The sequence below is a fragment of the Fundulus heteroclitus genome, chromosome 12, assembly GCF_011125445.2.
Source record: "Fundulus heteroclitus isolate FHET01 chromosome 12, MU-UCD_Fhet_4.1, whole genome shotgun sequence".
Lineage (NCBI taxonomy): Eukaryota > Metazoa > Chordata > Actinopteri > Cyprinodontiformes > Fundulidae > Fundulus > Fundulus heteroclitus.
This window is the reverse complement of record NC_046372.1, coordinates 4,291,738-4,435,916: the sequence shown is the minus strand read 5'-3', so window position 1 is coordinate 4,435,916 and position 144,179 is coordinate 4,291,738. Positions and strand designations below refer to the sequence as shown.

Here is a 144,179-nt window from a genome sequence, read left to right as displayed (position 1 = left end):
GGATGCACAGCCTCAGAGAAATATGGCTGTCTTCCAACATTTACAGCAGCAATAAGGTTTCATTTTTAATGGGTTGTTTTAATGTGGGTAACATCTGTGCTTTCACTTTTGATTTACACATTTAATAAACGCCTCTCTGTGAAATTTTCCCAATGTTTCTTTGTTTTTTTCTCCGTGGTTGCCACGTCACCGTGATGAAAAAAAAAACAATCAGCTGACCTATTTTTAACACACATTAAAATTCATAAGATTCTTTGCATTGAACATTTGTAGTTAAATCTGAGCTGAACATGTGTGGCGGTACCAGGTACGCAAACGTTCAGGTACAGCTGTGATCTATAATGGGGAATTGCGTGCTAGTGTGCATTGCGCATGGTTTTATAAAAAAAATAAAAATTCTGTGCGCTGTTTTCTTTTTCTTTTCCTACATCCGCTTTTAGTATGTATTCTACGTAAAGTTTCATAAATGAGACCCCTGAAATTTTATAACTACTTTTGTGTTTTCATTGGCTATTTGGGAAAAAATAAATATAATCCATAATGCTGCAACTCTTTTATTGATATCAACACAACCCGATTTTATTCGAATCAACTGATTTATTTCAAATATATACTTATCTCTCTGTATGAGTCCAAGCAGGGCATCGGCATCCAGGCAGCCATGAGCGAGAATAATAATGATGGAAACCCAGAGGTTAGCAAAGAGGAAGGCTACTGGGAAATAAAAGGCCTCCAGTTTATCCCTGGATACATCTCAGGCTGACTTGTTAACTTTTGGTGCCATGATATAGGCTGAACTGGGGCTGATAAAGGTTGATATTTTCCTAGAGCAAATGAAGGAAAACAGTAGAAAATACAACTAGGACTGACCAACATCAAATCCACATCTGTATTTGTAAATAAATGTACTGGATAATTAAAAAAAAAACATTTAAAATCATTGTTAACAACCTGTGAAGATTCAATGTATTCACTGTATTTTATGATTAATGAGAAAACTAAATTAATATTCAAATAAAGAACCCCATTGTTTTGTTTTTTTCTGTCTATTTTGTCGTTTTTCAAAGTCACATGCAGGATCGTCCCTTAACATGGTCCTATGATATATATTGCATTTTATTTATGTGATCACAAAAACCAGTAGCAAAAAAAGATTTTTACAGTAAGACAATTGTGCTACATCACCTGCAAAGAGCCCACTAACAATGTCTGTTCAATTGTATTTTAAGGACTGGAAAGTTTCTACACATAAGTAGCAACTTTTTTAACTTTTAAAACATTAAGAAATTTACATCTTTTGTTATTTAGTACAAAACATTTTTGTAAAGTCAAATCCTGAACTTCAAACCAGATGGTGGTGGTGTTTTTTTGTTCTGTTTTGTTTTTCCACCACACTGAATTGGTCAGGCTTGTTCCCCAGATGCTGCTGCGGCTAAGCTGATGGTGATTTGGTTTTTAAAAACAAAGATTGTATTTCTGAAAAGACACGTCCATAACCCAGGTACAGACTGAACATTTTAAATGTATGAGTCGCACTGACAAAAATTAATCCATCCATCCGTAGAACCATCTGTCCATCCGCAGTTCAGTTGAAACATTAAACAAAATAGTTTTGCTGTACAAGCTATTTGGAATGAACATTTGAAAGTTATATCAATGGAACAACTTATCTGTTCGAAGATAGGCAGAAGATTTGGTGAAAGAGAGTCCTGGAGAAATTCAGAGATTTAAAATTACACCATAAGACCTGCAGAGAATGATGAACCCTGTTACATCTTTGCTCTCCATAACAGAGAAACCTTTATCTAACTGCATTCATTTACAGCATTTAAAATCCCGTTTTGAATTTCTGTATTTTTTAAATGAAAACATTAATTTATGCTTTCTTTGATTAAATTATATGCTTTCCAGATATGTTATTATCAAATATTTTTTTGACAATATTTGTATTTCCTGTACTTTATTGATGTATTATCTAAACATGCCTCGTTTAATTAGCAGCATTTTTACATTTAAAGCCAAATGTGAAATTTTCTGTCTTGAACATCTTAAATTCTGATTTTAACACAGTTTTCTCCACTGGAACAAGGAGAAAAGATGGGTTCTGTGCTCCAAACAGCTTATCTGTGCTTTTTATCCATACATGAAGCAGAGTTTAAAACTAAAGGTGTCAGAGCCCCCTCAGTTGTAGCCCCTGAGCCTTTTTCCTATTTCATTTACATTATGTGGACCGAATGGACTCTGAGTAAACAATGAGAAGTAATGTCCAGCAGAAGTGCGAACAGAAAGAGGTTGAGTAACCCTAACACTGTAGATCAAATTGGTCTTCGACCATGCCATGCTGTCATTTTACTGTGAAGCACTGAAGGGTGGTAAACTGGCTATTACAGTAGCAGCGTCAAATGCCGCCATCTTGCTTTCTGATAGTTCTGCGGTACTGCCAGGAAATGGCACAACAATGCTTATATCTGCTGATCGCACCCAGTGCAAAGTTCTTTCCAGGCTCAAAAAAGAAGCAAACACTACCAGGATGAACACTTGATGTATATTGCTTTGTTTGAAAATGAATCTAGGTTTTTTTTTTGTGTATTCTTTTTATGGTCATAAAACGTGACAGGGCCCCTTTACTTGTAAGAAATTGCAGCATATAATTAGATGCAGTATAGGACAGTACCTCGTTGTTTTGTTTGATTTTGTCTACCATCTTCCCAGAAGTCCATGTGACAGCAGCAGTGGTAACAGTCTGTCATTATTAAAGCACCAGCTTTAACTAATGACCTGGCAAAGCACAGGATGTCTCTGTAGATATGTATGCATACATGTGCATGTGCGTGTATCAGTGGCATCCCATTCTTCATCTTCCTATTACTCTTGGATACTTGCATTTTTCCTTGCAAAGTAGAATACTATTTTCAGCCTAAATTTCCATATTTCAGATCTTTGCATCAGGATAACGCACAGTCTGACTATACGCATATGTGCTTACACGTGTGTGTGTGTGTGTGTGTGTGTGTGTGTGTGTGTGTGTGTGTGTGTGTGTGTGTGTGTGTGTGTGTGTGTGTGTGTGTGTGTGTGAGAGAGAGAGAGAGAGAGAGAGAGACAGAGTGTGTTTCTGTACATATGTGTACAACACCTGTGACATTTTCACTTTCATTAAAACAGTCATCACGGCAGTGCTCTCTGTGATTCATGTGGGATTCTCATCTTCTTAGGTTAAAAATAAATGCAGTCGTTGGTGGTGGGTAATTGGCTTGGGCTTTTTGAAGCTGAAGCTTTAGAAACTAACCATAAAAGAGTGTTTTCTGAACTTCCACTGTGAAAAGATACAACAAATATACAGCTAGTTTTGATGTTCAAAACAGAACAATCACAACCTGGCTACTGCTGCAACTACCTATATGGACTCTCTTTTTCTGTCCATACTTAGCTTTGGCAGTGTAGTATAGTTGGAAGCAGCTGATAGTTCCCCTTTACTAAACTCTGTGGGTTAAAAGGTTTTGATCAACTAATGTTTAAGTACATTTATTAACCTAAACATGAATCGTTTTACATCACTTGGATACACCTCACACGCTTGACTGAGTTACTTTTTTTACAAATGTTGGCTGAAACAAATGTCGTCACTCTTTCACAACAGCATTGTGTTTTCATAAATTGTCAGTAAATTAGTACCAGTTCTAAACAATACAATACAATACTCACGACATCAATCCAAAAAAAAATTAAATGTTTCAGATATTTATTGCTGGTTAGAAAAAACGGATGAGAAGAGTTGGTACAGCACTCGGGATCCATTTGAACAGTTAGTCATATGTCCCCCCTGCTCTGCGAGGCTGTAACTGAGAATACTAATTCTTCCAGATTTGCAAATGCCATCTGTGTCTATTTTTGGTGAACACAAGATTTTAGCTGCTCAACAGCCTGTAGTTGTTATTTTCTTGTTCTACTGCTTATTAGGGAAGTATTTTCCATTGGATTTATCTATTCGTCCATTGCAGCTTGTTTAATAATTACCACTTGATTACAGGGAAATTATGGAAACTGTTTATTCACAAAGACAAAATTAGATTTTATTTATTTTTTTGTTTGTTTTACTAGCCAAATTAAATCAGTGGAGAAAAGGCTGTGGTTAATCTAAAAAGTGCATGTAAATGTGTGTGAACATTTTAATGCCTTTAAAGCAAACACAACATTTGGTTCCTTGGTTTTTCTCCCAGTATCGTCACACAGTGTGTTAGCATGTCATAACCACAGCTGCTGTGCCATCATAGAGCTTGATAACCATCTGTCTGGTTTTAGTGGTGGAGGTATGGCTAGTGTCATAAGGGATAATGAGGTTTTTAGACAGGTCTTCAATATAGATGGAATGACAGAGGGAAACCATATGGGTCCCATTTACTTCCTACTCACTCTTTATAGGCAGCCGTTAGTCTAACAGTTTGCTGACAGCTACAGATTTCTGCTCTGTTTTCTTGCCTTGTATATCACTTTTTTCTTTCAGTTATTTTCTATCCTTCCACATCCTTACATATTGCTTATTTGTCACGCTGTGTTTCTGAAGATAACACGTTTTTTTTCCATATCTTTCTTTAAACTGAACTGGAATTCTAACAGAAATACAGCTCAATTCTCCTCCATAAATGTCTCTATTGATCTGCTCTAACAACCTCTCCTCTTTTACTGAATCCCATTTCACACATGCATTTCCACACATAGTACCGTGCTAATTTATATTTAAGGAACACCAAATTTGCTTTTACTGGTTTATGTGCAAGGCCTTGTAAATGTATTCATACCCCTTGAACATTTTGCCATGTTACAGCAATAAACTTCAGTGTAATTTATTGGGATTTCATGTGATAGACCAACACCCAGTAGTGTATAATTGAGACAAAATAAAAATGTGAAGATGTGTCGTTTGTATTTATATTCACCTCTTTACTCAAATACCCAAAATAAAAGCCAGTGCAATCAATGCCTTTAGAATTCTCCTTTCCAGTAAATATAGGCCACCTGTGTGTAACTTCACCTCAGTCTAAATCCAGCTGTTTGATCAAGGTTTGTTAGAGAACATTAGTGAACAAACAGCATCATGAGGACCAGGGAACACAGCAGATAAGACAGGGAAGTCAGGTAATAAACCAATATCCTAAACCTTGAACATTTCACAGGGCAATGTTCAGTCCTTAATATAAAAATGGAAAACTACCTTAAAGAGATCATGGAAAACTGGTGATGAAGCTTCTCAGGGAAATAGGCTGGTCCTGGGTCAGGTTCAGATCCTGGTTCTGCAGATCCAACCAAGTGCTTCTAGTGAGCTACTTTAAAAAAAAAAAAACACTTTTTTTTTTATTTGTCATCTCCTTGTTTATGCTTAGCATCTTTCTGAAGTATCAATTCAAACCTACTCAAAACAGAAAAATAAAACACAGTGATGGTAGCATCATGTTGTGGGAATGCTTTTCTTAGAGAGGGACAAGGAAGGTTGATGGTAAGATGGATGGAGCTAATTAAATGGCAAATCCTGGAAGAAACCATGTCTGAGGATGCAAAAGACTTGAGACAGCATGGAGGTTCACTTTTCTGCAGGACAATAACCACAAACATTCAGCCGGAGCTACAGCGGAATGGTTTAGAGCAGGGATTCCCAAAGTGTGGTAAGCTGCCACGAGGGGGTGCACGAGGTAAAAAGTGTAATGGCAGTCTGACTTTTTTTTTCCCACACCATAAAGACGTGTAAACAAACATTTACTTTGTAAAAATTTAAATCAAAAACTGTAAATTTAATAAATAAAAATGTATTCACATGAAAATTTGTTTATTTAGAAGAAATCGTCTTCTACACTTCATTTTAATATGAGATATAGAAGTGATCTTCTTCTACACATTATACTGTATATGCACACCTAGCTTGTGCCCTCCACTTGAATCATTCTCGCAAATATGCCCACTTGGCTGAAACCAGGGAAACTGTCATGCAAGTGAGACATCTATAGTCAAAGTTAGTGATGAAGGAGGAGAGGAACCAAGAGAGAGTGAGTTATTGGAAGCAACAGAGGAGAGAATTGCAACGGATCCGGGAGAAGAAAACGAGCGAGAATCAGAAAATGTCTCTCTATTGCTCTCCTCACTTCACGTCGTTTACATCAGTAGAGGGAAAATTTAATTAGGGCCGAAAGTTTTATTTTCAAGATTAAATTGAGTGACTCGGTCTCTGTATCGATCGTGCAGCACCTACAAACAACGCTGCCCATGATGCTATGACTCTGAACCGGCTACAAACACTGATGCGCATGGCATGAACACACCGCTGCAGCCACCGCTGCTGCTGCTGCTGATGGGAAAGTTGGTGGTAGACGCGGTTTCTTGACTATGCTCATGCACAGAGCTGTAATACTTTCCATTGTTATTCAGACATGAGCGGTTCATTTCACAGCTGCAGTTTTAGGGCATATTTAGACTGGAACAGGGAGACCACCAACCGGCAGTGGGGGCTGAGGTGTGTTGCTATGGGAGTGTTTATCTGCAATCAGGAAATAACTTTTTATTTCTTTGATTAATAATAGCTTTATCGGGGCTGGCACTCTGTTAATGTTACTCCATGCCACTCTACTAAAGTCTCTGTGTCTCTCTCTGTCTTGCTCTCGCTCTCTCTGGCTCACTCGCTCATCATCGGACACAAACCAAATTAAACTTCTTCGTGTTTCTATTCTGCGCCGTAAATTGTGAGTCAGAGTTAGAAGCCGGTATATGAAATAAACAGAGTGAGAACACACACAGGAAGATCATCAGAGCTTAGTCCGTGAATCCACCTAGATGGTCTCTGCTTCAGAAGACATTTCAGTTTGTCTGTGGAGGTTTGACCGATCTGTGTGTCTCTTTCTTTCTGTCGCTCCAGACTGAGCCATCAATGCACCTGAGAATCCTCAGGATCCTGTTGTGGATGTTGTGGGTAACTTTATTGCAATTTTCAATCTTTTTTTTTTTTTAACTTGCCACCCTTAATATGGCTAAAAAAAAGAAAAGCAAGCTTTTTTTTTTTTTTTTTTTGAAGATTGGGGGTGCGTCAACCTGGTTCGGACACAGAAGGGGGTGTGCGGCTAAAAAAAGTGGGTGCGGGAAACTCTATCCAGAAGACTGCACCCCCAGACTGTCTCATTTTCTCAAGCCTTCTGAGCCATCTCCTCAGATGACCTCACTTCCAATATCATCCAACTCTTCAACCCTCGTCCTTCAATAAATCATTAAACCCACACCTATGTGGTGTGGTCCTTGCTAGTGAAAAGGTGGTTCTGCATTGGCTCATGGAGGCTGAATAAGGATGTGCACAATAGTTTTTACTGTTGTGTGCATCAAGATTTTTACTTATTAACAAATGTGAAACCATATACTGTATTTTCTTTTCTCCCTTCTCAACTACGCACCACTTTCTGTAGGTCTACCAGTTACAATCCCACTGTAGTGAAGATTAAGGTTGTAATATGTGAAAGGAATACTTTGAAAAGACACTGTAGTAACCAGTGGAGAACATATGGTTTAAAATCCATATCTAACTGATTTAGATTTCATCTAGTAGGAGATGTCATAGCTAAATAAAGACCCAGCCATCATGCCCCTGGCCGCCTGCCTGGTTGACTTTCTGCTTGGCTCCTAAAATGATCACCTGGTACTAAACAGCTGTCTTTAACTAAACACACTCATAACACACAGCTGCTGCGCAGAGCGGGTGCATGTGCACATCTGCATAGGGCTAAACACACACACACAAATGGATTATACACACAGCTGCTGGCCACAGCTGGTGCGTACTTTGGACAGAGAAGGCAGGCGTACAGAAGCGCAGACTGGACGCAGCTGGTTAACACATGCGCCCACTTCATTAACATGAGGTGTGGGACACAAAGAGAGAAACCGAGAGATGAATTAATCTCTGACAAATAATAAAGAAGGAACTCTTTCTTTCACTTGTAACATTAAGAGGTTGATGCAAATGAGATTTGACAGACAGGGCATGAAACAGAAACCATACGAAAGAGCACATTAGCTACCTTATGTGTGCATCAGGTTGTTGTTGTTTTTTTTAAGTAAAAAATAAAATTAAATCAGCGTGTTTGAGACTGCTCAAATACAGGATGTAGCGAAATTAGTTAGGTTCTCGAGCCAGTGCTGCGGGCTCAAATCTTCCTCGCTATATTATAAAACAGTGTGATGAATGTTAAAAGTTGCACAACAGCAAATAAACTCTTTCTACATCATGAAAAATATATTGGAATATACCAGGAATAAAACTTATATAATATGTTCTTCCTATGCCAATCCTTGTCCTAATCCATGCCCTACTCACTAAGATCTGTAACTTGGTGGGTGTTTTATTATTATTGTATTATTATTATTATTACAGTGTGAAGCTGTTGTCGTACGGTCTCTCATTTTGCCATATGTGCTGCTGTGTTGAAAAACATGGATTATCTGAACTGAAACCTCAAGATATTAAAGGAGCAATAAGTGCTTTTTCACCACTAGGTGGAGCTTGAGCACTGTCTGTAGACCAAAACAAGATGTGTATCAAGCCACGCTTGTCTTTACCTCCCTCCAGCACTAAGCACCCATTTCCCCTTCTCACCCATTGGCTCCTAAGTGCATATTTCCAAAGGATAAATACACAGCAGAACAGCATCACCTTTTGGAGGAACATGTCTAGTGAAGAAGTAAGTAACTCATAACTTTATAATGCTGTTAGCAAAAGAACGTTTTGATTCGATGGGTGTGCTCTCCTCCATTTTATTTATAGGGTGGGTATGATCATCTGAGTGGCAGCTGTTCACGTGCATGTGCGGCCGGCCCGACTATGTAAACAATAGACTGGAGAACAACACAGAGAGAAAATGTGTGACGTTTAACCATAGTCCATCTAAAAAGATACCTTTAGTTCTTCACAAAACTATTTTTTAGTTCTTTCTATCTAAAATAATTAAATTTCGCTTATTGCTCCTTTAACCACATTTTATGGAACGTCAAGCTCTTTCACGTCTGTGAGGTTTGGTTGTCAATTTTGGGGTGATTCCTTTCTGAATATTGTTTGTGTACTGCAAGCATGTCCAAAGTAATTAGTTTTTAATTTGGGCAAAATTGTTACAGAAAAGTTAAAATCTTACAGCTAAAAATGTTAAGTACAACACAAAGTATTCATCTTTTAATGAACACATTTGCCATTCTCTTTAATTTCATAGTAACATCTATCCAATGATATTTAATTACTCAAAATCAGACTTTGGTGAACTAAAATCTTCTTTGAATTCAATTATTAAAATTGACTAATTACAGCAAGTGTTTTCAAAGAACAACTGATCTACAGTGATTTACACATTCATTTCCTACAAGATGACTAATTTATTTAATTTTGATTATCATATTTTGTAGAACAGGTAACAAATAATCATTACAATGTTTTGGGTTTAAAAATGTTTTTAATGATTTTTTTGGCCTTTGTCTAGACAATTTTGGCCAATGTACCATGAACATCATTGATGTAGCGGAATCAATGTTGAGTATTTCACAATGTTCTTCTGCAGGAGGGGGTATATTACTTTTGCCATGATATAATTATTGAATTATATTCAATTTCTTCATATGTAAGAATTAAATAACCATCTGGGAATTAAATGTCAATGCTCTATGATTGCCCACCATGTGGTTAGATTGTTATTAGCAAAATGAATCTGAAAGCAGGGACAGCTATCAGCTTCAAGCATCTTGCAGGCTTTAGTGATGCGAGATAAGAGTCTGGATGATGTAACATGAGTTTAAGTAATGTTTAGGTATGTTATTATTGGGATAACGCTGCAATAGTTCAGTTGCAGTTGCATTGAATCTGTAAATGTGATGTACATTTGCAGCATAAATGGTGTACAAGAGCGGTGATGCTAATGGGGCAGAAGTTTTCAACATGTCTAATTAAATCTGTAGCCGCCTGCTTTATCTGGTAATCAAATTCTGTATGCGACAGTTCCATCTCATTGTGTCTTCCTTTGCTACTGAAACGAAACCCAGATAAGCAGTGCTGAAAAGACACAATTGTTGTGTAGGTGGTGTCTAAAAATGTAGATGATTATGTTCTATTTTTCATTGAATGTTGGTGAAACCTTTTTTTTTTTTTTTTGCTAGATTTCATCTTCCAGATTGCTTCTGTCTGTGCTGTGCTCATTGTATTTCATTACATGTGTTTTTTGCATACAGTATGAATCAGCTCTTCAAAGCACTTTTGTAAATGCACAAAATCATGTTGTGCTTTTCTGCTTTCCTCTTTAAAGATGTCTCTACAAAGTAGCGTTTGAGGAGGGATTGTTTTCGAGGTGAAACTAGACCTTTTTGTTTCCTAACACGAAGCCACAACTAGAGGTAACAATAAATAGACATTTACAGCATGAATAAAAGGACAGAGAATAAAAAATTATTTGCTCAGCGTATGTGATCTCTTCCCCTCCAGCACAACTTAGAGAGCGTCTACACGTTATAAAATGTGAAAGTGTAACACAAACAAGTTCCCCATCTGTGCCCTATCAAACAGTTTAAGACTAAAGTGTTTTCCTCACTCCTTTTTCTAACTTTTCCCCCTTTTGCTGATGCATGCAGCATAATTTTCTGCATTTTTTCCTAACCCTCTGATGTTTGGCATCTCCACTGTCTCCGTGTTTTCTTATTTTCCACTCCACAATGCATCCTCCCCTTTAAACACTACCTCTCGAAAGAGTCGAAACAAAAACAATGCTCTGCTGGTATTACATACCCTATATTTTTAAGTAATGAATGATTCAATACCTGCTAAACCAAAGAAAAATTAAGCTTGTTTCACCTCTAATGTAAGTCATTTGGAATGGCATTTTAACCTTTAATTCAGCTGTGTGAAGTTTACAGTCACCATCCTGAGTGTAACAGTCTTCTTAATTTTTACCTTTTGAATGTATTATGTCTAGGGGGCAAAAGGTCAAAATTATGCATAAAGGCTAAACTACACTGCATACACTCAGCCCTCATTACTTGGCTAGCAGGTTTCATCTTGACCCTAAAGTTGTCGGGTTAGATGGCTTCATGCAGACTTGGCAGAACTGGTAGTTGTATGAACGGGATATTTTCTAAGCACAGACCTGGCTATTAAGCATGGCCCATGAAATTTCGATGATGTTGAGATTGGAGCTTAGGGAAGGCCATTCCAGGAGCTTAACGTTAGCAAGCTTCATCTATTCCTAAACCAATTTGGTGTGTTTGTGACCATTTGTGTGGTTGGAACACCTGATTAAGTCCAATTTTCAATCATTTAGCGGTTGATTTAAGGTGAAATTGAAGACTTTTGGTGATAGCTCTCCAACTTCCTTATTTCAGTCACTTTTTGCAACGCAGCATGATTGGCAGCAAAACGTACTTTCAGCGTGATGCAGCCACCTCCATACTTAACAGCAGGCTTCACAGCTTCAAAGCTTTATATTGACTCCTCCTAACATACCTCAAATTATGGGGGAAAAAAGCTCAATCCTTGCCTTAATTTACCTTAAAACTTTAGGTTTATCTGTGTGAATATGTGCAAATCTCGTTCAGGTTTGAAGGTGTCAGTGTTTAAGGAAGGGCTTGTTTCTTGTCCTGGTCAGCCCCATCTTAGTCCGTTGTCCAAAAGACTTACACAACTTCCAAACCACCAACCACAATAAACTAGACTAGAGGTCAAAATCTTGAATCAGCACGTCTTATTAAAACCTTTCGTTCATGTATTTTTTTTTTCTTAGATGATTTACTGTATACCAAATTTTAATTCTTTGTAGAGTTAGGAAAATCCACCATACATTCAGATTTTCCCCTCCCAATTTTGGTGTTTAAAAATCATTGAAGCTGTGTGCTAATCATGACTCTCTCTAGAAAAAACAATCAATAAAACCAGTTATTAAACCAGCATCATTGATATGGCATGAATGTGCATGATGGATTCAGCTGTGGATAATTTCTTTTAGCTTTCATAAAAATATAAAGTGTATGCTTGCAAATCTTGGCTTTACCAAGCATTCTGATAATGAGATGCAATCTTCAACACCCCCGCCCTACCACCACTACAACACTCGACTTGTTTTTCACCTTATCATCTTTTCTATGGCTACCATCGGCTCCGTTGAAAAACGGTAAATGTTACTCTCATGAATGAAATTAATACTGCTCAATCAATGAGCAAAGATTGCCAGATTCAATAAAACACCACAATGAAGTGTTCTCTAACCTGAATCCTCCAACAGCCAGATAACATCATCTGGCAGAGTCACGCAGAACTGTTGAAATGGAAACTTGTTTAATAAACTTTTCATGCTTATCATGAATGACAACCGTCTTGTAGGTTGTGGTCTACAAATAATCATCAAAAACTTTTTGGTTCATCTCAGAAATAGATTTTTTTTTTTCCTTTGAGTAAATTAAAAGACGAGAAGCTAAGATACATTTGCTGTTTAGGGCACAAAGAAAGTGGCAGACATTTTCCAAATCAACTGTTGCCCTCATTTGCCTTGGGAGGAGACTGTGAAAAATGTCAAAAATATCTAGGAGCAGATATTTTTTTGTCCACCAAGAAAATCTGCTCTTACCCCAGTATTGATCCACGCTAACTGCAGACATCTAAACCATAACAAGTCTACAACAGAGCTCTCAACGTTTAGTCTTACATCTATTGATCCCTGTCAGTCATCACCTATCACAAAGTCCTTTTCAAAGTTTCTGCTGCTTATTTTAAGCAGTTATATGATCAGAGCATCACAGCTCGCTTGGATTCTGCAAACCGGATCATTAAAAGATCCACAGATAATTAAAATGATGGCAATTCACCAACTATTCAGCAAGGCAATAAAACACAGAAAAAGAATAGAAGCCAAGACAGACGTACTGAAGAGACGAGAGAATAGGCTCTTTAAAACACTCTAAACAATATCTATGTGTCAAGAGGGAGAAAAGAAACGCAGCAGATCAACTTAAAGTGGAGGATCATGCAGCTTTTACTTCAGACAGACAGAATAGATATATCTGGTTCCACTGTCTCATTAAGGACTGAACTCAGTGGGTTTCGTGTATGAAGGCGCAAAGTGGTAGTTCACAGTATTTACTGATGAAGTCTCAGTCATGGCGTGATGAGTTGTTTATCTTATCCCCATAAGCATCACAAGAATTAGCTGGTTAAAGTGTTAAAGAAAACTTGTAAATGTGCCCATAGCAAATTTACCTTTTTCCATTTCATCACATTACAACCACAAACTTCAATGTGTTTTCTGGGGAATTATGTGATAGACCAACACATAACTGTGAGGTGGCAGGAAAATTATTGTGATAATGAGTGTTCAACAATGAAGAAAAAAGAAAAATCTGAAAAGTTTGGGCTGCAATTGTATTTGTCTCTATCAGCTTTGCACATTTAGAGACTGAAACTTAAATTTTGCAAACTCAAGCTCGGTGAGATAGAATGAAGAGCATCTGTGAAACCCCATTTTTAAGACCTGCCACGGATTCTGGAATAGAATAAGGTCTGGACTTTATATGATTCTTAACAAATGAACATGGTTTGATCCAAATCATTATAGCTCTGGTTGTATGTTACGGTATATCGTCTCGTCACAGCCTTAAAGCCCTAGTGAGTAACCCATCTAGCAGTGCGCTAAATGAATTATTAACAAACCTCGCCGTTAAGAGCGTAGTAACTACTACAGAAGCCGCGGAGTGTTATGCATGTGACAATGTCAACAAGTACGTCCTCCTTGTATTTGGTACCAAGCTACTGCTAATAGCTAATGTCATCATGTGAAATAGTTTTTGGCGCTGTTGCCAAGTCTGCTTACTATAAGCAACTTTGGCCATGTTATTGTCTAAGGTCGTTTGTAAATTCCATGAATAGTGGGTTGTAGTTTTTGGGGCTCATTTCTGAACATGAAGTTGCTTATTTGAGTTCTAAATATAAACACGAGTTATAAAGAGACCCGCTCGCGCTGCTGTACTGAGGACACCGTGAACTGGCTGAAATATCACTCCGCCCCTCCACGTACCCACATACTCGCTCAGAGGGAGAGGAAGATGAACAAACATAACCATCTGTCCCGGGAGCACAGAGTCGTTGCTGGACTACACTGCCCTGTTTCTAACGTGACACCAAAATAAACTTTTATTGGATTAACTTGCCTGTCCAGCAGAAAGCCTGACACCTCCACATCCATTTTGAATCCCCACTCCCTCATGAATTGTCTCCACTCCACCTGGTAATTATAACTACACCAGTGTAAACTCTCATGAACGCTCAAGTTGCTACTTCGTTTTTCTCCTCTTTGTTACTTTCACTTCCCTCTCGCAAAAACTATGAATGGTCCTCCATTTCAACTGAAAAGGGCAAATTTTATGATCTACGGTCTCTTTTCTTGTTTTCTACTCCTCCTTCACCGGCAACATGTCTTCATATAGAAGACAGATTTGGAAAACGCGTAAGGCTAACAAGTTTCTCCCCTATCGGCTACTGTAACCAAAAAAGCCGATACAACATGGTGTCTTCCATTGGCTGCACTGCCACCTACAGTATGTGTTCATAAACTACTCATTCTAAGCTATGAGAATAAATAAAAAGCAAAATCAGTTACACATTTAAGTCTTCTACAGCCACAAAGATGTTTTCATCCAGCGTTGCCCTGGATTTAGCCTGATCCTGCTTCACATCAACTATGCCTTGCTAAAGAAAAGCAAGACATAGTTGTATGTATAGTATCTCCACAGAATGATGCTGTCATCACTTTGTTTTACCATGATGATGGTGTGTTCAGGGCGATGTGCAGTGTTAGTTCTTTGCCACTCAGAGCATTTTGCATGTAGCCCAGAGAGTACTATAATTATTTAATCTGAGCATGACACTTTCTTTCACACGTTTGCTGTGTCCCATGAAGGACTCGTGCACCATGAATCATTAACTTTGTGTTGGTCTGTCATATTAAAATTCCAATAAAGCACAGTAAAGACGAATAAAGGATATAAATTCAGAGTACTTTTTCAATGCACTGTATTAAACATGTTGCTGGTATAAACAAACTTTAAACTTTTGCATGTTTAAATGAGCATTATTCATTATCTCATTATTTTCAGTGACATCAACTTTCTGCACACCAATAGTTTATTCCTCTTCTTTCTGTAGGTGTATCCTGTCCTCATTATCGGTTGTGCTGGTCTATTTCTCTGTAGTTCTTTCTCCTCCTACTTCAGACCTTTACCAGTGCCACTTAGTTTTATTTTCTTTGTCTCTTTGTTTTCATGCATGGCTTGCAGACTCAACTTTAAACTAGGTTTGTTCTGCAAAAATAGTACACAGAAGATCCCTGTTTTGTTTGTGTTAAGCACATTTTGATAATCATACTATACCAGCCAAGATATAACCACCATTCAGTGCACTTTAAAGCTATAAAATCTGTTCTTATTGTACTGTTATTCACACCAAACATTTGTGTTTAAAATACTTAAAGCTAAAATTAAACCACAACCATGAATACCCAGTCAGTGGATAAGGAGTCTTTGAACTTGAAGCTCTTCAACATCCATATTTGTTTGGGTTTTTTTTTTCTTTGTTTATTTGTTTGTTTGTTTTTTTTGCCTGCCAAATACAGTTTTGCTGAGTCTTCATATTGGAAAATCTTATGCATACAAGCAGATGAAAAAATAAGCAGGTGGCTAAATCAGCAGACACAAAAGAACCTAACTCCAGCTACACATTGGCAAACTGACTGACTCAAGATCAATATTATTTCTTGTTTTCTTTACAGCTACAGGCAAATAGAAGGCTTGGGAGAGGTATACAGCGACAGAAGAAGAAAAGCATTAAAAGGGTTTGGTGAATATGATAACACCGCTAAGCCGCCTTCCAGTTTCTCTTCAAGTCTGACTTTTCTACCCATCACATTACACGTCTGAATTGTTCTCCGGAGCATGGTAGGAGTGATATTGTCTGAAGGTTGGAGTTGGAGGTGTCACTAAGCACGTCTTCTCATTCGGGTACTTAATTGTGCATGAATGCTGAATAGATGGTTGAGCATTCGTGAATGCAAACAAATGAACCGAAGACATATGCCAGATGCAAATTCTGTATAAAGTCGCTGCATGTGTTTTTAATCAATGCAGTTGCAGCTACTTTCTTTCAGTGTTTGAGCTGTAGACAGTGTGGGCTTGTGTGAAACTGAGCCTGAATCCTCACAGGCACTCACATCATCATCATTACCCTGACAGCTGACAGCAAAATCCATATCAAATCTATAAGTCCATTTTCCTGTTTTTGTTCCTCTCCTTCGTCACCTCGCTCCCTTCTCTCCAATAAATAGAGGCTGCGCCATGACATGCTATTAGCCGTCCATAGATATATCATAAAAATGCAATGCAACACGGAGAGGAAAAGTCAATAAGTGACAAACCCGTGGGCTGCTGCCAATTTTGCTACAGCACTTACTTGGACAGTATTTTGCCCTTGGCATTACCTCCTGTGCAACTGTTGGACTCTATGACTCACCTTTTTTTTTTTCTTTTGCCATCTTTTCTCCCATCTCACTTTGGTCTCTCTTCTTGTCATTCTCTCCTGTCAGTTTTATTTTTGCATCAACTCGTCTTGCTCTTTATGTGTCTCAGACTCCTGTCAATCCCGGGGTTCACATCATTCAATCTCAGTATGATTCGAACTCTTAGTTTTGCCTGCTCTGTCGCTTAAGGCTAACTTTAGCAACTTCTCTAATGATCTAAACTGGAGCTAATAGGATGAATAATTATTAATATACACCAATGTGCAGCTCCTGAGACAGTTGTGGCAAAGCAGTTCAAAAGTGGTCAAAACCTGACCTCCAAGCACAGTGACTGATTTAAATAGACCTCTTTTTTTAAAAAAAAATACCTGAAATTTTGAGTACCTCTCAAAGCATTTATCTTTTCAACCACATTTTCTGCTTTCATTTTAGTTTCATAGTAATTAGGAGCACAAAAATCCAGGGACTTTCACTCAAACATAGATCTAGTCATTGCCATTTGAAAACAGGAATAGCCTTTTTCCAGTGTCCTGTTCTTGTTGCTAAGAACAGACCAAAAAGCTAATTCTAGTCAATCAAGTCAAACAATCAAGCCAAAGAAAATGTTTTTACAAAAAATATGTTTCTTTCGTTATTTTGGTTTCTACTGTATCTGTTATGATTTAATCTGCCTTTTTGTTCATTTCAATAATCATCTTTATAACATGCATTCCAATGAAATTTGTCCTCTTCATCTAACCCATCCCACAGGGAAGAGTGGGGTGCCTAAAGGTCTTGCTCAGGGACTCATAGTGGCAGTCTGTGGGAATCAAACCCAGAACCTTACGAGTTAGGGACTTTCTCTTCTTTTGCTTCTTTTTCAACAGGTTTTCCTCGCCTGTGATACTTCTCATTGATGGGAACTGTCTATGTTGTAAGACTGGAAGCATGATTTCTTTGTCATCAGTTTTATGTTCTGTACATGACCGTAAACACATAGACAAACTGTACAAGTAACCATGCACTCACACGTTCAGACCTGATGGAAAATGTGGGCTTACCAGTTAACCTAACTTCAATATTTCTGGACTATGGGATGAAACCAAAAACGCAAAGAAAACCCACACGTGCATGGTTTGGAACCTGAGTGTAGGGCTGGGTGATATAGCTTAAAAATAAAATCTCAGATTTTACTATATCAAATCCGATTAATTGATTTTTTTCCCCCGTCATTTTCATTTCACAAAAATAAATGAAAGAAATTGTTTTTAAAAACTTGCTTTTAAGTTAAGCTTTCCATCTGGGAGTTGACCTGAATTCAAAGAGCAACTAACTACAAGCTGTGAAACATGTTTTTTTTTTAAAGAAAAAGATAGTGCTAGTGGTATTACACAATAAACTAAGAGGACAACTTCTCTTCACTTTTGTAACTTAAAACTAGCGTTAAAAAAATAAGTAATTAATAAATAAACAAAAGTGTCTCGTCTTATGGTGAAAAAAAAGTGTGTTATTTGCCAATATATTTTTCAAAAAAGTAAAAAACAAAGCAACTGGACTTGTTTTCCGTAGTTGAAGACGTTTCGCCTCCTCTTCCGGAAGCTTTCTCAATTCAAAAAGTCTGGAGTAATGTGGAGTAACAAGCTTTATACAATTGCCAAACAAAGGCCTTGTAATGGCTTAGATAACATGCAAATTCAATCGAAACAGGTCCACCCCTTAGTAATGGGCAGTCGTTAAAGACATTAAGCCAGCAGATTGGACCGAAACAGGTTACAGAGAAGTGGACCGAAACAGGTCCACTTCTCTGTAACGAGGAGTCGTTAGGGTTGTTATTGGCTTGGCTTAAACGAACAATGTTTTTCCTAGACATATATTCAGCATTGCATGCCATTCTCTTCATGGAAGCCCAATAAGTGCATTGGCAAAATAAAATCCAGATTTTCCAAAAATTTTATCTTAAAAATTTGTAAATTTGAATTAATCGATTAAATCGATTTATCGCCCAGCCCTATACCTGAGAGCTACTTGCTGCAAGGTAACACTGCAAATCACTATACCGCTGTGCAGCCCTTATAAAAATAAAAACTAATTAATGATGAGTAAAATCTGACCAGCTGACCTCTCATTGCAGGTTAGGGAATAAAGCTGGAGCATGTCAGGCATTGAATGCTGATGATCCAATGTAAAGCTTATGCAGAATATAATGTAAAAATAAAAAGCAACACCCGTAAAATCAAAAGCAGAAAAAAGATAGCATAGTAATGTTGTACCAAATTACAAACATCCAGAGAACATAAAACTAAGTTCTAAGAGGGTTGGGTGAAAAACCTTTTTATGCAGTTTTATCAGGGGCTCCAATAAATGTGAAGGTATTGTATTTCTGTTGGGTCACACACTATTAGAGCTGCCTCAGTTAATAAATGTTATTAACCATAAGATATTTTGTTGGCCCAGCCCACAAAAATTAATTTCCTTAAACATAAATGTTGGACAAAGAAATTATGTTTATTGGGTGTTTATATGAGTGCCAATGGGGTTTAAGACCTTTTAATTTTTAAATGTTAACCCCACCGTTAACCATATTTTCTATCAGAGTTTGCTCTAAAGTAACAGTGAATCGAGTCAGTTTATGGCTTTAACAACCAGCAACAAGAGTTTCCAAGTTAATTAGAAAAATGTATCCAACAGCAAACTGCTTCCCTCCTCTGTTGGTGTTTATTTTGCCTCTGCTAGCGTAGAAAAAAAACTAACCAAATAAAGGCCTCTTCCAATCAATGTGGGGAGCACATGTAATAAAAGCCAAGTTTAATATTCTCTCCCTCATACTATCAAGACAGTTACACAGAAGCAGTGCTATTTATTGTCAGTGTACCAGATATTAGTGCAGATAAATTGAAATTTGTTTGACTGGCAGAGACATTATTACTTGGTTTCATCACTTTCATAAGTCTCACACGGAGTCAACAGACCTGCTCGAGCAACAGTCTTATGATGTAAAATATTTAACTTCTGTATTAAAATAAAACTAAAAATGGATTTTTATTTACTGATGTACTGATCATACATTGGGTTATGAAAGATTTCATAAAGCATTATTAATACACTTTTATTAAAACTTACAGTTTTCTTTGGTAGTTGCTGTCAGAAAATATAGGAAGGGTTGAAGATTATTTTAGTTATGCAGATATCCGTAAAAGAAACCCTGCCTGAGAAGAAAAGAAACAGTTTGAAAAGATCAATGTTATTGAAATTTGAGCTCATCAAATGGCTCAACCTGACAGAGTTTTGACAAATTCAGTTTTTATATTCAAACTTCTCCTGTGCTGGAGTCTCGGGTCCAGTGGTAAACTCTTTGCCGCCTCATTCGGGTTCTCTTTTTCTCTGATGGAACATTTAGATCCACCGATTCAATTTTGTTTGTCCCCCTTGAGACTAGATGATGACATTTGGCTGTTTACAGCAAAAGATTTATGGGGTTTTCTTGGGCGTTTTAATGACTCAAGAAAGTGAACTGCCTCTGCCATCCATACTAGGCAATTAGGGTCATAATGCTTCTTGCTGCCTGCTGCTCTGTATCCAGGTGACTGCTGAGCTCTCAGGATTTAAGGTTTTGTTTTTCCTTCTGTAAAATACCAAACTCTGAGGTCAAGATAAAAATTATGGAAGTTTATTAAACAGTTACATTCGCCTTTTACTGGTCCTTTGGACTACAAAACGATTTTAGTTTCAGGACTTTAAAAATTAACTTTCTCGTAAAAAAGTAACCAGCGTGAAGGCACTGAGATTTGAGCTCTTCTGTTTCTTCCAGTTAAAGTCTTGGTGCAGAGTTTTGGACAAATTGAGGGCGGTCGAGAACCTTTTGTGAAAACGTACTTGCAACAGTCTAGTTGAGAGGAAATTAAAACGATAAATAACCAGTTTATGTTGTTTTTAAACGTTCTCTGTAAATTAATGGATTAAATGAACCGCGGGAGATTTAGTGTCGTGAGCACTTGCATCAATTTAGTTTTGGAATTGATGAAGAAAAGCGGTGTTTGACCAGGGAATTGCTTCCTGTTTTATTCTTTACTTGGTTTTCAATTTGACATGAAATGATGATCTGTAGGTGAAGTCTTTAACATAAAAATCCTAACCATCAGTGGTCCTTCAGTCAGAGAAACAGAAACCTGGTCTCGGCGCCCAGCAAACCAGCTACTCCTGACAGTAATACGTCACAAAAATTGCCATTCAGTTGGTAAAGTCAATACATTTGTAGAGAAACCCGAATAAAGTGCAACATATTGTCATTTTAAGAGACATGGCAGCTCCTCGCGAACACATTGATATGTGACAAATGGGAATCTGCCGCCGAAGGTAATATGTTCAGATTCCATTTCGCTCTTATTCTCTCTCAGCTTTCCCCGAGGGCATACCGCCACCTTAGAACAAGATGCCAGAACAGGTCTGGTCAGCAGGAACCATTTGTAAGTAAAAATTAATAAGAATGAAAGTGCAACAAGGACCAAAAGAATTAAAGCCAAAGAAACAGAAAAAAGGACTCAGGGATCAAGAGGAATCAAACGCTAGTTGATAAGAGTGGGAGGTAAAACAGTATATGCACTATTCTTAATCATGCCTTCTTTCATATCTGCCATTTTCCAACAAGACAACGTTTCTTTCTTTACTCCTAACAAATAATCTTCTCCTGTCAGGCTCAGACCTTCAGTTAAAGGACACATCTAACAACTATTTGAACCTGTTTGTGTGCGTTTGATTTAACCGTCACCAGGGACACTGAAAAAGCTACCAGAAAACGTACCTAAATATTCCACCCAGTACCTCGTGTTTTTGTTACATTTTGGACACTGGTGGATTTTGGCAATGGACAGATTTGAAGTTCCCTCGTTAAATAATCAGAAACTGCAACTTCAAGGCAAAAATATCAGTGAAAACCGACTGATTTGGAAAATGGAAGCAGTTGAGATAGAAGCACAAAAAGAGAGGAATAAAAAGAGCTAATAAATATACTTCAGAACTCAGATAACAGGTCCTTTTGGGTGTATAAAGCGAAATTCAAACCCTGCTGCTGATGCGCCATCTTTTATTTCCTGACTTCAAAAGCAGGGAAATATGAATACGTTCCTCAACAAAATGCTGACCTTTAGCCGCTACATGAAGCTTTCAAGTCAAAGTACAGAAGAAAAACTTTCCCGCATAAAAAAAGGCCAATAAACATGCATTTCCCCTCCCTTTTCTTCTCTCCTCGCTTGTCCAACCCTTGCTCCTCGCTCATGATTAGACTCTTTTAATATCCGTCCCAGTGGGGGAGGCGTTACCAGGGCTCCAGCTCCACATGTATCTAACTGTAACTGCTAAGTCGTCCCTGGGTGATTTTTCATTAACTGGTCATAAAAGGGGGCTCGGTGTGGAATCACAGAATATGCTCTTAGATTTCCTTAACAGAGTGCTCAAAGGTAGCACCCGCAAAACACGAACATCAAAATTTGATAGAATAAATGCAAACAAAGCAGTTGAAAAATATGTGAAAAGTGTGAAATACCCTGGTCAAGTTAGTGATGTGTGGATGCGTTTGTTCTTTATTACATTATTTTATTCCTTTAATCCACAGCTACTCTCTCTGTTTCACGGAGCTGATCTACAGTCAAGCATCACGCAGTCCTGTGAGCTGCTTCCTTTCACGTTCGCCTCTCTGGTTCACCACCTGGCCAGTCGTGTTTGCCGGAGCACCTTCTGCTCTTCTCTTTGAGTAATTGAGAGCAGCTTTGCTACATCTTCCGCTGAGATAAATGTCCTGGTTACAGGCACGAGGATGGAGAGGTTCGAAGATGAGAGGGCACAGTTTAGACAAATTAGATGAACTGTAAATTGAGTATAGCTATTAAATGAGTCCAAGTCACACTAACACTACATAAGCAATGATGGGGATCTCCAGCACTATAAAATATGTTCAGCAAATACAGTCATGGTCCACTTTATTAGGTACAGCTGGTCAGATTGGATCCTCTTTTGCCTCCAGAGCCTTAAATCTCCATGGCATCGATTCAACAAGGTGTCAGAAACGCTCCTCAGAGATTTCGATCTATATTGACATTGACTCTGGTTTGCAGCTGCCCATCAATTATTCAAATCTCACTATCACCACATCAAAAAAAGATGCTCTGTTTGACTGAGCTCTGGTGACTGTGAAGATAGTACAGTTAACTCACTGTTGTGTCCAAGAAGCAAGAAGAAACCCATAAGACACCCATAGTGGCAAAACGGGACTAGATGTATCCATGCGTTCCCGTTCTGACCCTACCACCTCAATATTTTGGGCAATATTTTTTAAGTGAATTTAAAGAAAAAGCTGTTACACATGAATACTGCACAAGGCACAGAGCATGTCAATAAAATTCCCAAACGAGGAGCTTTTTGGCAAACCGTTTTGCTTAAAAGTAGTAGTCTGTTATTTGTAATATCACTGCATACTTTCTAAAAAATATTTCAAATGAACAACAGCTGTGTAAGAAATGCAGTTGAAATCAATGTAATTGGAATGAACATAAGATGCAGATTTCTCAGGCAGACCCCAACCCCCCAAAACCCTCCTCTCCTCCTCTGAATGGAACCCATATATTCCTGCCACTTTAATGTCAGGTATTTAATTGCCTTTGCTTTATGGTAAATGGTGCAAAACACCCCCTGAGTAACAAGCAAAAAAGGAACCACTGTGCTGCTTTTTTTTGCTTTTAGAAACCTTCATCCATCCAAGAATTAAAATGTAGTTTCGGAAAAAGCGGGTCTCTTAAGGTTAGAATAATTAGTAGTAGTATTAGTAGTAATAGTAGTAGTACAATAAATCCACAACTGTGCAAAATTTACAAAAGTATTTAAGATAAAAGACCAGAAGGCCCACCTAAGATTGAGAAAAAAATGTCTAAAAACCAATATGCTACTATCAACTCAGCAATCTTAAGTAAAACGATGCTGCAAAAGTGAACTTTCCCTGATGAGGGCACCCTTTAAACTTTGCAGAGTTAAATCATATTCAGAAACATTTTTTTCTTGAGACGTTCTTATTATTTTTAACCTTTCGGGGTAATCTGAATAAACACCAGGTGCAAGTTTTGGGTCTTGAATTTAGGAAAACTGCAGCAAACACTTAGGTTGGATGTGTTCTTTTTTTGTGTGTGTAATATCATCTTGGTGAAAAGATGTTGCCATCAAGAACACACATAATGATTTTCACTGACCACTGAACATTCGGCAGGGTCTTCATATATGGTGCCAGCTTGGCTTGTATGAAACCTTCCTGCACATCATCAGTCACATGATATACTTTGCAGAGGAAAAGCTTTAAAAAAAACACTAACATTGTGCTGTAAAATGTAATGGGAAATCATTGTGAAATTATTATTAAACGTCTTCTGATTCTGTTGCATACAAATAAAGATCTATTTAACCTATATGTGCTAATGAAGAGGAGCCATTTAAAAAAAAATATCTGAAACACTGCCACTGAAGAGCCAAAGATTTTTAGCCATACAATGCGAGCAGTGGCTTATATTATTACAGTCGGTCAGCTTAAGCAGTTAAAGTGTCAGCTAAAACAGGCACTTTCTGTCACAGCCCTGTCAAGCCTGCTCCCAGTTTTTGTGGCCGCTGCACAGTGCTCTGTGTTAGGCCTGTGCTTGACTTGCTTGTAAGAAGTTTTATATACTCTGCCGAAAACAATACAGAGTACTTTATTCCTCTTCACCCACACTGTGACAAATAAAAATAGTCAGTGACATATTTTCAGTGTCAGCTGGAATGATTTGTGTGTTACAATTTCCATGATGGCTTCACTCTAAGCAGCAATAAAACTGGAATGGTTTTATGAGCTAACAAAAAGTTTAATTTGGACAGCAATGCACATATATTCCTACAATTTCTAAATATAAATGGCAGTTTTGCAACAGTAACAGTAAATTGTTTGGTAATGAAATTACTGAAAATTATATTTAAGGAAAAAGTAAGAGTATGGTGTCAGTTTATTTAATTAGTTTAGTCGGAATTTTGGAAAAAAGAGGACATTTTGACAAACTAATAATAGAGGAAGGAGCCTATCAGATGCATAAAGATCTTCTACATTTATTAAAATAAATTTGAAATGAAAAAAATAAGGAAGTTTGGAAGAACACAGGAAAAGTACAGAAAAACGGGACAAAGAGAATAATTATAATGGATCTGATCTGTTTTCTTTGCATTAAGAAGCTCAGAGGTGGGAAAGCAACACTAAAAGACTGGAAAAAAAAACATTGGTCTTGATATTGTCATTAATAACAGTGGTAGTAGTACCAGTGGGTGTAGAAGTAGTAGTATTAGCAAGGAGTAATGTCTGTTTTACTTATAGAAACACAATGAAATACATTATCTTTTTTATTTTCTTGTCTTTCTTGTCAGTGATTGTAAGTGGAAAGAAATAGTTCCTTTTCATGGCTTTGTTCCAGATTTTTTTCTTGTTGGAAAACCAATATCAAAATTATAACAACTGCCTTATATTTAATCAACGTGTAATTTCATAATTATGTTTGCAGTGCTTCCAGCTTTGATACCGTCTATTGTGTTTTTTTTAATCAATAACAAATATATCAAACACCTTAAGTTACAATTTGACAACTCTCATTTATTAAAAGAAGACATGTCAGACAAAGCTAGTAGGACAGAAACACAATACACACCTCATTAGGACAGTAGATGAGCAGAGATGATGCTATTCATCTGCTATTTTAATGAGCTCCACACGTTTGGATCATTAGAAGTTTAGAATTGTGAAGCTGTTAGGAGAAAATGGCATCTCCGTTCCTTTGAAAATAAAGCCTTCTTATATTTAAATTGGAGTCATAACGATCACACGTATTGCCAAAAGAATTGGGAATTTAAAGCTACTGATGAACTGAATAAAACCCTGCATTGCAAATAAAACATACAAATAAATACTTATTTACTTTAGCAGTTCCATTTCTTTCTATCTATCTATCTATCTATCTATCTATCTATCAATCAAACTTTATTTCTTGAGGTCACAAAAAGGTGTGCCTCATGGTTAGGGTTAATTGTTCACAATCCACATGATTAGTTTGTGCGCAAATGCCCATTTTTTTATCCAGATGATTCTGTAATCTACAGCTGTTCAAGCTTAATCACAAAGGCATCTTAATTTCAGTAGTTCACATTTGGTGCAGAGCAAACCCATCTGGTGTAATTGACGCTCAATTAAAATGCTGAAAATCCAAGATAATGTTGTTGTTGTTTTTAATTAGGTGAACCTTGACAGTTCTCCACTTTATGTCAACATTTCAATTCCAGTTGACACATAGAAAGGGTGTTTGTAGGAATAAAAACAAAAAACATCAATTTAACCAACAAAAAACTTTTTTGCATTAAATGGACATTAATGTTAACAAAAAATGAACGACTGCCCTGGTTCACTTTTTTGAGTGTGCCCAAGGTAAAACTCTCAAGCTGGTGATCAGTTACAAGAACCTGCGATTAATTATTGATGCAGATCTTTATTTTAAAGTTCACATTAAACAGTTGAGCTCCAAATTAAGTATTAAGCTTGGTTTCTATAACAGAAGTCATGTTTCTCGCTCAGCCACTTTTCTGCCTGTACTGGATTATGGTCATGTTGTGTATATGTGTCTCTCCTCTTCGTGTTTGAACTGAAACAGCAAAGAAAAACTGAAAGTTTTTCTATCCCCTCTGCTGGAAATGTCCTCCAATTCTGAAGTAAAACTGTCAGAACTTGTTTCACTGAAAGCCTTCGGCTCTGTCTAAAGAAACCGGCAAAGAAAATCCTTCCAATAGGGCCTGTTTTAAAATTTTGAATTATTAAAATCATCACTGCATTAAATGTTATATTCCCATGTAACAATAACTGCATTTATTTCTGAAATTTCTTGCATTGCATGTAGTATTTAAATGCTTATTTTGTTATTGCTGTCCGTCTTTTACACTATGACATTTGCTGCTGCCTTTCTTGGCCAGGTCACCCTTCTGAAAGAGGCCATGATCATCTTTCAAAGGGGTCTTTTATCTGTTTAAATAAAGGTTTAATTAAAAGAATTACGATTTATATAGCAAACAAACTGCAAGGCTAAATTCTTTACAGACTGATCTGACCTAGTCCTGCCTACATATTTTGGACCTTGTCAAATCCTCCTTCTAACACATCAACTGTGAGATCAAGGTCTTCCCTTGCATGCTGTATGTTCCACCAATTAACAGGTACAGTGACGAAGAATTTATTAGTGTTATTCACGTCACCCGTGAGTAGACACTGATGTTGCGCCTGATAGTCGACGATGTCAAGGCCCAACTTATGCACCCGTCTCCTGATGTGGTTTGGTCCTTTCCTGGTGCAGGAAGGAAAGTTAATAGAGCTGCCTTGATAATCAGTGACTTTGACTATAATAATACATTCACATCAATATTTTAAGTCGACACATAATTATTATTTTTTTATTTCATCCAATTTTCCTAAAAATCCTCAAAAAAGTTACAAATTTCTTCCTCAAAATTGCTGTGCGTCCCCACTCTGCTGTCTGCAGCAAGCATGTGTGTAGGGGTGTCTCTGCATGTGTGTGACTCCAGTCATCTGCTAGCTCTGTATACCATATTTAAGCAAATATAGCAGACAGATTGTCTGATTAATCCCCAATGAGCCAGGTCATAAAACCTTTTTGGTGTTTTCATTGGATGAAGTGGTCTAAGTTAGGTGACAATACATGAAGGTTTGGACATTCAGACAGTTTTGTTACAAACCGCAGCAGTATAAGCCCCATGAGCAGCCAAAGAGATGGACCAAGGGCTGCTGATGAGCCAGAAAAAGAAATAAGTGTAAGGTTTTTTTTACTGCTTTATGCTCTTTGAGGAAGATGAAAAGGAAAGTACAGATTCAGTTAATAGTAAGGAAATAGAAGTGAGGTTGCAGTGCACTTTGCAATTCAATGATTAATAGGACCATCTAAACATTGAACAAATGAACAATAAGATGAGCAGAGAACATAAATCTCTGAGCCCAGCGTTCATCTTGAACACTGAGCAAAGCTACATTATTCTTTATTATTAGTATTAACAGCCATACTTCCGTCTCAGCCTTGTCTCTCTTCAGGTAGCACTGGATGAACATCTGAGATGTAGATTCTTCAGTTCAGATTGTGTGCACATCTATACCGTAGACCAGGTATACTGACAGTAATTACTAAATCCTTTCAATGGCACAGTATGTAGGTAGACTGGTGAAGGACAAAAATACTTTGAAAGAAAACAATTCAAATAGCAAAAAAAAAAAAAAAAGATAAAACCCAAAAAAAGGAACAGGACAGATGGGCAAAGGCGTAACAGGGGTCAGGTCAGGGGACAAACTACGCAGACAGGACTGTTCGGGAGGTTGATCTGCCAGATGGCACTGATTAGTTTAATATAAGCTTTGCCTAAATATAACAATGTTTTTTACAGAATGCTTTTACACAAGAAATCAGGAAATTGTGAAACCCTCCAGATGGTTGCATAGCGTCACAACAGGTCAGCAGGTGAACTTTAATCTTCAGGTCCAGGTTTCCAGACTGCTGAAAGAATTTGGCCACTTTGTGTGGGAAATATAAAAGGCTTAAAAGAAAAGAACAATAAAGCAAAACTGGAAAGCATGGGTGTCAAGATCTGTTGGATTTTGACTTTACTTTTGTCTCTTCTGCATTCTGAGTCTTATGCTTTGAAATCCTTCCTGTTTCTTTAGCTCTTTGTTTTTCTTTAGTGCTTAGTTGGGCTTAGTTATAATTCAATGTATCTCTGCGTTTCTCTGGGTTTTGTCATTATCCTTGGATTTTTAGGTTTGGATTCCTATTGGGGTTGAATTTTCATCATTTCATCATTTCAGCCAATGTTTTCCTGAGCATGAACATCACGTCAAACAGTGCCAAGTTTGTTTTTACTTGTGAGATTGAGGCACATGCAGGTTAGAGAAAGACATGCCGCTACAACATCATTGTATAAGTAAAGACACAATTTTTCCACTCTGGGATCCGATTAAAAAAATTATCTACTAACCCCGCCAAACCCCAGTCACCCAGGTTTGAGTTACATGCAAAATCCAGGGTCCCACATAACCAAGACCCACGGGTGGTGTAAGAGTGTAGTATGTAATGGTTAGTAATGTCTGACTAAAAGTGAGGGATAAATGGGCATGAAGTACAGCAAAGGGAGCAACCTGGAACCTTTGCCCTCTCCACTGCCCTGCACGGACCACACATCTAGCCTGGCAACAGTCATATGGAGATTTTTGTTGCTTGGTGCCTTTGAAAATGAAGACAGTGTCTGTGAAAAGTGTCTGTGAGTACACCATGTATGATTCTTTAGACAAATGCAGCAAAAAAAGTGTTGACTGGAGAGTTTGCTCGATGGCATGACCTGTTTCACGGATCACAAATTGAAAAAGCAGAGTGCGTTGCTTGGAGTTTTTTTCGTCACATCCGTAGTTATCCGATTTGTTCTAACCTGATGACGCTGACCCTGTTAGTCCCGCCTTTGAAATCAGGCTCTATCAGCTCCTTACCAGACTAATAAGCAGTGTATACAGTGTAAGTCAGGTAGCTTGGCTAGCCAAGCTACCTCACATCCCCCCAAAAATCCCAAAAGTGTTTGGGTGTGTGTTGTGGACTGAAGCCAGAAAGAAGAGGGGTGTGGGCATATGTGCAAGGGGCTTCCCCTAGAAAGATAGAGAAGGACCCCTATTCATTTAAAAAAAAAATAAACCCCAACTCATAAACAAAAACTACGAAACAGTTATTTGAACACATTGCAACAGTCCTGTCTTTTAAATTTCTGCTGACTAATCTTACCAGCACAGCTAATCTGTATGACAAATCAGAGAAGTTTCCTCCTCACTGGATCAGGTAGTAATACTGTTTTTTGATTCCTTGCATCACATCCTAAATGCACAAGGGAGCGTATTGCAGATCCTTCCTCCCAGCAACTGTTGGACTTTTCAACCATCGCTGCTCCAAACAAACTCAATATATGTTCACATCTCTGCTGTTATTGTGTGGTTTCTTTTCATTCATTCTCCCTAAAATGATAGCAACCGTAACAGGGAAAGCCTTCACAAACGCAGTCCCTCAGGAAAAACCCGGTTCCCCAGACAACATTCAACTCCAAAGCTTGTCTTAAATATAATTTATGAGTTGGGATCATGCCAATAATTGATTTTCACTTTCCATTTAAGCATGATGCAGTCTGTGGAAAATTAGTTGTGGGAGAATGAAAATTCAGTTATTAATGCACAGTTGAATTATTGAGCTTCTACGTAAAAAAATAAAATAAAAAATAAAAAAGACATGAATGGGAAAGAAAAACAAGAGCAGACTTAAACCTGGTACAGGAGAGTGAAAGAAGGGAGAACTGACAGAGAGGGGAAGCATTTGGGTTTGAAACTGAGTATTTGAAAAGAAGGGAGAAGACGGGCCGTTCCAAGGCCAAACTAAACTGTAGTCATGTGAAGGCAGTTGTAAAGATGGGGTCTGTGGCCATCTGTCAAATCTGCTCTGCCCCACTGGTTTTGCTAACATCTTATTAATGGGCACATTGTCTTTCTTCCGCTAACACACTGTGCTTTGATGGCACTTCACATAGATATTGAAAGGAAGGCTTTTTTTTTCTCTCGTTCTGCCTCCTGTTGTTCAGTTTTCAAACAGTTATAATAAGTTATGCTTGATGAATACTTAAAAAGATCAGAGTCAAATTTATATTTGTCTAAATGCAGTTGGACATCAGACAACATGTCCTAATGACTGTTAGTGTGGAATAATAAGGCCACCACTGCACCAGTAATGCAATCACTCTTTTGTGCCCTTCTGGCATCAGAAAATGTTTGGTTTTACATCAAAATGAAATTAGTTAAACTATTTTATGTCAAGATCAACTGTTGCCTTGCAGCTAAATGTGTCCTGATCTTTCTGCATGGAGTTTTCATGTGCTCCCTAGAGATTTATATGTTCTCTCTTGCATGGTTGTCTGTCCTGTGTACCTTTGAGTTATCTTGTGATAGACTAGCAATTTGTTCATTTTGCAAATTGTCTCTCGCCCATTGTCCGTAACATTAACAGATGGATGGACAGATTGATGTCACAATCACCCCTCCACAAAATGCCTAAATATGACATGGAGGAGGAGTTACCTGTATCATCCTTCGGTCGTTGTAGTCTGGCTTTGGTCCCTGGGAAGTTGTCCTCAGTGGAGAGGTCAGACTTGAATTTGAAACCCTTTAGTGCAGGACAACAGAAAATGTATTAATTTTTTTTCCTTGAAGAAGGATCATCCTGTAGACAGACCTTAAGGCAGTGGTTTCAAACTCCAGGCTGGTGTCTTTCTACTTTTAGTTGCATCTCTGCTTCAACACACCAGACTCAAACATTAGCTCAGGGCTGGACTCTCTCCTACTCTGAAGTAGTTATAGTTTTCCCTGATGAGTAAGAGGGTTTCCTTTCTGGCACATCCAGCAACGAGAGGGAAGGCTCTGTCTTTGTGCTTATGCAGCCAAAAGGAGTGTAAATTACCAGGGATTCCTGGGCTAAGTTCACACTGCAGGTCTTGATGTTGGACTTTTTTGCTGAAATCAGATTTTGTGTGTGTGTGTGTGTGTGTGTGTGTGTGTGTGTGTGTGTGTGTGTGTGTGTGTGTGTGTGTGTGTGTGTGTGTGTGTGTGTGTGTGTGTGTGTGTGTGTGACAAATAAATGTGACCGCCATCAGACAAAGCGACCAGGATGCGCAGATAACAGAAGAAGACATCACACATCAGCAGACTGTTTACAGAACTAATGGCGTATGTAACTGTTACCACAGGTGTTTCATAAAGCTTTGTTTAAAAAAAAAAAAAAAAGACAGGTACCAGTCTCTCTGAAGTTGTTGAGTAATGGGAACCAACTTATAACAAGAGGAAGAAAGGAGAAGACAGCAGAGCTGTTAAAATGGTATTTTGTGGAGCTGTGGGTGCTACTGCTGTAGACAAGCCTGTGTGGATCTGTAGTGAGAGCCAGGACAGTAAAATGCAACATGTCCGTTCAGCCTGCGGACGCTTTGAAAAATATCCAAATTAGTACCACATATGGAAGTGGCACAAATTGGATTTTATTTGGGTGAAAAGATGGGAATTGGATGTTCACACTGCTATGAAAAAGACAAATACGGGGATCAGATTTGGGTCTCATTTGCTTGCTGTAGCCTTAGAGTCTCTACACGTTGTCCTGGACAAGGTTGTTTTGATTTAGAGAAAGAAAATTCCACGATCTAAATCTGAGTGTTTTGCTGTTGGACTTCAATGCTAAGCATAAGTATTTTGTAACTAAAACATGCATGAGAGTAGGAGTAGGAGATTAGAATGTGGCCCAAACGCCAACTTGGAACAAGACATCCTTGAGACAAGTGAGCTCAAGTCTGTAGACTGTACAGCATTGTAAAGTCAGTGGTAAAGCTGAACTGCAACAATATGGTGGAAAGTCTTTAAATTATGTCTAGGGGGAGGGCAGGGAACATGGAATCAAAATGGGCAATGTTAATGGCTTCCATCGCAGATGTGGTTTTCAGGAGCTTTGATCTGAAGATGGTTATCACCTGTTGTCCTAGCAACCGGGTACTCTGGCCTCCTCCCACAGTCCAAAACCATGACATGATTGTTAGGTTAATTTGTCTCTCTAAATTGTTAACCAAATTGGTCTCTCTAAATTGCCCAGTGAATGTGTGCATAGATGGTTGTTTGTGCGTTTCTGTGTTCCCCTGTGATGGCCTGGTGACCTGTCCAGGGCGAGATGTTCCGTATTGTGAATTGGTGCTATATAAATACTCTTATTTATATAGCACCAATATTAATTGAATTCTTCCATGCTGCTTGTCCAGTGACTGCTAGCCACAGGCATATGTGAGCCTGCAAGGGTACGTGGGTATGAACAATGGATGGATGGATAATGTTTGTGTTCTCTGAAGGGCGTGGAAAGACTTCAATGCTCTGACTGAATGGCAGAAAGAAGCTAAATATTACAATTAGAATGGAGTATAATATCTGCACACAGACTGACAGACTGTACGAGCAGAGGAAAATGAAATAAAGAAAGTCTTCTGAAGGTCAAGAGGAAAAAGAAACAATAAATAGAAGTGGTGGAGCGGAACAAAGAAAAATTAAGGAACATCCATTTTCCACAAAGAGCCAGAGTGATGCTTTGACAGGGAAAATAGGATTTTAAAAGAGCAGGAGATTTTAAGAGATAACTATTCCTCATAGTTTTCCCTTCCTCTGCTTTTCACTCCCTTTTTCCCTCATTTCCTCTCCATCTCTGTGCAAGATAAAAATGTCAGATGGAGCTGGACTCACAGGGAGACGGAGATCTAAGAAAACTGTAGCACTTAATTGAGCAATGCAGACGACTTGTGCACACCGTCATACACACACGCACGTACTTCTTGGTGGGATTCGCTCGAGACATCAGAAGGTCGAAAAATTTACTCAGCATGTGGCGGGGGAAATTAGGTCAAAGCCAACTCTGAGACACACAAACATTTTTAAGGACACATTCAGTTTTTCATCGCTTCTCTTTCATCAAGATACTGAATTAGACTTTACAGAATATAATAGGCAACTTGGGCACGGGCATGTGTGTTAATGATGCAGACAGGAAAACCTAAGTGTACCCATGAAGCTGAGAATCAAAGTCAGAACTGAACCATCATTTTAGGAGTTTATAGGACCAAATCTCTGGGTTAATGACTCGGAGGAGAAGAAGAGCAATTTTTCTGAAATGTAAAAAAAATCATACATTTCCACGTCCTTCATCTTCCCTCCTCTGGATCTCCTAATAAACTCTTCTAAACCTCACTCTGAAGAAATCCCCACACATAAATTGAATAAGCGAGGAACGCTTTAGTATCATTGATCTATAATCCTAAATCTTGCCTATTAAACATACTTTTTTTTTAGATTGTAAATGTAAGATCTCTATATGTATTTCACAGTTTTAAGACTAGGATGTGTCAGGATTTGTCTTCTGAACCCGGGTTGAGCACACACACACACAGAGAGCACGTTTAGACAGTTTATTGAAGGTAACGAGTGCTGGAAGGGGAAACCAAAGTCTGTTATTGGACTGGAGGAGGTGGTACTGGAGTCAGTGCGGCTAGTCAGGTTAGCGGACCACTGGAGACACCATGGCACGGAGCAGAGCTTCTCCAGAGCATCTTGTCAGGTTAGGAGTTCACACGAGACACCTGGACAAAAAGCAAAGCTTCTCCAGGAACAAGCAAGAAAGAAAATACAAAGACTTACTGAGGGACTGGCATGGAGAGGGTGTAGAATGATGACGGACCGGCAAAGGAGTGACAGCAGAGTGAGGCTTAAGTAGGGAAGCTGGCAGGTGAAGTGAGTCTGGCTAATTAGTGGCTGGCAGGTGTGACTAACTGCAGTAGAAGGCTGAGTGGGAGTGGTAGGAGGAAACTGAACTAACCAAAACAAACACCAGAACCTAACTAAATCCAGACAGGAGTAAATAAAAACCCAAATCAAAACTGAACCCTGACATTACCCCCCCCCTCAAGGCCGGTCTCCGGACGGCCTAAAAAAAAAAAAAACAAAACCAAATAGTGACCGAGTCAGGGTGGGTGGAGGGAAGGCAGGATGGAGGGCTAGGGTCAAAACCAAGCTAATCCAACTAGGGTGGGTGGAGGGAAGGTGGATGGCGGGCTAAACCCAAACAAAAACTACCACTTAGGGCAAACCAAAAGGGGTTCCTAACAACCCCTGGTAAACAAAACAGAGCGTCTAAAAGATGCTGTTAGGCAAACCAAAGGTGTCTAACCGAGGCTGACAGGTGCACATCACCACAGGACAAAACAGGCGACCAATGTCACAGGGCAAAACAGGTGAGACAGGCGAACAGCGCCATAGGAAGGAACAGGCGCATAAATGCCAAAGGAAAGGGAACAGGCATACGAAAGCGGCCAGAGGGAAGGAACGGGCGTACTTAATGCCAAAGGGAAGGAACAGGCGCATGACAGCGCCAAAGGGCAAGAACAGGCGTACGACAACGCCAAAGGGCAAGAACAGGCGTACGACAACGCCAAAGGGCAAGAACAGGCGTACGACAACGCCAAAGGGCAAGAACAGGCGTACGACAACGCCAAAGGGCAAGAACAGGCGTACGACAACGCCAAAGGGCAAGAACAGGCGTACTGAAAACACCAGGGCTCAACAACACACGCTGGAGCACAACTGGCGTACAGAAACGCCAGGGGAACCCGCCGGGGCGTGAGGGAAACGCCGGGGCTTGAGGAAAATGGGAACATCTACAAAACCAAAACAGAGTAAACAAAAATATCAGGAACCTGAGGGCGATCAAATACATCAAGAAACAAAAGAAAATCTAAACGCCAGGAACCAGAGGGCATCCTAACACGCCAGGGACACAAGAACTCCAAGCACCAGGAGACAGGGGGCGCTCCAACACGCCGGGGACAAAAGAGTTCTAAATACCAAGGAACGGAGAGCGTCCTAACACGCTGGGGAACCAAGAAATCTAAACACCAGGAGACTGAGGGCATCCTAACACGCTGGGGAACCGAGAAATCTAAAACACCAGAGAAACAGGAACTAAGGGCGTCCAAACACGCCAGGAAACAAGAGCGAAGGGCGTCCTAACACGCCAGGAAACCTAGAAAACTAAAACGCCAGGAGACAAAGGGCGTCCTAACACGCCAGGGATACACGAAATCTAAATACTTGGGAACGGAGAGTGCACTGGGCAGCAACAGGCTGACGCACCAGAGGGCTCAGCCGGCGACATATGAGCGCCGGAGGGCTCTGGCGGCGGCTTGCGTGCGCTGGGCAGCGACTGGCCGGGCGCGCCAGAGGGCTCAGCCGGCGACATTGGAACGCCGGAGGGCTCTGGCGGCGCCTAATCACAGAGGAAAACAAGAACTAAGAGGACTAGGTGAAAAAAAACAGAGACACCAGGGGAAGTCAAAGCAAAATAAAAACTACTGAAGGCTAGAGGGGACTAGACAAACCTAAACAGGGCTAAAAAACATGGGTAAACTACAGGGACAAGGAATAACAGGGGAACTAGGAGGCAAACAAAAACTAAGGAAACTCAAACCAACCAAAGCAAAGAGCATGAAACAGCTCAGAACCAGGGATCTGAAGCCTAAATGAACGCAAGGACCAAGGAGCGCTGAGATTAAAAAGTGCCGGGCCAAGGAATCAAACCAAGAACTGGAAAACAAAAAGGCAAAACTAGAAAACCCAAACAGAAACTAAAAAATAAATAAGTAGAGCAAAACTAGAAACTAGGGCTGGGGTAACCCAAGGAAAGACTAAAGCTAAAACTAGAAAATCAAAACAAGGAAACTAGGACAGGTACAGGTAAACTAATGTAAAACTAGATAACTTAAAGCTAGAATATGTACACAAAAGCAATAACTGGAAGACTAAGGTAAAAAAAAAAACTAGAATTCTAAAGCAAAACCCAGAAGACTAAAGGCAAACCTAGAACACTAGAACAGAGTTGGAAAAAACAAAGCAAAATAGAAACTCAAGTACTCTAAGGAAAACAATAAAAACCCTAAATAACTCTAAAACTGAGGAATTCTACATTACTCAAAACTAAGGCAGAGCTCGAACAAAAAAAAAAAAAACAAACAAGCACAGGCCTTAAGGGCGCAGGCAAAAACGGCTACTATGCAAAAAAAAGAAAAGTCTTCGTGGAGGTCGTCCTGGATGAGGCAGGCGGCGGAGCAGCATCGCCCGACTAAACCCTCGAGGAGGACGGCCCCGACGAGGCAAAGTCGAGCGGCTCGGAGCCCGCAGTCTGCGGTTCCGGCCAAACAGGAAGGTCAGAGGTGGGCACCGTGGTGGACGGCCCCGACGAGGCAAAGTCGAGTAGCTAGGAGTCCGCAGTCTGCGGCGCCGGCCAAACAGAAAAGTCTGAGGCGGTGCCAGGCTACAGGTCTCGGCAGAAACCAAGGCTAGAGGCGGATCCTCCTGGACCCCCTCACGAGGCTTGGACGGAGGCGGATCCTCCTGGACCCCCTCGTGAGGCTTGGACGGAGGCAGGTCCTCCTGGACCCCCTCGTGAGGCTTGGACGGAGGCAGGTCCTCCTGGACCTCCTCGTGAGGCTTGGACGGAGGCAGGTCCTCCTGGACCTCCTCGTGGGACTTGGACGGAGGCAGGTCCTCCTGGACCTCCTCGTGGGACTTGGACGGAGGCAGGTCCTCCTGGACCTCCTCGTGGGACTTGGACGGAGGCAGGTCCTCCTGGACCTCCTCGTGGGACTTGGACGGAGGCAGGTCCTCCTGGACCTCCTCGTGGGACTTGGACGGAGGCAGGTCCTCCTGGACCTCCTCGTGGGACTTGGACGGAGGCAGGTCCTCCTGGACCTCCTCGTGGGACTTGGACGGAGGCAGGTCCTCCTGGACCTCCTCGTGGGACTTGGACGGAGGCAGGTCCTCCTGGACCTCCTCGTGGGACTTGGACGGAGGCAGGTCCTCCTGGACCGCCTCGTGAGACACGGGCTGAGGCAGAGCAGCACATACGGAGGCCTCGGGCTGAGGCAGAGCAGCACATACGGAGGCCTCGGGCTGAGGCAGAGCAGCACATACGGAGGCCTCGGGCTGAGGCAGAGCAGCACATACGGAGGCCTCGGGCTGAGGCAGAGCAGCACATACGGAGGCCTCGGGCTGAGGCAGAGCAGCACCCACGGAGACCTCGGGCTGATCAGGGACGTGCACACCCACGCTGGCTAGGGCCGTGGCTTGTGCAGCAGTCATCTCTGAGATCGCTGGCGAGGCTGAACTCCCTGATGAGGCCAGTGGCGGAGGAGCTGCAGTCGGCCAGCAGGGGAGGAGATCGTACCGGTCACCATAAAAGAAATCCCACAGCTGTGTCTCCTCGATGTGTGGAGCCCTGACCGGCGGGACTGCCGACCACCGTTCCTTTGCTTGGGCCCGCACCCGAGGGACCAGCTGCGTATCCAGGAGATGGTGACCGAGATGTCTGGGAACCGGGAAGCCTCCTACCTGTCCCACCGAAGCCGCAGCGACAACGCCAGTCTGACACACCAGGAAGGAGGAGGTGATGTTGGCCTCAGTCGTCGGAGCTGGCACAGTGGGATCCGGCTGGGCTTCAGGCAGAACGGCGGCTGCACTGTTGCTCTGGCGAACCCGGCGTCTACGCCGGGAGGAGCGGGGCAGCGAGGGAGGGGCTGAGGTCGGAGCTGTGGCGGGAGCAGCGGAAAGGCTGGTGGCAAGGGGAGAGCCGATTGGCGGAGGTGTTCCTGACCAGAAGTCCCAATCCATCTCCCGGGAAAGGTACGCCAGTTCCGGAAACGCAGAACACTGTCGTGCCAAGGTCAGAATATGTTCCCCCAAACTAGCTCGAACCATGGCCGCTGCCTCCGCTTGCAGGTGCGGCGAGTCCAAACCAGCGACCACAGCCTGGCTGCGCTTCAGTTCCTGAAAGCAGAGCTTCACAGAATCAACCAGGGAGGGAGGTACCAGACCGGCTCCAACATGCGGACTCTGTGTGTGTTTCGGGTTCATTTTGGCCGGTCCGTACTGTCAGGATTTGTCTTCTGAACCCGGGTTGAGCACACACACACAGAGAGCACGTTTAGACAGTTTATTGAAGGTAACGAGTGCTGGAAGGGGAAACCAAAGTCTGTTATTGGACTGGAGGAGGTGGTACTGGAGTCAGTGCGGCTAGTCAGGTTAGCGGACCACTGGAGACACCATGGCACGGAGCAGAGCTTCTCCAGAGCATCTTGTCAGGTTAGGAGTTCACACGAGACACCTGGACAAAAAGCAAAGCTTCTCCAGGAACAAGCAAGAAAGAAAATACAAAGACTTACTGAGGGACTGGCATGGAGAGGGTGTAGAATGATGACGGACCGGCAAAGGAGTGACAGCAGAGTGAGGCTTAAGTAGGGAAGCTGGCAGGTGAAGTGAGTCTGGCTAATTAGTGGCTGGCAGGTGTGACTAACTGCAGTAGAAGGCTGAGTGGGAGTGGTAGGAGGAAACTGAACTAACCAAAACAAACACCAGAACCTAACTAAATCCAGACAGGAGTAAATAAAAACCCAAATCAAAACTGAACCCTGACAGGATGTAAATGTTTAGCCTTAACAGGAGGGATTATAATGAAAAAAGACCACATGGCCTAAGAAGACATCTTTATTGCTCCTCAAGGAACCGGCTTAGCAATGACAAACACTGAAATCCTCTTCCATCTGTAATGACCCCTGGACTATACAGATACACAGATGCACACATATGATCTGTTTGTGTGAAGCTTTAAATAGACAAAACAGAAGAACAGATGTTCAGAGAATGGTGTACTTTATTTAATGATCAGAGATGCATCCGCACGCTACCTTAGGTGTGCAGTTAAACTGCAAAAGCACAGAAGCTGGAAGATTAAATCTGGCTTAGTGTTTATTTTACAAACCTGTGTCTGTGTGAGTCAAGTCTGAACTGCTGACCTAAAACGGTAGGGTTGATATCTACAGACCCATAAGTTTAATAATCGGGTCATTCCGATTTAGGCAGCAATCTTCTTCAATGAACTGAAGCACACAGATGTTGGCATGCAAGTAAAAAATTTATATTTTTTTATGTAGATTTCCTGATTCAGATTCCTGATCGGGAAACTTACTGAATGTGTTTTTGTTTTTGTTTTTTAGAAAACTTGTTGTGAATTCACATGCAGTTTAAAGTGTTTTTGCCAAAGCTTAAATATTTCCCCATCCCTCAGTGGCTGATCCAAATCCAAATGATGCTCCATATTTTGGTGACAGATTACGATGCTCAGAACATACTCTGCCATGATCGACTGTTCTCTGTTTTGTGCCTTCCTCCGTTTCCCGCCTTGGCTCTTGTGTGTTGCTCATCTTTTAGTTTAGTTATTTTTTTTTCTAATGCATGTGTTTATTAGTTTTTTCTTGCAAATTACAGCAATTGAAACAGCAAGACATCATTGCATGCAACTGAGCAAACTTTCTCTCCCTTTTCTCCCATCCCCTCTTTCCCTCGCCTAATAAACAAGAAAAACATGTTGACACTATAGATATAAGATGTGTAACTCCAAAGTGTCAACACTGGCACGGCTTCCTTCAAACGGGCTCTTTAATAAACACCTTAAACGCCGTGAAAAATACAGAAATAAAGACAAAGCTTTAGAAATATACAGACAGTCAGGTGACACATACTTTAACAAAGTTGCCTCGTGACTGCCTGCCACTTCGGAGGTCTTTAACGGATTAATTCTTCGTTGTCCACTCTAAATTAAAATATTAAGTAATTAAAACACAATAACCAATAAATTCACAAAATGATACAAACATAACTACAAATACCTTAACAGCTACAGGAAACACGAGACTGTTACTTGTAGCTCTTTTCCAGACTTCGGCTCCTTCTCTGTTTATGTAAATCCTTTCTCATATTTGCAAATCTCGCAGCCTTTCTTATATACGCAAATCTTGCGATAACTTTCAACAAATAGTTTGAAAAGAAATAAAATACAATAATTTTACACAAATCTCAAAATGTGAACCAAACAACTTAAAATACATTATTTTAACTGTTAGAAATAAACATACATGTTTTCCAAGAAATAAATTATTTCACTGACACTTCCAAGATGGAAATAAAGCAACAAATAAATAACTAAATAGAAATAAGTAGAAATGATAACAGTAAGACCCTGAATATGATATACAATATGGCCAGTTTCTGGTTGGTTTCAGTTGTTAATTAACACCATTCCTTCATCATGCCTCTGCCTCGCTCTTAGCGCTCTTTGGGCCACCATTTCTCTACAGCTATGTAAAAGACTCATTGCCATTAATTTCACATGCTTGAAGGCAGTCATTTAAAGCCAAGGGTGCCACAACCAGTTATTAGGTTCAGTCGACAATTATATTTTCACACAGGGCGAGATTAGTTTGGATTGCTTTTCTCCCCTCAATAAATTAAGTCATCATTTGAAAACTGTCATTTGAATTTCCTCGACGTATCTCAAACGATATAGAAATTTACTCAGTGATTTGATACATTTATGTGTGATAAAAAAGCAAAAACAGAACACGTGGGTGGGGGCAAATACTTTTTCATAGCAGGTAAAATCTTTTGACGCATTTTTCAAAAATTACAGTTTGACATCTTTAACTAAGGTGAAAATCTCAGCATCATTGATAAAATAATTGATGCTATTTAAGGTTTGCTTTTGGTAGATCCTATGGATATTTACAAACTCTGGATAAATATGCAAACAAAAGTGAAAATACAGAAGGAAGGCAATTTAACAGAAATCCTCAACTAAAAAGAACTGACATTTGAATGAACCCTGGTGGACACAGACATTTGTGTAGCACCCCATCTATTCATTGCGATTCGCCTGAAAGAGCAGCGGAAGCTACAGGTGAAGCTGTTCGGTCCGTCCCTCAGTCACTCAGAAGAAAGAAACTAATCTTTGGACACTTGGAGCTGAACTTGACAAGTTTGTCAAATAAACCTACGTTGTTGTACTTGCCTGTGCCAGGAACTCCCTGATGGGGAACAGAGAGCACACAATAAACCAAAGGTGAAAGGAGTGTTGGTACATGCTTTAATAATGTCACTTTAGGGGTTTTGTGGCGCCTTCAATTCGAGGAAATGGGAAAGGTCTGAGGAGGTGAAGAAGTCAGGATAGAAGTGAGGAGAAGGAGACTGGCAGCCGTTTTGGTATTTCTCCTTTTTGTGTTTTGCACGGAAGGCAGACAGGGTTGAGGAAGAGGGATTTTGGTATTATGAAGATGAACTCAATCAAAGATGAAGCAGAGAAAATGAGGCAACTGATGCATAACTTAGAAATCTAAAATAGAAGAAAATCCCCTTTCTCTATCTGGGCTTTTTTTTTTTTTTTTTTTGGTTGTTGAATCCATTCATTCATTCGGCAAAAAACACTTTTTCCTGTGCAGTAATTACCATAGCAGTGAATAGACTTTACTCTCACGGGTGCGCTGTCAGCAGTAAGACAGTAAACACTTTGTCACTCTCACTCCGATGCACATGTCCATTTACACTGACTCAGAGCCCCGACGCGTTCTTATCTGTGGTAAAAGCTCAGCAGGGTTGTTGGGTCTGAGTGGTTGGATCTGAACAGTGACTACAGCAATGTTTTTACAGGAAGCTTGTTTTGTGTTCCCTGAATCAGCGTGGGTCTCTGGCTTTCACTCAGAAGAAAACACAGATTCTTTCCATAACACTTAAAACCAAGTGTAAGTCCACTTATTGTGTTCTCTGCCCTCGCTGGAATTCTCAGGAGTCCAAACAAATGTTTTCAACTTCTCCTGAAATTTTTAAAGGACCCTGTGGGGGCACTTCTCCGGTTAAATGCAAGCTGCTAAGTTTCTTTCTGTGCTAAACAACCTCATTCATTGTTTGCCCTGATCCAGTCTGTCAGGGGGTGAATAATTAGTGATATTTTTGTTTTCAGTGAATCGTGAGAAACACCTCTGAAAGTTCTCACATTTTAAAAATAAGCCAAATCACGCGCTTCTGAATAACAGGTGAGCTCTGTGAAAAAAAATCTTTTTTTCTCCATCCAACAGACTTTTTGGTTTCTACACTTTCACGCAAACTGCTTCCTGACACGTTACATGCCGAATCTAGCTTGTGTTTCCACAGATTTTGATTTGATTGTCTTAATTTATTAGCAAGATATATGTTATATAGTATTATATAAATACACGCAGAGTGATGTATTACACAGGTTTATTTCAGTCAGCTTTGATCATTGTGGCTTGCAGCTAATAAAACAGGAGCATTTCTCAGAAAATATATAATATGATATAGGACTGATAGGATGATTTTTTTTTAAAAAACACAAAGGTTATGATGGATTACAAAATGCTTTAGGACAATTAAATGCTTCCCTTTGCTGACTTTACATTCAGTGACTCTAAATAAGCTGGCCATATCAAGGCATATTAGTCGAAAGTTAAGTGGAAGGTGAAAGGATGGTAGAAAAAGTTGTCCAGGCGATCAGGATTACCTCACTGACAGAATTGTGAAGCCTCCAAGAGTTTGTGGGAAATGAACAAGGTGTGGGCTGAGGCTGGTGATGGTCCTTTAAGAGCCACCTGCACACAGATGTTTCCAAGACATGGTTTAAAATAGCAACAGTTCAGGTGTTAAATCACGTCTGAACCTGAGGCATCACAAGCTCCTTTTAGATGAAAGTAAAATTTGCATTCGCAGAGTCTGGAGGAAGAGTTGAGAGCCACAGAACCTGAGCTTCTTGAGGTTACGTGTGAAGTTTCCACAGTCCAGGTCTATGGTCCGCTGTGTTTAAAAAAGTCCAAAGTCAGAGCAGCTTCCTACCAGGAGACGGTAGAGCACTCAACGCATCTTTCTGCTGACAAGCCTTTTGGACATGCTGATTTCAATTTCAACCAGGACCAGGCACCTGCCCACTGTCCAAATGTACCAAAAGCTAGTTCAGTAACCATGGTGGTACTGTGCTTGATTGGCCGGTAAACTGGCCTGACCTGAACCCCTCAGAAACTCTTTGGAGTTTTGTCAGACGGGGGATGTGAGACACCAGACCCAACAATGCCGTTAACTATTAAAACAACCTAAAGCAACTTTTAGAGGCTGTCACTTTCCTTTTTTGATTTGTCTTATTTGACAATGTAGTTTTCTGAGAAAGTGGACTTTGTTGGTTTCATTAGCTGGAAGCCATAATCATCAAAATGAACTTAAATAAATGGTTTAAATGAAACCATCTGTGTGTAATGAACCTATATAATACATGAGTTTAATTTTTTACAAATTGAAAAGCTGAAAATAAACAAACTTTTCAACGTTACTCTAATTTATTAAGTCATACCCGGATTGAACTGAAACATTTTCCAATGATGAAAATCACAATAAGCCTAAAATCTGCATCAGTTTTCCATATTAGATCATGTTTCATGTTAGACAGCTTTCCCCTGTATTTTCCTTCGTCGGCTCTCTTCTCTCAGGAGCTGGGCTTCTTCCACGTTGCTAAAAATAACAATCTTCATAAGAACATAAACAAGGAATTCACAACTTTATAAGGATGAACTGAATTTGAACCCTCCTTAAGGCAAAAAAAAAAAAAAAAAAGGGAAGAAATCCTACACTGCTACACCTCCATCTGTTTTGGTTTAGTTTGCAGGGTTGTACAGGCTGGTTGTTCATTATAGGCAAAACCAAGCCATATCTTAATGTTATTTTAATGCGAATAACCTGCGCACAGACTCTTAAACTGTGCAGTCACACCGTCTGCTGATCTGTAGGGAGTAAAGGTGTTTGTCCTGAGCGTACCCGCTGTGGGAAACGACCCATCTGGTCAGTGTGTGCACATGTAGGAGAGGGTGTGAGCTGAGCTGCCAGGTACTAATGAAGATGGATGGAGGTACAGCCATCGCGCTGAAGGTGGGTGGGTGGGGGGGGGGGGGGTACGTATTACATATTAGGAAGGGAGAGGGAAAAAAAACACTGAGAGGGAGAATTTCTTGATTCAAAGTCACAGGATGAATTCATCTTGTCAAAAAGTAGTTTGGTAATTTCCCTGGACACATATTTTTTTTTACAGAGCCGTAGGTCACGGGTATTAAAATGCCATGTTTAATGAATGCTATACAGCAAAGGAAACTCAGCACCTAAACAAAAAGAGGAGAAAAGAACAGATTCACCTCTCCTCGTCAACTCCAACTCCACCCTACATTTCTGAGACTCTGCCTCATCCGTTCCAACCCTCAACCCCTCTTTGAATTAAGGCATCACAAGGCATTAGTCTGCCAGCACAGGCAAGTTCATATGCAGGTGAGTAATTCTCCTCAACTAATGCTGTTCTGCTGGTCCAACAACAGCTTATGTTTTACTGCCCTCTGTAGGCAACCAGATAAACTGATTAATCCTGATTACAGAGAAACGGAGGGCTGAGCGATTTGGTCTCAGATTGAATGTGCTCACCGTAAATGTGTTCTGATATGGACCCGCTCTATATCTGTACTGTAGTGAGTGTGTACATGCTGTTTTATTCTTAAAGGTGATTTTCTGTTTTTATTACTAATAATTACCTTTTAAAAAAAATGATCCAGCTTTATAGAACCACCCTTAGCAGCATGTCTCTATAGCTTTGCACATCTACAGGCTAAACTTTGTGTTCTTTATTCTTTGTAAAATGGTTTAAATTTAGCCAGATTGGTTTGAGATCATCTGTGAACATCAGTTTCTGAGTTTTGCTACATCTGATCAATTGGATTTAGCACTGGATTTTGACATGACCATTCTATTTTATTTGATCTACTCCATTCCTTTTCAGCTCTAGATGTATGTTTGGGGGTTGTTGTCCTGCAGGAAGGTTATTCTGCAGCCCAGTCTTAAGACTTCTGCAACTTCTAAAAGGTTTTATCCAGGATTTTTCTATATTTAGCTCCATCCATCCTCCAATTAACTTCAACCAGCTTCCCAGTCTTCTTTAAAAAAAAAAAGCCTCCCCACATCGTGATGCTGCCACCACCAGCTTTCACAGTGGTGAATAGTGTGCTCTAGATGTCCCCCCCCCCCCACACACACACACACACACACACACATATGTTTTTGTTTAGTTCCATTTAATTTAAATACAGTTCTTTATTTAGCAGCAACTCACAACACGTCTTCTCAAGGCACTTAAAAAAAAGTAAATTTAATCAAATCATACAGAGAGGCTCCAAGTTAATTCCAATTGATCCTAGTTGTCAAGCAATACAGTCAAGTTCAATTTATTATTCAAATTTGTTGAAAAGGTTTTCTATCTAAGGAAACCCAGCAGATTACATCGAGTCATTGACTTGCAGCATTCACTCCTCCTAGATGAGTGTGCTGTGGCAATAGACAGTGGCTTTCATTGTGTTGCTGAGTTTGCAGCAATCCCTCATACCAAGCTTGCATGTAGTGACAGAGGAAAGAGAGAAACACAGCTAAGCTGAGAAATGGAAAAACACTGGATAGATGGGTGTATATTTTGGGGGGAATGTAAATAGTATAGCAAGGTGATATAATCAAAAGTTGGCTGGGGATTAAAAGTTTTTACCTCTACCTAGGTAGTCCCTTTCAACTGGTCTATATATATATATATATATATACAAGCTTAAAACTGGGTGGTTTATAATTGGTTTAAAACCAGTCAGTAAACCTTGATTATATAAGATACAGACAGAAATAAAACTGATTATCTTCTGTAGTGCCGACAAAATAAACTGGACATGTTTATTCTTACCATGATAGCTTCAGGGAGCTGAAGGTGAAGCACGCTTTAGTGTAACAGTAATAAACTGTTTTCTCATAACATAATCAATTTTCCTTTTGAATATTAAAATATTCATCCATCCATCCATCCCGGAACACCTCACCAGAGAGGCGTCCAGGAGGCATCCTGACCAGATGCCCGAGCCACCTCAACTGGCTCCTCTCGACGTGGAGGAGCAGCGGCTCTACTCTGAGTCCTCCCCGGATGACTGAGCTCCTCACCCTATCTCTAAGGGAGAGCCCAGACACACTACGGAGAAAACTCATTTTGGCCATTTGTATCCGGGATCTCGTTTTTTCATAGATGAGGGTAGGAACGTAGATCGACCAGTAAATCGAGAGCTTCACCTTTTGGCTCAGCTCTCTCTTCACCACAACGGATCGGTACAGCGCCCGCTTCACAGTAAACGCCGCACCAATCCGCCTGTTGATCTCCCGCTCCATCTTCCCCTCATTTGTGAACAAGACCCCAATATACCTAAACTCCTCCACTAGGGGCAGCACATCCTCCCCAACCCGGAGAAGGCACTCTACCCTTTTCCGGTTCAAGACCATGGTCTCGGATTTGGAGGCACTGATTCTCATCCCAGCCGCTTCACACTCGGCTGCAAACCGCTCCAGTGAGAGCTGTAGATCACGCCCTGATGAAGCCAATAGAACCACATTATCCGGGAATATCACAGACGCAATCCTAAGGCCATCAAAACGGATCCCCGCAACACCTTGGCTGCGCCTAGAAATTCTGTCCATAAAAGTTATGGACAGAATCGATGACAAAGAGCAACCTTGACGGAGTCCAACTCTCACTGGAAACGAGTCCGACTTACTGCTGGCAATGTGAAGGAATAACCTTCAGGTTCCAATCTACTAACCGGGTGTCTTTACCACCAGCGTCAATAACAATCTTACTGTATTTACGCTAATCCTTAACCAGCAGTTTCAGGTAGGATTTGATGTCGCCTGTTCAGGCCCCATGCAGGCATTTGACTATGGTCCTTGGTGTTTCTAATTCCACGTTTCTGACTTAGGAGCTGCCAATTACCACAGTCGGCTTCTCACGGGTGTGTCACTAAGTTGGGAAAAACTGTTACAAACGCAGACAGGTTTGTGGTGACCTTGGGGCTGGAATCTAGAGCTATGCTTTTGTCTATTGTCTGGCTATTGTCACCCAGTCAGCCTGGTTACTTGGCCATACGGGTACTGCTGGGGGACCGCTGTGTGCAGCTAATCTCTGCGACTCCGCTAGCTATGGGACGGCTATCTGCTGGTTTTGAACAGCACAGAGCGGAGTCTCCAATTTGAGACGGAGAAGCTGATGGAAGGATAGGGGAGGAAGCCATTGTAAGGCCAAAGCTAGACTAGCGACCTTTTACCATGCTGAGAAAAGCAAACCGTGTGAAACACGAGGAGTTCCCAAGCATGAAGTGCAGCAACAGAAAATGTGTTTTAAATGTGGTTATGTGTTAGAAACAGAGAGATGTCACAGCAAAGAGATTAAAGATAAAATCGAGACAGTCTGGAACACCAAGCCACAATCCACACGAAGCAACGGAAAACTGGAAGTCACACGACTTTCTGCAATCTCAGCAGCTCAACAGCGCCTCCAAGTGACCGAAGGTATTTATTACACACCTATGTTTTAGCTACAGGACCAGGAACGCTACAGCTACACATTAGCTGCACACAACCTTTTTTTTTTTTTTTTTTTTTTTTTTACAAATAAATCACGCACCATGGTATAGTAAAATGTTCAGAAAAACAATTGTTAAAATGGTATGTAATGATAATCTTCAGGAAGTAACTTAATAACTATTTGCTGTTCAGCAAGTTATTTCTGCTCATCCTCCCCTTCTTAATCTCTTGCTCGTGCACCAGATTGCTGCATCGGGGGAGGAAAAGCTCCGGTCTGCCTTTCAGTGCTTTTAAAAGATTCATGTTCTCGCAGTGTGTTTCTAGGATTCCGTTGCAGAACGAGCATTAAAGACAAAAATAAATAAAAACGAGAGCAAATTAAAGCAAAGCCAAAGAAATTAATTTTAACTGAAAACAAATGGAGCTTGAGAACGTAGCAGTGGGGGGAAATAAAATTTCAAGAAGGAGAAGTTAAGCGAGATCAGCAGAGGAGAATAGATTAAAGTGTTAAACAATGAGAGGAAGAATTAAATCTCCCCGTCATAAAGCTATACACGGCAATGGCAGGAAGAAAGACTAAATTTGCTGTAATATTAAAATGTGTCAAAACTTGACATGTAAGTGAATCAGTACCTTGCGTGTGTCTGCCCAGAACTATTGTACAGATCAAAGTTAAGCACTCGTGGTCAAAAGATGTCATACAAAAATAATAAAAAATAAAAAATAAAGAAGCAAAGTTACAAATGTATCTATAATTTTTTGCTGTTCATCTATTGTATTTTGTTTTGCAATCAGTGGCATGTGTTACATGAAGGGCAACAGTAAATTCCCTTTTTCTGCATAAGTACAATAAACGTCATCGACTCATTAAAATGACGGAAAAGAACTCTTCAGCTCAAATAAAAAACAAAAAAGTTGCCTTTTGCTGAACAATGGTTACAAATCCCGAAGCATACGGAAATCCCCAAGATGCGACATTAATAATAACAATAATAACGTTTATTTTGTCATTGCTACATACATTCCAATGAAACGTGTCCTCTGAATTTAACTGAGGCATTTTAGGGAGCAGTGAGCCGCAACTGTGCGGGGCCAGAGGAGCATCCTGGGGATAAGGGTCCTGTTCAGGGACCGAAAGTGGCCGTCTGTGGGTGTTTGGACCAAGAAATCTCTTTAGACTTGTAATACTTGCAGAACATGATGCTAGGAAGCTCAGGCAAAAACATTTATTTCAGGCCATCTTAGTATTCATGACACATGGAAACTGTAAAACATTTAAAATGTGATCCTGCATGAAGATGAGTTAACTGTGCATTAAAAGATTTTTGAACTTCTGTAAGTCCAATAACCCTTTGCCTATTTATTTAATAACAGTGACCAAAGCAGGTGACTCTGTGCGTGAGGACACATCTCATTTTTATTTTTTATCGTATCATCAGCCACAAACAAGCCCCAGCCTTCATGGCCGTCAGCAGAAGAACTATGTGAAAAGTGTCGAACATAATATGCCTGCTGTAGCAGCAGAGCAATATTTCAGGACGGTGGGAGAGGTTTTCCATTCTGAGCACATCTTAATGAGAGCTCCAGAGCAATAAACCCCTGAGATTAGATGCCCCGGAGCAGCTCACCTAACTATCTGTTGGCACTTATGGTTGGCTTCAAATGTGAATATGGGAGAGCGAGCTCTCAAAGACAGGCGAGGTGTATCTGCATGGATTCCGAAACCTGTTTGAAGAAAAAACACGCAAAATGCTACACATAGACACACAACTCAATAAAAAGACCCCTAAGAAATGTGGCTTTATTACAGTAGCATAATCTAATTTTGGAAGTTTTAGAATTATCCAACCTGTACTTTGAGTACATTTATGGAGCGCTGAACAAGTCCCATTTTGAAAAAGTAAAAGCTTTTGACTGAAATTACAGTAAATCGATATATTGTAGTCAAGGTGCTTCCCGAACTCTGAATCCCTCCGGTCTTTCTGTTCTTCTCGCAGACCTTCATTTGAGAGTAACGTCTGGTAAAACTCAAAAGTAGGCCACGGGTCCTGCCTTTAAACCCCAGAACAAATCAATTAATGTCTGATTAAAAGTTATGCCCTTAGTTATCATAATGAGTTAAATCTTTATTCAGTTAGGGATTAACTTCAATAATAATTCAGATTTAACAAAAGAGTTCATTCTGTTGGTTCTTAGGAAAATCGTTTTTTTAAGAATACAAAATCTCATCTATCATTTATTCTTTCTTAAAACATCTAAAAAGATATCTCCCTGATAAGAAAAGATAAGAGACTGATCAATTTATGAGTGGGATAAATTATTCATACATTAATATTTAAAATCAGCCCCACTGAAACATGTAAGTAGCATCTGAAGATTGTTAGCAAAACTTAGTGGCGAACAAAAAATTGTTCTTTTCTGCACTTCAGTGAGCTTTGAAGATTTTCTTTGACCTTCCTTCTCAACCTGCTCGCTGTCCATGGTGGCAAGGCAAATATGGAACCTCGTCCAACCTAGTGTCCAGTGTATTAAAAAAATAGCCAGTGTGTCACATAATGTTTAAGTCATGGATTATCAAACTTCAAAAGCAAAGTACAGATGTAAAAAAAAATGCTTTTAGATACATTTAATATGTAAAAGAATGTAACACATTTAATTTAAAAAGGGATGTATGATATTTACCTCCATTGAATAAATCTACTCAAATAACAGATTGGATTTGTCTTCTTTTTTTCCTTTTTGTCTGAGATTATGCTTCTGCAGTAAATGGTCACTTTTTACACCTCACAAGAGATGCCAACAGATTTACCCTTGTCTGTAGTTGTTGTGCAGCATTAACAATGAAACTTTTGTCTGCATTCAACTTGTAATCAAACAACGTGCAGGACTGTATGTTTCACACAGATTAACTCTATAACATTCCCGCCTCTCTTTCAACTAAATAAAAATCACTTTTAAATGAGGGATAATATCAGCAATTAATGGGGTAAAGAGCCACATTTGCTATGAATTCTATTCCTTTAATTCAAACATTAGATTCATATTTTGAGGTAACCCTGTACAGGACAGGGTCCTGTCCCCGTCCTCAGATTGCCTCTGTCTTGTTTTTGTAGAAACAGAAAAAGTTCAGCTTTGACCGGAGACAGAGAGAGATCACTTAAAAGAGAGACAGGGAAGTAGATTACTGAAGAAAGACAGAATTAGAGAAAAGAAACTACTTATTTGCACTTATCTGTAGTTTTCCAGCTCACCTCATGAAGCTGGGGTTGAATGAAATGTGGAGTTCGGCCAAATGTCACAGCATATCAGATCTAAGAGAGATCCTTCACCCTGTTACATCTCTCTGGGTTTTACAGCCTGCCTTCTCTCCCTCTGGCTCTTCAGATAGGCACAGTCCATTTCAAGTTTAAGAGCAGATACCCTGAGAACCGTCACCAATCACACAGTATGTAGTGGAATGGCACAAATAGAGTGCCGGGACTTTAACTGATCTTCAACCCTTTTCAGCCTTAACCTCCACTTCAGGTAAGTGCAAAATGGTACAGAAATAATCATTTAAATCAAGAGAGAGAAAAATATTTTCCCCTAAACGTATCCATGCCTTCAACAACCGCAGGGCACAGTTAAGGTTTTATTCCATGTGATTGTCTAATCATTAGGGTTGTAACAATACGTCGATCCACATCAATATATAGATTAAATGATTAACGATCCAATTACATCGATGCAAAATGAAAACGTCGATCCGTATCGTCCATTTTAAGAAACGCCTTTATTTTGAAATTCGGGCATGAGACTATGGTGAACAGGGGATCTATTATTATCATTTTAAAATTTAAAGAATTATACTGTGAGGCCAAACATTTCTTTCATTTTCTCAAAGGTAACATTCTTGGAGATAACCATCCTTCCAATATCTGATCTGGATTGTTCTGCAAAAAAACAGATCCTTTAAATCAGTTTGGAATTAATGAAAACCTTTATTCGACTGCTGAAAAAACAAAAGCAGCATCTTCGTGTGTTTGTTTGTTTTTTGGCATCAGGACCTTAATTTGAGTTGTTTTTTTTTGTTGTTTTTTTTAAATGGCAATATATAAGCCAAACATGGAAAAACACAGATTTGAACACAAAAAATGGAGAGCTGTAGTTTTTATCAAAAACATATACCATAGTGAAAATCTCTGTGCATTTCCATCCATGGTGCAGAAGGAGAGGCTCGCCCGGGGCGACATTCATGCAAGAACAGCCACTGCTTCAAGCCATGACCTTCAGTGTGCAGTGAAGCGGTTCAAAGCCAAGCAAAGCGAAGTGTGAAGCGATTGGGACGGGTGTCAGCTCCCCTAAGTCTGATGTCATGGTTCTCAGCTGTTAGAATGGTGGAATGCTCTCTTAGGTTCAGGGATCAGTCTCTGTCTCAAGAGGAAGAGCTTCGGTGTGTTAAGGTGATGGTAGGATGGAGCTGGGGATGGATAGATTAACTGGGGCCGGCTTTGCAGCTGCTGCTCCTGTCTGTCGTGTATAACAGAGAGCTGGTTTGAAATACGAAGCTCTTGAATTACCAGTGGTTACACGCTCCAAACCTCGCCTTCTAGTAACGAGATGTGGATCATGATTGAAAGAACAAGATCCTGGCTGCAGTTAAAATTTGAATTTACCATATGGGGGTGGCTGGACTGAGCCTGAGAGACGAGGATGTGAAGCGTCATCATCTGGAGGTAGAGGCTGTTCCTCTGCATTAAAAGGTGCTGCTTTGTCCAAGATTGTCCCACTGGAAAACTCACAAGGGAGAATATCTTTGCCTTCTGGCACCTTGGGATCTTCCATAAGCAGCTAGAGAGCATTTCTTGGGAATGATGTATGCGTTTTCTAGTTTGAATAAGAAGATAGATGGCTGGATGGCTGGAAGTCCTCTTGTAAAAGTGCTTGTTTTTGCACCAGTGCCCTTTTTGCAGTATAATTTGCAGATCTTAAGGCCACCTTTTCACATTTCTATCAGTAAGTCTTAGCTGATGAAGAAATTCACCAACGAGGTTCCCATCTTTCCATCTGTTATCTTCCACTGACTCACTGCCGGCAACAGGTCCTGGTGGGATACCCACGTATCCCTCTCCACAAAGACTGGAGACTTCAGGGGCCCCAAAGCATACCCAGGCCTGAAGATCACTGCGTCAGCCTTGGGGTCTCCTCAGAGTGGGATGTGAAAGGAAACCCACTAAACGAGGTGCCAAAAAGGCATCCTGGTCAGAAGCCTGAATCCCCTCAAAGTGTACCGTTCAAAACCGAGGCACAGCAGCTCTGCTACAAGCTCCAAATAGACGATTGAGATTTGACCCTATCTGAGCTCACCATGCCTACGTAGGAAGCTCATTTCCACCGTTTTTATCCAGAATCCACATCTTTTTGTCATGATTCACATCTCATAACCAAAAGTGAGGGTCTGAAGACAGACAGAGATGTAAGCAAGTGTTTTGCTTTTTGCTTCAGCTCTTTTTTTTTTTTTTACCATTGATTGTAGCAACACCCTCATTACTGCGACCCCAAATGGCCTTTTTCACCTCCACTTGGGAAAAGGACAATCTCCCAGCCGGTTGCACCTTTTCCAATCCTTCATATAAGAATCGTAAATTAATTTTGTTATCAATAAAGATCCCTGAGAGCCACATGTTTGAGGTCAGCGCATAAAACGGATCAGGATGTTTCTGCATTCCTCAAATAAAATCTCAATTGAAATCACAGTTATGTTCTTTGCACTCCGTTCTTAAGTCTTATCATTCAACACTTGTTCCCGGTTACTTTGAAGACGAGTCCTCAGACAGCCATTTAATCCGCCTCTCCACACTTTTGAACTCAGCCGGAACATGGGATGGGGAGAGAGTGTTTGAGTTTCAAGAAAAAGAGAGCGTCAGACGCATAAACACGGGGAAGGGAGACAGATGGAAACAAAGGTTGAGCTTTCAAAGGGAGTTAAGACGTTTAAAAAAAAGGCCATGCATGGATGCACGGCTAATAGCACTAAATCACAGCACGCCGCTACACCCTCGCCGCGGCGTTGATTCAACCTCGGCCAACACTCAAGGACGCTTTTGAGTTTCCATGCTCATTAACAGATGAAAAAGTACTTAATTGAGAGCCAGACAAGCAGGCATGTGCATTATTTTAAGAGAAAATTGTAACATAGCTTGAAGAATAAGCACTAATGGCTCTCTTTGTCGTCATGTAAAATAGATAAGCACGAGGTGAGCTGTGGCTTGTTTTTGTTTTTTTTGTTTTTTTTTAAATGTGGAGCTGCAATCATTAACTATGAAAATGGGTTACAGGCCAACTGAAGGAGGCGAGCTGGAGGTTGGGTTGTACATTAGGTCTGGACACTAATGGACCCCGCCTCGTGGCAGAGTTAGTACCTTCAGACACACACTATAGCGCAGATTAATGAAAGTACACGTGTGCATAAACAAGGGTTTCACTGTCTCGTAGAAGCCAGCATGGACTCTGCGTGCGTGTGTGCATCTGTTCTCACTATCTGTGGATTGTTTCAGTCAAGGCCCTGAGATACTGTCTCTGGGAAGAGGTCCAATCACTTGTGGAGCACACCCAGGGCAGCCTTCTCATAGCCTAAGGCCTGGCCCGGGGAAGTAATGGATGGGATATACTGGGGCGACTGATGAACTAGCTGGAGATTTTTAGCCTGCAGCCAGAGAAAAAAAGGAGTAAGGCAAGAGAAACTAAGTTAAAAAGTCAGTGCTGCTAATGGTAAAAAAAAAAAGTCCAATGGTTTACAGAAGAGCATGCGATGCCTTGGGCCAGAATAGTGGGAGACAAAGAGATGCGCAGAGAAGAGTATAGAAGGGATGAGGAGAGCAGAAGATGGGAAGAACGACACAAAAGGTAGAAAAAGTGATTATATCTACTCATGGAACATCAACAAAGATCTCAGTTAAAACCATTGCTGACTTACTCAGCATGGCTGACCTTAAGGCAGGGGTGTCAAACATACGGCCCGCGGACCGGATCCGGCCCGCCGAACAATTTAGTCCGGCCCTGTGGCTATATGCATTATCATTATAATTTTTTTTTTTTTTTTTTTTTTTTTTTCAGTGTCCTGTCTGGCAATGTGGCAATAATAATTGTTGTCTTAATGCCAAAAAGAGCTCATCAGATTTGACTTTCACAAGTGGAGCAGTATAGTGCTCCGCATGATTTATGAATGTGAATAGTTTTATTATGATTCATGTGGGGAATATCTCAAATGATATGGACACTACAATGGGAAAGTAGGAGAGGAAAGGAAGAACAAGAAGAAAAAAAACAAAAGGTGAAAGAAAGAGGAGATAAAAGGAAGAGAATGATAAAACAATTATTGAAAAAAACATGTACTTCGTTTAATTGAAAATATGCAGTTCCTATATTGTCCACGAGGGGCACTGTGTTTTAATTAGCAGATTAAGCTTCAGGTGTGGAAAAATTTAAATAATTTCTTAATTTTTATCTGTTTGATGTATTTTGTCATGTAGGACAGTGTTTTTCAGTTCCAAAAATGTGAATAAATGTTTTTCAACATTGTATAATCACTGTGATCAGTTCTTATGCATAATGCACAAGTAAATGTTTAACTGAGTAAAAGTATTGTTGAAATTGCACATACTTTTCTTAAAAACGCTGAGGTTATTCATAATATATTGTGTAAAAGTGAAATTAATTTAATATAAAAATCAACAACAAGTCCACATTTATTAGTTCTATTTAATCTTGCAATGAGTTAACTCGTGTGGCCCTCTTGAGAGCAGATAAAGCTGTATGCGGCCCCTCAACCAAAATGAGTTTGACACCCCTGCCTTAAGGTCTCGGAGGAGCTGTGTGTCATTTCCAAAATGAACACGGCAATAGAAACAGAGTAACCCTTTTTACGTTTTTGTCAGATCACAAAATGTACAAAAATGGAAGCTCATCATAGCCAGCAGCTAAATTTGTTGCACAAGTACTTTGACATGCAATACCGCTGAAAGGCACTAGGGCGTGATTTGAGCAGAGTTGCCTTAGAGGAGACGGGACTTAATGAAAAAAAACAGTTCCCGGGTCTTTTGCTGCACACAAAGAAAGATAAATAAAGCTCTGTGACAACTGTGGGGATGCAAATGTATTTGGATGCGTTCGATAAGCAAGTGGAAATGAATACAGGCCAGCAGTCTGCGCACTCACCTCATGGAGCTGGCTCCCACAACTTTTACCAGATCTGTAACCTCAAGAGAAGGTCCCTGTCTGTTTAACATTTAGAGGACGTTCCCTGAAGGTTCCAGCCTGGTTAGTGTTTTCTGGGTCACTCGTCTGTCCCTCAGTCAGCTGCCCATTAACCAGCCCAGCATTTCTGACTGCTTTCAGTGCCTCGCAAAAGTATTCGTACTCCCTCGACATTTTCATATTTCGTCATGTCGCAAATCTTTTTGTGACAGACTAACACAAAGAAGTATATGACTGAAGAGTGGAGGAAACTTAACACTGTGCATCACCCTGGACACAGCATCCCCACAGTGAAACATGGCGGTGGTAGCGTCATGCTATGTGGATGCTTTTTCTAAGCATAGACAGGGAAGACTGCAAAAACTGAACTAGAAATAAGTAAAATGTTCTTAAAATCTGTGTATTTGTCCATGATTTGAGCAGGTAAATAAGATGATTTGCCAATGGAATAAGAATTTTGCACTTAAAATAGGAACAATTCATCTTCATCATCTTATTTCAAGTGCAGTATGTCTAATTATCTTATTTTAAAAATACTCATTCCATTAGCAGATAATCTTATTTACCTGCTCAAATCAAGGATAAATATACTAATTTTAAGAACATTTTACTTATTTTTAGATCCGTTTTTGCAGTGAAGTTAGTTGATGGGAGGGTGGATGATGCTAAATTGCTGTTAGAGACTTGCAGCTGCTATCACAGCAAAAGGTGGACCTACGGAGTATAGAGTCGGTGGTCGCTGAATACAAATGCACGTCTCACTTTTCAGATTTGTAGTTGGACAAAACATTGCGTACTTCCACTTCACAATTAAGAGTTTCTTTGTGTTAGTCTGTATGTGATTAGGAACCTTTCAAGTCCCTAAAGACAGTTTATTATGTGCAAACAAAAGTGTTTCTTAAAAGTCCTTTCCAATTTGATGGAGAGAAAACATGGAAAAACAGGAAATGGATGGATGGATGGATGGATGGATGGATGGATGGATGAAGTGACAAATTCTGGGAGAAAAACCCAATCAAGAGCTATGAATAACGTCGCATGGCAATAGGACTTCCTGTCTTGTATAAATTAGACTTTCACCTGTAATTTAAAATGCTTCTACAGAAAAAAAAAGACTTTTGAGGTTGTGTAAAAACAATAAACACAATCTATGATCTCGATATGTTGTGACGTTGAAAAACACCATTAGAAGTACCAGCTGTTGACCAGCAGAGAGCAGTAGCAAACTGTAGATGATTTCAACCCACCTCATTTCCAAGCGAAGGTGATGGTTGCTTTAAGGATTATAGGAAATATCAGATCTCCAGAAACAACTTGTTTTTTCAAATCTCATATTCACTTTTAGGAATGACTCTCATAAAATGTTTACAATATATAGTTGCATTTATTGCGTAACACTAATAGTAAATCAAAAAGTCGTTTTTGAAAAATTAATGATAACATTATACAAGTGTATAAAATATATAAATTACAACACATGTTCAGTGTTGTATAACTTGTCGTTTTCTGTAATAAATTAAACATTTTATCTCGACAAACAAAAGAAAAAGCGTTACACTTGCGCTCCTTGCTGTCGTTCTCTCCTCAGACTTAGAGGAGAACGCCGTTATCCGAGGCGCCCCTGAACGCCACAGCGTTATCACCCAGCGTCTCCCTGCCTGGCAAGGTGTCCGCCTTCGGCAGCTAGCTGTTGTTTTTACCTCGACTTTTTCACACGGCCCCGTACTTGACTCCCCTTGAACGCTTGCTGCCATGAAGGGAAGCCGGATTTTTGTGGTTCTCTTGGTGCTCTCCGCCTGTCTGCTGTGCACAGCGGAAGCGGGCAGGGGCAGGAGCGGCGGCAGCAGCAGCAGCAACCAGAACAGCTTCAGGCGGGCAGCTAACGGTATCTACCAGACGCTGAGCAGCGTGTTCGGAGAGGACAACATCCGAGCGCTGTACAAGGTGAGCCGGGCCCGCCGGAGGGGGACGCGCCGGCTGGCTCTGGTTGAAATGACGAGCTGGCCGGGACATGGTGAACAGGAAATAAGAAAAAGCGGGGCTGGGCCCGGTCAACTTATGGATGCCATTTTGAGTTATTACCGTTTAATCTTAATAATTTTTAGTCTGTGCAACAGCCCGGTGTAGGCGCTTTGTTTTGGATGTAGAAAATAAACAGGTTTGTCTATGCGTTTCTGTTTCAAGGTTTTCTGCACAGTAAGCTGCCGTTTCATTCATTTGATCCAAAGGCCTGCAGCAGCTGTCGGTCTTTGAATGCGTCCTCTGTCATTTTCTAGATAAGCGTCTCCGCGGAGGACGTTCAGAGCTGCCTGGTGTGCTCTCATTGGCCCTGCTGCATTTCCTGCTTTTTAAAAAGCTGCACGTTTCCTGCGCCTAGCCGCCAGAACTACGCACAGTTTCCCATAGGTCAGCGTGGTGATAATCGTGATAATTTTCAACCCAAATTACTGCGATCAATATGGAGTTATTTGTTTTTCAGCCAGTGGAAGATTCTCAACCCTGTGATTAACATAGAGGGAGGGTCCTCGTTGTCATGGTTAGAGCACAAAAATGTAAACAAAACCAGAAAGTTCTGTTGCGACTGATCTGGTTGCTTTTATTTGAAAGCAGGAAAGTAGACAGTTTTCCTGCTATGGACTCTGGTTGTAACGCCATCAGTTCCACAAATCAGGGATAAGATAGAAGTCATGTGATTGTTGCAGCGTCCTCACTTCCTCCACAATACCACGTGGTGTGTGTAGGAAGGTATGTCTTTCCATTGTCAGAAAACCTATTTTGAGATAAGACAGATTTTTGTTGTTGTTTTTTTAAGTAAGATTTTATTTTGTGCGCTTACTATGGTTGATTAAAAACTGCTACCTGTGTATTTGGTTAAACTGAAGTTAATTTGGTATAACATGGTTTAAAGAACAACGCTAATACAGTTTTCAATGGTGAACGAATGGGGTTGGCCATGATGTGCATTCCTGGAAGTGTTATAAACCCGTTCACTTGCATACAACTGAAAACATTTTCTTGATTTTAAATTATTTACGGAATGCATAGAAAACCGGGAAAGGAAAACATGGTAAACAAATAGAATGACATTTATTTGTAAGAACCCAGCAGAGTGGAAAGTTTGCTAAACATTTATCTAAGGCAATGTGCATGACATTTTTTTTTGTTTGTTTTTGTTGGCGAAAGCTAAAAAAAAAAAAAAAATGTGTCGCGTTTCTCTCGCTCGTCTACGCCCCAACAGCACGCATTTTCTCTGGATACTGGTTCCAGAACGAAACGTTTTGAAAACATCCAGGTCTCTGTTCTCATGTAAACAGGGGGAAAAAACAGAACCTGCCTGTATGGGAAAGCCCTGGCACATACGCGGGATGACTGGCGCCTTTTCAATAGAAGTGGGGAATCCAGAATTCAGAAAGTAAAAAGCCGGTCCAGAGATTAGTTCCAACCATTTGTATTTCTAGCTCCACCTCACAGATGAGGACAAAAATCACCTGGTTAGGTGAACAGGATGAAGGAAAACCAGGCAGGGACTCTGTTTGAATACTCTTAATAATAGCTCCTACCTCCTGTTCCTAGCTCTTGTTCCTTGACCATTCATGGGATCAACAGTAAGAACTCTGTCGTTGGTAGGAAATGAGCTTCAGACTGCTGTACCAAATTCAGACAGTCACACAAAGGATTGTGGGATACCTTAAGGGTTCTTAGCGCTGGTAAGGGACCTCGGCAAAACTAGCTGCGACAGGGAGCATACAGGCTACTTTTCCTCACTGACTGCACGATTCGGACAGCACTTATCATGGAGACCGCTGACGCACATCCGCTTTGGCTAAAGAGGCCTTGCTCTATAAGGGTATTTGGATGGAGCCAGGGGTTTTTACTTTCTGAAGTCCAGATTTTTCTAACCTGACACAAGCCAGACGCATGTCGCTCCGCCTAGCTCCACTCACATACATCTGGGACCTCTCCATAGGAATTGCCTTTTTTGAAGGCTGGGCCTTATCAAAAATTCTTGCATATGATTGGATAAGCCACTTGTCTGTCATCTTTATCGACGAGCTATTTCAACCACTCACACCGAAGCTAACCCGTGACGCTGATGATAGCGACGCAGAAAAAACAACAACATTTTTTTCAATGTGTTTGCGGCTCTATTGACACGCGTTTTATTGACAGTGAGCTGACAGGAAGAGGGGGAAGACAGGCGGTAAAGCGCTGTGGGTTGGAGTCGATCCCGGGCCGACCGTGTTGAGGACTAAAGGCCTCCTAACATGGTTCGCGCTAACCGCTCCGGGTCGCGTCCGCGTCTGCGCGTCCGCTGCAGACGCGGACGCGCCCCGTAAAACAAAACTTGCCAAATCCGGTCGGGAGAAGGGCGAAAACATGGTTTCCACCAACAAAAGCCTTCAGAGGCGTTCTCTGATGTTCTTTTAATGAATCAATATTAGGTAGATTGGACAACACGGAAGAAATAGCAGCATCAGTGTTAACGCTTGCTTCCTCGACGAGCCACCATTGCTATCAAAACAGTCTCACGTCATGGTCGCTTCTCCACTATGTCACATCTATGAAACTCCAGCCCTGCGTCCTGATTGGCCAGACCATAAAATTGGTTGGAGAAATCACTCTCTATGGGCGATGTCCCAGATGTATGTGAGTGAAGCTAGGCGGAGCGACAGACATCTGGCATGAGTCAGGTTAAGATTTTTCCACCTCCGCTTTTTAAGCAGGGAGTGTTTGTATGCCAAAGAGCATGCCGCCTACTAGTGGCTTGACTGGGAAATTACACCTTTAACTCATTGCTAGTGTTGTGTGCTGGGAGACTCATTGACAACATTCTCACCTAGACGTGTTAACAGGAGCAGTAATCAACCCCATTTTCTAAGGATCGGTGTCATACGACTCAAAGGTTGTTCAAATGGAGGCTGGTTGTCTTTGCGGCTTTATCGAGGAAACGTTTTGCACTGAGTTTATATGACTGGGTCATCAAAGCTTAAATGTTATCCTAAGCTCATTTACGTGGCTAATCCACTGTCCTCTGATATCAGTTTTTGGAGCTCTAACCCCAACTGTCTCCTCCTCCTCCTCCTCCTCTTTCTGATCAGTTTTTCTCCAAAGCCACGGAGCGATTCGTGCACGGAGTGGACTCCTTCATGGATACCATCTGGAAGATCTGGTCGGATCTGCTCGACGTGATGGGTATCGATTGTAAGTCGTATACCTGCAACGTTTGTGGCATTTGTTTTTTGTTTTTTTTATTTCAGACTAAAATAACTTAACTGATGATGTGCATTTCCTGTGTCTCTGCCTCTCTGGTTGGCGTAGCCTCAAACCTCAGCCACTACTTCAGCCTCGCGTCGCTAACCAACTCCCCAGCGCGGGCCTTGCTCCTGGTCGCCGCCGTCCTGCTGGCCTACTGGTTCCTGTCCATGTTCCTGGGGGGGTTGTTTTATCTGCTGCACGCCGTCTTCGGACGCTTCTTCTGGCTGGTGAGGGTCATACTCTTCGCCCTGTCCTGCCTCTACATCCTGCAGAAGTTCGAGGGCGACCCGGAGCGAGCCGTGCTGCCGCTGTGCTTCATCATGGCCGTGTACTTCATGACGGGGCCCGTGGGGACGTACTGGCGGCGCGGAGGCGGCGCGGGCTCGCTGGAGGAGAAGATCGACCACCTGGACACTCAGATCAGGCTGCTCAACATCCGGCTGAGCCGCGTCATAGACAGCCTGGAGCACGGCGGGGAGCAGTAGACTCACAGCTGGGAGGAGAGTGTCGGGGGGTTAGACCACATGTATTTAACTCACTTTCCTGTGCACACCTTCAGGAGAACAGCTACCAGGTATTTACAACTCTGTCAGGTGGGGGGGGGGGGGGGGGGGCTAGATCTAAACACAAGGTTTTAAAAGCTTGAGTCAATTATAAGGAGATAAACATTAAATTCCCCAAAGATTCCGACGCATCAATCAAACCAAATATTTTCTTTTGATGTTGGTTAAAAAAACCTGATTGGCATAATTTCTTTCTCCGTTCCACATCTCAGCAGCTATAGCGAGCTACCAGATTCCTGTTTGTATTTCCCTTTTTTTATTGTTGTTGAAGTAATTATAGTGTTCATGCTAAATAAATAAACATTTTATAATTAGATGTTTTCCTTTTAAACCCCCCCCCCTCAATATAATCTCCTTGAAACTACTGTAAAAATAGAAAGAAATCCGGTGAGGACGAATGCCCAGGCCTGACTTGAGACAGTTATTTCTAATATGTAAAGATCTTGTATAGTTGTCCACAGTGAGATTTATTTATTTCATCCAAACATGTTGAAATAGCTCTGATTAGTGACCGTTCTGTGGCAAATGTGATGTCAGGACCTCTTTTATTTTATTTTTTTAATCTTTTATGTTTTTCTTGTGTGTGGGGACATGAGTCGACGCCTCACTGACCTGCTCCGATGTGTGTTTGTGAAGCTGCGTATGTTTTGGGGGGGTGGGGTCGAGCGAGTGAATCTGAAAAACGCCGTGTCTAAAGTCTCATTCGGACGTGGAAACCACACAGAGAGCCAGCAATATCTCAGGGACTCACTCAACACATAAAGAAATATGAATTCTAGTAGAAGTCACGTTTTGGTTTCTTCACAGGTCTGCTTTTGTGTGTGTGTGTGTTGTGTAAAGTTTAATTTATGCACGCTGACCTCAGAAATCCTACTTTTCATTTATAATTTCATTAAGTGATCATTGTTGATACTGGCTAGTTGGTCCTCTTAAAAACGAACCCCCTTTTATCAGAGTGTAATTTATGTTGAGGTACATTTAAATAACATTACCGCCTTTAAACCTGGGCTGGAGTAAGACTAATGCACATTGCTCACCTACTTAGCCCTGATGGAGAAACTTTAGGACTGTCGGGGCTGCAAAACTCTCAAAAATTGGAAGCTTTCAATGAGAATGAACAGGAATTTTTGGGAAATAACAAAGAGTTTATGGAAATAAAGGAGCATTAAAAATAGACATTTAATATGCTGACCAGTGGCTTTAGTTTGGGTTTATATTTTAGAATAGTGTTGACTAAAGCAGATTTCATGCAGGTACACTTTAGTAGATCTGTTATTCCCCCATTACATCAGCATAGTGTGCCGTTTCCTGCAGGAGGATTGAGGCCACGCCCCCTACATGCACCGTGCATTCCTCCATCTCATGCATGGGGGATTTCTGGACCCCTAGCCTAGAGAAGCCCCTAACCTGAGCCTGTGGACTACATAAAGGGAAATGTTATTTGATGTAATGTTTAAGTTGTAAATACCACCTGATCATCTGCCTATGACAAAAGCTATTCTTTCTATTTAAGTTTGGATATGGTACAGTTTGTTTAAATTACTTCCAATTGCCAGTTGGTTCCCATCCATTCCCCAAATTCCAATGAAAGTTTAGGAATTATTGCAAATTGGAAATTGCTAGAAATTTCCATTTCTTTGCAACTGTAGGGACAATATTTAACCAATGCTTGTACGACCACAAACATCTTAAAGAGTCGTACGGTTGATCTTCTCAATTTTTGGTCTTTATGATGTTGTTAATACGTCCATATTTTCAGTAGTTTGGCTTAGATTTTATTTAGCTGCTTCTTAAAATTGTACAGCCCTTCTTTCACAGGTCCTTTTTGTATTTGGAGGAATATCTTATGGTGCGATTTGCTTCCGTCCATATTTGTACCTTTGGATGAGGTGTTCAGATGTTGTGATGGTGTTACAAAACTATTAGCCCCCTAAAACGAGGCACTCTCCCCGTTGAAAGGAGAATAAATAAAGTTTTTCAGGATATTAAAATCAAAATGCTCCAGTTACCTTAATCATGGACAGCTCCTTCCCCTTGGGAGCGTGTGTTTTTAATAGGGATGGGCCTGAATGCAGGGATTTTAGTTAATTAACGAAGCTTGGTGAATACTATGGCCCTCATTGAAGGTGATGAAGATGACCTACATATTAATGCAATGGACTGGCAAAACATTCATCTTTCAGCCAACTTAGGCTAGCTGAAGAAACCAATCCCCAGGTACATCCCTGCTGTCGCCTCTGTGTTTGTAGCTGTAACGGGACAGAAGGTGCACAAAGTTCAAGGGGTATGAATGTTTTTGTGGGCACCATACTATAAATGACCATCCCTGTTTCCATTTTGTCAGATGTAATTTAGAGCAAGTTTAATTGATGCATGGATAATAAGTAAATATTAATATCAGGTTTCCCCCTAGAAAATGGGCTAATCCTAGCGGTAGGTGTCGTTGTTGGCTCTGGGAAGTGTTTAGTCATGCGGCTCGAAGGAGAAGCGCAACGTGGATGCACTGTGCATCAAGCTAATAGCAGCTAGCATGTTAGCTAGTTAGACCAGAACTTTACTCACCGTTTAATGTCGCTCTCTAACATCAACGCATTGAAAATACACAGATGACAATTAGCCTGGCCAGGGGGAGATAAAGACTGGTGGCCCGCCAGGCTAATAATATACTCTGAATATCTATCCCCTGCATTCTTAATTTTGAAGATCAAGGGTTGGCCCTCTTAGAAAGTATTATATTACAGTTATTATATGTACAGACAGATGGTCTAGCTATTTCAAATACAGATGCACAATATTAGAAAAACATGCAATAGCAATATGGTGTGTGGGATAAACCTAAATCTTCCTCACGCCTTTCTCCATTGTCATTAAGACAGTTGCAAGTCCCTCTGTAAGCTTTCAGGCCCCCACATACTTGCGCGGACATGTGTCCGCCAACGTCCGCACATTCTCTAGGTCGAGTCTGCGCGGACAGACTGGTATGAGCAGAGCTCAGATTTTACAACGGCGTACGTGGTGTCACACTATAAACTGCTCGGCAGCAAGAAGTCTTCACATCGAACTGTTTTGCATGTGTCACCGAGCTTGATTCACTGAGCTGCTCCGAGCAGGCGGGCGCAAGGACGCGCAGCATCATGGTCCCTCTCTGTTCGCAGTGTCAGGTATGCGGTGGTTGCCCAGTGGGAAAGAAACGGCTCTAAATGCTCAACTAGCTAATGAAACATTTAACATCCCTTCCTCTCGCTGGCAAGTGTGGAGCCTTTAGCGTCTCAGGCAGGGCTGCAATTATTGCTGTCGTGCATGAATTCATGAAACAATGCAATGCAAACAGTCCTTCGCGATCCCTAATTCTATATGACTTATTTTTTATTTATTTTTTTGCATTTTCTGGTCTCATTTGCCTGTATTTATTAGTAGCTTGAAAGCGATAATCGGTGAAGACGTGCAGTAGATAGCCTGGGGTCGGGAATCAAACATTAGACTGCTGTCAAGAACTATACCCTCTATACACAATTCCTGTTGCAAATAGTTTGGCAGATACAAGTATATGTCATTCTTTTTTTTTTTTTATTACCGTTTTTAATTTCTTTTATGTAGCTTTAGCTTAGGCTTAAAATTAGCTTTCAAGACTCAAAAGGGTATACATCAAAATTTTGGATTTTAATGATTTTTGTCAAAATGTTCCCAGCTCACCTACCACAGAAAAAAACAACAATGAAGTGATTTAACTGTATATTGTCATGTGAGATTTTGTTGCATGCTGCCTTTTATATCTTAAAGATTTTCATTTTGCTGCCCGCGTAGATATTTTAACAAATGTCATGAGAGAAATTAGCCAGAAACGGATTATATCCACGGATTACGTTGCCGTTTGATGCTGGTTGTTTTTCTGCACTATTTATTTGCACTGAAGGCTGGACTCTGTTGACCAAACAATCACACTTGGAAACAATCCCTGTTTTTTCATTCCATAAGCACTGCAGTGTCCCTGAAACGAAGGCACATACTGAAGCGTGTGAGAAACGACCATTATCCCTTCACATCAGGCAGCTGACTGGAGAGATGAGCTTTCGATGTATTGATAGCCTACAGAGTAATCTGGGGCCATGATATTTACACAGCCAAACACAAGGGGGAACGCGTGTGTGCTTTATCAGGATGTTTAACCACTAATAACTGCTGTGGAATGAAGGTGTTAAACTGGATTATTGCAATAAACTGTTTTAAAACCTAAACATGTATAGTACTGGATTACAGCTGGGCGAGGATTTTAAGGGATGTTGGTGTGATGACCTGAAGCTCTTTCACATCTTTAAAGGATTCAAAGGCTTGTGAGGCCTCTTGTGGACCATGAACCCCCCCAGTTATTCATTTGTTTAGAGTGTATTACTACTGTTACATTAAATTACTGTACTGTAATGTGTCTATTATTTCAAATGGTCTTTATTTTCCAGTGCCAATCTTTTTACTGTAAAGAAAAAAAATTGTCTTAGACTTTCTTTCTTTTTTTTTCTCTTCTGCTGATTTCCATTTTTAGACTTTTTATCATTTAAAGTCTGTGCTTGACTGCTGTGGCGGGGCTCAAACTGTTCGGCCTTCTGTTGTTTTCTTTGTGTTTGGTTGTGTCTTAACAAAAAAAAAACGTTGTGTAATAATGTGGCTTTTTGAGCAAAGATGAGGTCCAGATTTGAATAAACACTCGTAGAACTGAAAAAATGTCTGGATTTATTACTAAGCTCACCTAGATGGGAGTTTCCTTTTTTTATTTTTTTTATTTATTTTTTTTTGAAGGGAAGTGTATTCAGATATTACCTTCTCAGAAGGGTAAGAAAGTTGGCCTGGACCGTCGGCCTCAGGCTTTTTTTACATTCAATTAAATACTCTACAGGTTCATCTCAGTAAGTTAAAGTATTTTTTTTTAAGTTAATTTGAAAGTAATTTGATAAAAAATTCAAACATAGCTCCATTGCGTAGTAACATATTTCAAGCGTTTAATTCTGTTACTTTAGGTTATTATGGCTTACAAATAATAAAAATTCTGTTTCCAAGAAACAACAAAAATGACAAGTTTTTTAACAGAAATATCAAGGACTACCCAATCCTAGGGAAGACTGCGGGGGAGGGGGTTATTACTTCAACATTTATACTTTAAGTAGTTTTACATCTGGTATTTCTCTACTTTTACTTAAATAAAAGGTTTGAGTTGATACTTCTACAGAAGTATTTTTAAATCCTATATTTCTACTTGAGTAATAGATGTGAATAATTTTGACACCTCTGATAAATAAACCTTTTAACGATATTCTAATTTATCGAGCTGTTCCTACGTGACTTGCTTTGACGGCATCAAATGTGGCTTTATGCTATTTTATTTCCCTCTGACACTAGATGGCACTGATGAATCGTGTGTTGGTAGCTCTACTTTGGGTTCGTAAATGGATAATTTTTACAACAACCTGAAACCAACTCATCACCTGATGCGTAGCAGCTGCATGGTGGCACAGTTGGTACGACTCTTGTCTTGCAGCAAGAAGGTCCTGCCTGCGGTCTTTCTGCATGTTCTCTCCATGCATGCGAGGCGTTTCTCCCTCAGCCTTAACACCATGACCATCTGTTACTCTTAGTTACTTCTAAGTATGAGTGCGCATGCCTGGCTGTCCGTGCTGCTCTACGATAGACTGGTGATCTGTCCAGGTTATACCCCACCTCTCGCCCTGTGACCACTAAAGATCCCCCCCACACACACTCCAACCCCCTGTAAATGTAAATGTGCTATAAAAACCCCTGATCAATGCATGTTCAAAGGTATGTGATCTTGGTGTTAACGCAGTTCCATTGGCCTGAAATCGGTCTGTGGTGTCTTTGGATGACGTTTTAACACGTTAAATATTGCTCAAACATGAAACCAGTGAGCAAAATAATTGTAAAGTTAAGTGTTTCCAGCAGGCGTCTGCAGAAAATGTATTGGAAAAATTGCCGCAATTAAATGGCCGTGCACACAAAAGTTCTTTACACATGAAATACATTTTGAAAAATAAATAAATTTATTTATTCATCAGCAAGTATCAAACACAAGGTGAGCGAGTGATTCAAGAATCAGAACAAACATGAAATCGATATGTGATGCTTAAACTGACAGGTAAGCAAACTATCACCAAAATCAGCGATGTGGTTGTTGGCATTCCCTAAATTCCTGAGTACTAATCGGTCAGAGAAACTGGAAATCTCTGTGATCGACGCAGCTTAGGATAAAACCACGGTGAGTTCTCTTTCTGCTTCACTGGTTTTTCTGCCTGCTTATCTTGGTGCAACACGTCTGGGCTTCAGTGGTTGGATCAGGGCTGCAGCTCCACCATGAGAGCAGCTTTAGTTAACGTAAAGTAATTCAAGAAATTAGAATATGGACTTCTAAGAGGCTCGTTGCTCAAATTAAAAGTACCTTTGATAAATAAAACAACGTTAAGCCGATTTTAAACATTCTTTTCATTAAGGCTCCATTTCTACATGAAGATTTTTGCTTTTTTATTGGTCTGACACAATATTCTAATTTTAAAATAATTAACGGAAAAAGGCTTTAAAACATCATCAGTCTGTGTTGTTTGCTGAAATAAATTAACTTTTCAATAATATTAAAACGTATTGCCTTAACTTAGTGGATTTATTTAGAATGGATAACTACATTAAGTAGTTGGCAGAGAACCTCGTACTGAAAGACTGCACAACGCTGGAAATGTTACAGTTGCACATTGTACTCTGATTCATGTTTAGTTCATCAAAAAAAGTCAATAACTTGTTTTTGCATAGTTGCTTTAAAAAAATCAAAAGTTCTGTTTAAAAACAAAGCTATCAGCATCTTAAGGTCAAAATATAAGAATCTGCATCAACAGGAAAACCTTTTCTATGCAAGAACAAAAAATAAGTTCATACAAGCTGGCGTTTCAATATTCTTTAGTTTCAACAAAAAAAAACAACAGTGCAAACAAAATAAAACTATTTTTTTCCTCTTAAATAATAAAAAAGGTAATTACCCTTAATTAAGCTCTTGCTCAGTCTCATGTAAGAGAAACTTTTACAGGTGCGGTCAGACAAACAGAACTAACTTTGTGAATTCATCAAATCGTCATGTTCTGAGAATCGGACCGGCACCAGAATGGATGAGAGCGTGCTTTGACTAAACCTATGGTCCTACGAGTCCATTTAGAGTCAGCCTAAAGAAGACAGTCCAGTAGATTACAGCAGTTCAAAGCTTTGCCATGGCTCTAAAAATCCACACCTCAACAAAAGTATTATTTCTGATACTGTTTCCAGATTTTCAACACTAGTCTGGTTTTTGTGTCCAAGTCGAGGCAACATGTAGTTTATCAAACTAAAACAATCAAAAAAAAGGACATTAATTGAATTGGAGGCTTTTCTTTGGCTTTTCATGATCCACGTCGCTAAATATAGAGGAATTAATTCCAGCTACCATAATATGAGGTCAAATTAATCAGGCATGACTCATGATACTTACAGACCACGTCAGTACAGGTCCTTGCTAAAGTGGTCACACCTCTGGAACTTTTCTCACACTGTGTCGTATTACAACCACAGACTTCAATGTATTTTATGAGGATTTTATGTGATAGACCAACATAACGCAAGCGCACACTGCTAAACAGGAAGGAACAGAATGCATGGTTATTTGAATCTTTTTACAAACACGATCTAAAAAGTTGATGTTCTGTCTATTCCAATACCGCAAATATTAAATCCTTGTAAAACCAACTGCCGTTAAAACGTACCAAAATAACAAAAAGGGTCCATCTGTGGGTAATTTAATGTGAACTCAGCATAAATACGTGTGTTCTGTAAAGGCTAAGGAACACAGCAGGTCAGGGATAAAGCTGTAGAAAGGTTGATAAGACAATATGTCAAGCTCTGAACATCACAGACCAATGTTTAGTCCATCATCTAAACTGGAACCCTACCAAGACATGGCCGCTGCCCAAATCTACCAGACTGGGCAACTCAGGAGGAGCTGCAGAGATTTACAGCTTAGATGGGATCATTTGTTGGCAGGACATCAATGACTATAGAAATTTCACAAATCTGGACTTTTGAGCCACAAGATTGCTGAATTGTTGGGGGGAAAATAGCCAGAAGAGATCCCAACTTCAGGCGGTTTCTCACGAACCATGTCGGAGGCACAGACAACACGTGGAAGAAGGTGTTCTGGTCAGAAATGATCACATAGAAATGAACTGGCCTCCAACCAAAACACTATGCATGGCAGCAAAGTAGCACCCCTCAACACCCCACGCTCAAGTTTAAACATGGCGGTGGCACCATAATGCTGAGGGACAGCTTTTCTTCTGCAGGGAGAGGGAAGCTGGTCAGAGCTGATGGGAGGATGGATGGAGCTCTGGAAGAGAAACAACGAGAGGCTGAAAAACTTCAGTGACGAGGTTCACCTTCCAGCAGGATAACTGCGCTCCACATACAGCCAGCGCTACCATGGAGCATAGTAGATCAACGCGAATTCGTTAGAAGGGCCTTAGCCTAAATCTAACTGAATCTAATCTGTCACAAGACTTGGAAGTTTATATTCACAGGCGCTCTGCATGTGATCTCAGATTGAGCTCCATATTTAGCAAAAGAGTAAAAATGTTAATTTCTACATGAGTGAAGCTGGCAGCAACAGACAACGAAAGGGGCTTAAACAGAGCATTGACCCCGGGGGAGGAGGGGGAGTGTGCTTCCCACACTTTTCAGATTTTAATTTGGAAAACAATGTTGAGAATCCTGTAAAGTCTTGCGTCCACGTGACAACTATGCACTACCTCGTGTTGCTTTATCAAATAAAATCCAAAAAAAACCACACTGAACTGTCAAGTCGCTGGCTGACAAGTGACAAAATGTGAAAGAGTTTAAGGCGTATGATCACTTTAGCAAGGCACTGTGGCTTTAAAGGACAACCTTCACGCATCACCTGGCTCACCTGGCTCACCAACTCCCTCTTCTGGCATTCTCTCAGTATGGCAGGTTGGTAAAGCAAAGATGCTGGCAAAAACGTGTGTAAAATTATGACCTAAAAAAGGTTTGGATAAATAGACATCTTGTGGTTGGAGCTCGCTGAATGCCTCGATGTCTATATGTCAGATTTAAAAGTCGCATCGGGTGCTTTCGGTGCCGTCAGAAACGTGCCACAACCCTCATATCCAGGCTTCCGGCACCACCCGAACCAGCGCCGGAACCGTGAGCCTGGGGGGACCTCTGCTCCACCTGGATATGCTGGAGGCCGGAGTTGAAGCTGGCACACAGCAAACCGCTGGAATCAGTGGGAGCCACGGAAAGCAGCGGGCCGGCACCATCCAGGGACAGCGTGCCGAGACAGACTGAAACGAGCAACGTCAACAGACATCAGAAGCGTCCGCCGCACTCTTCGGGGGGCGGGAGTTTCATCGCTCGCGAGGTGGGGGGTCCTACCTGCAGTGTTCTGATCCCAGATTTTCACCGAGCTGTCGTGAGAGGATGTCGCTATCTGAGCCGAGCCACCGGGAGACACGGGCAGAAACTGGCAGCAGGCCGTGGTCTGCAGGTGACCTCTGTACTCCACAACTTTACAGCCAGGCTGACGCAAGTCCCAGAGCTGACAACAGACAAACATCACAATCCACGGTGTCGAACGGTTCACGACCGAAACATCTCGTCGCATAAAATCATCAGAGCAACCCATATGTATTGTTTCTAACCATCTACATAGTAAAATCCGGAAAGCGGCGCCTTTTATCCTCACCGTGGCTTCACAGCCCTGGCCTCCGTGGCCGTTGCTGCTGGACACCAAGTAGTGACCGTTTGGAGAGACGTCACAGTACGTCTGTATATACTGCTTAGCTGGAAAAGTGTTGGTCACCTGCCACGAACGGCTGTCCCACACCCTGCACGCAAAAAACAGGTACAGTACAGTGAAAAGACACAACGTATGCTGTCTAGTTGACGTGCCATAAATATCTAGACCGCGGCACTGTAACCCGTGTCTCTACGGCCGCAGCGTCTCCGCAGGGACTCTCAGTAACTCTGGCCGGAAATGACAAAAACACTGAGCGTTGCTTTTAAGTACAAGCATAATAAAAACGAGCTTTAGCAGTTCCTTGGTTTGTGTTCATGCGGTGGCTGCACAAACTTTAACAACAAGCTGAGGCTAATTATATAAGGAATGATTCTTTTACCCGGTATTTTCTATTACCGTATCAGCCCACAAACTACATGTATTTTCCCCCCTTTTTTTCCCATAAAGAATACCAGAAAGCGTTCTCGTTCCAGCTTTTGTGCAAGCATGATGTTTTTCTTTGACCTAAATGCCTCGAAAATAGAAATAATACCGTTTCTTTAAGTAAAACCATACCACACACATCATTTCATAATACAAATGCTCCTTTTTTGAATTCATGGCAGTTTCCTACATCTGCCAGGCTTTAAACATGATGCCACCTGTTAAAACCAAGAGCTGGCTGACTGGGTGGGTGGCCGGACCGATGGATGGTAGGAAGGAAGGAAGGAAAGAAAAGGATACAAGGCAGGGAGGGAAGGAGGGAGGAAGGACATGTAACTATATGGTAAAAGAACACAACATCAGACAATACTTATATTTATTTTCTCTTCCCATACTTATCCAGAGCTAGAAAATACCGAAATCACATTCCAAATTTTTGCAGCACTACAAAAACGGAACTAGAAATAAGTAAGATTTTCTTAAAATTTGTGTATTTGTCCTTGATTTGAGCAGGCAAATAAGATGATTTGCCAATGGAATAAGATTTTTGCCCTTAAAATAGGAACAATTCATCTAAATCATCTTATTTCAAGTGCAGGATGTCTAATTATCTTATTTTAGGGGTCAAAATACTCATTCCATTGGCAGATAATCTTTTTTACCTGCTCAAATCAAGGGTAAATACACTAACTTTAATAACATTTTACTTGTTTTTAGATCCGTTTTTGCAGTGAGACTGTGTAGGAACCTCGGATACACTGCAAAAACAGAACTAAAAATAAGTAATTTTTTTTTTAATGAGTGTATTTGTACTTTATTTGAGCAGGTAAATAAGATCATTTGCCAATGGAGTAAGATTTTTGCACTTAAAATAGGAACAACTCATCTCCATCAACTTATTTCAAGTGTATTATATCTAATCTTATTTTAGGGGTAAAAATACTCTTTCCATTGAAAGATAATCTTATTTACTGGCTCAAATCACGGACAAATGCACAAATTTCAAGAAAATCGTACTTATTTTTAGTTCTGTTTTTGCAGTGTAGAGACAAATATGAATAACAGTGTAGAAAGTACTTCAAACGACAACGTCTGCCGGAAGAAATAAGAAATCATTGCTGTTGCAGTATTCGTTTTCAGACGGTTGTTTTACTTTGTAAGCTAAGACAACTGACTGAACACTCTCCGTGACCTGTGGTTCTGTGTTCTTTGGGAAAGGCTGTAGATGAATTTCGCTAAACTTAAACCAACAGCATCTAAACACCAACAAAACCAAAAAAGACGTACTGTACCTTATAGTTTTATCTTCTGAGGTTTGGACTACAGAAAAGCTAGCTGGCACCCAACATACATGAGTCACCTGGAAAGACACAAACATGCAGACAAGTTCGAAGCTTCCAGAAAGCACAACGTGAACCGTGCGGACGACTCGGCCCAAAAGCACACGTTTAACGCTCTCACCAGGTTTCTCGAGATGTTGTGTCTGTTTTCACATTTAGCAGACTCTATATCCCACAGGCACATCCAGTTGTCCCGAGAGCCGGTGCAAAGCTTCCTCCCATCTGCACGCCATTCAAAGTAAGAGCACCAGAAAATGCATCGGCCTTTATTAATCCATTAAAAAAACAAGTTTAGGTAACAGTGTTAAATCTCGTTGTCTGCCAAGGCGTACTGGAATGTATCATTTCTAGTTAATGCTGATTTTCTCAGCAGAAACAGCCATAATAAGCATCACCTTGACTAAAACTGAGACAGTACAGACATGTTTCTGTACTTCTATCCGTCTTCTTATCGTACGCTTTGCAAGCTGTCGCTTTATAGTTTCCAATCCAATCTTTGCTAGTTAGAGCTGTAACCTCGCAGGCTATTGGTGCGTTCCTTTTGCCTCGGAGGTCGGAGCTAACGAGTCGCAGATCACATCATCTCCGCCTTTTTGCGATCCAGTTTCCTTCTTGTCGGGCAGGAGGAAAAAAAACATGGAAGCTCGCACTGTTGTTAAAACAATAACAATGATGATGGCGCTGTTCTAGGCGGTATTTTGTGCAGATAAACCGAGCTGAAACATCCCGTCTGATGAACACTGAAAGGCAGCGCCTGTACGACTGACTAAATGTTACATATTGTGTAACATGTTGTGAAACGCGTTGCCTTTATCCTTACGCTGTCTTGGCTCTGTTCATTCTTTTAAAAAGCAGTTGAAGACTCACGTGTTCCGACTGGCTTTTAACTAGTTTTCAACTAATTTTATGCCATAATGTTGCATTTGTGCTGTTTTTATCTTTTTATTTTGTGTTGTTTCATGGTTGTTTTTATTGTGAAGCACTTTAAGTAAACTTTATTTATATCGCACCTATCACAGGATAAAAACCACACTTATATAAATAATGGAGAGCTGCTATAAACAGTCAAAGTGTGAGGTTTTACTCAATGTTGCTGCGTGTAGCATGTAGCGTAGCATGTAGCGTGTAGCAGCGACGAGTTTCCGACTCATAACACAGACCTTAGGGGCCATTCCAGTTAAATTTTCTGACCCGGAGGTCTTGAATCCTGACTATCAAGGACAAATGGAACGCACTATAAGACCTAGAGTTTGTTTTCATCTAATATATTTCATTAATATATTAAATAAAATGTGTTCTTCTTTCTGTATTTGGGTCTGCCAGAACCAAGGTGGCAGTTTGCTTAGAACCACAGGAGAGGCAACTAATGGCTATATTGTCTGGCTTACTAATTAAAATGTGTCCCATTAGTTAAAATAGGGTGTTTCTGTATAATATAATAACAAATTTCAGTAAGAAGTTTTAGTGGTACGTTTTGAGCAAAAAAATCAAGAGAGCGTTCTCATGTTTGTACCGGGGCTGATGGCTATTCCGTTGACAACCAGCTCATGTCCACAAAACTCCTGAATCGGTTCGTCCCCCTGGTCCAGGTCCCACATGAGGACGGTCTTGTCCCGCGAGGCACTGAAGATCCATGTACTGCCGGGATAACAAAGCACCTGGTGGATATAGGAGGGCAGTTTTTTACAGGAGAGGACACCTGAAATATTAAATATTTAACTGCATCACACCTCCATTACACGCACACCTCCCACTGACTTTACCTTGGTAACCTCTCTGTTGTGGCCCTGGAAGGACTGACACATCCGGCCTTCTTTCCAGTCGTACACCACGACGGCCTACGGGAGCAGAGGCAGGCGTTTTAATCTGTTAGCTCCAGTTATTATCAAAGCAACGCACGGCTACATTTATCACTCCCACACTGTTCGGCGGATGTCAAAAAGAAAGCGCCGGCGCTCTAAGGATCAACTCCGTTCCTCTTCAGCTTTGATTAACGCTGTAAAACGAAGACACTAAACATGGGTTCCTCTACCTGGTCACTGCCACCAGACACACACAGGTCTGGGCTGAGATTAGTCACAGCGTTGATGGATCCTTGGTGGGCAGGTTCATACTGTAACACCTGGCTGTCATAGGAGTTCTCAGCCTTCTCCCCTTCAGATGCGCTGCAGGAAACATCAAGAAGCAGGAGCATAAGGTAAACAGATACAGATGGGGGAAAAAAACTTCATTACCATACGAGATGGCTTCTGAAAATATAAACATTAAGACAATGTCTGTCTGTTTTTTTCTGGTCAGCTGCTAGAAATATGTGTAATTTCAACCTCTAATATAGTTTACTGATAATATTTCTAAATTATGTTCATCCTAAAACAGAAATTGTAAAGCTTAAGATTGATTATTAAAAGAAAGCAATATAAGTATATTTTTGTGAACTTAGTGGCTGCATATTTTTCAAAGGAGACAGCATGCAGTTTTTTTTTTTTTAAATATTTCCCTCTTATGGTTATGCAGAACTTATGGGGGACTTTTATCTAAGGTTTCCTATCTCCGTAAAATACATCTACAGTTCCAGAAGCTGATATCTGCTCATCGTAGGCAAATGTCATGATCATTTCTGCCTTTTAAAAATAAATTTGCCTTGCCTTTGTTGTGCCAGTTCAGACGTGACAGAAAGCGGTAACGGACTACGTTACCCATGATGCAATGTGGTCAAAATGGCCACCAACTCATGTGGTCAAAATGGCCACCAACTCCCATCACGCAACACGGCAAAATGGCCGCCGATCAAGGAAACGGCATCAATTCGGGACGTAACGGACTGCGTTACCCATGATGCAATGTGGTCAAAATGGCCACCAACTCCCATCACGCAACACGGCAAAATGGCCGCCGATCAAGATAAGGTTGCTATAGTGATGGCTATAAAAGCCGATCACACACGATGAGCTTCCTTCTTCCCTGGCTTTTAGCCAACCCGAGAAGACACACACAGCTGATTCCCACGCCACGTGTTCGATTGCTCGCTGGACCGAGATTTTTCGACGCAACGGTTATTCCCTGCTTTATAACAGGAGGTCGACTTAAATAAGTACTTTTAAATTCCCTCTGATCAAAAGACTGAGAGACGCCGCATCTCCCAGTGATCGAAGAGGACCCCGCTTTTGTCTGGCCAACAAAGCGACTGTTGAACCCGGAGGAAGAAACGAAGCAGCTTCTTCCCCGTCCCGCTGCAGCCTGTGGACAACTGCGCTCGTCGAAGCGCGTCCAGAAAGCCACACTCGGAGCGTTCCGGACCAGCCCCGAGGCAACTCAAAGTAACGGGGTTTTTCCCCTTTCATTTCTGTCTCACCAACAGGGTGTTTAGAAGTGCCTGGGCAGGCGGTAGAACTTTGTAGGTGTTGGTTAATGCTTTTATTCCACGACGAAGTTGGAATTATTTTGCTGAACATTTTCTTTGTATGTGCATGCATTGTACAATTGATTTGCTGTGTTGATTTGTGATTCATCAATAACCCCGCCGTGGGTTATTGTTTCATTCCTTTCCATCTTCTTCCCTGCTTCCCCCCTCTCTCTCTTTTCGCTCTTCTTATCGATTTAATCTTTTGTCCGAGCAAGTCGCGGGCTTTGCTTTAAACTCCCAGTTAGCTACGCCCCTCGAAGCGAGGCATTACCCCATCAGCGTAAGCGTGGTTACGTCATTAGGACCTCCCCTCATACGTCATCGTAGCAGCCATCTTGGGAGGGTCACGTGTATCTGAACTGTAGGTAGCTTAGCTGAATTAGCTTTCGTAAGACATCAAAGCGTCCAGTGAGATTCCCGAAGCTGTTCTGTCTATCAATGCTGATACGTGAAATGCCGGTGTTTCGAGGGCGGTGTTAAACAACTTTGAGTTAAGTTAAGATCTGCTAACCGCTCATTTTAATCCATTGTTTATTTTGTTTTGTTCTTTATTTCCACATATATATTTTGCATGTTTTAGTTTAGTAATGAGTAAGAATTCCAAAGTTGTTTGAATCAGAGAATTACTGTAACAGGGAATTGCTTTTGGTTCAATAAAACCAACCACTGCAGAATAGACATTGTTTTGTGTTCAGTCCAATTCACAGTTGCCTGGGTATTCAGAAATCAGAGCTAACCTCCTTTGGAGTTAACATCTGACATTAATACAGAGACAATATCATTGGATGGTGATAAGGAATAAGGATTTAAACTCTAATTGCAGTTACATTGGGGTTCTCACAGCCTGCTGGATAAACCTGGTCGGTTAACAGTCCGACCTGATCATTTATTCCAGCATAAATGAGTTCATAACAGCAAGTTAACTAATGCATTAGTGGTATAAATACTTATAAGCTTATAGCTAACATCACCACCATTTGAACTATATTTGTTATAGCGAAATTTTGAGTTGAATGATTTATTATTTAAATTATAATACCAAATTATAATTAATAATAATAATAAGCATATTCAACCAGCTTATGGCATAGCATAAATTGGCGTTTCCCTGTGTGGGCTGGAGTCTACTTATTGGCGTTCCTTTAGACTAAATCGAATAACCAGCAACTTATGAATTGAATGAACACAATCCATATTCCAGCATTTTGACTGCTCGCCTTGCCAAAAGGGCTATTCAGTCATAATTGATTAAGGAGGTATCATTACTAAATATATACGTGTTTGTGGTGGTTTGAGGTTGTTAACCTGAGGTTTGAATATTGATTTCTGGACTGGAAGTCAGCTAGATTGAAATACACAGCAGCCAGCGTCTGCTACTTGTCAATCAGAGTCTGTGTCGTGTTCTGCTTTGAAAAGAGAGACCTTGCCTCCATCTGGTGGCCAGGATAGGTAGTTGCAGTCACGGTTTTAAAGACAGCTTAGATCGCTCAGTTTTTTTTTCCCCCAACTTATTATCATATCTTAATTTTTTTTTCCCTTTTGAATTTTTTATTTACTTTTGTTATTATTTTATTTTTCTTTTCTTTCCTCCCTTATCCCCTTCTGCTCATCATAAGTGGTCAAAATTGAGCTGTGATTTTGAAACTAAGGTTGCAATTTAGCGGTTTTAACTGTCATTCTTTGCCAACTCTGAAGCTCCAAAACACTTTGCTATTTTTCCACACATGTGTAGAGCACCTGTTCTGAAATAACTTACATCACAAACAAAGCCACAGCTTTATCATTAATTACTGGCCGAAAGGTTAGTGGTCCATGTCACTCAAAGTTAATATTCTCAAAGTTAAACAAGCATATTAACCGTTCCTAAAACATAGGAGTTGTAAGTCGCAGGGTTGATTCTCCCCTGCGCAGCCTAATTAAACGCACGTATTTGAACCCACTTACTGCAGTTAAAGTGCCAGTCATAGTGCGTGTTTGCTGTTAACAGTTAAAGTGAAGCCACTTAACAGTTGTTGTTAGCAGTTGTTGTTTAGCGCTGAGCTAAATTAAAGCGTATGCGTTGTTACCTAGTGCTAAGCTAGAATACAGCGTTGTTATTTGTTGTCTGTTGTTTAGCGCTGAGCTAAACTACAGGTTGTTACCTGTTGTGTTGTTATCCATAGCTGACACAGAATGGATAGTGAAGATTCCTCAGTGTTTAGGTCTGAAGGAGCTGAAGGTCCAAACCATTCCATTGGAATGGAGGCCCAGGATGTCATTAGCTCACTGCTTAAAATGACACCGGACGAACAAACCCGTCTGAATCAGTTTAACACAAAGGACTGTGAGAGGAGAATTCAGGAATTGGTGGAGGAGGTCCAGAGCAAACCTAAACATAGATTGGTAGCAGATGTTTTGGGTGAATTAACTGCGTTATACCACCGAAGGTTAACGCTAGAGACCAATCTGCGTAACAGAGAGGTTGAGAGGCGTGCTTTAGCTGAGGAAAGAATCAGGGAGCTAGAACAGAGAAGTGTTCAGGGCAGCTGTCATCCCACAGAGGAGCGAGAGGAGGATCGCATTAGCTTGCAGACAGAAGGATCTGAGTGTGAGAACTCCAAAGGAAAACATGGAGATCACACCTGGAGGACATTGGATGAACTGGGCCCTCAGACACCTTCTGAGCGAAGGGTAAGCGAAGGTCAGGACAGATATAGCAGTGTGATACAGAAAGAAATGCCTAAACAACTTACGGTGGCAATCAGGACTGATCCACATGATGTAAATCATGGGAAAACACCTGCTTCCCACCTGACCCCTGACACGGCTCGCTATGATCTTTTCCCCCCACCAGGGCGACGAGAGCACCGTTCCTGGGACACAGGTGAACCCCACTCCTCTGAACTGCGTCCACAGACAAGAGTTCATGACAGGGAGGGTCCCCCGGCATCCCACGAACGGCCGCCGATGCCCGGTAGGTGGTCAGAACTGGAGCCTCCCTCCTATCGTGGTTACCACAGGCAAGAGTCGTCAGGAGAGGACTCAGATGGACCAGCTCCGATCCCTGAACAGGGACTGCGGATGCGTCAACTTGAGTCCCTGGCCCGAGACATAGAGCGTTTTGATCCTAGCAATACAGAATCCACCATTGATGACTATCTCAGAGAGGTAGAGCGCTGTCTGCTAGACTTATATAGCCCCTCAGCTCGAGAAAAGTTGAAGCTTATCTGGAAAACCACGTCCAGAAGTGTCCATGTTTTCATAGAAAGCCTCCCCCCAGCTACACGTGACCGTTACTCAGCTCTTTGTCAGGCTTTAAGAGAAGAATATTCTGTGTTTACAGACCCAGCTTCTGCAACTCTTGGAGCTTTTGCAATTCAGCAAAAGAGAACTGAAGCACCAAAAGCGTACTACCGTCGCTTGCGGGCTGCTTACTTTCAGGGACGAAATGCTCCCGGCTTGGAGGAAGACCACACTTTCAAATCTTTGTTCCTCCATAATCTTCATGAAAGCGTGCGTTATGAGGTTACCATGCATTGTAGAACCAAGAAACTTAGCATGCAGGAAATCAGGAAATATGCGCAGGTGGCATGGGAAACACGTGTCCGGCCCAACAAAGGAGCCGATAGTGATAAAAAGGTTCTGCAGATTCAAGCCGAACCAGAAAAGAGTTTAGGTCTGGAGGGACATGAGATGCCTCCCTTCAAACCTAAAACTAGATTTGGTCCTAAGAAGCAACATGGTTTTGAGCCGCAGCAGAAGAAAGCTTCCCAGGATAGGAGAGGTCAGCATGGCAGCATGGAAGGTGAGAGGTTTCAAAAATGGCACAGGCCGGATCCAGCTCAATACGGTAAGCAAACTGACAGGCCAGGAAAGCCGAAAAGCACACATGACAACAAAGGCTGGAACCTGCGCATGGAGGAGTCAATGAGAAAGGAGATAGAGGAGACTTTTCGCAGGTTGCTAGCCGAAACAGTGCATCAGATCGCGCCGCAGCCGTCCCAGCCATCACCCAATCCTACCGACCCTCCAGGTAAGCCAGGCCCAAAACCCCAGCCAGCATGACTAGGCGTGGAACAGGCTTCCCCTTTTAACAGAGTTTATCTGATTAAGGGGGGGGACCAACCGAAAATTCACCGACAACCTTCTAAGATCCCATCAGCAGGTGATCAGAAAGCCCCTTTTCTAAGGTTTCTAGGTGAGCTAAACCATCATGAAAATGCACACCGCTTATACTGCTCGACAGTTATCGGAGGATGTGTAACTGCAAATGCTCTTTTAGACACGGGTTCCGAGATCAGTCTAATGTGCTCAGATTTGTTTGATGAGGTGACCAGAGCTATGGTGTCCCTTGGGAAACCGTTCCAGGTAGAGACCTGTAACGTGGGCATCACTAGCTACACTCAGGATCAGTCATGCATCACCAAACGGGCGTGGTTAGACATCACTTTCCGTGACATGACCCTGGTGCACCCCATCTACATATGTACTTTGGACACAGAACCTTTTCTTGTGGGTCAGGACCTGTTGAACAGGTTAGCCCCACTCATTGACTGCTATCATGGTCATCTTTGGGCCCAAGTGGGGACTCCCAAGCCCCTCACTTCTGGAAGTGGACTGTCCGTCCCTATCAACCAGGTGACATGCTCCGAGGAGCCCAAAGAACTTTTAGCACCATTTCTGCCTTCCACAGAGCCGATTTCCAAATCCTCTGACACACCCCTGCTTGAGCTGAACAACCGCTCAGCTTACCTTTTAGTGGAGAATCCAACTCGCATGCCGATCCAAGTGGTGGCGAAGAAACCTCTTGGGGTGCTCATCGAAAGCTCTTTCCACAACTTTGAGCTGAGCATTCCCGTCATCGGAGACCTGCCCTTATCCTTGACCGGCAGACAGGACTCTCCAGACACCGTGTTTACTTTTCCTTCCAACATGATCCAAATCAGGCGACATGAAGCTTTGCCTGCTGGATCTATTTGTGGTGCAACGCTTGAAGCTGAAGGAAATCTGTTGGGGTATGCGACAGCAACCGACCCAACAGAACCAGCACCGAATCAACCAGAGAACCGGGACTCACCCACTGAGCCCTGCCCTGGCTTTGAAACAGAGATCATGCAACAGCTGGAAAAAGCTGATGCACTGACCACTGAAACGGAGGAAACAGCACTTAAGGAGCTGTTTTATGAGTTTCAGCCCATTCAGCCCAAAGATTCAAACGAACTTGGGATCACACTGACACACGTCCATGACTCACCAGTAGGAGAACACAGAAGCTGCAAAGCTAATCTGAAAACTCCCCAACAGGTGACGTCCCGGCCTTCAGCGGCCCAGGACACCCAGGAGTATGTACGAGGCTGCTTAACCTGCAGCCAGTTACAACCCACACGGCCACTAGACCGAGCCCTGCTTCAGCAAAGGGGGGTTATATTTCCGTGGTCACATTTGCAGACTGACTGGATCGGTCCAGTCCCCGAATCGTTAAGAGATAACAAATATCTTTTGACAATAACAGGCAGTTTCACAGAATGGTTCGAATGTTTGCCGGCACCGAATGACACCGCTGTCACCACAGCAGCCCTGCTGCTAAATCACGTTTTCAGCAGGTGGGGCCTTCCCCTGTCCGTCGACTCGGACAGAGGAACGTCAAACATTATGACCGTGCTTTTCAACATGTTGGGCGTGGAAGTTAAATTCCACATCACCTACCGCCCACAGTCATCCGGACAGGTGGAGCGAATGAACTGCACCGTGGTCAGCATGTCAAAGGAACATGCCAGCAGCCATGACGGGGACCGGGATACAAAGCTTCCCCTGGTCCTAATGCTAGTCCACTCTACCTCACCATGCTCCACAGGGGTGACACTTTTCCAGATGATGACAGGAAGGCAAAGGACACTTCCCCTGAATCTCATCTACCAACCCAAAGACGTCAGTGTGACAACCATCTACACTGCACTCCAGTGCGTCACTGACTTAAAAGACTGTCTCCAAACGACTTTCGCGTGGCCTCGAAAGAACCTAGAAGCCCGCATGCAAAGTCCAGAGTACAAATGGGTTCAAGCGAACCAAACTAAACCGTCCACTAAACTCTCCTCACAGGGAACGGAGCCTAACTCCGCCCCCGCCGAAGAGAACAATGCATAGCATTAAATAGGACAAGTGCATGTTCAATCAGGACACTTTAAACATGCACTAATAAAGCAAGTGTCCATACATAACTTCACGTCTATAATTTCACACTCAGCCATAACACCATGCATTGCTTTGGAAACGCTCACAGAAGTGGTAAAGAATGACATGATGTATACTCAGGTTGTTAGAGATTTAATGCAGGACCTCACTCGAGAGGTTAGTTCATCCATAAATAGCCTTGCTGAAGGACGGATTCCTCCGTACCTGGTACCAGTAGATTTGGTTGAAAAGGTTCTCAAATCTGCCTCTAGTGAAACACTGCAACCACCACAAATACACCTGGCGTACAGCCTAGGTAGTGCAATTCCAATATTTGTAAATCCTGACAACTTGGAGATAGGATTTATGCTAAACCTTCCCATCATTGAAAGGGCTAATGTGTATAGGCTTAAATCAGTATTGAATGTCGGTTTTTGGCAAGGTGAGATCCACGTACACCTACAAACTCCCTCAATATTGGCCTATCATGATGCTGACCCCAAACTTTATTTAGTCCCTAATTTGGATTTGTGTACCAAAACCAAAGACATCCACTGGGTATGCCCAAGCAACCCATTTATCAGAGATTGAAATAATAGATGTCTTTAAGGGATACAATTTCAGCATTGATGTCGGCATTGAAAGACAGCTTTTACTCGCAGGCACGCAGCTGATTAAATTCAGTCTCACTCCATCAGAGTTGAGCTCGGTCCCTCTGCTTCGCTTCCCCAGAGCTACAGAGTCGACCGACACTCACATTATGACCATTATTGTGGTTCTCCTTGTATTTGGATGGGCCATCACTACTGCGATGGCGTATGCAGCATACAAGCAGATCAAACAGTTGCAAACCAGGGTTGACGCCCTCACCTTTGTCGCTCCCAGGTTTGTAGCACCAGCTCCTTGAAGGCCATAAGCTGATTAGACTACGAACCGCTGTCTCTTTCCTTTCCCCTTTTCCCTCTCTCCTTTTTTTGGTTCAAAGTTCAAACCTGATGACCAATGAATGTATTGACGATGGTGATTGTGAAGTTTGCATTTCTTTTTTTTTTATTACTTTATTGTTGCCTTATTAGCCAATAGAAATGACTAGCTATAGCTTAGTCCTGCCCAGGCTAGGTCACTGACCCAGGCACAATGAATGCTTCGTTTTTCCTCCTCTTGGATGATGAACTGAACTGCATGAATCCCAATGGACTACTAGAAAGACTATTAGGTTGTTCCACTCATGCACAACGGATTTTCGTCACGCCAGAATGGACTTGGTTGTAGCTTTAAAGACTGTGACCAGCATCCCACTCTTCAAAGCTAAAGGGGGGTATGTTGTGCCAGTTCAGACGTGACAGAAAGCGGTAACGGACTACGTTACCCATGATGCAATGTGGTCAAAATGGCCACCAACTCATGTGGTCAAAATGGCCACCAACTCCCATCACGCAACACGGCAAAATGGCCGCCGATCAAGGAAACGGCATCAATTCGGGACGTAACGGACTGCGTTACCCATGATGCAATGTGGTCAAAATGGCCACCAACTCCCATCACGCAACACGGCAAAATGGCCGCCGATCAAGATAAGGTTGCTATAGTGATGGCTATAAAAGCCGATCACACACGATGAGCTTCCTTCTTCCCTGGCTTTTAGCCAACCCGAGAAGACACACACAGCTGATTCCCACGCCACGTGTTCGATTGCTCGCTGGACCGAGATTTTTCGACGCAACGGTTATTCCCTGCTTTATAACAGGAGGTCGACTTAAATAAGTACTTTTAAATTCCCTCTGATCAAAAGACTGAGAGACGCCGCATCTCCCAGTGATCGAAGAGGACCCCGCTTTTGTCTGGCCAACAAAGCGACTGTTGAACCCGGAGGAAGAAACGAAGCAGCTTCTTCCCCGTCCCGCTGCAGCCTGTGGACAACTGCGCTCGTCGAAGCGCGTCCAGAAAGCCACACTCGAAGCGCTCCGGACCAGCCCCGAGGCAACTCAAAGTAACGGGGTTTTTCCCCTTTTATTTCTGTTTCACCAACAGGGTGTTTAGAAGTGCCTGGGCAGGCGGTAGAACTTTGTAGGTGTTGGTTAATGCTTTTATTCCACGACGAAGTTGGAATTATTTTGCTGAACATTTTCCTTGTATGTGCATGCATTTTACAATTGATTTGCTGTGTTGATTTGTGATTCATCAATAACCCCGCCGTGGGTTATTGCTTCATTCCTTTCCATCTTCTTCCCTGCTTCCCCCCCTCTCTCTCTCTTCGCTCTTCTTATCGATTTAATCTTTTGTCCGAGCAAGTCGCGGGCTTTGCTTTAAACTCCCAGTTAGCTACGCCCCTCGAAGCGAGGCATTACCCCATCAGCGTAAGCGTGGTTACGTCATTAGGACCTCCCCTCATACGTCATCGTAGCAGCCATCTTGGGAGGGTCACGTGTATCTGAACTGTAGGTAGCTTAGCTGAATTAGCTTTCGTAAGACATCAAAGCGTCCAGTGAGATTCCCGAAGCTGTTCTGTCTATCAATGCTGATACGTGAAATGCCGGTGTTTCGAGGGCGGTGTTAAACAACTTTGAGTTAAGTTAAGATCTGCTAACCGCTCATTTTAATCCATTGTTTATTTTGTTTTGTTCTTTATTTCCACATATATATTTTGCATGTTTTAGTTTAGTAATGAGTAAGAATTCCAAAGTTGTTTGAATCAGAGAATTACTGTAACAGGGAATTGCTTTTGGTTCAATAAAACCAACCACTGCGGAATAGACATTGTTTTGTGTTCAGTCCAATTCACAGTTGCCTGGGTATTCAGAAATCAGAGCTAACCTCCTTTGGAGTTAACATCTGACATTAATACAGAGACAATATCATTGGATGGTGATAAGGAATAAGGATTTAAACTCTAATTGCAGTTACATTGGGGTTCTCACAGCCTGCTGGATAAACCTGGTCGGTTAACAGTCCGACCTGATCATTTATTCCAGCATAAATGAGTTCATAACAGCAAGTTAACTAATGCATTAGTGGTATAAATACTTATAAGCTTATAGCTAACATCACCACCATTTGAACTATATTTGTTATAGCGAAATTTTGAGTTGAATGATTTATTATTTAAATTATAATACCAAATTATAATTAATAATAATAATAAGCATATTCAACCAGCTTATGGCATAGCACCTTTAACTGATTTATTAAAAACTGTTTTAAGAGTGGAACGACTGAACAAGAATTGGGCGCACATCGTTTGGATTTTTTGTTGATTCTCTCCAAGTCAAAATTCTTCATACAGTCACGTACACATCCATGCTAATTCACAAATATCAGATTTAATCTCCCTTAGCAAGGTGCACTTCGAACAGACGTTTTGCACCCAAACCTACATGGCCCTGTGTGAAAACGCACCATGAATTAATTTAACCAAATATACTAAATATATAAATTAAGTAAACCATCAATACAAAAAAATAAAATAAACTGTGTATGAACAAAACGTTGTGGGGGTCATGACAGAGTGAAAGTAAAATAAGAGCTGTCTCAACCTAAACCTTCTCGGACCCCTCGGATCTATGCCTGATTATTCGGTTCTCTATATTCTGTTTTTCAGCAAATAATGTAATAAATAATAAGATAAAATTATTGATCTTACAAGCTGGCAACTTTCTTTTTTCATCTTCTGTAGCTGTACAGTTTCTCCGGCGCTGGCTCCCACACACTGGTGCAAAAACACCATCTCATACAGTCTCACAGATGAACAAAGCATTTTAAAATCAATTCTGCTCCTGCATTAGACTGGTGGCACGGATGTCCCCAAAGATCCCATTCAATGTGGCTCTGGCAAATTAGTTACGTTTGGAACCGACGCTAGTTTAGGAGCTTTTGTTGTGCCTAATTGAGGGCTTTAAAATAAAGAAAAACCTCCGGTTCCATGGAGGCAACATCTAACGAGAGTAGGAACTCCAGGATCTTGCAGATTAGTAATTTGCTAAGGGGTGTTTATGACCGCTATAATACCCTGAGTGAAAACACCACAGTTCCCACACGCGGTATTTACAACGTTAACAACAAAATGTGTAACAGGATCTAATTTCTTTTATTAAAAAGAGTAACGCTGCAATTATTCCCACTGCTGCTAAAAAAAAAAAAAAAAAAAACATGCAAGTGAATGCATGCAAGTTATAATAATGTTATGCAGCATTTGCATAATTTTGATACAAAGACTTAAGCAGAGGTTTTGCATAAGCACCTGCAAAATTTAGGTGTCGCTGTCTTGTGCAGAATATCCCTTTTTACCTTCTGGTGTTAGATTAACACAATAGTAAAAAGCTGCTCTTACCTTTAGACTGTCTGCTCAGCTGGCTGCAGTTTTCTGCTTAACAGACATGTCGGCCGAAGTCTTAACAAGGTCAAAAGGTGACACTCTTTGGTTGCAGTATTATGAGTGATCTTGTTTTTATGTCACCACTAGAAATATCACCAAACAGCATTGTTTGTATTTCATGGAATCAAAAAGCCTGTGGCCCTTCTTTCAGCCAGCTGTCCAGTAGTGCACAGCAACATGCTTTGTGAACAGCTGTAAGAACTACTTAAAACAAGCAGGGATCAGGCTGTATTACAGTCCAGCACAACTCACCGGTACACATCAGACCTCTTGCGAAACTTGCTCTGCAGCTTGCCCATGTCGGCTCACAAACCTGCGGCCACAATGAATGGATTACAAGATGAAATAAACGACTCCATTAATTTAGCTGCAACCATTGCATGAAATAAAGACGTAAACAGTGATTTCGACGTGGAGACCAACAGGTGAAACTCTGCCGTGCTAATAAATCAAACACTTTGCAAAACAAAACAAAAATCCACACTAGAATGTATGATCATTATATCACTGCCACTGCATAATCGTGAGAGATTACCCACACACACACACACACACACACACACCACTTTCCCACGCACGCACGGCTAAACTCCACCCTCGTTATCCCTACGAATTTCTCAAACAAGCGGCAGGAAGGAGAGAGAGCTCCAATCCTATTAGCGCCACATCATTACCGCCACTAGGAATTAGTCAGTCGAAAACACCTCGCTATGAACTGTGCTGGCGGTCATTATGCAACAGCTCCCGCGGGAATGTCACTGCAGTGGTTTAAAAACAATAACAACAATGTTGGAAAAAGAAAAAAAGAAAAAAAAACTTGTGCGCGAACCCGTTTCCGAAGACTGTGCAGTCCTTACCTGTCACCGGGGGAGTGTGGTCGCTGCCGGGTGATGCCGAGGCTAACTAATCCTTGCTGTCCATGCTAAGAAAGATCAGCGGTGCGGCTAAAACGTAAAGTTGGACATATTAAAAGTTAATAAAGTTGTTGCTGGGACGACAGCGACGCTTTCCCCACAGACTGCCATGATAGTTTGACGTCCCAACTGCGTAAAAAAAAGCGCACAGAAACGTTCCTTGGACTTCTACACATCCATCCTTTCCTCCGTAGAGACCGCAAGCAGACGCTTTCCCGTATCCAGGGGGAAGCTGTAGTCACGTGACACGGCCGGGAGGGGAGGGGGGAAAAAAACACAGAAGAGAAAAACCGGAAGTTGCTTACAAAATAAAAGCGTGAAATGAAAAGTGATCTCAACCTAACCTAAATGTTTATTTAAAACAAAACAGTACTAGATCTAGATAGTTGCTGTTCGTGACAAAAAATAAGGGAGTTACAAGTAAGATGACTTTTAAGGACACAACACAGCACAATGAATAGCTCTATGCTATGAAGGCTTTCATTTAAAGGGAGAGTGTGTAACTAATTTAGCAAAAATCAAGTAATGCTTTTATAAATACATATTCTGCCAAAGTCTAATAACATCACATCAAAAATTAAAGCGTTCATATAACTTAGAATTAGTAGTTTAAAAGTACATAAATGCCGGTGCACCCACTGGGAGGCACCGTTGTGTCGCTATTTCTGATTTCACAAGCAGAAAGGGGCCAAACTTGTCAGCCAAAAGCGTTTTCCCTTATCTGTCTCCTATCTAAGGACATGCTGTCGGTGAAGGAGGAATCTAAAACAAGAAAATATGGGGTAGAGATCATTTTATGTGCCGTGTTCTGTTGAAATGGAGGACAAGCCATACTCCTTGAAAAGAAAAAGAAGTAATGACCGGGAGAAAACGGGAGTCTATCGGCGCAGCAGCAAGACTGGGTCTCTTTGTTGGCATTTATAGTTGCTTTTTTAGAGCCCAAATAAGTTTCTTACACTTTGGGCCTTAAACTTTTACAACTGATTATTTTCTGGAGTATAGATTATAAAAACATGCCACATAAAAACAAAACATATCACATTTTGTCATATTACAACTACCAACATAAATATATGTTTTTAGGATTTTACGTGTTAGACAAACATAAAATAGTGCATAATTTGCGATGAGTAAGAAAAACAAAAGAGGGATTTCATTTGCTATAAATAAATAAAAAAATAAAAACTTCGGAAGTGTGGCATAAATCCAGACAAAATCCAGTGCAATCAACCACCTATGACCAAAATTAGTGGACTTCAAATGTTTATTTTATTTTTATTATGTGCCTTGAGATGACATCTGTTGTTATTTGGGCTTTTTTTTTTTAGTTACAGCTTATTTTTGTCTGACATATCAGAATGTGATCATCTTAACTGTTTTTATTTGACAAAAAAACATCAATAGTTTTTTTTTTTTTTTTTTACAACAATGTATATACTGTATATCACAGAGCACCCAGTGCAAAAATAATTATCATTATTAAGAACTGAAATTCCAAACTAGCCTTAGTGCAGCCCAGGCATAGAATCAAATCAGATTAAAATCAACATGAAAAAATAACATTTAGAACATGTGATATCTGTTTGTATTATTTGAAAAGTAATGTCAACAGCAAGTTGTTCTTTCTAAACTTTGTGACATTTGTATGTTCATTACAGCACCGCATCATCATTTTTTTAAGCAACAGTTGAAAAAATGGAGGTTTCAGTGGTTAACCTCTGTACAGCCTTTATTGTATTTTTTTAATAATATATCAAAAGGTGTCAAAACTGCATGGAGTTCTGTGTATTGCATTGACTTTCTTTAAAGCTACGCTGTCGTCATTTGTACAGGATTGGGTTTCAAGCTATTTAAATGTAAAAAACAAAAGGAAACTCTCCCTGAGACAGATGTAAATACAAAAACCCTGTGTTGCTTCTAAAAGCTGTTTGCTTATCTAAAATTAATGGTGCCTACTCAGATGTGAATCAACCTCATACCATCATCAGAATGCTGTCATTTTAACTGTGAGTTGTTAAATAAGCCAGATGGTCCACACTCCTCTTTAGCCTGAGGGATGTGACAATAATTTACAAAAAGAATTGGAAGTCTTGAAGTTTTAGGCCACTGGACTTTTCACAGTCATTCTAGGTCTTCTAATTCTAACTAGAAAGAAAGTAGGACATCTTCTAGAACTTTTTATAATTAAATTTCCTAGTGGTCTTTTATCAGCTGCATGATCTTTGACAATAGCCACCAGATGTGTTCCCAAATCAGTGTAGCTATGTGCACTAAAGCTTTTGACTGCTACAAGTCTTACAGTATGATTTTTTTAAATAAATATTTAATAGTTAACACAGTACCTGCTCTTGGGGGGAAAAATAAAATAAAAAAACTAAACACCACCCACAAACATTATTTAAGGGTTCATGTCTCTAGCCAATTGATGCTCCATCTTTATATAGCAAGTACCACTTAAGTAAATACATGTGTTTTTTTTACCAGATACCACCTTGCTAATTATCAATTTTAACAGTAATAAGACGTTTTGTCTGTGTGCTTGTTGTGTTTTTTCATAGACAAAAAAGGAGTAAAAAAGGAAGGCTCTCTGAAGGTTAGGAAAGTCTCTTCAATCCAAAATCCAATATGGCTGCCCCCTGTTGAAAATGGAGAGACAGCTACAGAAACGAGCAGCTTATTTGAAGGTTTGTACCTAACGAGTTATGAGTTGAGCCAAGGCTTCGAAGCGTGTGTTGAGTAGTGGAGGGGGCGTTTCCGCAAAGAGCATATCGAGGCCTGCTTCATTTAGGGGAGGAGACCAAAATAATGACTAAATGAGACCAAAGCCTCGCTACCCAGCCGTACCATGTGACAGCTTTGGGAAGTGGCTCAGATTACCTGTGAGTTTTGACAGGCATTTAAGCTCCTCAATACTTCGACCCTGTTCAGTCATAGATTTTTTTTCAGCCAAGCTAAACCCATTACAGTAATTAAGAGACTGACCTCAGAGTATGCCACCATTATGTGTTCTGGACACAGCTGACAGGAAATCTCCGAGGGTTCCAAATCTCATGATATCACTGGAGGTAATCTATTATTTTTCATTTAGAGATCAGTTATTTCTATCAGACCACTTGCTAACATGACCTGCTGTTTTCTTTTAGGTAGAAAACTGTGACATTGTTTGGACACAAGTGCACTGGAGGCAAGAAAAAGGCTAAATGTAACCACAGGTGTAACAGTTGAAGTCTGGCGCTACCTTCAGGGACCAATATTAGCTGAATGCAAAATCTACTGGAGTTCTGGGAGAGGCAACAACTAATGTACCCCAATTTACACAACCTCGTACTTGCATTTTTATGCATGCCAGCATCTACAGGGTCCTGTGAACGGGTGTTTTCAAAGGCCAGAGAAATAATGTAAAAAAGAAAAAAGAAAAAAGGGAGAATCAATTAAAACCAAAAACTCTTGAAAAACTCTAATTTCTGAATAAAATCTCTCGTTTTGTACATCATTGTCCAAGTTGCGCAAGCATATCCAGTGCCCTCTTCCAAGTTCCACGAGAACTTTCACTGTCTGTCTGCTTAAGCCCATGCCATTTCACTAAAGTGACAGAAGAACATACACAGCCTGCCATATTTTATTACACGCATGATAATAATTATAGAAATTAACGGTTATTACTAATTAATAATAATTTCCACAGTCCCTAAAGGATAAAAATGCATGCAGGCATCACAGATTATATTGCTGGCTGTGATTATGTACTCAGCCAGTAGGTGGTTTCATGTGCAAATGGAGCTTTGAGAAATGATCCCTTAGCTACAGCTAGCAAGTTCAAGAGGCTCAATGCCTCATGAGGCCTCATCTCACCAGTCACTATTTATTCCTCTTTAAATCTCTTATACGTGGCGCTGAACTGCACAGCCATGCACTGACTGTGGAGTTGAATGAACACCGTGCTGTCTCAGTAAAAATAGAACAAAATGACCTTCAAAGTTTAGCTACTTGGTTGCATTCTGGTGCAACTATTATTGTTTCCACTGCAGATAGTTAAAGATTAACTTCCACCAGGTCCTTAGCATGTATTCCCTAAAAATAAATTAAAATCTGTGACCTCTATGTAAAAGGTAGTTTCTTTTCCTGCCGATGTTCATCAAGGGTCAACGCAGGTTGTCAATGCATGTTTTTTTCCCCCCGCTGATGCTTATATTCTAGAGCATGAACAGGCATAAGTTTGGTTTCTGCTTCCACCTTAACTTGTAAAGCTACAAAAATTAAATAATATAAACAGCACTAATTTACAATAACACTCACTTAAGGCATTTCACAAATGCCTTAAACATGTACAGGTCCTAATTACTTTGTAAAAGTTCTTTAAAATGAGCATCTTGATTAATTTGATAATTATGGAAAACAGGTAATAAAAATCTACATTACATATAACCAGTAAAAATCTTTCTTTAATAAATGCCTAATGAAATTGACACCACAAAAGAATAATTTCATGCATCTCTCTTGCATCTCAATGCAACAGAGATAACTGCAGCATTGAGAGGATTGTGAAGCAAATCCACTTCAGGTTTGGAAGAGTTCCATGAGGTCCAGAATACGGCTGAAAATGATGCTTCAATGGCCACCATGAATAGGCATGTCCAGGATATCATATCCAGTCTAGCATCACACCTACACTGGACTCTTGCTCAGTGGTCCAACATCATCTTTTCTGATTAAAATACATTTCCCATTTCATTTGGAAATCAAGGTCCTAGAATGCTGAGAAAGTGTGAAGTGACACAGAACCTGAATCCGAAGTTTCAACTTCCAGGTATGATTTGGAGAGCTATGTCATCTCCTGGTGTCGATCCAATGTGTTTTATCAAACCCAAAGTCAGCACAGCAAGGACATTTTAAAACACTTTGTGCTTCCCTCTGATGATAAGCTTTATTGAGATGCTGATTTCAATTACTAGCAGGATGAACCTGCCCCTTGCTGTCAGGAGTACCAATCTACCTGGTATAATGACCATGGGGTTACTGTGTGTGGTTGGCTGGCAAACTCACCAGACTTAAACCCCATGGGGAATATATGTTGAACTGTCCAGAGGAACAGAGAGATCAGACTCAACAATGCAAACAAGTTCAAGTCAAGTTCAAGTTCAAGTCTGCTATTAAAACAACCTCAGCCTCCTTAACTCTTTGTCGCAGTTGGATCACGACCATGCCATACAACACTGATGCTTTAACTCGTGCAAAAAGAGCACCGAACAAGTGCTAAGTGCAGATAATGCACAGCACATGGACATATTTCTCAGTGAGCCCACATGTCTACTAAAACTATCTATTTATTATTATATTCTGTTCATAAAACAGGAGAGGTCCAATCTACAAAAAAAAAAGTCTGCACAGGGAATCATCAGGGCTGACCTTTCCTTAATCCCTAATCCTTTCCTTAATTGTATAGGTCTAGGGTCAGGAATAGGGCAGCTAACCTTGCTGTAGACCTCACACATCCCAGACAAAAACTGCAACCTCAAGATGAAAAGACTTGTACCTTCAGGTTGCAGTTACAGAATGCTATTTGCTAAAACCAGCCATCACAGAGACCATTTCCCCCGCTAGCCTGTCACTAAACAGTAAACAGTCAGAGAGCCCAGAGTGATACCATGCATATTTGTACTAAGTCAACCTTGTCTTCCTCTTTTGAAAAAAAAAAAAAAATATATATATATATATGCATTTATTAAACTTTAATTTTTATTTCCTTTCTTATATGTGTATATTTAAAATGTGTATATTGAGAGCAAATTGCAACCAAAAACTAAAAATCCTTGTTTGCATACACAAACTAGGAAGATAAACTTGATAGTGATTTTCCACCTGTAAATAAATCTCCTGAAATCGTGGTCTGGCTTTAGTTTTACCCTTTTCTCGCTTTTTATTTGAGTTTATGTTTGGTTCCCCTGACCCCTTACAAAAGTGTGTGGAAACGCCCCTGGACAGAGGATTAAAGGAAAGGAAAGGGAGGGAGGGGGGAAATTCAACGTGTCCATTCACAAGCATTTTCTACACTACGGATTGAGGGAAGGGGGGGGGGGTATAAATACATGTGTGGCGTTAATTTGACGGCGACACTCCCCCCGCCTCTCAGTCGACAACAGACAGACGTCACGCTGCCTCTGAAATACAAATAAAGGAAAAGAGGAAAAGAAGATTGGCCAGGGGGGAGGCAAAGCCAGCAACGCGGCGTCCTCTTCCTCTCTCCTCTTCCCCGGGCGCGGAGCCACGGAGCCGCGGGACCGGAGCGCCTTTTCTTTTGGAGGGCTGGGACGAGAGGTCACACTCGGGACATAATTTCGCTGCGTGGGGGCGAGACCTCGGGGGTGAACACGCCGTGTTTGTGAGTGGCTTTCCGAGCTGACACGGGGGGCGATAACTGTACTGTATCCCAGCCCAGCGGACTGGAGCGAAAGTCCGCCATATTCTGCCTCACCACGCCCGGGGAGTCAGTCTGCGGAGCCGCTGCACATTCAGCTGACAGCCTCGCTCATGTGTTTTGTTTTTGTTTTGTTTTTTTTTTTATCGCCAACGCGGTCTGTGACTTGGAGGGGGTTAAAAACGAGGCATTTCAGCGATTAAAAAAACAACAACAATAATATACATGAGGACTTTTTTTAAGAAGAGAGCACTGGTGACAATGCCTAACCACAGCAGAGAGGAGGATGTGTTTTAAGAGGATCTGTTGATCATTTAGGGACGGAGAAGCTGTCAGGGCAAAGATATTCCACTGAACCCGCTTTTTTTTTTTTACTCTGTTTGGAGCTTCCAGGAGGCCCTGAAGACACGGGGATAGGAGGCGAGGAGGAGGTGGGAGACTCCAGTAATTCCTCTTAAATATCTTTATTTTCCGGCTCTGCCCCGGTCTGAACATCACAGCGGCGGAGGATCACCAGGACCAGAGTCCGCCTGTGTGACATTCACGGCCCTGTGGTTTTTTTCCCCCTCTCTCCGACAAATGTGAAATCTGGATGACTCAGTAAGGAGGAGAAGAAGGAGGGGGAGGAGGAGGTGGGGGGAAATAAACAAGCGGAGTACAGTGCGCGTTTGAAAAAAAAAAAAAAAAAAAAAAAAAGGGACCAAGAATGACCCTGGAATCCATAATGGCGTGCTGCCTCAGCGAGGAGGCGAAGGAGGCCAGGAGGATCAACGACGAGATCGAAAGACAGCTCCGCCGGGATAAGAAGGACGCACGCCGGGAGCTGAAACTGTTGCTTCTCGGTAAGCTTGGGCGGAGGGAGGGAGGGGATGTGGAGCTCGGATTCCTCCTTCATACCTTTTGTCGGGAGGAGGTGGTGGTCTGCTAATGGGGCTTCCCACCTGGGTGAAGGTGGTGGAGGTGGGAGTGGGGAGCAGAGATTGGCAGCAAAGCAGAAGAGAGAAGGCCTCGGTGGCTTCCCGTGTTTTAACAACCACCTGATTTAAATAACTGCGACCTGTTGGTATCTAGGAAACCAGCCCTCACGAGCACGAGCTGGCCTGACGGGAACCGGCCCCCAAAAAGCTCAGCCGGCCCAAGGCACAAGCGAGCTTTGGAGGTTATTCTTCTTTTTGTAGGTCCCTAAATTAACCCCCGTGTGTCGGGGTTTTCACAGATGTCGTTTGATCGTCCTACGCATCGGAAAAATTGATGTTACATGTAAATCAGTCTGGTCGGATTGGAAAAATATTTTTTATTTTTTACTTCCTGGAAAACGTATGTGCCGGTACTTGTTAACGATCCGTCAAGTCTAGATGTTATCGCGCTCTACCTTTTCTGACGCGGTACACGTAGTGGAGTCGCAGACGCGGTTATAACATAGAAACTATATGTAGACCTGAAACTGTGGCAGCATTGATAAAGAAGAGGAGCTTGTAAACAGAAGCGAAGCAAAATCAATAATATCTCTTAGCCCATAGTTAGCCTGTACATATAGGTATGTACAGGCTAACTATGGGCTCAGATTTTTTACCCAGATCTGGGTAAAAGCTGGGACACGTTTGATCTAAACACGTCACACATCAGAATCTAAATCTGGTTTAGATTAGGGCTGAATAATTAATCGCATTTTCAATATAATCGTAATTTAAAAAAATGCAATTTCCAAATAGCAGATGTCTGCAATTTTTGGCTATGTAACAATTAGGGAATTAGACACGTCCATTAGGTGTTAGAAATATGTTTGAAGTGGGTTTGCCTTCACATGGATGTGAAGACAGTTGCAGCAGTGAGATAATCTAATTTTATTACTTGTTTTAGAGTTTATATAATCATACATAGCAATAAGTACTGGTCAATCAGTTTAATACATAGACTTGCTTGTTGGTTGCACTTTATGTTCAACAAGGGTTGATGTCCAATTAAATTAAAAGCTGTTCTCTTGAATAATATTATGATTAATAGAAACATTAAAAGTTCATGTTTAAAATAGTCCTTGTTTACAAATATCTTTATTTAGAGGCCATTTTTGTTGCTTGTGGTTAATGTGGAGAAAAGTCAAAATTGCAATTTTTGGTTGAAATATATTGTAGGCAGAACGCAATCATTTCTGCACCGAGTTTAGATGCTGTGGGTCTTTTAGCAACTAATCCACACGGCGAGGAAACAAGTTGATTTGTTGTTTGTATATATTTTAAAACACCTGATAAATTAAACTGGAGAAAAAAATCGCATTAAATCGCAATATTAAGAAAAAAAATCGCAATTAGATTATTTTCCAAAATCGTTCAGCCCTAGTTTAGATGCTTACTAGACGTCTAAACGTAGACCTCCTCTTATCTGATCAGAGTAAGGAGAAAAAGGAATTGGCGGGGCTCGAACACAGGTCCTCCCAGTTCCCAATGTGCAGTCTTGGCTAGATGAGCTACACCTCCAGGATTTTCCATGTGTACGGTCATGATTAAATGAACACAACTTCATATGATCGCCATGAAAAGGATGGAGTCGGTGCATTCACACTGAATCAGATGAAGCTGTCTTTTGAGTGACTTGCATGTAATTGTTGGAGATTGATCTTCACTGGTTCCCTTTTAGCTTTTTTTTTTATTCATGATTTCCCACAAGGAAGCGGCGTGTTGTAGTGTTTTTTTTGAAGTGTGTTCACAGGTTTCCCTCCTTTTGACGGATTTTGTGAATTGACTTATCAAGAGCACACATGGCCATTATCACCTGGGCTTTCCACTAAGGCGTGGTAGACTTGGTGTGTGTGTGTGTGTGTGTGTGTGTGTGTGTGTGTAAACGTCTGAAGTATTCTGCCACTTCTTAGCAAATCCAAATAATTAAGGCTCTCCTTACAGACCTAAAAGAAAAAGTTTAGTTTTAATTTAATGTCAAATAGTGGGGGAAAAAAGCTTATATCTTGTTTATGCTGTTGTTGTTTCCTCTACAGGTTGACAACGTTTGGATCAAGCAGTTTTGCCCTTATCAGTTAATAATAATAATAATAAATCCTACATAAATGCCCAGAAGCAACAATGGAAACTTAAAGAAAAATATTGTTGTTGTTGTTTTTTTTAACAGTTATAACAATATAAATGTGTTGGAAAAAACAAGCAAAGATTACTAAATAGGACTAAATATCATATATATTCATACTGTATATATGAATGGAAACGGCATTTTTTTTTTTTTTCTGGGCGTTTGACACGAGGTTGAGTTTGTTTTTATAAAAGTGAAACGTGACTTATTTATGTGGACCATCACGCGTGAACCTTTGAATCGAAATCGCCGGCCTACTCTTGCACACAGAGGTGAGTCACTGCTGACAGGATGTTACTAAGCCGGCTCTGAGGAATGTTTGTAAGCCGTACAGGAATGACAACAAAACAATGACTGCAACAGGGGAGGGGTCTTAAGGCTCTTGGTGAATCGGTTCGATTACGATATTGGAGGGACACACACACACACACCTCCATACGTACAGCTTTTTCACATCTTTCTTAGTGGTTTGCCGTTCCTCTGCTGGACAGTCGTGACTCGTTTGGAGCAAACATGCTAGCTGCTAGTTAACGGGAGATAGCCTTTCATGGTAATTGCTTCCAGTGCATCCCATGTTTTCACCTGCTTGAGATCCCCGTCACACTCTCGCTTTAGATTCATTGTAGGGCTGGGCAATATGGATTAAAAAATAAATCTCCGATTTTATCATACCAAATCCGATTAATCGATTTTTTATTTTATTTTTTCCCCCTCCTTTTTGTTTCATAAAAAGAAATGAAAGAAATGATTTTAAAACCTTGCTTTTATGTCAAGCATTTCGTCAGGGAGTTGACCTGAATTCAAAGTGCAACTAAAAACAAGCTGTGAAACATGCGAAACAAGATGATAGTCGTGCCATTATAAACAATGAAAATATAACAAAACATTTGCTGCTAGTGGTATTACACATTGAGCTAAGAACAGGCTTCAGTGCACTTGTGAACTTCAAACTAAGTTTAAAAAAAAAGTAAATAAGTAAATGAAGTACCTCATATTATGGTAAAAAAAAAGTTTCCACTTAACAATATTTTGACAATAATTTTGCCTAAACATATATTCAGCATCACATGCTGTTCTCTTCATGGAAACCCAATGAGTGTATTGGCAAAATAAAAATCCAGATTTTCCAAAAATGAAATCTTAAAGAATTGTAAATTCGAATTAATCGATTAAAACGATTTATCGCCCAGCCCTAATTCATTGAATTATCTTTTGAAGTGGGCTGTTGTGTCCGAAGGTTGTCCCTATAGTGCAGAAACGCTGATTCTCAATGACCCTTGATGGTCGCAGATCCTTCGTCGTAACAGCTGTAATCTAATATCTTCCGTTTAGTTGAGATCGGGTCGCAGGGACAGCAAGTCAAGGAGAGAAACCCAGACATCCGTCTCCCCAGCGACATCCTCCAGCTCATTCTGGGGGATCCCAAGGTGTTCCCAGGACCGATGGGGTATAAAGTCCCTCCAGTGAGTTCTGGGTGTTTACCGGGTTCTCCTCCCCGCAGGAGGCACTGCAGAAAACCCTCAAATGGACGCCAAGTCAACATGCGAAAAATGTATCGGCATATTTGATTGTAAGAAGGTGTTAGTTGAGCTGTGGAGTTTGGTGTTGGCTGGAAGGCCCCCAAATCAGATTGTGATTAGGGACCCGTGTAGCCTTTGGCCGGCCAAAGTCTGTCCTTTTATTGGGTGTAATCAAAACAGTTTTGCTGTTTTAAAGCCAAACCCCTGGCAATGATTGTGTTGCAGAGCGATAGGAGAAGTCTGGCTGCCCGTATTTTTGTCTGACCGCTCAGCCGTTGTTGTTGTTGTTGTTGTTGTGTTCTGTATGAATGGGTTTAGCTTTAAACCAGGTATGAAATGATGACCTGTGTTTATCAGACCTGGGTTGGTTACTGGTGCGAAGGTTTCAACAGTTATGACTTCAAGACCACTGAAAGGTTTCATCATGCCGTTCCTAACGTTTAGTCATTTTACTGAGATATCAGACAAAGCATCAGATTAACCACCGTTTTCTGTCGTCTGGAGCATATAATGATTATGTGCTATAGAAAATAGCTGGCTTAAAGAAGGCTTCTATACATTTCCCTTAGTTATAAACGACAAATTTCACTGTTTTTACATGTTTTCCATTAGAAAAAAGATAATTGTAGCATTTAACCAGCTAATATCAGCTTGTTTGACTCAATGCTAGCTTATAAGGAACAAAACGGTAAAATTATCTCAACAACTCACGTTTATTTAAAAAAAACAAACTCAAATTCAGTAGTACTTTCGTCCATATTTTTGTTTGAATCTCTATAATGGTATCTATTGAAATTTTTACAGATAACTTTATTATAAATGCAATAAAATATGTTTATTTTTTACAGCTACAGGTGTTATAGTCCTTTTTCAATGAAACAAACTATATTAGACCTTTCTTTGTATTAAATTATATATTAATAGGACAATACCGTGAAGCTGTGGTATTTTTACTCAAGGTTTTCATACTTTCAGAGAAAGTCGTATCGGCCCATCACCAACCTGTTCTCCATTGGTAGAAAGTCAGGGAAAGGAAGTAATGATTATATTTCTCACAATTCTCATACTAATGCAAGTCCTTTTACTTACCATCCACTTTTTAATTAGACCCTCAGCCCATTAGATATGATGACGGGTCCTGGGGAGCGGTGCATGACCACCCCCCCTATAAGCCAGCTCAATTAGCTCCTTAAGGGAAATCAGACAGAGAGCTGGTTGGACAATCCTAGCTTTTACTTTATAAAGGAGTTTATGAAGGGATGTATTGGCAGATGTTAACGGTTACGCTCCCCTGTAACATAAAATCGATGTGATGAATGTCCATTAAAAAAAAATGGGTTTAAACGGTCTGACTGCCACCATTCTTAAATGTGGACACCATTCCCCTTGTTGCCCCCTTAAGTTTTCGTGATTACCAGCAGTTTACTCGTTCCTCAAAATGCAAACAGATTAGAGCTTTAGTGTTTTACTGCGGATTCCATAGAAATACACAGATTTGTCGATGCATTTACAGACCTAAACAAGTGGGAGAAAAAGGGCGTTTCCAATGCTTAGAAATTCAGAGTCTGGAACCAAAAACTGGTTCTACTGGGGCCCCCAGCCGTGAGCTGGACCAGAGGAGCCGGAGATGTAGTGAGCAACAATCAATCAACCTGTTATGAGCGCCAATCTTTGAAACCCCACATTTCTTTTTCTTTTTTGTTTTGTTTGTTTTTTTAAGGGTATGGAAAAAAACTGTCTCCTACCTCTGCATTCCTTAACAAAACATCGGAATAAAACAGAGGGAGGGAAGAGACCGTTTTAGTGGTGCGTGACGTGGCACAGAAACGACTCTTTGGTTGTGGAAAACCCAGACCAATTCTGGCCCGGGTTCAAAACCCATGTGTGTTTTTGTGTTTCGAAATCTGTTCGGTCAGATGTTTTTGTGTTTTTATCAATCTGTCTCATGGTGCCCCGTACTGGTAGCATGCGCGTAATAACACAATGCTCAACAGACTGGTTTTAAAGATGTGCCTCTAAAATGCAGACAAAACAGAAAGAGAAACTGGCGTTTTATCTGAAACAAGAAGCTTCAGCCCTCGTTTCCAGATGCTGTACAGTAGTTATCAGTCAGGAGTTGTGATCATGACTTGGAAAAGTAGATTTGAGGAGGTTTGCTTAAGCCCAAAATTGCTCATAGCCCTGGCAGATTTATTAGGTTTAGGATTTTCATTTAAACAGGAAGTTTGTTACGAATAGGGAAATCAGTTGGAAACCTCGCAAAACAATGTTAATTACTTTTTAAAACAAAGTAATTTATGCAATTCTCAATAATCATTGAAAAAAATGACTGGCATTACGGCAATCAAACCCTTCGAATAATTTCCTCACCAGTTTTTTGCACGTGTGTCCACTTCTTTTTTTCTTTTTTTTAAATTATTATCTTAGATTAGGGAAGTCCCAGGTCTTGGCAGGCCCTCCTGCTCTTTAGCTCCTTCCACAGATTCTCTGTCAGATTATAGTCGGGACTCTGGCTGGGCCTCTCCAAAGCGTTGGTACTGCTTTCACTCAGAATGGAAAACAAGTTAGTTTAAATCATTTTGGTATTAAATGAGAATGGATGTAGGCCAAAACAGGACAATAGACCTTATTTGGCCGTGTGCAGAGCGGAGACGCTTGTGCGTGCCGTAAGGAGAAACGTACAGGCTGCTAAAGCACTCTGGGCCAACTTGCCACTGTTGTGTTGGAGCTCATTGAATGTACCTGCTAATCGGCACATTGTGCCTCTGTGTTGTGTATTATTACACATCAACACTTCAACAGGTCGACTTAACCATAGGAAAGTGTGTGAGTGCTCTATTAGATTCCAATAACCCATATTCTGTAAGTACATTGTGGGTTATTAAACTGCCTAATTGCCTCCCTTCCTGTGGGACTTGAAGTTTTCTTTAGACTGCCTCTTGTAAGGAGAGTTTTTTTTTTTTTTTATTCCTTCAAGCCATTGTCGCTTTTAGATGTTTTTTATATTTGTTTCAAAGTCGTTAATGTCTTTTATCTCTATGAACTGTAAGTTGAAGGGTGGCTGCTGGCAACTTAGAGAGACCAATTAACCTACCAACCATATTTTTGGACTATAGGAGGAAGCCTGAGTGTTATACAGTTATAATTGTAATAAAATGCTTAATAAATATAATGATTATTATATGTTCCTTAATATTTGTTTTTCCCTTCAGAACGTAACTTGCTGGGAGCTTTGTATCTACCTCTGCTGTTTTTTCTTTTTTTTTTTTTTCTTTTTTACTATTTTGTGCATGTTTCCATTGAGAGGTTACACTTTCTGACCCAGAAGGTGTCCTCCTGCTGCCGCCTTAAAGACATAGATCCCTGCCCACTGCAACAGTGTAGGCCAGAATAACATTTTAAAAACCTGTGAAATTAGACTAATATAGTATTGATCTTAGTGCCAAAGCCTCAGCCTGCCAGCCCAAAGGGTGTGAAAATGTGTAGATAGAAAGGACTTTGAATGAACAGCGCCGATCTTTTTCTAGCCACAGTTACACCAGTAGCCCCCCCCCCCCCCCTTCTAGCTTAAAATCTGTGAAGAACCAACAATCCTGGTCGGTTCTAATCGCTTTGATCTCAGAGCACAAACGCAGATAAATATTATGCGGTTATAATTTCTCAGGGAGCAGCTGCGATGAGAGCGTAGTTCTGTCCGTCTCCTTGAGGGCGCTGACTGCAGAACTCTGTATGGGCAGGGAACTTGTACATAAAGCACAAACTCTGTAAAACACAGACATTCGACATGGATGAACAGCGCTAAACGTTTGTTTTGTAAGCGTAAATGCAGAACTCCCACCATGCAATTTAAAGTTGTCCGAAAATATGACTGGCCGTCGGGGGGGAGATAAATGAAATCAAATGCTAAAAACGTTCTCGCAGGTTTTCGGCAGTGAAAACTCGCCTTATATCCACTGGTTGTGGTTCTCATTTCTGTTTGGGATGCTTCATGTTTATAGATGATGTATAAGAGACTGGAACCGCGGATCTAGGGCTGCACGATAATTCACAAGTTTGTCCTTACACCAATATCACTGCATGCATCATCAGTGAAATAAAGAACTGCTTGCACTGCGTTAAATAATAGCTGATTATGACTCTGATATATTCGGTAATGGGTTTTTAATTTAACGTCTTTCAGCAGAAAATGCTTTAAGCAGACATAAACCAGCAAACTGATATAATCTGGGTAAATCTTAGGAAAATATGCAAAGTGTCTCTGATCCTCCTACTGCTGGTAGATGATAATTTATAAGTCAAACGATCTTATTTCTTTTACTAGAGATGCACCGATCAGCTGGCCATTGGCTCCTCTTGATCGTCAACACCCCATCAGTAATTGGCAGGTCAATCGTTAATTTATCTGAATTTCCTTTATCCTCTTTCTCTAAATGCATCAAAACGAGTTTTTCTAATAATAAACCCATGAACCAACCAACAGGAGGGTGGGTGCAAATTGAAGAACTGACGAGGCAAAACATCCTCAAGCAGACGGCTTAATTTGTGCATGCACTGAAATCTTAAATATTTTTAAAATACTTCTAACAACGTTCCAGTCCAGTTAAAAGTCCATAGATTTATACAGTGCCTGAGTTTGTTTATTTACTTTTTTTTTTTTGCTGTGGCATATCCACATATCCGTGGCATATCCGTCTTATCTCTTTCTACAAGTATTTAACTCTGTTTATTTATTAATTTCTAATCTGTTTACGTACTTTAGCGGGTGTTTTGAAGCGTCTCTTAACTCAGACTATGCATGACTAACTTTATTGTGGAAAATGCCATATTTAGGTTCAAGGTACAAGGAATTCAGCGTCCTTATCTTTATGTCCTCCCATCCTCATTTTCAAGTCGGTTTATATAAGCTGTACTCTGGATAAAGGAAGCCAGCAAATCGCTCCTTTCTATCTTGCTTTGTGCTCAGCAGGTTGTTGCATATTCTCATTATCTTATATTTGACTTGACACAAAAAGGAAATTGCTATTAATGCTCTACTGGCAGGTTTTTCCTCCTCAAATGTATTATCTTGTTGCTTCCTTTTGCCATGGAAAGCAATGTGTGTCCATTAATGACATAAAAATCAGGGCTTATGATTGGAACCAGCCTAGATAAGCAAAAGTCCATTAAACTTAAAAGACACAAAGGAATGGACCGTCGAATCAGCTGTGTACTCTTATCGGCCGCCTCGCCATTCCCCCACACCGTTCTTCTAACCAGCAGCAGCTTGAACCATTGAGCTCAGCAGGATGGATAAAACGATTAGAGTTTACACCAAGTTCTGCTACAGCTGAAACCTAGGCTACGTTCACACTGCAGCTCTTAATGCTCAATTCCGATTTTTTTGTGAAATCTGATTTTTTTTTTTTGCGTGTCAGTTCACATTTCCAAATATATGCGACTTGTATGTGATCTCCTGTGTGAACTGAACGCGTTCAACCTAAGTGTCCCGCATGCGCACTCGAGGACGCGATGACGTCACACGTAGCAAGCGTCCTCAGTGTTTGCGGAAGTAAACATGGATTATAATGCTGCCGCGCATTTTGCGGTCATTAATTTATTTTCTAACTGGAGCTTTCCCTCCATTGACTGCTCTTCTCATTGTAGTCCGCTATGGGTGTCGTCTTTCTTCCCGCTTCTGCATAGCAGGACGCAGAATAGTGACGTTTGTCGAGTATCGTGAGGTACAGGTCGGATAAATGCGACCCGGCCGTACAGACACAGGTCGCATTTGAAAAGATCAGATACGTATCGGATTCAGGACCACATATCCAAGTGGCCTGGGTCGCATTTGAAAAAATCTGATCTGTGTCGTTCAGACTGTCATAAAAAGATCAGATCCAGGTCGCATATGGGCAAAAAAAATGGAATTGGGTCACTTCAGGCTGCAGTGTGAACGTAGCCTTAGACTCGACCGATCAGGCAACATTTTTCCAGTATGTTGTCTTCACCGTGTCTAAATACACTGAGCCACTGTCACATGATTGACCTGTTCAGATCACGTGTCTCTGCACAAAGTTTATTCACCTTGCGATCAACTGATGATGAGGGCCCTGACATGGACTGGGGCCCTTTGGTGATAAATCTGTCTCCACTATGAATGAATGTGACGTAGCACAAAGCAAAGACAGAAACGGGAGCTGTTGGCTTCGTCGGCGCGCACAGAACAGACGTTGCATCATCTTCCTGCTTCCATCTAATCTGCAGGATCTGAGGACAGTAACAGGCTGAGGACAAGGTGCTCAACAGCTTTACTGACATTTAAAAGCACTTAATGCATTTGGACATGAGCAGAGGTGGGTAGAGTCGCCAAGAATTGTACTCCGGGTAAGAGTAGCACTACTACAACATGTTTTTACTCAAGTAAAAGTAAAAAGTAGTGCGCCAAAAAAAATTACTCAAGAGTAAAAAAGTATACAGTAAGAAGGCTACTCTGGTACTGCGTAACTAATCATGACACCTGATGATTTAATATTTAAAAATTGATGTAATCGGACAGACAAAAACGTAAGGTTATGTGCAAAATCTGGCATTTTAAAGACAAAAATAAAAACTACAAAAAGTAACATAATTGCAAAATAACAAATTCAGGCAGAAGAAGCAGTTTTCTAAACAAATGTTTTCAACAAATGTGCCTTTTTTTTTTTTTTAAACAAACAAAACAAACTTGAAAGCAATACTTACAGCAGTTAATGTATATGAAGTATGTTAGAACAGTGCAAAGTACTTCCGATGACAATATTCACTGTTTACTGTACGTTCCTTTGACCTCCAAAGGGCTCAATGAGCGCAGCAGATTTAAAATAACATTAAAATAACAAAGCTTGTGTACAAATAAGATGTCTAAGTTGAACATAAACTAGGTTTTTGTCTCTCTGGTGCATTTTTTGGTTAAAACAAGTCATTCATGAAGTTACTTGCAGTAGGTAGAGTGACCAGAAACTTTATTCGAGTAAGAGTAGTGATACTCGAGTAATATTATGACTCAAGTAGAAGTAAAAAGTACAGTGTAGTAAAAACTATTCCTAAAAGTAAATTTTCTTCAAAAGATTACTCAAGTAAATGCAGCTAGTTACTACCCACCTCTGGAAATGAGGATCAAAAACATTGAAACATTTATTTATTAGGCTGTGTCTTACAAATTAACTCGACATTTGCTCGGTTCCAAAAGTGGCACAAACCCAAATTACATTCTTTAGGGACCATGGGGCCTAGATCTGCATGGCTGTGTCCTTTTTTACACATTTACACACAATCATGTCTCGGAATAAATCGGTGACATAAAAACATCGGAGTGGACTAGACCATTTCGTGTTTTATAATTTCACAGTGACTAAGCTGTGTTTATATAGCAAAGCCGAGCGGCTTTTCAGTTTTCCCACATGTTTGTTGAACTACTTTGTTATTTGGGCTTAAATTATATGTTTTCTTATGGTCTTCCAGGAACATTTGCGAGCAGGTTTATCTGCAGAATCACTGTCAGCTGCGTTTAGCAGCCAGATGAAAGCAGCTGTGGGAACCCTGTCAAGGCCATGGCTGAACAAAGTCCACCTCGACGTCTAACCACCCTTTAACAAACACACGCTTGTCTCTGAGAGAGGAAGAACGGCAAAACGTCACATGATTCCTGTACGAAAGCGGCCTGATCTGCAGGGCAACAACAGAAAGTCCCAAGAAGTAGTTAAAAATGTGCTTTTGAAACAAATTGTTTCACATGTCTAAAAGTGCTGCCAGTTTGCCGGCACTGGTTTAAAGCTGTTGACCAGATTTAAGAGACTTTATGAAAGTGAAAATAAAAGCAACCTAAAGGCCTGCTTAGTAAAAGATGAAGTTCATAAAATACCATTTCCTATTACTGAGTCGAAGCTCTTCTGTATTGTCAGGTTCCTGGGAGGGAAAAGTGAAACTAGATTTTTAACCGACATTTTATTTTGTGGAAATACTTAAAAAAAACACGCTTACCGTTCATGAACCAGTCTTGTTGTTTAGATTTTAGAGTCAATATGACAATTATTTGAAACTCCATTTAAGGCGAATGTTATGTGGCAGGGTACAATTTAAGACTTTTACTCGCAGTTTTGAGTACTGTGATGTGTGGAAAAAGGAGGCCATGTAAGACAGAATGCTGCAGTTAAAAGGCCGAGGTTAGATTGACCTGCTTGAGGCTATACAGTGAATTATATCCGTTCTTACAAATGAATTTGGTTATAAAAGTTAGCTGGAGGCATCCTGAAACACTGATGCTGGGGAGACACTTTGTTTGCATTATATTAATGCTGCAGTTAGAAAATACCCAGTTCAGTGTTTAACCTTGTTAAAATATTCATATTGTTGTTTCAACGCTAAAACAAAACAGCCTGAGAAAAAGACAAGCTGCAGAACAAAGTTTGATAAATAGATGAAGTGCTCTGCTGTCTTTCTTTAAGAACTGTTTTTACATCACGAATATGGTTTATGAAGGAAGCTAAAAATCTTTTTTGATTTTTCTTTCAAATAAAAATGGTGATTATAGCAATAAATCAGGCCTTTTGAATTGTTTTTAGCAACGGGTTGAGGTAACTGTGTTAGCCTTGTGCTTTTAGATTTAGCTGCTTGGTTCAATGCCCTCAGGATGTTTCCCATTTTGTTCTCGGAACCTGAGACTAACGTCGCAGATTACATCATCTCCGTCCTTTTGCGTTCCAGTTCCCCGCTGTTCTACGCTGTATTTGTGCGTAAAAGCAGCGCTGAAACATCACGTCTAACGAACACGGTAAAGTGTTACCCGCATGTCTGACAAAATATTTCAGAAATAATAGAATCCTGCTGAAAAGTATGAAGTTTTACCCAGTGTTGCTGCTACCATGAATGAAGATGGGTATGAACCCCGCTGCTCTGACTTTTTGACTCGTCGTTTCGGCTTTAGGAGCCGTTCCAGTTGAATTTGCCAACTCGGAGGTCGATAATTCCGACTACCGAGGACAAATGGAACGGAGTATTAGCTCTATCATTAGGAAACATGCACTTTCTTTCTGTTGTTATGTGAACCAATCCAGTGTTGATGTCACTCTGGAAAAAAAAAAAAAAAAAACATTACTTAGTTGGTTTACTGTTTAAATGTTTAGTTTCTAAATCTTTTTCGTCTCTCAGATGTTAAAATCATATACGTTCCATTAGGTCCACCGACCGGCACCACCTAAAGATCTGTAAAACAAAGTATAAACTTTGGTTAACGCTACATACTTTCAGAGTAACTTCTAAAATGAAGAATGAACTGCCCTTGGACCTATATTTAAAATATTTTATTAGAATTGTTGGAATTTTATTTAAATGAAAGTTACTTTCAAAACCATGGTTTATTAGGAAATGCTTTATAAGCATCTTGCTCGTCTCCCTTTAAAGATAAGATAGGCTTTATTGATCTCACATTGGAGAAATTCACATGTCACATCGGCTCAGTAATCATAGGAAGAAGGTGTCAAGTAGGACGAGGTGCTATATATATATATATATATATATATATATATATATATATATATATATATATATATATATATATATATATATATATATATATATATATATATATATATATATATATATATATATATATAGTGTGTCCTCGTTATACCATGGATCAAAAGGAGTAGCCAAGAAAAAGAAAAAAAAATACAAAAAGAAATAAGGCAGAGGATGTCTTCTGTACATTCACTTTGGCTTATACACGTGTGTATTGACATATATTTGGGTGTAGTAGCAGCAGAAGTCACTTCTTTCAGGATTATTGCACAGTGTGTTAAATAGAATTGCCCATTCGTTATTGCATGTTGGTTATTACAGTTGCAGTTATAGTTACAGGTGTGGTTATAGTTATAATTACAGTTATTGTTAAACCTGAATGAAATAAATGTTGATTTAAAAGAAAAGCGTATCATTTTGTTGTGAAGTAGAACTATTGGAGAAGGAGGATTAAATAGTTTATCAGCAATGTATTGTTAACTCTTTGCTCATGCAGTCAACGTGGAGTCAGGGTTGTTTGCTTAGAGCTGAGATTCATCAGCTGGAACCGAGGGAGTGTAGATGAAGCGAGGACTATTATGCATGTTTGTATAATATGCAACTTTTTCACAAATAGGCTGATCCTTTTTTTTTTTTTTTTCAGGTATAAATGAAACGCCTGCTGTGTGTTTCTGTTAGAGGTGCACCAGTCAGAGTTTAGAAATGGTTCTATTCACCTAAATTAACTTTCTCCTTACACTGAAAGAGTGTAAGGCCAGATTTGGCCATTGCTGAGGTGGAGAAACTAAGCTGCCACATGAGCAGAGCGTTCTAGGCTGTGGGATGAACAAGGAGGTGGGGGGTTATATGGGCATCACAGCATACCGGGTGTGCCTGACCACCAAAAGTGTGTGTGTTTGGGGGGGGTGTACTTAGGCAATAATAGGGTAGTCTGTTTTCAGTGTGCGGTTTTCTGCAGCGGCGTATTTTGGCCTTAAGGCCGTGGTGCTTGGCTGTTGAGCACTTCACAAAGCTTTTGTCAGGCTTCTAAATTAGCGTTCTTAAAATAGAAAGACCCTTTTTAGTTATAATAGCTGGACATCAGATTGGATGGCTGTTTTTCCTCTTTTCATAACACACAAGGTGCTGCGGCTTAAATCGGTATAACATGGCATTCAAAGCGAGTGACACGCTTGAACTTTTACATGTTATGTCACGTTGCAACCACAATCTTTTATTTTTGTTTTTACTGGGATTGTATGTGATCCTTTGTGTTATCAACTCTAAGTATCTCATAAAAAAAAAAAAGAAAAGGTGGGCTGTGCATTTGTATTTAGTCCCTTTCCACTATTGGTTGCAAAGAAGAACGAGTAAAATGTGTCGTAGGTGACAGATGTACGAAGATTTTACGGGTACGCTCCAAAACGCATTCATCAGACACTCCGGCGCTACTTTTAATTGGACCATTACCTACAATTCCTATAAAATACTTTGGAGTTTGTGGTTGTAACGTAAAAAAAAAAAATGCGAATAAGTTCCAGTAGTACAAATTGCGAGGCACAAAGGAGCGTAAACTGTCAACATCTCTGAAAGATGGGGTAAAGTTGGACTGCGCCTTTTTGCCAGGATTCTCAATGAACCAAAAGAGAAACTACATCCCCTCCGTCTTCACCGCTAAATACTTCCTGTCATCACTGAGGGGAGGGTTGTTACTCTTGGTCTGTCGCCAGAGCAAGCAAACCGGCTTGGAGAGAAGAAGCCTACACGTAACACTGTACGTATGTGGGACTGTGGTATCGAGTGAGCACAGGCTGCTTGTCTGAAAACAACTACTATACATGTGGAGATATTAATGTATGTTTTTCTGTCACCTGTGATTCACACTTACAGCCATGCCGACTGCTTTTAGCATTAACAAGTTAAAGTACAGTCTTATTGTATGAATCAGTGCCACTGTGGTAACATTAAAGGACCAGGTGACAGTAGTAAACCCGCAGGTCGTTATTTACACATCGAGTATCGTTTTCCCTCCTGACTTGAACGTTTTTGGGAAATGAATTTTGTTTTCTTCCTGTTCCGTAGTTTCGGTATCCTCAGTCAGTACTTGCCAACGCGCAAACAGGTAGAGTGTATGGGTTTCTGCAGTGCAACCGACTGTGGCAAACGTTTCTTTTTTTTTTTTTTTCTACTTGGTCCTGTTGGTTCCTGATTGGAGCTGCGGCTCTGCAGCTCCAATCAGCTCCGTTGTTCTTTTTGAGGCAAGAAACGAATGAATAGAAATCAATGTGCACGTCTGTAGCCACCTACCGCTAAATCTGAAGCGTTGAGCTGCTGGTAGGTCAGACATTTTTGCTTTGTTTTATATTTAAACAAATACACCTCAAACAGTTTGCCTGTCGTTCCATCAGGGCCACTGCACTTCAGGTTTTAGACGTGTCCCTGGTTCCAGATACCAGATTAAAAGTGTTGGATTATTTTTGCTCTCTGCAAATTTCTGTGTAAATTAAATAAATAACATATAGATTCCATGTTACTAAACGCCAAATTCAGGTGTTGAAAACTCTGGTAACGTCCTCTGGCATCTTTTGAAAAATTACTTCAGACTACAGGAAAAGTATGATAAAGACTAGGGCTGGGCAATGATTAAAATGTTTAATCGCGATTAATCACATAATTTGCCTGATTAATCATGATTAATCGCATTGTATGCACAAACTCCAAGAAGGAATTCAAAAGTAGTGTAAAGAGCACTTTTATTTTAATGTTCTGCTGCCATATGAACAAAAGTGTTGTAACATTTGTAGCACTTATCAGTAACACATATTTAGTGTAAAGCTCAACTTAAACATTTAAAACAAAAAATAGCAATAATAATAAATTAAAGCTTATTGCCACTGACAGGAAATTCTCTTTATGGGGAAAAAAATCTACCAAAAACAGGCAATTTCTGAGGTAACAGCAGGGAGCAGCATTACCATTTTATGTTCAATACCAAAGTTTAACTTGGCAGTGGTTACAACTAACTTGTTTCTGTCATATTCAATGCTGGAAGAACTTTAAGCTGAAATGCTTGCTGACTCGATATGCTTGCATGTTTATTTGACATTAACATGCATTTTTTTGTTATTGCTTTCGCGCATATAGTGAATGGCAGGGAAAAACAGGCAAAAACACATGGATACTTTTGAAGCGAGAAGCGACTTCACCGACGGCGTCGATGCAGACCCCCCCGCTCCGCACAAAACTTGTTCCGGCCGCCAACTTTTCCTGCGGGAAACACCGCCTTCCCCATGTCAGCGTTGTTTTTTTTCTCCGCGTTTTCCTTTAACCAGCCAGCAGCTTTCTTCCTCTTTGAATCCGAGGCTGGGCTGACAGCGAGGTTATTGGCGCATTATCGTCACCTACTGTTCTGATTCAAACCCCTACACCGCAGCAACAGACCTTCACAAAATAAAAGCATGTGACCAACATGCGTTAATGCGCGTTACAGTAAATATCGCCGTTAATAGTCTAATGAATTAACGTGAAATTAATGCGTCAACTTGCCCAGCCCTAATAAAGACCATCCAGAAACTGAGCACCAAAACACAAAGTCTGACAATCATTAGACTTAAAGGTGCGCAGTGCAAGTTATGACGTTAAATATTGTTTACTTTCTTTCCCATACGTGCCCTTATGATTGCCCAATGTGGTAAAACAAGTTATCCTCCATTTACAGCAGTTGTAAGTAGAGGATCCGCACAAGCACTGGAACGTGGAACTAGTGAGGGCAAGACGAGCGCAGGACCAGCAGGATAGACCGGCAGCGCACAAAGCACTGAGGAGCAGACGTGAAGGCAGCGAATCGAGGCGTTCCAGGAGAAATGACTCGATGATAATGAGCAGCAATAGGTGTAATTGATAAGTGATTGAGTGGTGGCTGAGATGGGCATGGAAAAGGATCAATCAGCCCCAAAAACACAAACAAAAAGACCCAGAATTTGACAGCAAGTTTGCAACTTAAATATATATATTTTTTTTATTTTTTCCCCCATACGTGCCCTTACAATTGCCAGTTTTCTTTTATTTACCACAGTTGCCTCTATATTCAGTTCATGAGAATGATTCGGGCCAAATCCTCTGAGCGTGTGACGCGCTGTGTGCTTTCGATCACCTGGCTACTTTGTTCAGTTTCCGCCATAATCGGTGAGTTAGCGAGAGAACATGAGCTAAGTAGAATATTTATAGCTTTCTTACCCCAGAAGATATTACGCCTCTAAACAAAAGACCCGTACAGTCACAGCCGCAGATGCTTTTCCTCTTGTCTTATGCACGTTCACAACACTGATGTCATTCCAACTTGTTGCCAGAGGGGGCAGACGTCTGCAAAAATCCTGGAATTTACTCTAAGCCTCTTTTTAAACTACAGGCAAGAACTAGTTTTTTTTTTTTTTTTTTTCTCAAGTAACACCATTGAGGGAATTCGTTACTTTTTTTTTTTTTTTTTTTTAGTCATCAGAGCTCAGAGTAAAGGCTCCAACATGCACGGACATGAATCCGAAGTATGTGCAGACAGATGCCTGTGTTTAGTGCTGTAGGGACACGATCTGATCACTCCGGGTAAACAGTGCGCCTCTGGCATTGCCTTTGAGAAGAAACACGATTCATGTAGCTGCTCAGCAGAGGAGCTAACAATCCCTATTATCCTTACTGTCCTTCAAACTTTCTGCGAATGCCGCTGGGCTGCGTCACTAATTACAACAGCATGGCCAGTAAACAACCCATTGTACGACATTGTAAATATTTTTTGTTATATTTTGCACACATTAAAAACTTAGATGAAGTTTAGAAAAAATTAAAAATACTTTTTTGTCACTCTTGTGAAGAATGCTGTATAGTTAATACATTTTTTCCCCCCAGTTTGCCTGTTTGGACCCAGCACAGTACTAACACTAAACTGTCCTTCTTTTTAATTATTAGTCTTGTTTGTCTAAATCCTCAGGAACTGGGGAGAGCGGGAAGAGCACATTCATCAAACAGATGAGGATTATACACGGCACCGGTTACTCCGACGAGGACAAGCGCGGCTTCACCAAACTGGTCTATCAGAACATCTTCACGTCCATGCAGGCCATGATCCGAGCCGCAGAGACGCTCAAGATTCCCTACAAATACGAGCACAACAAGGTAATTTCACATCGTCTCCAGCAAGCGCCTTTAAACCGGCAGAACTATTAGCGACCGCGGTTACTAAAGGGTCACAAACGTATGAGACAAAATGAAAAGGTTTGCTGCGAAAATGTTCAGGGCTCGGCTGAATATTTTTAGAGTGTAGTCTATCTTATTTGGAGCAGCCATCCATAATAGTTTCCTGCTGATTTTTTACACTTCCTGTGTCCTTGCAGCTCTCCAGCGCTCCGTTGCGCCCTTTTCTATGTCTGGGCACGTTTTCTGTGCGCTCACACGCTGTCCATGCACTCACAGGCACACATGAAAGCAGAGAAGACCGGACTGGACTCACTTTTTTTCTGTCCGTCACTTCAGCTGCTGGATTTTACTCACCTTCGTCGAGCCGGCCTTGCAGTTGTAGCTTTGGGAGCGGGTGCAGTGACCTCTTACTCTCCATTTATTCCCAGCGAGAGTGACAAATGAGAGGAAACGAAGCGTAGGAGTTTGTCACCTTGGCAACATTCAGAGCTGCTGTTTCTTTTTAGTGAGTGATGTTTGCTCAAGGAATGATGGAGACATTTGGTGAAATGGAAATTAAAAACCAAATTCCTGTGTATAAAACGTCGTGTTTGGATGTTTGAAAACTGCTTAGCGTTTGGGTTTCCTATGCGGTCTGGAATGGGGGGGGGGTGGATCTGGATTTTGGACTTTAAAAGTGTGGAATGTAATGTTAAAATGAAGCAGAGCCCTAGATTTGAAATGAAAACATAAATCGGATTCTACCGGGTTTCTGTTGTTGTGGTGGGACGGTTATTTTCCGCACTCGCTCCCGCATCTCACCCCGTTAGCGTCATTCATGAGGACTGGAGACTTTAGTACTGTTTCAGTCTAATGTGCTCTTATATTTGTTAATCCTAAAAAGTAAAAAAAAAAGGAATGCACGTTTTTGTTCATTTAAAATTACTTCACATTATTTTCTCACCATTGTTTTTTTTTTTTTTTTTGTCCTCCTCTGCCTTCACAACCCACGTTTTGCTTTGTTACTGAGTTGGTTTAACACAATTTGTACCTCGCAGTCTCTGAAATGAAAGAATCATCACAATATTTGTGGCTCATAGTCTGCTGGGATTTAATCAGCAAATGCAAAAGTAAATACATTTTAAGCTTTAATTCTTGAGAGTTGTTGAGGCCAGCTAAACTTATCTTTGAGATAAGACCTAATAAATTACTGCTTAATAGGCAGTAACAGTCCTCTGCTGTTTTTGCTGTATTGTTACGCAAACGTTTCAGATCATCAAATATGACCGGAGTAAATGCAGAAGGTTTTTTAGATAAAGACTTTATTTATGAAGAGAAAATTAACCAAACAACCTTGACCTGTGAGAAAAAACATAATTATCCCCCCTGTTGAATCATTAACCAACTGTGATGAAGGACATTTTTGGTTTGTGGTCTCACTAGCCACTCCCAGACGGGCAGAATCAAGAAATTACTGGAATAGAACCTGTCAGGCAACGTGAATAAGACTGAAAGCAGCACCTTCCACCCTGATCAAACTAAATTCAATGCTAGGTGACATCTGTCAGTCTGGAAAGGGTTGGAAAAGCCTTTCTAAGGAGCGGCCAGACTACCTTTCTTACTCTAAAAGTGTATCCAGGCTTGATTTTATGTAGGGGTGGGCGATGGACTTTAAATATTATCATGATATTTTCTGGTTATGTTGTAATAACGATAAAAGTGATGTGAAAAGACTCTTTACAACTTCTTGCAGTTTTTTTTAGGCAACTGTGGCTGTGACTGCATGTCAATTATAGCCCAATAAGATAAGATAAGATAGACTTTATTGATCTCACAGTGGAGAAATTCACTTGTCACATCGGCTCAGTAATCAAAAGGAGGAAAAGGTGCATGAGGTACATAAAGTGAGTCCACATATATACAGTGGATCGAGAAAAAAGAAATAAAGCAGAGATTTAAGATGACTTATATATGGATTTGATGTTGTACATTAAAGTGGTACCAGGTAAAGAACAACAGTGAGGTAGTGAGATAACTATAACAGCTGAGTCACCTATTTATTGCACAGGGTATTAAATAGTAATTGCATGTTAGTTATTGCACAAGTTATTGTAGTTATAGTGCAGCATTGTAAAGTCTGACAGCAGCAGGAATGAATGACCTGCGGTAGCGCTCCTTTTTACAGACAGGATGTCTAAGTCTGTCTCTAAAGGAGCTGCTCAGCTCCTCTACAGTCTGGTGCAGGGGGTGGAAGGTGTTGTCCATGATAGATGTGAACTTGGACAACACCCTCCTCTCAGCCACTTCCTCCACAGAGTCCAGAGAGCAGCCTAGGACAGAAGTGACCTTCCTCACCAGCTTGTTCAGTCTCTTTCTGTCCCGCTCTGTGCTGCCAGGAGCCCAGCAGACGACAGCGTAGAGGAGGGTTGAGGCCACCACAGAGTCATAGAAGGTTTTTAGCAGAGGCCGGCTCAATCCAAAGGACGTCAGCCTCCTCAGGAGGTGGAGCCGGCTCTGGCCCTTCTTATACAGGGCGTCGGTGTTATGTGTCCAGTCCAGTTCATTGTTGACGTGAACACCCAGGTATTTGAAACTCTCCACAGTTTCTATGTCCTGCCCCTGGATGTTCACAGGTGAGTGAGGTGGGGGTCTTCTCCTGAAGTCCATCACCATCTCCTTGGTCTTACTGGTGTTTAAGCACAGATGGTTCTTCTCACACCAGTTCACAAAGTTCATGATGACCGACCGGTACTCCAGCTCGTTCCCCTCAGACACACAGCCCACAATGGCCGAGTCGTCGGAGAACTTCTGAAGGTGGCAGCTGTCCGTGTTGTAGGTGAAGTTCGAGGTGTAAAGCGTGAAGAGAAACGGAGACAGGACGGTGCCCTGGGGGGCCCCGGTGCTGCAGAGTGCCACCTCTGACTGACAGCCGTGCAGCCGCACGTACTGAGGGCGGTCAGTGAGGTAGTCCATGGTCCAGTCAGCCAGATGTTTGTCCACCCCAGTGTCCTCCAGCTTTCCCCTCAGCAGCACCGGTCTGATGGTGTTGAAAGCGCTGGAGAAGTCGAAGAACATGACTCTCACAGCGCTCCCGGTGGTCTCCAGGTGGGTTAGCGCCCGCTGCAGCAGGTAGATGATGGCATCCTCTACTCCGATGTTGGGCCGGTAGGTGCGCAGGTGAGCAAGGATGAGGCGCTCCATGGTCTTCATCAGGTGGGAGGTCAGAGTAACTGGTCTGAAGTGGGCCGGTTCCCTGGCGTGCAGCGTTTTGGGAACCGGTACCACACAGGAGGTCTTCCACAGGGTGGGGACCACCCCGAGGCTGAGGCTCAGGTTGTAGATGTAGCTGAGGACCTCACAGAGCTCATCTGCACAGGTCCTCAGTAGCCTGGGGGGGATGCCGTCTGGTCCTGAGGCTTTCCTCTGTTTCAGCCTCGTCAGCTGACCTCTCACCTGTGTTGATGTGACTGTGAGGAGGGAAGAAGGCAGGACTGAACATCTCTGATGTTGTTCTCCTCCATCTTCCTCCCATAGATTTCTTTGCCGCCCTGATCCTCCACTGAAGCTCCTGCTGAACTCTACGCTGCTCCTCTCCTGAGTAGAAAGCCCTCTTCTTCTGGTTCAGGAGGACTTTCAGCTCAGGGGTCACCCGGGGGGGTTGTTTGGAAAGCACCGTAGCCGCCGTGTTGGCACAATGCTCTCCACACAGAAGTTCATGTAGTCAGTGATACATTCAGTCAATAAAAAAAGATACTGTCCTTAAAAAAACATTTAAAACGTTAGATTAAAACAAAATTGGAAATATGTTTCATCAGGACACTGCTTACATAAAGAAGTGTGATTTATTTGTTTTTTTATTACCTAACAGCACACAGTAACTGCATTTAATTATATTTCTGAATTTATTGATATTTATTTTCAATAAACCAACAGTGGAGAAAATGGCAAAAAAATAATTATCCTGACAATATAGGCTGTTATGGGGGTTTTCAGACACCACTAGTTGGAATTTATTGTTGTCCAGATAAATCCAAATTCTTATCATAACAAATTTTTCACTATAACGATAAAACAATACGATAAGGGCCCAGTACCTGATTTCACGAAGCAACCCAGAAGAACATCTAAAGAGCTACAGGCCCCCCTCGCCTCAGTTATAGTCAACGTTCATGGTGATGCGGTGCTCTTGGGCTGACACTACTCATTTTGTGACGATCTGAAACGTTAAACTGTGAGACGAAATGCGAAAAAAAAACACAGAAGGAAACTGCAAGGGCGCCAATTCTCTTTCATGGCGCTAGGTTTCATACTTACTGCCTGACTCGCTCGTGTCCATACGTGAAAGCGGGAAGTGTCTGTCGGACAAAGGCTGCGCCTCACGGCACACGGGAAGTGAAAATGAAAACTGATGAGCGTGTGTGTGCTCTGTGTCTCTGCTCATTTGCACTGATTGTCACTAATTGCATTTCCAAGTCATGCATCCCGGTCTCCAAAGCACTCAGTTCAGCACAGATCCTGCAGACCCAGCCGTTCGGTACACGCTGGAAGTGGCAGCCATGCCTGGTGCTCGGATCCTGGACATTTAGACGTTTATTGGCAGATGAAGACCTCTCGGTCCCACTACAGCGCTGAGTGTGGCCAGTTGTTTGTGAAAGGAAACTCCAGATTTCCTTTCACCAATCGCAAAGTCAGTAGAGCACAATAAATGTCCTTGTTCGGGCGTATTATTCATATTATTCAGTCTATGTACAGAATGCAATGATTATAATGGTTGTTAAGTAGGTGTTGTACATCTGTCCCGTCCACGGATTTCATACGAGCCGCTGAATTATCTTAAAGTGGCTTTATGTAAAGAAAATGAAATATGTCACAGATATTTAGACAATATTCTGCTGCACATGCTGTGGTTTTACATCTCAAAGTCATGATTGGTTTTGCGAGTACTCCAGATACTTTACTTTAAACTTGGGTGAGAAAGCGCCCCACCCATAAGGCACGTGTTACTCTCTCTTACATAGGAGACCAGTAATAGGAATCTGGGGCAGCGACACTTTTCTCCTTAATTCCTTTAAAATCCCCCGTGGGATTTGAGCTTCACATATTAGCTGCTCCTGAGCCTGAGGGCGCAATGAGATGTATCAAGCGAGTGAGAAAATTAACTAGTAATAACGAGGGCACTGACTTTTTCTTGGTCTTTTTTCCTTCCTTTGTGGAATTTGGAATAATTTTTATATATTTTACTGATGTCTTGGCAGTGTTTCAGCAACATATTATCCCCCCCCTCTGCTGCCAGGCTAATGCCAACATTGTTAGAGAAGTGGACGTAGAGAAGGTCACCGCGTTCAGGAATCCTTACGTAGACGCCATCAAGAGCTTGTGGAATGACCCCGGCATCCAGGAGTGCTACGACCGAAGGAGGGAGTACCAGCTCTCAGACTCTACTAAGTAGTGAGTGGAAGACAACATCAGTTTGAACTACACTGCAAAAACAGAACTAAAAATAAGTAAAATCTTCTTGAAATTAATGCATTTGTCCTTGATTTGAGCAGGTAAATAAGATGATCTGCCAATGGAATGAGTATTTTGACCCCTTAAATAAGATAATTAGATATACTGCACCTGAAATCAGATGATGGAGATGAATTGCTCCTAATTTAAGTGTAAAAAATCTAATTCCATTGACACATCATCTTATTTATCTGCTCAAATCAAGGACAATTGCACTAATTTCAAGAAGATTTTTGCAGTGTATGCTGTGGACGCTATCGTGATGACATGATGATGATGTCTCTGTAGTTACCTGAACGCACTGGACCGGATCGCCCAGTCCACCTACCTTCCCACCCAGCAGGATGTGTTGAGGGTTCGAGTCCCGACCACAGGCATTATTGAATATCCGTTCGATCTCCAGAGCGTCATATTCAGGTGAGCGCAGAACGATGTGTTGATGATGTTGATATTTTTGTAGCAATCCTGATAAAAACAAAATGGGTCTAAACATTTTTTACTGTCACTTTTTGTTGGAAATTCAATTAAATTATTTCATGAAAAACTGCTTAAACCTTATTTTGTTATTTATATATATCTATATTTAAAAACATTCTTCATAATTTTCAGCCAAAGTGATTAGGGCCAATTGTGGAAGATCTTAAGAGCCAGTTGTGGCTCCAGAACCGCAGGTTGCAGACCCCCGTACTAAGAGGAGGGGGGTCTCTATGTCATTCAAACCTTAAGGTCAAAGGAGAACAGAAAGGGAGGGTAGGGCAACATTTCTAGCCGTGTGATCAACGTAAAAAAAAAAAAAGATAACTTACTAGAGATTTAAAGGAATGTCTCAGTTGCATCTATTTTTTTAGGAATTGATTAGAGAGCCAATAAGTGTAGCACCAATACCTTTTGCATAACAAATTTCCTAAAACAGAATTTTTATCCTAATATATAAACTTAAGTCAACGTTTACACATTTCTACCAGTGGTGCCAGTGAATGTGAAGAGTAATTATATTTAAATATTTTATATTTTAAGTTTAATATTTGGCCAGTGCAGCAGTTTTATTGCTGCTTTTACTTTTAGGTGTTTTTATGGTGTGTGTAAATAGTTGGGACCAGCTCTGGCTGATTCCTCTGACTCCTTGGTCCACTTCTTTCAGCATAGCGCTCCGACTCCATCTTTAAAAGTCGACATGTTATCTAAAAATATAAAAATATGTATTTCTGACGAGGCGTCTTTACATCAACATTAACAAAGAAGACAAAATAAATGTTCTTATGACTTCTACTATCCAAGTTTCTTCTTAGAGTCGCCATAGATGTTGATGGTTGTGGACAGGAGGGCTCTCCTCTACAGACTGCTGTAGAGCTGGGCGATATGGCCTAAAAATAAAATCTCAGGTTTTTTTCACAATACATCTTATTTATGATTTTAATCAATTTGTTTTCTTTAAAAAAAAAAAGACTGGAAACAACAATTAAATCATTCAAATAAACTGTTTTTATTTGACACGAAAAAATTAACAAACCAACATGAGTTTCCCTATTGAGCTTGAAGTGCAAACCTTCAAACAAGGCAAAATGAGTAAAATGTTCCACTTGAACAAAGATGAGTGTCCCTATTGTGATTAATAGTGCAATAACTTGCCTTTCACAAAACTCACGCAGCAGCTGCCTGTGAGACAGTGCTGAGGGAATAGGAGACCCAACACAGCTCTAGCAGTAAACTTTAGACAGATTGCTGCTTTCAAGTGAAGCTGCTAAATCGACAAAAACACAGAAATAAGTGGCTAGATTTATTTCTTGTCACTTTTTTTTTTTTTTTTAATAAAAAACGCTGGAGGGGGCTGAAAAGTCCCCAAATATGAGTCGGTAAGGAGGAAACACTGGACTGTCCCGTCTAGTTTTCCTTCTCTACCGAGAGCAGAGCTGCCCAGTAGCCACCAGTAGCTTCATACACTAGCCGTTCCACAGCAATACAGACAGAAGCCGGAGGAGTTGGTTCTTCAAAAGAAAGTAAATTTTAATGTTTTTATGATATTTAAATTCATTTTAAACTCTGTTTATAATAAAAAATTGTGTGCAAATATGCAGTAGCTATACTATATCTTATGCTTTACATTGTTTTAAGATGTTTTTGAATTGATTATGAAGGTATGGCAGCTTTTATTTTGGTGTGGCCGTGCGCCACGATCAATTACATGTAGCGGAAACCCTCGTCTTAAGGTTAAAAAGTTTCCTCTTTAGAGTGTACCCGCAATATATTTTCCTAGACATATATTCAACATTTCAAGCTTTTACCAAAACAATTTCCAATTAGGCAACAGTATTCAACATTTAAACTGACACATGCTCTTTTTTTATTTTTTTTTATTCATTATCTCTTAAAACAGACTTTTTTTTAAAGAACGGTTTTTATACATCTTTATTTATTTATTAAAAATATATATTTTTTTCTCTTCCTTCAAATTTTTATTGTGAATATAATGTAACATGCTCCTTTATGTATCTATTTATTGTCTTATAATGGAATTTTTATAGTAGTGTTTTATGTGTGAATGCAGTGTGACACATAGTTTGGACTATGTAGCAGCCAGAGTCTGTAACCCAAATCTAATTTCCTTTAGAACAATAAAGTTAATCTAATCTAATAATTTGAAATATATAGTTAGATGGAGGCTCAAGGGCTGTATTGGCAAACAAAAAGAATAAAAAAAAAATTGTAATTTATCCAAAAAATGATGTCTTCATAAATTGCAAACTCGAATTAATCGATTAAAAATGGATTTATCACCCAGCCCTAGACTGCTGCAGGGTGGTGGTAATGATGATGATGGATCTGCGGCTCTTACAGGATGGTGGACGTTGGGGGTCAGAGGTCGGAGAGGAGGAAGTGGATCCACTGCTTTGAGAACGTCACATCAATCATGTTCCTGGTTGCCCTCAGCGAATACGACCAAGTTCTGGTGGAGTCGGATAACGAGGTAATGATTTTTCTGGTGGGGGGGGGGGGGGGGGGGGGGGGGGGGGTTAAAGCCACGGGACCAAACACTGAATATTAATCATAAAGGGTTTTAAATGTTTGATATTCTCAGAACGCGAGACTGCGCTGAAGAATTGTAGTTCAAAGACTGAAAATGCTGTTTTCATCCATCTTGGCTGTGTGCCGCCTCTCCTCCCTCTTGGGAAGCATTCCTGAAAGGTCTGCCAGCTGCTGTGAAGGCCGCATCAGGCCACGTCACCTTCTTAGGACACTGTAGCCTTGGTGTTAGGCTGATAGAACCAGAGGAGTGCGTCTGCTCTCTTTATTACTGTGAGCCACGATATTACCATTTCATTTTAATGACATGGATAATCACTTAAACACTGACATCAGGTCCTGGGAGATCTAACCAACATGGCCGTCCTTCTCATCTTTTATCCTCCCTGCTCCGCCTTTGGTGTGCTCAAACATTTAGTACAATCTCTTCTTGATGAATCTGAGCGCAGATGTTTAATTAAACCATTAACTCTCTCTTTTTCTCTCTCTCTCTCTCTCCCGCTCCTTGTCTTTGTCCCACCTTCTCCAAACCACACCTACCTTCTTGTCCCCCTGTGCAGAACCGGATGGAGGAGAGTAAAGCTTTGTTTAGAACGATAATCACGTACCCCTGGTTCCAGAACTCCTCTGTGATTCTTTTCCTGAACAAGAAAGACCTGCTGGAGGAGAAGATCATGTACTCTCATCTGGTCGACTACTTCCCAGAGTATGACGGTGAGTGGCAGCAGCTTAGACGCTTTCAGTAACCAGCTTGGGTTTCCAACCCTGTTCAGCAGCAGCTCGCCCAGCTGGACAGTTGTTAGTTATGGGGCCTTCGTGTGAAGGTGCAACACGCTCAATGGATCTATCAAGCTGGAAACTTTTTTTTTAGGTTTTACAGGGTCCCTACCCAGTCTGGAAAACTCTGGAATCCATATCTGTATTTCCTGATAAATATGAGAGAATGTTCAATACTGTAGTCCTTATTCAGTTGTCTAAATGTTGTTTCCTTCCTTCCTGTCCTGTACCCTTCTTCTTTTCCCCCTATATGTCCTCTCATTCTGCTTGTACTCTCTTTATCTCCTTCTTTCCTTCCCTGTGTCCTAATGCCCCTGTGTCCCTTCTTCTTTCCTTATCCTACCATAATTGTATCTATCCTTCTTTCCTTCCTTCCTTGTCTATTTTCTTTATTGTGCCATTCTCCCTTTTTCTCCATTTGTCTTCTCATTCTTCCTTCCTTCTGTACCCTCTTTGTGTCTTTCCTTCCTTCTACGTGTCCTCTCCTGCTTGTTCTTCCTTCCTTCGCTGTGTCCTAACTCTCTTGTGTCCTTTCTCCTTTCCTCATCCTACCATCATTATCTTCCTTCCTTCATTCGTTCGTTCGTTCGTTCGTTCCTTCCTTCCTTCCTTCCTTCCTTCCTTCCTTCCTTCCTTCCTTCCTTCCTTCCTTCCTTCCTTCCTTCCTTCCTTCCTTCCTTCCTTCCTTCCTTCCTTCCTTCCTTCCTTCCTTCCTTCCTTCCTTCCTTCCTTCCCTCCTGTCAGTCCCTTGTTTTTGCTACCTCCATATATAAAGTTTGTCCACTACAGAAATATCTGCTCTAAGTTCGAAGTGAACAGATGTTAAGGAAAGAGAAATTTGGATTTTCAACTGAAAAAAAGCACTTATAACAATATCGGCTTTAAACTTACTACTAATAAAGGTTAATCGAATTAAAGATATGAAGTGAACAAAATGTCACATCATATCTTATCTGGATACATTCTTCACATCATAAAGGACATGTCGGTCACAGTTCAGCTCCGCCTTAAAGTTTAATGCATGTTATTCTTCTCTTGATTCTAAACAGAACCAGGGGTGAAATTATGAACATTATGCTTTAGAATGTGTACAACTAGCACTTTAGAAAATAAACTACGCTATAAAGTGATGTCATACATTATGGTAGAGGAGCATTTGTTTGCTCGCAGACAGCTAAACAACCAGCTGCTGCCCCCTGCTGGTGACTGGATAGAATGCAGGTTAGAATAAGCAGAACAGAAAAGAGTTCTGTTTGGGCGTCATGAGGAAGTTGTCATATTGGGGAATTAGAGAATTGTGCCCACAAGATTTGATCCACAGCTTCATATGGATAAATTTTAAATAAATAAAAATGTCAGCTTTCCTTTGACAAAATTTAAGTTTGTTGATGCTCGTGCTCATTAAGTTTATCGGATACATAAGATCAGGAAGTGACAGCAGCAAGCAAGAGGTCATTCTGGGTCATGTGCTGGTTGGTAAACTCCAGATGCTGCTTGTTTCTACCAGTTCCCGTTATTTTAATTGTTTTTTTTTTTTGTTATTATTGCTCTGACTCAAAACTAAAAGCAAGTAGCAATTTTTTGTAGTCTTAATAAATAACTTTATGTAAAGCCAACATTCTTGGCTTTTAATTGACATCTTTACTGACAATAAAACGTCTTTTCCTCAGAGTTGGAATGCAAACGTACACTATGTAAAAGCGCATGCATGGTAATTGAGAGTTTGTGGCTTCTTTCTGTTTTATAATTTTTCCTTTTAAGCGTCATGTATAAGCATTTGTTAATTGAGAGCAAAGGTAGCCATTACTTGATTTATAGCATTGTCCGGGTGAACGCCTGATTCTGATTGGCTGCAGGGTGTCCGTTAAAAAGTGTTGTGGGACACCTGTAAAAAAAGATTGTTTCTAAATTATTGCGCTGGCTCAAATGTTAGCTGGTAACGGCAAGACAGATGACGCTTGGGAACTCCTCACAACGAGAAATATTAAATAGTTCTCTCTATCGCTTCTTGTGAAAAACTTACGATTTTAATTGTGAAAAAAAAAACATTAAAGTATAAAAAATTTATTTAATATTTATTTCTTTTGTAAGTGGCCATGGTAAATGCGGGATAATGACCTCCGAGGTGTCCGTTATCGCTTTGGACGGTTCACGCCTTCGCATCATCCATTAATTTCTGATGAGCATTATCCATTAATAAAGCATTTACTACTAATAGTTTTAGAAAAGCAGCATTTAGTTTTTGAAGATGCCACCTATGGTTTCTTTAGAAAATACTAAAATACATGTAAAAATATTTCTAAAGGATTTATCTCACCGGGATAGCGACAAAAAGCATGTAAGATATGTTACTAGGAGTACTTCATCCTTTGAGCACTGACAGAATGACCATGTGTTCCTCCCTCTGCAGGCTCTCAGAGGGACGCCCAAGCAGCTCGAGAATTCATCCTGAAGATGTTTGTGGACCTGAACCCAGACAGCGATAAGATCATCTACTCCCACTTCACCTGCGCCACCGACACGGAGAACATCCGCTTCGTCTTTGCGGCCGTCAAAGACACCATCCTACAGCTGAACCTGAAGGAGTACAACCTGGTGTAGAGCACGGCTCCTCACCCACACGCTGACTGACTGGATCTGTGAAAAGATGGCTGACACACACACGCAAACACGCGCTTACAAATTATCTAAGGAAAACTAAATCTAACGGTTGCATAATACTAATTTATTAGCCCTTTGTTGACTTCTTGGTGCCCGAGGGATGAGACCCTTAAATGTTATCATGCTTTTTAAGGCGCTGATGGGGAGGCAGGAGGTTGGATATTTATAAGGAGCTGGGATCAGAGCTCCCATCACACCTGCCATTTTATAAACCCTTATTTTTGTTTTGCATCCTATGTCACGCCCCTTGTCTTTGTCAAGGTTCATCATGAAGCATTAGCTTAACAGGAAGTGATGCAACAGCTCTCTAATGGACAGCTCCGTTTTTTTCCCCTTTAATGCACCTGCCGGCTCGTCGCTTGTCATGTAGGCAAATATTGTGATTTTTTTTTTTTTTTTTTTTGATTTGATAATGATTTGACTTTATTTTTATTATAGTTGTAATATTACATTGACTTGGTACCATTTAATGAGCAGAGCACGGTTGAATGCGGCAGCGGCACATTCGCGGCATGTTCTGACGCAAACACGAAGCTCAGGACGAGAAGAAGCGATTGCAAGACGCTGGGCGACAAAGTGTGGGGAGTCCTTCCACAGTCCTTCCACAGACTGATGGGAGGAGAGGAGCTCAGGATTTCTGAACAATGTTGAACCGTGCCACATCAAAGCTTTTTTTTATTATTATTATTTTCTTTAAATTGATTGATTAATGTTCAATGTATTACCAATGCCAAAACAACCGAAGCGGCAAACTGCTGTAAAAAGTGTTGAGGAAAGGAAAGAAAGCAGGACAGTTGGGGCAGAAGGAACGGGCCGACATGTTGATCCTGCAGGTTATGAAGTGTTCAGCATTATGCCCCCCCCCACACCCCCCCCCACACACACACTCACTGTCCCCCTGCAGCATAAACAGACTCACCCTAGCTGTTTAGAGACAAGACAGCTGCTCCAGAGCACTGAACTTTCCCAGCTGTACCCCCCCCCCCCCCCCCCCCCCCCCCCACCACCACCACCACCACCACCACCACCGCACCCTTCACCTTGTGAACCTTCCAGTCCAATCACAGTTTAGCTGTGTGCTTGTGTCCAATCACAGCCCGGCTGTCCTGACTGTTGTAGCCGATCTAGAAGCTGAGGATGCATTTAGCTACTCTCTACAGAGGTGAAAGGGGCACCGTGTCGGTGTGCGGTTTGTACCAAAGTAAAGCCTTCCTTGTTTATATTTGGCACCTCTTTACATGCAATTCTCTATTTACTTTGGAGTATTTTTCTATTATTGCCCTACTACATAAGCCTGTAATTTACTTTTTTTGAGGCATAGTGCAATCATGAATGCTATAATCATTGTACATACATCTCTCTCTCTATCTATCTATCTATCTATCTATCTATCTATCTATCTATCTATCTATCTATCTATCTATCTATCTATCTATCTATCTATCTATCTATCTATCTATCTATCTATATATATATATATATATATATATATATATATATATATATATATATATATAAAATCTGTATGTTGCAGCATCTTTGTTGACTTTGTATTCATGGCTGTTTTAGGCAAATTGAATGTGCGGTATTGGAAATATGTAAATTTTTTAAAATCTATGTCCAACTGCTAATTAACTTTGGAAAGTGGAAAATGTAATTTACATGTTCTGTTTTGGTTTCCTCCCATTTGTCAGATGAGAATGTATATTTTGGTGTTATGTCACGTTTGTTTCTCATTCAAGGAAACATTGTTCAGCTTCAAAATGAGGAACTGTAATATCAGATCAGTGCTAATCGCAGCAGTTTTCTTTACATTTACTGTTGTTTTTTTATTCTAATTCTTAAGAAAGGGCAGTAATTAGACATAGTCCTCCTTAACATTCAAGATCTTCGCAGGCTTAAGAGCAGCACACGTTTTCTCATGATGCATGGCTGTCTGATTCTTGTTCATTTTGTTTAGGTCTTTATGATAAGTACTGATCAGATCTGGAGCCTTCCCTGCACCCGCTGTGCTCCTGAACACGCTCCTTACCCCTTCACACTTCCAGGCAACATGCTCAGTAGCATCAGAACAGTGGAACCAGGCACGGCAGGCAGAAGAGCTGTTGGGATTAAGTATTTTTGAAGGCCATGAAATATTTCATACTTTTCTACATAATGACACAGTCGGTGTTGAAATCAAGTGATTAATGTACAAAAACACAAACTTTAAGTAAAATGAATCATTTATCGGTGCTTTTCCTTTTTTTTTTTTTTTTTTTCAAAACTCTTTTGTCTCGATTGCCACTGTTTTATTTGAATGTACAGTATTATTTCTGATTTTATTTTATTTATATAACAAAAGAAAATACAGTTCATGTGTACATATTGCCTTATATAAAGCTGTGCCTCTGAAGTCCCTCGCATAGGCACTTGTTTTTTTTTTGTTTGTTTTTTGTAAGCGGGAAGTGAAGCTGATATAGCCGATAACGTCCAGTTTATTTTCGCCGTGGTGTTTTCTTTTACTTGTTCCCTGCTGTGAGAATCCCTGGGAACAGCTCTGAAGTGTAGCTCGTGTGGCACAACAGCAGGACATTATACGCACCTCATGAACGACCTGGAGTCATTTCTGTTCATTTCTGTCGTCGCATACGATAATACGATACATGTCTTAAATGTTGCTACCAGAGTGCATTATGATGCATCGGACTGTCTGGCACGGATTAAAACAGCATGGCGGTGTGCAGAATTAGTTTATTATTATTATTAATATTAATGCTACCTTCGGCTTTATTTTGACATCCAGTCGTCACTGCAGCTGGTAAAAAGCATTTTTTTCCCCAAAAAAGTTTTGGTTGGTAACCTGGCAAGCCAGATTTATCATTTATAGGACCCCACCTGCATATTATTAATCTGGGACTGCTAGTGACACCTAGTGGCCGTCTACCAAGGTTGGTTGCAGCCAATCTTGAAATCATCAAGATAATCACACTGATCTGGATAGTGACACTCATGACAATTGTGGATCCTGATAAAACTGATGTCATAGCAGCAGCTATGTGTGCGTCCTCCTGCGCTGCCATGGTTTTTTTTTTAGGTGGACAAACCACCGTTAAGGCTTAATTGCCATCTCGATCTACTGTTTAGCACCCTTAACATCTATTGGCATTCCTGGCAGATTTATAATAAGCTTTAAAATGTTTTATTGCTGAAGCCTAACCTCACACTGAAAGAAAATTGATGCAGTTGTGCATAGTTGGAGAATAAAATTGTCCAGCCTTGTTTTTTCTTTTTTTTTTTTACAGCTCCCGTTGCTTCAAACCTTCTAATTATGGCTCCGACTTTAGATATGAACAGATTTAGGCCAGTATTTTTTCTTTTGCCGTCATATTAAGATCAACCCATGCCTGCCTTACGTGAAGGATACAAATTATGTTTTTGTTTACATATGTAGGCAAATTCAAATGAATCCTCTTTAATCCTTTCCCAGTTATTAGTAAGAAACTCTGAGTAATCACAGGATTCAGATCCTTCCTATAAATGCTTAGCGGCTTTGTGCATGTTTCCACCAGTATTTTGGCAATTCATCTTTCTTGATTAGCTCAAAGCTTTTTTAAGATGGAAGGCCTCCCTTCCATCACCCTAATCATTAGCTTCTTCCACAGATTCTCAGATAAGATTTAAGTCAGGACTCTGGCTGCGCTGCTCCAAAGCGTGAATATAATTTCCAGTCAGAAGAAACGGTAAAGTTAAAAGAACACATCAAAGCTTAATTTGACCGGAGCTTTAATCATTTTGGGCTTAATTTTCTATATACAACTCTTATTGTCGGATTGTTTTCCCCTATATGTAAATGTACACGAATGAAAGGCTGGATTGTAAAAAAAAAAAAAAAAAGCTTTAAATTTTCACCATGGGTGCCAATAAGTGTGTCGGGTGCTGCAGGGTTCAGTATTTGCAGTGACCGCTGATCAGCAGCAGGGCCCACAGCTACACGCTGAACATATCTAAATGGGGGTGTGGCTTTGAGGCCGGATTCTAGTTTCAAGTTGTCGGTGCCGCTGACCCTTTGTTACACTATCGTAAGTACATTGCAAAAAAAAACAAACCTGAATTGTTCTTGTGAAAATATAAAGTGTGATAGAAGTCTGTGATCAAAATGAACAATCTCTTTATGTCCATGTCATTCTGAGCAGGTTTTCTCCTTTTTATATAGATTTTTTTTTTTTTTCCACATGTCTTTCGGCAAGCAGCTGATGAAGACTTCACGTCACCGGCAGCCTCTGCTGTTTAGATGTCCTGCAGTATGTTTCAGGGCAGGGACGTGTGTTGAGATCTGCCATGTTTGATTAAAAAGTCTCCATAAACTGCTCCAGTGTCAGATGCATGTTTCGGTCGCTCTCTGCTAACCTGCTGTGGGCCAGTTTCCTAATCTGGTCTTTTAACTCCTGCAGTGTTTCGGCTGAAAGCGTAGAGCTTTTCATCCATCCATCCATTATCTATGCACACTTAACCCTGTTGGGGTCGGGAGGGATGCTGGTGCCTATCTCCAGCGTTCAATGGGCGAGAGGCGGGGTACACCCTGGACAGGTCGCCAGTCTGTCACAGCAGGGCTTTTTAATTCAACTCAAATAATTAATTAATTTACTGGAGGTGAAAAACGAAAAGTTTGATAAAATGGTTCAAGATGGAAGAAGGGGAGAGACATAAGGGGTATACCTCATGTCACTTTTTAATCCGATTTTGATGGATTAAAAGTGGGCGGGGCGATTAAAAAGGGGCGGGGTTTATTTTTTAATTGACCTTTTAGGTGACCCTACTCACATGATCGTCACGTGACCCCGCTCGTGACCCTCATGTGACACCCTATCATTGACCCCTACCGTGACCTCCATATGACCCCACCACGTGACCCCTCATGTGACACCCCCCACATTAATCATTATTAAATTAATTATTCTTTTATTAATTGTATTATTATTATTTTCATTTATATTCATATCATTAATAATATTATTACTACTATCATTGATATTATTGTAATTATTTAATTCTGTTACGCATACCCAACCTTATTTAGTAGTATTATTGTAATCATTTAAAGTTATTTATAATTATTTAACTCCGGTATACATACCCAATCTTTTTATTAGTATTATTATGATTATTTTGAATTATTTAATTCCGTTACGCACACCCAATCTTTAAGGTGGGAGGAAATCAGTCTTTGTTTCAGCCGTAAAAGCAGTCAGACTCTGAATACTTAAAGTTTCAAAATAAAGATTAAAAATAAAACTATATAAATCGTTTAGACGCATAAGCTTCCCCATCCGGAATCTGTAAATAAAAAGCTCACGGTTCTCGCTCAGCCCAGAATCCTGCGATGCAACCCCTCAGCTCTCCCTGTAAACAGCAAGCGTTACTGACCGCTTACCAGTTGCAGCTTACAACATAATAAGTCCATACACTCTACAGGTCCCTGTCAGTTTGAGGGTCATAAGTTCACTCGGTCAGTAAGCAGTTAAAATAATACTCAACCTGTTCGAAGCGCCGCGCGGGAGGAGACACAAGGGGGGGAGATCTCGCTTTCTCTCAATCATCTGACCCCTCAACACAAAAACTGTCTCTTTCTCTACAACCCTCGCGCCGTCATGCTTAGTATTTATAAATAGGACACCCTGTCACAAAAAAAATCGACAGGATGTTGTATTTCACGCCTTTACGTATCCTAAAAATCCCCATCACGCGGACAAACACAATGCCTGTATTATCAATAATGTATATATAAGGCCCTCTTCCCACCTAACTGAATGCATGCACGGTGACTCCTACAAAACATGTCACAAGCGTCTTCTGCTTCGGTCCTCACTAACGCTCACATCCATGCCGCGGGTCAGAACGCAGGCCCCAACCTACAACATGGGATACGCTTCTTTGGTAAGTTCTAATGAATATATTCTAACGATTTTTAAGTTATATGTTGAATATACGGTGGGGGAATCCTCTCTATGACGCTACTGATCATGTGATACCGTAGTAATCTTCCTTGGGGAATCCCCCCTTACGCTTTTCGGCGGTGTAACAATATATGTTTAATTATTTTTCAGACCTCACAGGTGTGGAGCAAGAAAATGTACTTTTAACACCGTTGAACTACGGTAGGATTTACTTTCATAAAGATAGAGTATCTAAAGTATTTAAAGATACTAATATGTTGTTTTAACCATTTTCTTTTTATTCTTTTAGGGTTTTTAAATGGGAACGTTCTATAAGGTGAGGAAACACTGAGCTAGCAATATATTCCTTGTAATGGATAGCTTATGAAAAATAAGTGGTTTGCGTGTTCTTTCTGTGGGGTTCCTTGTTTGGTTCCTCAGAAGAACTTGAAGTAAAGCACACCTCCCTCAGTCCGGGTAAAGTTACAGAAATCTGCTTTTTCTTTCGCCCAACGGCAGCAAAAACGTTTTTGCAAAATTAGGGTTGGTTTGCTTTTCTACATTGAAACGTTTTACAACACTGTGTGTTTTAAAAGGGCATTTCTACCACAAAATCCAAGAATCGAACCCTTCCCATGAATACTGCCTCCTCTACAACCCAATTGACGGTAAAATATTTACTAGTGTTTATTGGAGTAATGCTTTTTTTTTAAAACAATGATTTTATTCTTCTGTTTTTGCCCCCAAAAAACAGTAAGCGGTCTAACCCAGACAGAAGGCTACAAAGAGATTTGCAATAAGGAAAACTGTCTCTCTTCAGCACACTGTGACAAAGACATTTATGTGTGAAATGTTTATCTCCCCTTTATTATAACTTTTTTGTTACCATCAAGGCTCAGTATAAAATTAAGCATTGTAAAAATGAAAAATGATTGAACTTTTTGGTGCTTACTGCTGTTTCTTGTTCTTCATTCAATTTTGCACAAATATCCTATTCCTCAATAAAGTATACATTAAAAGGGTGGCTCTTTTGGAAGTGGGTTTCTGTTAAAATGTTAATCTCTGTCCTGCAGTATCAACCAAATACACTTTATTTGTAAAGCACTTTTCAGTTCTGCCTCACATAGGTTAAAAACAAAACAGAGAAAAAGGTTATATGGATGAAAGTAATTTATGAGGAATGGCTGAAAAACAGTTGTGGAGTTTAATGAAGAAACTGCATTAAATATGAAAACTTAACACAAGCTATCATCATGAAAAAGCTAAATGTTTTAACAAGGTCTGCTGTAAATGTCACAATTGAAAAGACATAATACAAGATGTTGATTATGTCAAACTTCCATGAAGTTGAACTTATCTGCTGCAGATATCACGGGCTTCTCATTTTACCTCACTGTTGATTAATATAACACTTCACATACTAAAACATAGTTTTCTTGTTTAACAGAATTCTTTGTTTCTGAATTTTTACAACATTTTTTGAGTAAAATGTTTAACCTTGGCTGAACAGAAGATGGGTCTTATTATCGATATGTCCATAAATTCTAAAAGACGTCAACCAGCTTCTTGGGAGTCAGGGTAGGAAAAAAAAAGCCTACTCTGTGCAACCATCACAAACTGAAAACCTAACTGTTCTGGGACTTAGACTGGAACTGTGTGCTTCGGTCAGAAGAGTCTAAGCTTTAGCCTTTTGGAAACAAGCACTGCAGCAGGGTTTGGGGTCAAACAATGCATTAAAGGTTGTGGTTGTAACATGACAAAATGTGAAAAACTTCCAGAGGTTTTGAATACTATCTTATTTATTAGTAAATTAAATCTACCTGTGTATCGTTTTGTTTCTTTGTTGTTGTTTTTTTGGAGCCAAGGATTTCGGCATATCTGTTTCAGAGATTGGTTTCTAAATCTGGTTTACTGAATAAAACATAGAAAGTCCACTATTACCATCCTTAAAGCAGTCAGCTTCACCATGATAGCACGTTAAAATTCATTGCGTTTAAATAAAAATAAACAAAAGTAAATTGTAACAATATGGTTCTAATTCATCAGATCTTGACTAATTTAACCTTTTTCCTACTAGGTTTCTAAACATTGAATGCTTTTTCTCAGGATTCCAAAGTGTGTATAACCAATAAATCAGTTTTTCTCACTAATCTCTAATTTTGTATCTTAAATGAAATATTTCTTCAAAGGAGCAGCTAAAATGTTCTTTCTTCTTCTTTTTCTAAAAATTAAAGTCACACACTATTACACCCCAAAAGTTTTTTTTTAATATCTCACCTTTTATTTATATATTTCGGTAAACCCATAGTCTGTTACAGACGTTCAATTTATCTTTGGATCCTCTAAAGAATCATCAAGGTCTTTTCTTAGCTAAAAGCATTAACTGAGTAGGTCAGTAATACGGGGCTGCTAAGAGCAAAATGGATTTAACTATAAGATGTAAGAATGTATAGACATTTTTAGATGATACTCTTCCACTTCATATTTTTATTTTTGGGTCTCATGTTTAGCTTGATTTCTATATGTTATGCCGCTACTGCTCGATAATTCCCCAATTCCCGGATGAATAAAGTATATCATGTGTTATTTGAGTTTGTCCAAATGAAATGATGCTCTGTGAAAACAGGGCTTTCGCTGTATAATGAAAATGTATTATCGGCACACCATCACTTTGTTCCTGGTGTACTTTTAATACACGTAACTGCCGTATGCATGTATCAGTTAAATATCAGCTAACGTTCTTACAGTGTGAAAGACTTCCATTTTAAATACATTAATGATGAAACTATATAAAAATGATTTCAGTGTAGTCTGAAAAGTTATTTGAGTAATTTAATTGAAAGTTTTATAATGTATTGATTACATTTTTATGTAAAATGTCACAAAGTAAAGGCTTCATGATAAGAAACACTGCACAAAAAGATGCGTATTTGTTTTGTCAATGTTGTTAAATCTGACTATACCAGATATTCTTTTGATTATTTGACTCCATTCTGATTTCTGTTTCAAATGAACAATCCTTTATAATTTCAGCACATAGTCTCTTGCAACTAGGTCCTCCAAATGCAAACCGTTAATGCTATAAAATAATAACTTGGGTGACATTCGTAAGCGGGGCTGGTAAACAACTTAGCAGGTTTTTAACCACTGAAATTAGACCCCTGATAAACTTCATACTATCCGTCCTCTTTACCCAACACAGATTCAAAGTCCATACATTTTCTGACCCGCTTAATCCCTCATGGGGTTGCTGGTGCCTATCTCCAGCATTCACTGGGCAAGAGGCGGGGGTACACCCTGGACAGGTCGCCAGTCTGTCGCAGGGCAACACAGAGACAAACAGGACAAACAACCATTCACGCACAAGGAGAATTTAGAGAGGCTAATTAACCTAACAGTCATGTTTTTGGACTGTGGGAGGAAGCCGGAGTAGATTCAAAGTCTGATAAGCAATAAAATATTTTTCTGCAAGATTACCCTAAAGGAGTAATAACCGGCGGGTTTTTATAGCATATATGCCGTAAAGTGACACACACACCCTGACCTATTTGACACCTTAGCCCATAGCCCAGAAAAAAGTGAGTGCCTCATTTTACATTCAAGTCCTCACCTTACTAGTAAAATTAGCAAAAAATTTTGTCGCTCAGCTGCAAGTACAGGGAGGCTAAAGTTACTATCCACACTCGTATTGTATGTTGGGTTCTTACAACTACAAAATACAACTTTAGAAAGAAAAAAAAAAGACTCAGATTTTCAGGTTTTAATTTGATATTTTTCCATAAATCGACGTACGATACAATTTTACTAACACTATCAATCTGGCTGAAGCCCTACATGAACGTAGGCCTATTCATTTGTTGTCGTTAAGCGTGAACTGCACTGATTTTTCCTCAATCCGGCGCTGCTCTGTAAAGACGGTGAATAATCAACAGTCCTGGGGGATTGTGATCCCTTTCATCCGTACTTCAGAGCCTAAATGCTGAAAATATGCTAACTTTACAGGTTAAAATCTCTTAAAAAGTCAGAAGATTGGTACCGTTGGCATTTCTGTGGTGAAGCTCAAAGTGGACGTTCAAGCTTCATTTGATTAAACATTTACGCCAATGATTTGTAGATTTTATCAAAGCGGTTGAATGCAAACTCTATAAAACAGCGGCGTTCACAGAGGGTTGCTGGGTCTAGTTGTGTTTGTAAATTAGATGAAAACTAAGAGAAACTTCCATCCTCCACAAAACTCCACCTTTAGTTCAGGGTTCATCCTTAAAACTCTGCCTTCCTACCAGGGGTCCGTTTCTACCCACTTTTAGCCCCGGATCCTGCAGCGGAGATGTAGCTTTAGGGGGTTTTACAACACTGGTTTAGCTGTTAGAGAGTCTGGTGTTCTGCGGCTGCCTTTGATTTCACAACAAAATCCAACAATTTTGTGTTTGTCAGCAGTTTTGTCGAGTAAAAGAAGAAGTTTAGACAATTACTGCCATCATTCAACAAGAAAAAAGCCACTTCCAAACCCGTTGATTTGACCTAAGCTCCCCCCAACTAAATATGACCCCGGATAGAAAGCCCCAGCCTTCTCTAGTCGTACACAAAAGCAAGACCTCAAATCTGAATTCACAACAAGCAGCAACGGAAACACATTTTGTGTTTTTGTATAAAGTAAGTATTTCACTCTTTTTAGTTACAGTTAGAAAAAAGAAAGAAATAATGAAACCACCTTCCAAGCAAGAATCACTGAAATTTAAAGCTAGATGTATGAAACAACAACTTTAACACAGATGATAAACTCTACATTCAAAGCCAACTTAACTGGACACAACTTGACTGAAGAAATGCACACAGAAACGTGGGCAAATAGGAAATTATTGTATATATCGCATTTTACAATACCATAACTCTTATTTTAAGCAAGTTTGAATGACCAGTTATCATCATCAAGTAATTTACCTTGCAAACATTTATATGTAAAGAGCACAATACGTGTTGAGCATGTGCTGCTGTGCAGGTTGGTGTAGGTGACAACATCTGAACACCTGAGCTTCATCTGAAATGATTAAAAAACTAACTTTGAACTAATGCCGGTCATCTGTGTCACAGAGCAGAGTCTGAGTGAGATTTGTTGCTAATTCGTATTTTACGAGGAATTTGTTTTGGCAATACAGCGAACAAACGTAGAAGTAGCGTGAACAATACAAAACGAATCAAAGCTGTATAGGCAAGAACACCTATTTGCAGAGGAAGAAATGACCGATGTTTACACACTCATTATTCCGAGTTTGTGTTGCATTGCAACAGATTGAGATCGTTGGGATTCAAGACAGACAGAAAAAAACTATGTGGAAAAGCTGCCACCACCATGTTTCACAGTGGGCATGGTGCATACAGAATGCGGTGTTAGTTTTCCAGCCCACCAGTTTTTCAGTGTTAGTCTGATCAGGCCAGTGTCACACTTTAAATGGGACTAAAGACTCTTTCAATATATAATATGTCATAAAGGTCGGATTTGCAGTGTAGGATGTGCCCGGGAAACCTCCAAATAAAGGCCCTTTAAAGGCATCTGGATCAGACATTTAAATTACCCCCAGTTGACTCCTCTCCTCTATCTGTAAAAATCAGACATTTGACTTCTGAGTAAAGATGGAAGGTAGCATAGGTCTGGTTTACTAAGGCCACAAGCACTTATGTGCAAATGAAGGATAAGCTTACTCTGCCATTTCATATCTTTTACAGTGTTATTTCTAAAGGCAGATAACCCTGAAAAATCACCTCTGGATTTTTATTTTGCGATTGTCTCAAAAAGAATTTAGAAATTGAAAGGTATAAGAGGCAAAGGCAATTTGGATAAGCAAGAACCATATATAAATAGAAATGTACAATGGATGCAAAGGCATTTGTACTACTTGAACTGTTTTGCATTTTGTCAAATTATGATTACAAATGTCAGTGTATTTCATTGGTATTTTATGACATTGACTCGTACAAAGTAGTGCATAATTGTAATGTGGATAGAAAAGAATCTGTGGTTTAAAAAGTGGTTTTCAAATGTAAATCTGAAAAGTGTGGACTGCATTTGTATTCAGGGCCTGATATTCCAAGATAAAAAGAAATGGCTAAATTCTAGTCAACACAAAGCTTATTGTTCAATTGAAATCGGAAAGTGAAGGGCATACCCTTACCAGGACATGGTCGTCAGCCTAAACTGACGGGCTATCACTCGGAGAAACATCTCCTACTTTAAATTTATTTTTCATAACTACCTTGAATGTAGTTAATCACCGGGAATGCAAAAAAAATTAAAGCAAATTAAAACTTTAACAAAGAAATAACCAAAATACCAAGCAAAATGTCTCCCAGGGAGTACAATGTGCCTCATCGATACATAGGTTATTATCTTATTTCAGACTTTTGTTTTCTTTCTGATCCCTTTGGCAATGCAAATTCAGTTATTAATGCTTTTAAATATATACAACGTTCCAAATCTCTACTTTTTAAAAGTGACTTGACTCATAAGTATTTATCAGCACCAGCCATGATTTTAAATTTATGAACTTCTAGTGTCTACCCCTGGAATTCAGCATCGACAACAGTGTCCAAAACAAGATTAGAATTACAATTTTAACCAGTGTTGTGTAGTAACGAAATAAAAATACTTCACTACTGTACTTAAGTATATTTGGAGAAGTTTATACTTTTCTCGGGTATAAATTTTTTTGATAACTTTTACCTCACTATATTTCTGAACTTAATTGCATACTTTTACTCCAATACATTTTCACAAATCTCACTCAACACCTAGTTGCTCCCCCCAACTAAATATAGTTGGGGGGAGCTTAGGTCAAATCAACAGGTTTGGAAGTGGCTTTTTCTTGTTGAATGATGGCAGTAATTGTCTAAACTTCTTCTTTTACTCGACAAAACTGCTGACAAACACAAAACGGTACCAATCTTCTGACTTTTTAAGAGATTTTAACCTGTAAAGTTAGCATATTTTCAGCATTTAGGCTCTGAAGTACGGATGAAAGGGATCACAATCCCCCAGGACTGTTGATTATTCACCGTCTTTACAGAGCAGCGCCGGATTGAGGAAAAATCAGTGCAGTTCACGCTTAATGACAACAAATGAATAGGCCTACGTTCATGTAGGGCTTCAGCCAGATTGATAGTGTTAGTAAAATTGTATCGTACGTCGATTTATGGAAAAATATCAAATTAAAACCTGAAAATCTGAGTCTTTTTTTTTTTCTTTCTAAAGTTGTATTTTGTAGTTGTAAGAACTCAACATACAATACGAGTGTGGATAGTAACTTTAGCCTCCCTGTACTTGCAGCTGAGCGACAAAATTTTTTGCTAATTTTACTAGTAAGGTGAGGACTTGAATGTAAAATGAGGCACTCACTTTTTTCTGGGCTATGGGCTAAGGTGTCAAATAGGTCAGGGTGTGTGTGTCACTTTACGGCATATATGCTATAAAAACCTGCCGGTTATTACTCCTTTAGGGTAATCTTGCAGAAAAATATTTTATTGCTTATCAGACTTTGAATCTACTCCGGCTTCCTCCCACAGTCCAAAAACATGACTGTTAGGTTAATTAGCCTCTCTAAATTCTCCTTGTGCGTGAATGGTTGTTTGTCCTGTTTGTCTCTGTGTTGCCCTGCGACAGACTGGCGACCTGTCCAGGGTGTACCCCCGCCTCTTGCCCAGTGAATGCTGGAGATAGGCACCAGCAACCCCATGAGGGATTAAGCGGGTCAGAAAATGTATGGACTTTGAATCTGTGTTGGGTAAAGAGGATGGATAGTATGAAGTTTATAAGGGGTCTAATTTCAGTGGTTAAAAACCTGCTAAGTTGTTTACCAGCCCCGTTTACGAATGTCACCCAAGTTATTATTTTATAGCATTAACGGTTTGCATTTGGAGGACCTAGTTGCAAGAGACTATGTGCTGAAATTATAAAGGATTGTTCATTTGAAACAGAAATCAGAATGGAGTCAAATAATCAAAAGAATATCTGGTATAGTCAAATTTAACAACATTGACAAAAAAAATACGCATCTTTTTGTGCAGTGTTTCTTATCATGAAGCCTTTACTTTGTGACATTTTACATAAAAATGTAATCAATACATTATAAAACTTTCAATTAAATTACTCAAATAACTTTTCAGACTACACTGAAATCATTTTTATATAGTTTCATCATTAATGTATTTAAAATGGAAGTCTTTCACACTGTAAGAACGTTAGCTGATATTTAACTGATACATGCATACGGCAGTTACGTGTATTAAAAGTACACCAGGAACAAAGTGATGGTGTGCCGATAATACATTTTCATTATACAGCGAAAGCCCTGTTTTCACAGAGCATCATTTCATTTGGACAAACTCAAATAACACATGATATACTTTATTCATCCGGGAATTGGGGAATTATCGAGCAGTAGCGGCATAACATATAGAAATCAAGCTAAACATGAGACCCAAAAATAAAAATATGAAGTGGAAGAGTATCATCTAAAAATGTCTATACATTCTTACATCTTATAGTTAAATCCATTTTGCTCTTAGCAGCCCCGTATTACTGACCTACTCAGTTAATGCTTTTAGCTAAGAAAAGACCTTGATGATTCTTTAGAGGATCCAAAGATAAATTGAACGTCTATAACAGACTATGGGTTTACCGAAATATATAAATAAAAGGTGAGATATTAAAAAAAAACTTTTGGGGTGTAATAGTGTGTGACTTTAATTTTTAGAAAAAGAAGAAGAAAGAACATTTTAGCTGCTCCTTTGAAGAAATATTTCATTTAAGATACAAAATTAGAGATTAGTGAGAAAAACTGATTTATTGGTTATACACACTTTGGAATCCTGAGAAAAAGCATTCAATGTTTAGAAACCTAGTAGGAAAAAGGTTAAATTAGTCAAGATCTGATGAATTAGAACCATATTGTTACAATTTACTTTTGTTTATTTTTATTTAAACGCAATGAATTTTAACGTGCTATCATGGTGAAGCTGACTGCTTTAAGGATGGTAATAGTGGACTTTCTATGTTTTATTCAGTAAACCAGATTTAGAAACCAATCTCTGAAACAGATATGCCGAAATCCTTGGCTCCAAAAAAACAACAACAAAGAAACAAAACGATACACAGGTAGATTTAATTTACTAATAAATAAGATAGTATTCAAAACCTCTGGAAGTTTTTCACATTTTGTCATGTTACAACCACAACCTTTAATGCATTGTTTGACCCCAAACCCTGCTGCAGTGCTTGTTTCCAAAAGGCTAAAGCTTAGACTCTTCTGACCGAAGCACACAGTTCCAGTCTAAGTCCCAGAACAGTTAGGTTTTCAGTTTGTGATGGTTGCACAGAGTAGGCTTTTTTTTTCCTACCCTGACTCCCAAGAAGCTGGTTGACGTCTTTTAGAATTTATGGACATATCGATAATAAGACCCATCTTCTGTTCAGCCAAGGTTAAACATTTTACTCAAAAAATGTTGTAAAAATTCAGAAACAAAGAATTCTGTTAAACAAGAAAACTATGTTTTAGTATGTGAAGTGTTATATTAATCAACAGTGAGGTAAAATGAGAAGCCCCTGATATCTGCAGCAGATAAGTTCAACTTCATGGAAGTTTGACATAATCAACATCTTGTATTATGTCTTTTCAATTGTGACATTTACAGCAGACCTTGTTAAAACATTTAGCTTTTTCATGATGATAGCTTGTGTTAAGTTTTCATATTTAATGCAGTTTCTTCATTAAACTCCACAACTGTTTTTCAGCCATTCCTCATAAATTACTTTCATCCATATAACCTTTTTCTCTCAGTTTAGTTATTTTTTTAACCTATGTGAGGCAGAACTGAAAAGTGCTTTACAAATAAAGTGTATTTGGTTGATACTGCAGGACAGAGATTAACTTGTAATAACAGAAACCCACTTCCAAAAGAGCCACCCTTTTAATGTATACTTTATTGAGGAATAGGATATTTGTGCAAAATTGAATGAAGAACAAGAAACAGCAGTAAGCACCAAAAAGTTCAATCATTTTTCATTTTTACAATGCTTAATTTTATACTGAGCCTTGATGGTAACAAAAAAGTTATAATAAAGGGGAGATAAACATTTCACACATAAATGTCTTTGTCACAGTGTGCTGAAGAGAGACAGTTTTCCTTATTGCAAATCTCTTTGTAGCCTTCTGTCTGGGTTAGACCGCTTACTGTTTTTTGGGGGCAAAAACAGAAGAATAAAATCATTGTTTTAAAAAAAAAGCATTACTCCAATAAACACTAGTAAATATTTTACCGTCAATTGGGTTGTAGAGGAGGCAGTATTCATGGGAAGGGTTCGATTCTTGGATTTTGTGGTAGAAATGCCCTTTTAAAACACACAGTGTTGTAAAACGTTTCAATGTAGAAAAGCAAACCAACCCTAATTTTGCAAAAACGTTTTTGCTGCCGTTGGGCGAAAGAAAAAGCAGATTTCTGTAACTTTACCCGGACTGAGGGAGGTGTGCTTTACTTCAAGTTCTTCTGAGGAACCAAACAAGGAACCCCACAGAAAGAACACGCAAACCACTTATTTTTCATAAGCTATCCATTACAAGGAATATATTGCTAGCTCAGTGTTTCCTCACCTTATAGAACGTTCCCATTTAAAAACCCTAAAAGAATAAAAAGAAAATGGTTAAAACAACATATTAGTATCTTTAAATACTTTAGATACTCTATCTTTATGAAAGTAAATCCTACCGTAGTTCAACGGTGTTAAAAGTACATTTTCTTGCTCCACACCTGTGAGGTCTGAAAAATAATTAAACATATATTGTTACACCGCCGAAAAGCGTAAGGGGGGATTCCCCAAGGAAGATTACTACGGTATCACATGATCAGTAGCGTCATAGAGAGGATTCCCCCACCGTATATTCAACATATAACTTAAAAATCGTTAGAATATATTCATTAGAACTTACCAAAGAAGCGTATCCCATGTTGTAGGTTGGGGCCTGCGTTCTGACCCGCGGCATGGATGTGAGCGTTAGTGAGGACCGAAGCAGAAGACGCTTGTGACATGTTTTGTAGGAGTCACCGTGCATGCATTCAGTTAGGTGGGAAGAGGGCCTTATATATACATTATTGATAATACAGGCATTGTGTTTGTCCGCGTGATGGGGATTTTTAGGATACGTAAAGGCGTGAAATACAACATCCTGTCGATTTTTTTTTTGTGACAGGGTGTCCTATTTATAAATACTAAGCATGACGGCGCGAGGGTTGTAGAGAAAGAGACAGTTTTTGTGTTGAGGGGTCAGATGATTGAGAGAAAGCGAGATCTCCCCCCCTTGTGTCTCCTCCCGCGCGGCGCTTCGAACAGGTTGAGTATTATTTTAACTGCTTACTGACCGAGTGAACTTATGACCCTCAAACTGACAGGGACCTGTAGAGTGTATGGACTTATTATGTTGTAAGCTGCAACTGGTAAGCGGTCAGTAACGCTTGCTGTTTACAGGGAGAGCTGAGGGGTTGCATCGCAGGATTCTGGGCTGAGCGAGAACCCTGAGCTTTTTATTTACAGATTCCGGATGGGGAAGCTTATGCGTCTAAACGATTTATATAGTTTTATTTTTAATCTTTATTTTGAAACTTTAAGTATTCAGAGTCTGACTGCTTTTACGGCTGAAACAAAGACTGATTTCCTCCCACCTTAAAGATTGGGTGTGCGTAACGGAATTAAATAATTCAAAATAATCATAATAATACTAATAAAAAGATTGGGTATGTATACCGGAGTTAAATAATTATAAATAACTTTAAATGATTACAATAATACTACTAAATAAGGTTGGGTATGCGTAACAGAATTAAATAATTACAATAATATCAATGATAGTAGTAATAATATTATTAATGATATGAATATAAATGAAAATAATAATAATACAATTAATAAAAGAATAATTAATTTAATAATGATTAATGTGGGGGGTGTCACATGAGGGGTCACGTGGTGGGGTCATATGGAGGTCACGGTAGGGGTCAATGATAGGGTGTCACATGAGGGTCACGAGCGGGGTCACGTGACGATCATGTGAGTAGGGTCACCTAAAAGGTCAATTAAAAAATAAGCCCCGCCCCTTTTTAATCGCCCCGCCCACTTTTAATCCATCAAAATCGGATTAAAAAGTGACATGAGGTATACCCCTTATGTCTCTAAGGGGAACTGATCAATGATCTTTGGGATAGTTACTGAGCGTTATGTAGGTTGAAGCTGCTCCTTGATTTTCATTTTACACTGGATAGATTCCAGGTCTACAGTATTTCTCGTTCACAGTAACACCTGATTCAACTCACTTCCAGCTTTAGCTTAAACTCACCGTATTATCTTAAACTCATGTTTTTGGACTGTGGGAGGAAGACAGAGAAAACTAGCGCTTGGAAAAGTGTCAGAGGCCCTTTGCTTTGTTGACATTGTCTTTATTTTTATTTCCCCGGGATTTCTTGAAGGTATTAAAAGTAATTATCTGAGCTTCTTCCTCATACACTAGTGAACAATGTTTTTTTTTTTCTTCTTCTTCTTTGTCATACACTGAATGC

The 144,179-nt window shown here is 40.5% G+C and overlaps 3 protein-coding genes and 2 long non-coding RNA genes across 5 annotated transcripts; 3 read left to right on the top strand and 2 right to left on the bottom strand.

Moving 5' to 3' along the window:
• Positions 1-57,410: 57,410 nt before the first annotated feature.
• On the top strand, positions 57,411-66,293 carry LOC105915986 (bri3 binding protein). The gene is made up of 3 exons (XM_012850279.3): positions 57,411-57,702; positions 60,858-60,960; positions 61,078-66,293. The coding sequence occupies exons 1-3, from the start codon at positions 57,511-57,513 to the stop codon at positions 61,497-61,499; spliced, it is 717 nt and encodes a 238-aa protein (XP_012705733.2). The 5' UTR covers positions 57,411-57,510; the 3' UTR covers positions 61,500-66,293.
• Positions 66,294-67,598: 1,305 nt separating this feature from the next.
• On the bottom strand, positions 67,599-88,229 carry wdr31 (WD repeat domain 31). Its single transcript, XM_012850282.3, has 10 exons — positions 87,952-88,229; positions 87,347-87,407; positions 75,202-75,334; positions 74,933-75,007; positions 74,683-74,827; positions 73,291-73,391; positions 73,122-73,189; positions 71,353-71,494; positions 71,043-71,205; positions 67,599-70,951 (listed from the first exon to the last, which is right to left on the bottom strand). Exons 2-10 carry the CDS (start codon positions 87,391-87,393, stop codon positions 70,749-70,751), a joined length of 1,077 nt encoding a protein of 358 aa, XP_012705736.2. The 5' UTR covers positions 87,394-87,407; positions 87,952-88,229; the 3' UTR covers positions 67,599-70,748.
• Positions 88,230-94,070: 5,841 nt separating this feature from the next.
• LOC105915982 (guanine nucleotide-binding protein G(q) subunit alpha) lies at positions 94,071-126,245 on the top strand. The gene is made up of 7 exons (XM_036143776.1): positions 94,071-95,265; positions 113,516-113,700; positions 118,994-119,148; positions 119,497-119,625; positions 122,044-122,173; positions 122,790-122,943; positions 125,417-126,245. The coding sequence occupies exons 1-7, from the start codon at positions 95,130-95,132 to the stop codon at positions 125,605-125,607; spliced, it is 1,080 nt and encodes a 359-aa protein (XP_035999669.1). The 5' UTR covers positions 94,071-95,129; the 3' UTR covers positions 125,608-126,245.
• A 4,518-nt stretch (positions 126,246-130,763) lies between these two features.
• Positions 130,764-132,464, top strand: LOC118564772. Its single transcript, XR_004932033.1, has 3 exons — positions 130,764-131,804; positions 131,893-132,250; positions 132,337-132,464. It is a non-coding gene; the product is annotated as an uncharacterized LOC118564772 (long non-coding RNA).
• Positions 132,465-141,677: 9,213 nt separating this feature from the next.
• On the bottom strand, positions 141,678-143,380 carry LOC118564771. The gene is made up of 3 exons (XR_004932032.1): positions 142,338-143,380; positions 141,892-142,249; positions 141,678-141,805 (listed from the first exon to the last, which is right to left on the bottom strand). It is a non-coding gene; the product is annotated as an uncharacterized LOC118564771 (long non-coding RNA).
• Between the last annotated feature and the right edge of the window lie 799 nt (positions 143,381-144,179).

Coding starts and splice junctions, on each gene's coding strand:
- LOC105915986 (XM_012850279.3), top strand. CDS start 57,511: ATGAAGGGAAGCCGGATTTTTGTGGTTCTCTTGGTGCTCTCCGCCTGT. Junction 57,703..60,857: donor ACATCCGAGCGCTGTACAAG/GTGAGCCGGGCC, acceptor CTTTCTGATCAG/TTTTTCTCCAAAGCCACGGA. Junction 60,961..61,077: donor CGACGTGATGGGTATCGATT/GTAAGTCGTATA, acceptor TGGTTGGCGTAG/CCTCAAACCTCAGCCACTAC.
- wdr31 (XM_012850282.3), bottom strand. CDS start 87,393: ATGGGCAAGCTGCAGAGCAAGTTTCGCAAGAGGTCTGATGTGTACCG. Junction 73,392..74,682: donor CGGAATAGCCATCAGCCCCG/GTACAAACATGA, acceptor AATGGCGTGCAG/ATGGGAGGAAGCTTTGCACC. Junction 73,190..73,290: donor ACAACATCTCGAGAAACCTG/GTGAGAGCGTTA, acceptor GTGTCTTTCCAG/GTGACTCATGTATGTTGGGT.
- LOC105915982 (XM_036143776.1), top strand. CDS start 95,130: ATGACCCTGGAATCCATAATGGCGTGCTGCCTCAGCGAGGAGGCGAAG. Junction 95,266..113,515: donor GCTGAAACTGTTGCTTCTCG/GTAAGCTTGGGC, acceptor CTAAATCCTCAG/GAACTGGGGAGAGCGGGAAG. Junction 122,944..125,416: donor CTACTTCCCAGAGTATGACG/GTGAGTGGCAGC, acceptor CTCCCTCTGCAG/GCTCTCAGAGGGACGCCCAA.